This window comes from Magnolia sinica, chromosome 5 (assembly GCF_029962835.1).
Source record: "Magnolia sinica isolate HGM2019 chromosome 5, MsV1, whole genome shotgun sequence".
In the NCBI taxonomy this organism is placed as follows: domain Eukaryota; kingdom Viridiplantae; phylum Streptophyta; class Magnoliopsida; order Magnoliales; family Magnoliaceae; genus Magnolia; species Magnolia sinica.
This window is the reverse complement of record NC_080577.1, coordinates 84,308,587-84,452,765: the sequence shown is the minus strand read 5'-3', so window position 1 is coordinate 84,452,765 and position 144,179 is coordinate 84,308,587. Positions and strand designations below refer to the sequence as shown.

The 144,179-nt window shown below is 41.4% G+C and overlaps 4 protein-coding genes across 4 annotated transcripts; 1 reads left to right on the top strand and 3 right to left on the bottom strand.

Moving 5' to 3' along the window:
- Window positions 1-4,782: 4,782 nt before the first annotated feature.
- Window positions 4,783-5,468, bottom strand: LOC131246229 (small ribosomal subunit protein bS21c-like). Its single transcript, XM_058246145.1, has one exon. It carries the CDS (start codon window positions 5,459-5,461, stop codon window positions 4,997-4,999), a length of 465 nt encoding a protein of 154 aa, XP_058102128.1. The 5' UTR covers window positions 5,462-5,468; the 3' UTR covers window positions 4,783-4,996.
- Window positions 5,469-38,171: 32,703 nt separating this feature from the next.
- Window positions 38,172-42,040, top strand: LOC131246228 (small heat shock protein, chloroplastic-like). Its single transcript, XM_058246144.1, has 2 exons — window positions 38,172-38,482; window positions 41,408-42,040. Exons 1-2 carry the CDS (start codon window positions 38,272-38,274, stop codon window positions 41,869-41,871), a joined length of 675 nt encoding a protein of 224 aa, XP_058102127.1. The 5' UTR covers window positions 38,172-38,271; the 3' UTR covers window positions 41,872-42,040.
- A 989-nt stretch (window positions 42,041-43,029) lies between these two features.
- Window positions 43,030-74,751, bottom strand: LOC131246227 (uncharacterized). The gene is made up of 13 exons (XM_058246143.1): window positions 74,458-74,751; window positions 72,778-72,806; window positions 72,294-72,396; window positions 63,930-64,104; window positions 63,430-63,627; window positions 61,613-61,773; window positions 53,604-53,880; window positions 49,765-49,979; window positions 48,920-49,018; window positions 48,288-48,820; window positions 46,253-47,022; window positions 45,967-46,165; window positions 43,030-43,295 (listed from the first exon to the last, which is right to left on the bottom strand). Exons 1-13 carry the CDS (start codon window positions 74,714-74,716, stop codon window positions 43,149-43,151), a joined length of 3,165 nt encoding a protein of 1,054 aa, XP_058102126.1. The 5' UTR covers window positions 74,717-74,751; the 3' UTR covers window positions 43,030-43,148.
- An 8,120-nt stretch (window positions 74,752-82,871) lies between these two features.
- On the bottom strand, window positions 82,872-84,557 carry LOC131247083 (putative pentatricopeptide repeat-containing protein At5g59200, chloroplastic). Its single transcript, XM_058247525.1, has one exon. It carries the CDS (start codon window positions 84,555-84,557, stop codon window positions 82,872-82,874), a length of 1,686 nt encoding a protein of 561 aa, XP_058103508.1.
- Window positions 84,558-144,179: the final 59,622 nt, after the last annotated feature.

Here is a 144,179-nt window from a genome sequence, read left to right as displayed (position 1 = left end):
TTAAGTCGAATTGTTAATCTACGTTTGAAGTTTTAAACATTAATTGAATCATGATTTCACATGTCACACCTAGCTTACACATTAAGGATTCAGTTCGATATTGAATTGTTAACCTAATAGTCACTAGACATGAAAGGAGCCAACTTGGGGAATTTGTCCATCATGTTCAAAGAAAAAAATAATACCTAGTTTTAAAAAAAAAAAAAAAAAAAAAAAAACAGTTGTCTTCAGAAAGGGTTAGGCAAATGGTCTTCACCATGGGTTTACTCCCTATAAGTGAGGGTTCGATTCCCCTCCTTGGCTTTACCTTTAAAAGGTTGACATAGCATGAAAGCCATCATGGAAAAATCAAAAGCTGGAATAATGAAAAGTTGAACTATAAGGCAAGTTTTGGTTTAGGTTATGGTTATCCTAAATGCTCTTGTGATTATCAATGTTATCATGAAAATAAAGAATTGAACCTTTGATTGTGATAAGTTTAGATTTCACTATACACTCATGGAACTCAATGTTTAGAATTTTTCTAATCGATGGAGTAATACTTTGAACTTGACTACGAAGTTTACCTTGCGCTTGAGTCCAGGAGAAAGTAATGCCCAACATTAATGAATCTTAAAATTCTATTGACTGGACTGTTGTTCGAAAATCACTCAGGTTTATAGAAATTATCCCGTAATTCTTAAATTATTTTTCGCATACTTTGCTCAGGACTAGCAAAATACTGGTTGGGGATTGTGTTGAGGGTCAAATATTGCATATTAGACCCTAGTTATTACCTGATTTTACAAACATGATACTGTTTAACTGCCTATTTTAATCGTGTTTGTGTTGCAAGGTGTATTTAGGAGCCTGGACTGAAAAAGAGTACTAAAAGCATATAGATTTAACGCTCAGAAATCACCAAGGCAAGAGACGGACCCCAAGGGACCAAGATCGAAGAATTTATATGCCAAAGATCCGAGAAAATCAAACAATTGAAGTCCAAGAGGCCTGAAAGTCATCCTGAATGCAAGATCACAGGGTTCCCAACATTCGTTCGGCTCGAAACTTTATATCTGGCCTGATGACTATAAATTAACCATACACGTCGAATTTCAGTCATTGGATCCTTGTGGAAGTGGCCCAACGGACAGATCAGCCCATAAAACACTGATCTGGGGCCCACCTGATCTCTGGAAATGCTTCAATTTTGGTCTCGACCTTTTAAGTTAGATGGGAAGGCAGATGGACGGTGTGGATTTATCAAAACATCCATGTGGACCACACATTCATGGGCGCGCGTGCATAGAAGGTGCACAGCCCCTGTGCACCGAACACGTGAAATCGGTCAACAGACCGTTGACCGAGCGGATTTGAATCCAGCTCGAAATCAGACTCCCGCCCGCAACAGAGACTTGCGGACGGATTCGGGTGGGCCACCATCTTCACACATCTCGATGATCCACACCGCTCATTGCATTCAAGGACCAAACCGGCCATACCCTGATCAGCGGCATGATTTCCTCAGTCATTGCATAAATATGGGGATTCAAACACAGGACGGACGGCGGAGTTAAAGATTCTGTGGGCCACACCAAATCCAATCCGAAACCAGCCATTTCCAACTAGTTTTTCAACGTGCATTCAGTGGACGGAGTGGATTTCCCTGAAGACATCAATCATGGGCCCCACCATCAGCAACAGCGCAAGAAATTGCGCAAGGTCCTGCGTCCATGAAAACCAACCACGGTGGGCCATTGTGGGATCTTGACTGTGATCAGTTGGACGATCTGAACTGTCCAAAAGGAACCCAAGGTGCGCACAACCCCATCCATGAAGATGGAATCTCGATCAGACCTTCACCGTACCAAGAATCAGGTTCAAAAAGCAAGTGTTGTTGCGTAAAACATCTCCGGCTACGAATGTTTCTGCTGCATAAAGAAATTATGCACTTCTTCACACCGACGCCTAGCTCCACCGACTTCATTCCACCACCCCTGGTGTCTTTATAAAAGGGAGAGAGAAAGAGAGAGAGAAGGCATCAATCACTTAGACATGCAGCAGAGGACGTGAGCCAAGACATGTGGAGAAAGAGAGGAGCAGAGGCGTGGATCGGCCAGCTATCAGGAGTTTTCTCCATCTTTCCTTAATTGTTATGTTTTTAAGAGATTTTAGTTAATCATGATTGTGGTTGGCTAAACCTCTTAGCTAGGGCTAAGAGGTGAAGCTTGTAGTGTGATGGGAGACATTTCTTTATGCCTTCTAATTCAGGTTTAAGTTGAACTGATTTTAATTCTAGTTTGATGATAAGAAATGCCTTTAGTTTTTAATGGTTTATTGTGACTTAAATTACAATGGATCTGTGATAGCTTTGAGTATGTTCTTTTCATTATTGTGATTACAAAGTTAGGAAGCCCTGTTGTTCACCATCATCTCATGGGCATGGTTGGATGATGGAATCCTTCCTAACATTCATAACTCTCTCAGAATGGATGTGGATTGGTTAGATTCTGTTGATTGCTTTGTCTCATGGGCATGGCCTTGTGATGGAATCAAGTCTAATTTTCATACATTTTATCTATTGATAACTAGATCAAAGGACGTTCCTAATTATTTTTAATGAATTATCTTCCATCTAGATGAAGATAGGACTCTAATTCCAGTTGTGTTCTTAAATCAAGCATAGATCTCCCTGTCTTTACAAGTGGATCCTTGGCACCCTAGTTTCGCACCTTTGAATTTTACAAGTTTTAGTTTAAGATTTCACCATTATTCACTTAAAATTTCCTGATTTAGATTACATCTTCGCGTAGTTCTAGTTCAAGTTACTTTCAGATTGCATACAAGGTTCAGTCCCTGTGGATTCAACCTCGGTCTTACCGAGATTATTACTACATCACAACCCTATACTTGGGGTGTGAACAAGAATCACTCCAAGATTTGGGACAAAACTATTGATCGAAGGGCTAAAATTCATGGTCAATCAAGCAGACAGAGTCTGCTTCTAGGAGGACAAATGAATTGAAGACAAACCACTTCTTGCTAGATTTCCAAGACTGCTCAGACTAATGTGGAAGCAACATGCTATGGTCTATAAATGCATGGAGCACAAGGGGCAGATTGTTGTGGAATATCATCCCTCAAAGAATCCTTAAGGAATTGGAGATGGAAGACTTACAGCAGATGCTTAGCAACCCAGAGGAGGTGTATCTCAACCCCAATGAAGAGGACATCAGAAGCTGGAAGACGGGTGCATCGGGCATTTTTCCAAGGTCCTTTTTCCTGCAACTTACCCATCTCAGGTACAGTTCTGTTTGCTGCATCCTTGTGGAGATCGGATGGCCCTCAGAGAGTTGTGGTGTTCTTTTGGTTTCTTGTCCTTACAAAAATCAGCGTAGCAGTATGGCAATACCCAGCAGCTGTGTCATGTGCAAATTGGAAGCGGAAAATGGTAACCACCTCTTCCTTCATTGTTACGGTGGCATCCACTCTTTGGAGTCAATTTCTTGTATCATTTCACATCGATTGGGTAAAGAGGCAATTGTTTGGTGAGGAATTTACAAGCTGGTCAGCAGGCCATTCAGGAAAATGAGCAGAGTTTTACGGGGTCTCTTCGCTTCTACCATGTATTGGGAGATATGGAAAGAGAGAAATAATCGGATTTTCAGGGACGATCAGGTGACAACAGAAATGATTAATGACAAAATCAAAGGTTCATTTATAGATTGGGATATCCTTTCTAACAAGTTCTAGGGATGATCGGCAACGGATGTTACCAAGGAATGGCACCAGCTGGTTCTGGCTGGCCCCATCCTGCTGAAGGAACATGGAAGATGAACTTTAGAGGGGTGTCTGCTGGACCTCAGGCCTCTGCTGGAGTCAGAGGGATTCTGAGGGATGCCGATGGGCATTCGGGTCTAACATTTTCCAGTCCGATCCATCCTTGCCCACCCATCACAGCAGCAGCCACATCTTTAAGAGAAGCCCTAAATCTATTCCATAGAAGAAGTGCTGCAAGAATGCTTCTTGTGCTTTCGCGAAAATTGGACACTTAGGGAGTTCCATACCACGGAAAGGGCACACGTCAATAGGAACTACATTTGATAATGTAGAAGCCTGATTCATCAGCCATCCAGTTGTTGGATGAGCACAATGCAGCCCTACCAGATCAAGCATCCAAAAATAATAATAATAATAATAATAATATTTATACATATTAGTCCGCTAAACACCACCAAAAAATGAAATTCCCATAAAGACGAATACCTCAATGCTTCTACAAGTGAAAAACTCTTTATGATGGGATAGTCTCTTGTCAACGCATCCTTCTGAATTGACTATCATCAAAAGTCATGTGGCACACACCATTTGAACAGCAAAATCTGCAGCTGAATCTTGTGGGCTCCGCTTCATCGTTTAACAAATCACGACCGCTAGCCTCTAGATTAAATATTCTGTTTACTCTAGTGAGGAGAGAGTTAGATGATGCTGCCGAAGCTCTAGCATTAGACGGTTCTAGTTGTTTGAGTATGTGTATTGGGAATCTTTTCCCTTCTATAGCTAGTTTAATAAAATTTTGTTAGTCTCTCTAAAAGAACAAAATACTAAAAATGGATGTTGTTGTTGCCGTCGCAGTTGTTGTTCTTGTTGTTTTTCCTCACTCAAACCCGATATGATCCCATTGATTAATAGAAAACCACGAAAGAATAAGAGGGAAAAGCACAAGAAGAAACATTTTTTTCATAACTTTCAGATAAGCATCTTCGAAGATATCAAGAAATCCAAGAAACTGAAAAGAACCCATTTCTGCAAAAATCAAGCAAGACCCAAAACAGCCCTGCACCTGAACATTAGAGAGAGAGAACTGAAAATCAAAGAATTTCAGTGAAAGAGGATATATTTTCAAACAAAACCCACAACAGAAGCAGACGATCCTAATCGTACCAAATAGATTTCCTTGATAAAAAGGAGATGAATTCAAACAAGACCTAAAAGAATCATCATCTCTAGCAGGCAATCAAACCATCTGAAAGAAGGAAAAGTGAATGAAAAATCGAAACCTCCATCGATTCCGCTTGGAAGCTTCTCTTGCCTTCCTCTTCTTCTTGTCCTGCTTATTCTCAAAGAACCTCCTCCGCTTGCATTCCTGGATGACGCCAGCCCTAAGGACCTTGGAACGGAAGCGGCGGACGAGGGATTCTTCCGGCTCATTGTCTTCCACCACCACCTGCACGTTGTATCCTGACCTGCATAAGAGCCTGGTGCTGCTTCCGAGGGAAGGAAATACATACGATAGTGAGTGAGAAGACGGAAAAGAAGAAGATCCAATTCCTATTATTGGAAATCTCCCTCTTCCGTAAGTAAGAGAAAGAGAACAAGGAGGAGGAGAAGGAAGTAGGAATGAGAGGTGGGAAGAAGAAGAAGAAGAAAGGATGGGTGGTTTGGATGGTCTGAATGAGAGAAAACTGCAGAGAGAAGCCATGAATGAGACGGACCGACTGAGAGAGAGGTTGCAGCTTTCGTTTCTTCTTCTTCTTACTTCTAGAAAATGTTTGTCCTGGGAAGTGGAGGGAAGAAGGAGAAGCGACAATGACATTTGGAGAATGATGTTTAGCACGTGCTGAGGATCTTGTCCGTTCTTCAAGCGGGCCCGCCCAGGCAGCTAACGTCGCCGCTTTAGCCTTCGATCTGCCTCCTTGTCGGGATCTCACCCAACAATGATCTGTCCAATGTATGGACGGCGTGGATAAAACAGATGCATCAGCCCCTCGGAGCATCCCGGAATCCACCGAGTTGGCTGGGACGTTGACTGCGGGGGGCACCGTAGTATATGTGATAATATCCCGGCAGGACATTGTCATCAAATGAAGCATATCCAAATCTCGGGTGGACAAAAGTACAGGAAACAGTCAGCAATAGTCAGTAATATTTGATCATTAAACAAATATGCCTGTTCTTTTCACAAAACTCAGTAGAATATGTGTGAAATGAGTATAACAAATATATTACATCATGTAGATATCAATATCAGAGTAAGCAATAAATATCAATAAATATCAGGGATCATTTGTGTCAATGTTCATGCATGCATCCATATATACTTAGGGCCCGTTTGGCCGGGTGGATTGGAAGGGATTAAATGGTACTAGGGTGGATGGCATAGATTTCTAGGTAATGATGGTGTTGTCAGTGGATTGTCTTGAGATCCATGGGATTGCTCTATCCTTGGATTGCTATATCCAGTCTGTTCGGCACGTCCGGCCAATCCCGGGATTAAACCTTCCCATCCCTTCCAATTCCTCGTGCCAAATAAGTCCTAGGCAAATTTGAAGGGATTAGGTTGGATTGGATGTGATTTAAAGGTAATGATGGTGTTGTCAGTGGATTGTCTTAAGATCCATGGGATTGGGATCAGTTCACCGATTGTGTTTGGCACGCCCGGCCAATCCTAAGATTTAACTTCCAATCCCTTCCAATACCATCCAATTCCATCCAAGCTGCCCGGCCAAACAGGCCCATAAGCTATACATATATGCTATGCGAAGTCCAACTCGACCTAATGTCATATGTAGCCATGATCATATCAATCATGATGTTTAATCCATATCTAAGTATGATTTTCAATTACAGTCACTGGATCTAGTATACAGACACCAAACCACATTATGCAAACAGGCAAGCATAAGAGACATCACTACTTGCCTCATCAGTGGCATACCAATGCTCACTCTGCTCGCTAGTAATAGACCTATTTTCAAGCTGGTCAAACTTAGTCTTAATCTCCATCATATATTTCAAGCAGGTGAGACCGTACTCATTTCCAACCGATCACACAACAGGAGGAGATGCGGTTTACTGGTATTTTGCACTCATGCACTCATGTATCCACTCGGTCTCGACATTAGAGCATCCTGTGGCTATAGGATTTAGGGTCTTTCACCCATAAACATCTTACATGCCCAATATACTTACAACAAATTTCCGATGTCCATACTCATATACGTCATCCACTGCAAAACTATGAAGGCTATAACCCTAATGTCAGTGTGGTGTATGCTACAACTCTAATACGACTAAGGTGTAGATGCAAGTGCCTCATACAAACGCATGAATACATGAGTCCATAATCCGAATCATGCAACCATGTCATGCAAGTCATGCGTGTATGCAAGGCAGCCCCATCTTATACAAGTCCCCTGAAAAAGCCATAAGTCGTAGGGTCATCAAAGCAACCCCGTTGCACATAGGCAAGCTAATGACCATGACATGAGTACCAACCATGGTCCATTGCCCAACAAGGGCACCGCCAACTGGATAGTGTCCCTAATCCGATTGTACTCAATCATGAACAAACCATCATACAAGTCATGCACATATGGTGCAGATGAGATATGATAATGTACAATCATATGACCATTATGCATGAGGTGTGTAATATCGCATCACGTATAAAAACAGTGTTAAATCAATATAAGAGAAATGTTATATCAATGCAAGAGTAACGTTATATCAAGCATAAGGGAAGTGGCGCATAAATATAAAGGAAGTGTCATGTCACGCATAAAAATAAGGCCACATCGAACTAGACTATCAAGTCATCACATTTAGCTAAGTACAATATGCTAAACATGGTCAAATCGCACCATGCATAAGAGGCGAGGATCGCTTGAAATCCAAGTCTAACGGGCCCCACAAGACTACACTTGAGTGGACTTTTACGATAATGAGCCCACTCAACAAACGGACCTAATTATACTCCCAGCGATGCATAAGCACGGAGCTATAGGTGAGGTCCATAAGTGATCGCGATAGTCCCCACAAGAGCATTAAGGTGGATCCTAAAGATTGCCCAAGGCAGGGCTCGACTCAGCGACCCATATCAAAACTAAACATGGCCCATGTATGGGCTAAAATAAGGAATCCCATTGGGCCCTAAGGAAAGGCCTCACTAGCGTGTGAACCGACCACCTGGCATGGTCCACTTAAGACTTATATTTACCCCATCATTAGACCTATGCACTAAAATGGACTGACAAAAAGGATGGCCAATAGGGGTAACATATAACCATCATTGTGGGCCTTACAAAGGTTGAAACGGTGGGTGTCCAATCCACCCTGCTGACCAAGATAGTGCGACCCACTAGGACTTGAATCCGTGCCTAAACTGTTGAAGAGAGCTCATCATAGTATCGATGCATTGACTCAGATAAATGCAGCCCATTCAGCCTCTTCAAGCAACTCGTTGCTTTTCTTAACTATTATCTAACATTCGGCCATGATAGCGCTGATGGATAAGAGATCGCGTTGAGTGCCCATAGAATCTTCAATGGTGAAAAGCTCCTCGTCAGAAAGAATATCTTCGTCAAGTTTGTCCCAATAGATCCAACAAGCTTTCAATCGACTTTTCTTGAGTCGGTACTGGCGACGACAAAGGACAACTTGGCCAATAGCTCAATCGTATGCTTCTGGTAGATGATCAATCTCCATCAAGTGTGACTCATATTCATATGTGAGTCTACCGAAATACTCAGATTCCCTTTAGGTGACATCATACTCCTGGGATAATTCATAAATCTTGTTCAAAGTATTCAGAAGATCCTACAAATCAGAGTTAGTAACAATAGAGTTTATTAATTGCTTAATCAAATTAATAATATAAAAAATCATTCAAATCCATTGCTAGCAGAGTAGTCAAGAGAGCATTGGCCTGCATGATAGTTGACAATGCATTTAGAGTAAGAACAGGATCAGGAACAGGCTCAAGAAGGCCATCTTAAGAAGAAGACATGGCAGTACTTAGTGAATAACTTAGGATAGCAAAGGGAGATGTAGTGCAGATTTGGTTGATGATCAAGTACAGAATTTATAGATTGGAAGCTATTGCTGTTATGGCTAGCAATTTCCCATTACTATCGATCATCAACTACTAGCAGCTATGGAGACATAAATGTGGTGGGAACGGTTATTTTCCAACACAACCAATTGCGTGTTGTTTATCTAGTATTTGAATTTTGAACAAGGAATGAGCCACTTACTTGAGCGGTTACTTTGGGAAATGGGGCAACATTCCAGCATATTTAAGAGGTTACCTCATGGTTTCTCATCTGGGTTGTCTAGCTTTGATCCAGAATGTCAAGCGGCTTCAATATCAAGACAAATATAGCCGATTAGAGTTGGCTGAATATGGTCATCAATTTCTTTGAAGAATAAGTGACATATGTGCATAGCACAATACATGACATACATGAAGGAGTTCAAAGAAATAAAATTATCTCTCATTTCATTAATACTAATTCAGTACAATCGGTGAAATACAAAAAAGTATAAATAATAAAAGGGTATAATTTGCATTATCAGATGGTCGAAGTAGTAAAAAGTCGTTGCCTCGCTAACTAAGAAAGACCTATTGTCGTGGCCTACCTTCACCGAGGAGGAAACTACCAACCTGAAAAGGTCCTTGGGATATCGGACTACATCATGCCTAAGTCTGGGATCCACCTTTACTTAAGATGGATGGTACATTGGTAAGGAAACTTGTGAAAAAGATTGACACTAATAAGGCCATGTTGGTCTGGTATCACTGTCTACCAGTCTAAAAGAGGTGAAGGGTCTTACATCGATTGACCCAAGTTAGCTAACTCTAGAAGACTGAAATCCCACCCAGTTTTCAGTAGTGAACTCGAAAATGAGGACTTCTATACTTTGGTCGAGGGTCCTTTGCCATGCAAGCCCAAAATAGAAAAGATCAAACATCATGTATTTGCATGACCGGATTGAGCCACCTCCTTAGGGCCTGTTTGGCCAGTCGGATTTGAAGGGATTGGATGGTATTGGCAAGGATTGGAAGTAAAATCCTAGGATTGGCCGGGCGTGCCAAACAGAGTCGGTGATCTGATCCCAATCCCATGGGTCTTAAGACAATCCACCAACAACACCATCATTACCTTTAAATCCCATCCAATCCATCTTAATCCATTCAAATTTGCCTGAGATGTGTTTCGTTCGAGGGATTGGAAGGGATGGGAAGGTTTAATCGCGGGATTGGCCGAGCGTGCCAAACAGACTGGATATAGCAATCTAGGGATATATCAATCCCATGTATCTCAAGAAAATCCACTGACAACACCATCATTACCTAGAAATCCATGCCATCCACCCTAATACCATTCAATCCCTTTCAATCCACCTGGCCAAACGGGCCCTTAATTTACTTGAATTCTAATTCCAATTAGGTGGAGGCAGTGGCACTACATAGACCTGAGACCAACTAGATGCCCAGGCTACATTAGTTCAGTTAAAATACAACCAGAAACCAAACCGTGGCATGGTGAGTCTAAGTTTCGGTCCGTTCCATGTTTTCTTCAGACTTAGGTCCGAGATGATTCCCAAATCAACTTAGAAGATGGTCTGATTCACGGTCGTCCGATCCCCTTTCTTGAGCCGAGTCGGGGATCTCACCCACATTTGCCTTGGCAATAGCTCAACCTCTAAATATTTGGAGTTAGCACTAAGGTTAAAGGACAATTGAATGCCTCTGAGAAGATCTCCGAAAAAGAGAAACCAGGGGTTGCTAGAGGCCACCACGACTAAGATGAGGGGAGTCTAGTTTGATGAAGATGGTAACTCTTTACGAGTATTTATAGGCACTCGGTAAGTAATGTTTCATTAAGGGCGTGTTTGGACAGGCCCATCCCACGGGATTAGATTGTAATAGGGTGGATTGCATTCAATGATGGCTGTGTCAGTGGATTGCAGGCAATCCCATGGGATTGCTAAATCCAGGGAACCTACCACCAAGTATGTTTGGCCCGCCTGGTCAATCCCGAGATTACGCCCAGCCAATCCCTTCCAATTTGTTCATCCAAACATGCCCCAGGCAAAAATCATGGGATTAGGTGGGATTATGAGGGATTGGGTGGATTTCAAGGTAATGATGGTGATGTCAGTGGATTGCTGGCAATCCCATGGGACTGCTCCAATCCAGGCAGAATTTCACGGTGCTTGTTTGGCACGCCCGGCCAATCCCGGGATTACTCCTTCCAATCCCTTCTAATACAATCTAATCCAATCCAGCCTGCCCGGCCAAACAGGCCCTAAGATTACCTAGATATGTGGATTGATGCAGACCGATCATACTGGATGGATTCATTTAAAGCGTTAAAAGGTCAATCGTCATATTAATGAAATTCATCCTCGATTTAATGAACTCAACCATGGATGTCATGCGGTTGGCATTTATTTCATATTGATATGGTAGACATCGGAAGTCGAAACACTATATTTAATGCGAAAATCATTTGTGGTGGAAGGAATATCAATCGGAAGATTTGTTTAGAAATACATACGATATTCTGCTCAATTTACGATACCAAGATGTGACAACCACATAAAGAAAGGTCAGAGTGAAATGCAAATGTGGTTAAACAAAAGGTCGAACAAACAGTTAATAATATGGTGGCATAGGTAGACACCTCGACAAAAACGTAACAACAGTTAGAATGGCCATCATGGTTGAAATATTACAGAATGAATTAAAAAGTTCAAAATTTAGAACTACGCAGGCTATTATAACTTGCATTCCAGCATTTGCTATGCGCATCTCTTCCTCTAGCCTTGAAATTTCTTGTTTTACCGATCCAATTTGCGTTAAGGAGTCATTTATCTTGGCATTAGAGGAATGATAAGCTGTTACAAGAGAATTTAAATCTTATTCTTTCTTCTTCTTAACCTCCTTAGCTGATTCCCGCTTCTTCAATAACATGGCTAACTGCCTTTTTAGCTCTTCCTCTTGTAATTAAATCGACTCTATCTTGGCTACAATAGCTTTTCGTCTCTGAAGTCAGATTGTCAATTCGTTGGATTTGGCCACCCAAGGTATGGACAGAAGCAGTACGAAATTAGTTTTCGGTGAAGTTGCAGAGTTGCTTCAGCCCAGCCAATGTCATATGTGGCCACTTTCTAAGACTGAATGGCCAATGAGATTTGCTTTAATGAGTCGGTCTGTGATTTTTCAAGTGCTTTCAAAGCCTCCAATCGATTCACGTGTGCAATTAAATATTCTAGTCAACCATCCGTCGTGAGATCAGATGACTAGAAAACAAGCAAAGTTTCGATCTCTTTCTTCAGGAAGGCTATCTCGTAAGGTTTATCAGTGAATGATGACACAGCTGGAGTAGGATTGGCCCCTATGTGACATGGCTCAAGAAATTGAAGAAGCTGACTGTACAAAGCCCTCCAATCGGCTAAGAGAGGGGAAGTATCTTAACCCATTTTTGTCGAAGGGCTAGTTGATTCTCCAACTTGTGGCTATTCAATAGTAACGGGAGATGAATTCCCGAGGGAGTTGAGCTAAAGGAGTCACTATCAGCGAATCCACCACAACTCAAGAAGAATTTGTCATTGGCACATTCGACGAAACAGTAGGTTCGACAATGACAAGTTGCTACTCTAGTCTCTGGGTAGAACCAATAGAAGTTGTTAGCTCACGAATCAAAGGGTCCAGAGCGACAAGGGGAGTCCCTATATTCTTGGCTTCAATGGTAGAATCGTTTTGATATACATTTCCTTGGGATGAATGAGATCTTTGAACTAGAGAAAGGTGTAATTATGGTTTAGCCTGCGTGGTTGCACGGTGAGCTAAACATTGGTGTCTAGTTAGAGGATCAACTGCAATTTCTTCTTCTCTGGCATGAGTAAATTTCAATGGACTATCTATATCCACCACGGTCTTCGATGGACCTGTATTCCTCCTTGATCTTCTTTCGATCTTTCTGTCCTGACTGTTAACACAGGTGGGGCCGAAACTGGTTCCGCTGCTACAACATCACTCTTGATGGTCAAGCTAGGATGGGCCACCTTCATTGCATGATTGAGAAGAATCATGGTAAAAGAATGAAGAAAAAAATAGAAAAGAGTTAGGCCAATGTGATTATACAAGTGTGTATCCAATGGGTCACCTAAAATTATAAAGTGATTCGGCAACCAACCACTAGTGATAGTTACCCTAGACCTAATATGTTTGGCCAATCTAAAAGTAAATTCAGGGAATGGTGGAAGCTCTTCATTAAATACAGATAAATAAATTTGATCATTTTTTCATAGATGTACTAAGAGTTGCTCATAACGCCATAAAGTTGTAATTGCATCAGTTTGTCAATAACGTGTGCTAGGGTTTCTTGAGTCGGTTGAGCCCCATTGGAAGATGAAAACAACTGAAGACTTGAAGACTTGCAACATCAATACTTTAAGTCACGGGTAAATTGAGGTGCCTAGGTGATCCTAGACCTAGACCCCTTTAAGTTCCAAAGCAACATACCTCTACATGATCCTTCCCATAATAGGAAAAAAAAAAAGTTGTTTGCATCATCCAAGCCTTAGGAATTAATTTGAATATGTTTAGTTAGGCTTTAGAAGTATTCTAGGGATTTTCGGTTCGACCTGAACCATATTCGGTATGACTGAAAATAATTGAAATAGTCCGGCAAGCAATCAGGAAATTCAACATTTTTCAGTCAAACCTAGTGAATCATTGACTTGATTCGGTCTGACTAAATTTTCATTTCGATCCAACCGAAATGTCCGATTTCTGTCTAACAATTACCTGGACTCTGCTCGGTAATTTTCGGTTGAACCAAACCTACTTAGGTTCGACCAAACAACTGGCCATTATAGATCCATTGGGACTTCTTCTTATAAATTGGGCACTCGAACCTTGGCAAAATAGATGGTTTTTTTTTTTTTTTTTTTTAATATGGTTTTAAAGGCTCTAGGCTTGCAACTCATTTCCGCCTCTTTTAGGCTCTAATCTAAAGAGATTCATGCCGTCTTCCTTGCTATTCATCACTATAATGAGCATTCCAAGCTTCATTTGAAGATATATATGTTCTCTTGTATTCTCTAGAGGTTTGACACTAATCCTATAAGTATATTGATAATGTCAAAACTTCCCATCAAGAATAGTAATTACATTTACCTTTTATCTTATATATATATATATATATATATATATATATATATATATATATATATATATATATATATATATATATATATATATATATATATATATATATATCAATTTAATTAATCCTAATAGAGTATGTTTCATGTACAAGGAATAAATTGGAGCCCAAAGCTAAATCTAAATTAAAGGTTGAAAATTCACGCGTGGTATAATGGGATTGCCATGGTTGCGTTGCGGAAGCTATGTAAGGCTACGGAATGAAGACTATGTCCTAGAAGGGAGGTGATTAGGACCAATTAAAAACTATGTCTTTAAAAAAAAATAATTGCCTACTTAAACTAATATACAAATTAAACTAACAATGACAATTTAACTCTAAGGCTTCCAAGCCAATAGAGGGTCTAATCATATATACTACACAAGATGTGGCAATAAAGCAACTAGTTTATAAACATTATAGTGTACATGTGTGTGTGGGATGTGTTACATATCAACACCTAGTATTTATCTAATCATCCATACATATAATCAAATATTCATTCACATAAGTATAATTAAAGAAGTATGCAAATACAATCTGAAATTCAAAGGTAGGAAACTAGGGTGCCAAGGATCCACTTGTAAAGATCAGAGAGATCTATGTTTGATATAACCTTAAAAATTAAATCTGAACTTCCTTTGATCTAGTCGTCAATGGATAAGAGATATGAGAATTAGACTTGATTCCATTACAAAGCCATGCCCATGAGACAAAACAAACAACAGAATCTAACCAATCTACATTTATCTGAAAGAGTTATGAACATTAGAAATGGTTCCATCATCCAACCATACCCAGGAGACGATGGTGAACAACAAGACCTCCTAATTTTATAATCATAATAGTGAAAAGGACATGCTCAAAGCTATCATATATCTATTGTAATTTAAGTCACAACAAACCATTAAAAACTAAAGGCATTTCATATAATCAAACTAAAATCAAAATAAAATCACGAAACAAAATGCCTAAATAAGAAGTCTCCCATCACGCTACAAGCTTCACCTATTAGCCTTAGCTAAGAGGCTTAGCCAAACATGATCGGGCTAAAGAAATCTCAAGGAAAGATCTACACAAAACCATGAGGAAAAGGGAAGGAAAAACTCAAGAAGAGGGAAAAGAACTCTCTAGCCGTCCGTCCTCCTCTCTCTCTTTCTTCCTCACGTCCTGAAGGTAACTCTTCCTTCTCTTCTCCTCCACTTTATATAGAGAACATGGGCGGTGGAACGGCTGGCGTCAGTGGAGTCGGTGGAATGCGCAGCAACAGACTTTGGAACTTCTTGCGCAGCACAAAAAAAGAGATCCTTGCGTAAGTCTGTTTACGCAGCCAAGAAGACAGCGCCGAAAACTCCCACTTTCCTTGCTTATTGGCGAACGATCTTCCATATTTTGATCGATTTTTCCATCCCTACAAGATGGATAATGCAGATTTTCTATTGCCTTCAAAACAGAGGTCCACAGCGGTCCTTTTCGCAGCAGGATTGTGTAACCAGAAAACAGGGTTGCGGTGTGGATTCGCCGTGCGAGTGGAAAACCGATCTTCATAGTTCCTTCTTTCTTTTTTAAGCATCTTGGAGGGGATCAGACGCCCATCCTCCTCGTTCTGGAAGGCTCAGATCCTTTAGATTGATAGTGATGATGGGCCATGATTACTTCAGACTGACGCTGTCCATTGATGTTGCAGCGCAGAGATCGCCTTTCGGCCGGTGATCTCTTATAAGTCTGTGTCGTTTTCCGTGGAATCACTTGGGTTTGGGATGGCTTCGTCCAGGCTACCTGATGGACGGTCTAGATTGGTCGTCCAATCCCTGATGATGGGTCCCAGCACGGCCCCGCGGATGCTGCTTGTTCGCACAACGCTCGAACGTGGTTTGCGAGCGGACTGTTTTGTGCGGAGTCCGGTCTGTGGATCCGGTGAGGTCTGCTGTGATATTTCTTCGAGCAATCCACTCCGTTCAAGACCTTGATCGGAGGTGAGGATTGTCCTTGATGGACGGTCTGATCAACAGTCATATGATGATGGGTCGGATGGAGGTAGTTTCGTGTGAAACTCCCTGTTGACGGAAAGTACAGAAGAAAGATAAGCGACGGTCGGTTTTGGATGGCCATTGAGATGGACGGTCTGGATCATCCTATTGGACCATCAAGGTGGGCCACAAGCGTCACAGCGGGCCCCATTTCAAATTTCCGTGCGGTGGGAGAAATGGTAGGAGAAGTCCTTCCGTTTCTCGGATTCTTGCGGTCAAACAGAGTTTGACCAACTCTCTTGGCTTGGTACAACGCTGGTGCTCTTTTGTACGTGCACACTCATGATCTTCTGTGGGGTCCACGGTGATGTTTTCTATCAATCCACTCCATCCATCCAGTTTTCCATCTAATTTAAAGTTTGAGACTAAAATTGAAGCATATTCAGAGATCAGGTGGACCCCAAATTAGGATTTAAGGGGATGATCTGTTCATTGGGCCACTTTCACAAGGATCCAATGGATAAAATTTTATTTGTACAGTTAATTTATGGTCTTCAGGCCATATATAAAGTTTTAATCTGAACAGATGGTGGGAACCTGTGATCTCACATTATGGACGATTTTCGGGCCCGTTTAATGTGAGTGGCGTGATTTTCTCATATCTCTAGCATGTAAATTCTTCGATATCGGTCCTCTAGGGCCCTTCCCTTGCCTTGGTGATTTCAGAGTATCAAATCCACACTTTTAGTACCCTTTTTCATTCCAGGCTCCTAAATACACCTTGCATCACAAACACGATTAAAATAGGCCATTAAATAGTATCATGTTTATAAATTCAGGTAATAACTGAGGTCTAATATGCAATATTTGACCTTCAACACAATCTCAAACACAAGCATGTATAGTGGTTCGATTTTTTTATTCCACTCCCGGTAGATGCACTCAACCCATGAGTGTACCGGATTTCACTATCAGAGGTTTCAAATTAGGTTCATCTCTAACATTTATAATACTACACAAGGTTCGGATCTCATAAGAGACTTTCCGTAGTTTTCTATAGGTTCGCCACGAACCTTAGTCCCACATAAGAACTTACTGACATACACTCTTGCCGGAGGCTCCCTCAAGAGACTCGAGTTGGTTTTCTATCGACTAACCAACAACATCGATCATAATCCAAAGACCGACATGTACTCCCATCAGAGTCTCCCACGGAGACTAACACGTACACACCCATGTTCCGTGGATTCGACCCTACACAAGAGCCTATGATTTATGTCCTATATAAGAACTTAATCGAGTTTGGCCATTCAAACTCTACACTCAATCTTACACAGGGAAGAAGAGTACCCAGAATCTTACAATTAACAACTTACCTGTCGAATTGAGCCCCTTTTGTAGTGCCTTCATGGGTTGTTTAATCGATGCTCTCACATGCTTCAATCGACTCCCCTTTACTCCCCTGATCATGATGTTGATGCTTTACCAAGAATTCAGCTCCAAGATCAAACACCTTGCATAAGATGCTCCGATGTTGTGACCAAGGTGATTCTACACAACTAATGAAAAGTTGTAAAACCTAGGGAATTCTACTTAATGGACATTCTAAAGGTTGGCAGACACATGTATTTGCTAAAAAATGGTGTCTAAACTATAGAGAGTGCTTGAGATCATGGTCTTCGCGTAAAGGAGATTGGAGTGAAGAATGTAACATCCCGTACCTTTCAGTACTTGGGTGCTACTATAGAGATCTAAATCAGCTTGCATGTGTGTGGGAACACACGTGACTCACCTTATGCATCATCATCCAATGGCCCTTAATATATTCATCTCGACCATCTCGTACAATCTAATTCAAATATTAAGTCATCTGACCATTGACTCTTAGAGCGGACCATCATGCCATACCTAAGCTGGATTGCAACTCACCAGAATCGAGACCAAAGTCATAGATCTATAATATCTAACTTGAAGGCCTACTACCTGATTATTACACATAAGGCACTAGATCATTAATTCGACCATGGGCCTTCATTTAGACAACCCAAGGACCCTTAAGATTGTTGGAAGAAATCGTTATCCTTAGATTAAGTGATCCATCCGTTAAATGGACCATCGCACCTTAGTGGAATAGTGCCAAACCTCGAAGGACTTAATTATAGAAATTCGATCGTGACAAAACTTCACCTAATGATCTATTAGAACAATCGAACCATACATGGTCATTTTCAGGACCTAACTCAGCAAATCCATTGATCATTGAGTCCACAACACCCTGCATAGTGATCTGCTACATGAACGCACTAGTCAAATAATATATGTATTAAATCAAGCATTAAAGTCCACTTAGATGGTTCTCAGGACTACTAGGACCATTGACAAATGACTTTGAGGCAAACCGACCATTGAATTATCGAGCAAACGTTGCGATTAAGTGTACAACTATGGAGATGCACACTTGCCCAAAATAACGTAATCAAATAGTTAGATGGAGTGATGCATTATAGCCTGTGAGTTTGATAGCTTAAGAATCATGTGAAGGTGACTATTCAGATGCACCTATACTAGTCCATGACCCCTAAAACCACTCTAGGCCAAGTTAGGAGCTATCCGCCCATAGAATTGATAAAGATCAACAAATTAAAATCAATTAAATCCTTGATTTTCAAAAATCTATAGTTTATCACTAAAAACTATAATAATAATAATAATAATAAACAATATTATTAAAAGTGTTGTAACATGACATTTAATGTCATAAAAACATAATAGGTCATAAAATCCATAATCTAGTCATTGATTTCTACCTTAAATGGTCCCTTGGACCCTTTTAACTGTTGACGTTCAATTTTGAAATGATCCGACCGTCGGAACGATGTAATCAGCACTTAAAAAGGGCTTAATTAATTCGTATGACCCACCTAAGCTTTGGATCTAACCGATCCTCGGTCAAAGGCCCTTGGTGGGGCCTCTAAAGGAAATGGATGGTGGGGATCTCACATCAGCATCACGGTGGACCCCACACAAGTGTTGCGTTTACACCAAGAGTGGTGCACTCACCGTGCACTAGGCCTTCAACGCGGTCAGACGAGCGCTGACCCGCGCTCGTCTGAAAAAGGGAATTCTCCCGCCTGCAGCCATTTGAAACGGCTTGTGTTTCTCCCTCCCTATTTGATCGAGATGTGGCCCACCATCTCTGTAATGCCTTGCCCAAAAAGAGAACAGTGTCCTGAGGCGCACGTGCGAGCCGACATAGGATTGGATAATCCAGACACACGTGTGAGCCTAATCTGGACTAATTAATGACAAACTTAACCACTAATGGGATTAAATCAAATCATGCTCAGGTTAAGCACGGGCCGCATAGTCAGGTAGCTCCTTTAAATTCGGCGATTGCCTATACGGGCCGTGTATCACCCAAGGAAGATCCAAAAATTCTAAAACTTTGTCAGACCTTTGGGCTCGCTGGGCTTGTGGTCCCATGTGGACGCTAGGGCCCATAAATACCTAGAAACCATCAATTAGCACTGCCATGCTGGCACTTGCAAGCTGCAAATCGCCTGGCCAAAAGTGACAAAATTCTGAAATTTACCCTAATAACCCCACTACTTGAGTATGCAAATTCGGGCGTTCCAGCCGTCGGATCTCTTCTAAATTCACACCAAAGGTTGAAAATAAGTCTAAGCCCGCGCCTACAAAATCTAACCTTGATCGTGGAACGGTGACCGTTGATCGCGAATCGGGCCGCTGCGGTAAAATCCCACATCCGTTTGCAATCAAACTTCGTCTGACCCTTCATCAAGTCACGGGGCACCTATCTCATGTATCAGATGGGCCAAGGGGCCATCAGGACAGCCCTAATAGCCAAATTTGGGTCTAATAGAGACATTGGAAGCATTTCTTGAAACTTGGGGTCAATAGACATAATTCTGGGCATATATAAGGTTGCCCTCTCTCTCTCTCTCAAACTCCATTTCCAGTAGCTGAGAGAGAGAGAGAGAGAGAGAGAGAGAGAGAGAGAGAGTGTGTGTGTGTGTGTGTGTGTGTGTGTGTATGAGAAGAGGAGAGAGACTTGGAGGCACCTCACTTGCATGTGACCCTGGTGGCCGAAATTCATAAATTTCGGTGTCCTCTCCCCTCCTCAGCTGGAAATCCTGATTGTTCTTCGCCTTTAGAAGAGAAATTCCAACCCATCTAAGGTAATATAGGGATTCTCACACTATTTTCATAATTTCTGCAATATGCATGTGATCTTTGCCCATTCAATAAATGCAGGGCCCCGACACCTCGAGCTTGCGGACCTGGCGTCGCTAGGATCATCTTAGCAACCTCCAGCTAAGTTTAGGTGAGGACCATTACCTTTAGGTAGTCGATTATCGCGCCTAGTATAGGTTTAGTGAATGTGTGTAGTGCATTGTTAGTGCATGTTGGTGAATTTTCATTTGGACTGCATAATTAGAACAATGGACTAGAAATTGTTAAAATTATGGAAGGGGATTAGACCCTAATGCTCCAAATATGTGACTTATGCATTTACATGCTCATGTAGGGCGCAAATATCTAACTTTTTTCAAATTTATGCTAGTTGGTTGTTGATTTCCTGATTTAGTGCTAACTATGCTTAAACAATGACATGAATTGCTGTAAATTGCTGATTGTCAGTTGAATTGTTGCTACATGTCAATTGTGTTACGAGTAAAGGCGTGGAATGTTGTCGCATTACTGATTTGTTGAACTACTTGCTTGATTTCCTCGATTTATAGCTAAATTATATAATTTATGTTAACTCATGTAAGACTAGTTGTTATATATTGGTGCATGGCTGCCCTTATGGTTGTATATGTTGGAACATGGTGAACACGACCCGTATGGGTTAACGGAACTTGATATATTATTGTCCATATACTTAAATTGTTGATTTATGCTTGCCATGAGTGAACTATCTCTAAATTTGACAATACATACTGTGTATTATTGCATAAACCCTTATGGATGGGCCGATTACCTAAAAATTACTTGGTAGGGTCGTCCCCTTCATTCTAAGCTAACCCCGGCCCGGGCTGGCTTTTTGGGAAGCCCGTTCCCACCGCGCTCATGGCCCGGCTGGCTTGCCCCCTTTGGTTGGACCTGCCCGCGAGTAATCTGGCCTGAAGAGTTGAACTATAAGTTATTGGCCGTAGTTGGACTACACGAGACTACATTCTCAGGCCGATTAGTTATGGTTCAGCTCGTCGCGGCACATTGACTAATAGTTGACCATCCTTGTACGTTAACTTTGTTTAATTATACCTGCATGAGCCCAAAGTACCCTAAGACCGTTGCGCCCATTGTTAACTGAGCCGAAGATGGTGGTATGGGACACTATGCCCGTGTTGTCGGCCTACGCTGGGGTGACGAGCCTCTCCGTAGTGTCCATTGAGTACTTGGACTCGTGAGCCGAGAACGGTGGTATGGGAAACTATACCCATGCTTAGGGTTATACATCAAACCGAGTTGAGTCGAGGTAGGCCAAGCTCGGCTTGACTCGTCCATGCTATACTCGAGTTCGAGCTTGAGCTCAAGCTCGCCCTCGAGCTCAACATTGAAGCTTGGCTTGTTTGTTAAAGCTTTCAAGTCGAGTTTGAGTTGAGTTAGTGGTTTGAGTCGAGTCGAGTTTACCTCAGTAGGGTAAGGGAAAGAAAAAGAGGAAATGGGGATGGATAGGATCGGGTAGGGTTTTTTAGTAAAAACTTTTTAAGTTTTAACTTCTTTTTTTAACTTAAATATATATATATTATATTTAATATTAATATAATATAATATATATATATATATATTATTAAAATATATTACTCGAGCCGAGTTGAGTTCGAGCTCGAGCTTCGAGTCGAGTCGAGTTGAAATACACCATGGTCGAACTTGGCTTGACCTCAACTCGAGCTTTAGTAAACAAGCTTGAGTCGGCCTTTCAAGCTGAGTCGAGCGAGATTTTTGGGCTAGCTTGACTCGTGTACAGCCCTATCCATGTTGTCGGCCTATGTTAGGGTGACGACCTCCATACAGTGACCGTGAGTAGGACATTTAAGTCCTAACCTGTTTCATCTATGTTTATACTACTTTTTAGGATTGACGACCCCAAGATAGGGCTAAGGGTCACGAGAGCCACATGGCCACGGCCCTTCAGCCGCGCGATCGGGTTAGGGCAATAACTTTACTAAGGGTATTCCAGTTTTCCCAACCTGCTGGACGAATGAACTTAACTAATCAACCAGGTTAACATATTTCACGACATTGCATTATATTTGTGGTGATTATGCAATCGAGGTTGCTTTTGAGGGAGTGTTGTTTCATTGTGAACGTCAGATGTCGTTGCTTGAGGGAGTGTTGTTTTCTTCTATGAGGAGCATGCATCATATCATAACCATGCATTTGCATTAACAACAGTGTTTAGGAATTCATGTTGCTTGCTGTTCATTAAATGTATCCTATACATGACAATTCGTATGCCTATTGCTAATGGTACCACTGATTTGATCACTCACTCCCACTCTGGGACGGTGTTCTAAAACACCAACCAGAACCCGATATAGATGTAGGTACCTTAGAGCAACATGCATTAGACGATGTCGGTGTCTATGATGGCAAGGAGCAGGCGTACTATCAGGAGTTTGGCGAGGTATATTAGCGAGGTGGATGTCTGCAGGACTGGGCCAGAGCCTAGATCATTTTAGGGTGTGATAAGTGTATGGGATTGGATCCCTAGATGACTGTTATTCGAATTTATTAGGTTGTTATGTTAGATATGAATTTACGATGGAGCTTTACTTGGTTAGTAGCACTTGGAACTCAATTATCTGATTAGAAATTAAGCATGCTTAGTCTAATTTGTTATCGCTTGCTAATACCTGATTAACTGTATGCATTTGTGACTCCTTATTGCACACGTAACACTAGGGAATTCGGGAGCCAAGTAGCTACTTGGTCCTTGAATTTCAGGGTGCTACAATCTTATCCCAGTTGGAGGATCCAAACGGCCCATCTGATAGAGCGTCCACGCCTAACCAAAACCTCGCCTGTTTCACATGATGATAAGCACACGCATGGGCACAAACTCTGGTACAAACTAACCGTGTGTTATAGGTTCTTTTTTAAAATGGAAAATTTTCATTTCTCCTTCGGTTTGCCAGGATGGTGATTCGAGTGAGGTGGAATCCCTCAATCCCAGCCATCTATATGGTGTTATCTCAGCTGTCCATTTGCTTAGGGTTTTCCAAACAAAACCATGTTCGGTTTTGGTTCCTACCCACTGAAATTTGGAGACGGTTTCGGCCAGAGCAATTCCGGACCATTTGCTACTGATCCGACGAGTCTGGGATCATTATGGTGATGTTATTAGAGGGAGCAGATCAACCCTCAATGCTGGTTCTCTTATCCTTGCAATCGCACTCGAAAAATGGTAGCCGTCTTCCTCCCTCTGAACCCACCACTCAAACCTCATCTATGCATCTCCTAGCTATATCACATCAATTCAGACAGTCCTATGCATCCGATTCCAAGAAAAACACCCCATACTGAGATCTTCCATTAATGGCGGTATGTTGGGTTATCGGGTGGTTCTACCTGGTCAATAGGGGCTGGTGTAACAGCTGCATGAGGGGGAAGAGGATAGAGGGAGAAAAGAAGACAAAAGATGGAGGAAGAGAGAAGATAGGGTGAGGGAGTGGGCGTGCATCGGTGCAACACTGCCGAGTTCGGTGTCAACTCTGACTGAAATTGTCCGGGTTTGGGGTGGACTCTGACCAGGCTAGTTGCTCCTAAATTAGCATATGAAGGGGAGGAAGAAAGGAGAAGTAGATAGAGAGAGAGAGAATGCATGCCCATGCTATGCTAGTTCACACCTAGTCCGGACTAAGTTTAGTCTCAGCTGGGCGAGCTAGGGCACTCAACTCGCTAATGAGTTTGAGGTCGGTCTTCCGAGGATGTTGCCAGACCTCTAGCATATGTAAAGAAAGAGAGAGAGGGAGAAATGTGGGATTTGGCGGGAGATTTGGGGCGGGGTTGAGTTGAGGTGCAGTCCGAGTTGGGCCTGGTTTGGTCTAACAAGCTTGCTGGTGTGTAGGTTTGAGTGAAGAAGAAGGTGAGAGAAAGAAGAGAAGGAAGGAAAGAAAGAAAAGAAGGGAGAGAGGAAGAGAGAGGAGGCTGACTATGGTTGTCACCGAGTCAACTCGGTTAAAACCGAGTCTGATTTGGTCAAGTTGAGTTGGGCCGGTCCAGGCATGGCTTGAGTCCCATCAAGAAATGAAAGAGAGAAAATAAGACAGGAAAAGAAAGAAAAAGAAGAAGAAGAGAGAGAGCAAAGAAGAGAAACTAGTGGGAGAAGGGACTAAGTCGACTCGGTTCAAACTCAAACCGAGTTTGGTTCAAGTCATGAGTTGAAGTTCGCAACTAAGCCACGTTAAATTTCATAGAGTGGAGCGGCCGAACCGACTAATGTAAGTCAACTCTTCTCCCCAAAATAGATTGTTTTAAGTCATTGTTATTAATAGTATGTTAATGATAATTACGATTATTAATTAAGATTAACCATTAATAGATTATCCATGCTAATAGTAGTCATTGCAAACAAAGTAACCGTTATTAAATATTAGTTATTTATTTATCATTCTTAGGCACAATCATTAATAGTAGATCATAGCATTTATTAGCATCATAATGATTATTATTACTAAGTTAGCTAATATTAATTATAACACTAATGTTAATAATTATTTTTCAAGTATTAAATTAATATTATAATTTATTGTGCGCCAACTACAATTCAAATCCTTAAAGTTATCGTAGACCTAAACTCAGGGATGAAACCCTAGACCTATGTAATCCAAACCGTTGGTTAGGACTTTAAATATAAACAAGGTACTAAGCAGGATTAACCATTGGCTGATTCTTCATATTAGTATTGAATAGTATAAACAAAACTATGATCATTAGACACTTACATTTTATTTACTATCCTTAAGTATTATCATGAAAAGACTCAACATTGATAGTTATTATTAGTACCAATAGAAAATATTATCACTTTCATTATAGGGTTAGTATAATTATTGTTAATATGAATATTATTATTCGTCATCATCACATTATTGTTAGCAAATATTCTATCTCTAGTACCTCTACTAATTAATAGATTATTAGTTATTATAAGAACATTAGGCATTGTTGGTATATTTAAGTACCCACTTGTGAACCATCATTATTAATATTGATGGATTGATACTCCTATTATGAATATTATTTGATCCATTGTACAATAATAATAATAATAATAATGATAATTTAGAATTCAAATCGTAGAATCTAAACATTTAACTAAACCCTAGGATGAAAATCCTAATTCTACATTAAAACCCTAAAGATAAATAATTCAAGCCTTAGGCTATGACCTTAAACTTAGGTAGTGCATATAACTTAGATCTAATTGTACAAGTCTATGATTTGTGGTAAGATTCAATTTTAAGGGCGCAAGCACTTAGTGACACTAGAAGGTGATTCGGTTCATCAGGTGATGATTTCCTCCCCTCAAGCTTTCCATCTCTAAATTAGATTAAGGATAGCCTCTAAATTGATTATGAATGATGCCTTAGACCTTGATTAATTACATGACTAGCTTACTTGGATATATGTTTGAGAATTGATCATGAATATCAAATGCATATGCTAGATCTTGATTCATTTAATAGTTCTTGAATTGTATTTACGGTATCCTAGTTCGATACTTGATCTCTATGCCATTTGGATATGCTATTGTACTGTTCGCAAGACACATATGAATCGAAATCTCTCTAGTCTATGAGGGGAACCTTTATCTATGAAAGAAAGTCCGCACTTGAGATGTAACTTGATTGAATGTGATTGTAATAGACCTTCGAATTAGTGGTTATTGAATGGTGGTTTAAATCGAATATTGATGTGGGTCTACCATCCAGGGGTTGTTGTGTCTAAGTGATTTTTAAGGATGGTCTTTTATCACATGGTTTTAATATTTGTCCTATATGGCTTAGTCTTAATATTTGCCCTATATGGCTTAGTTTTAATATTTGCCATATGTGGCTTAGTTTTGATATTTGCCATATGTGGCTTAGTCTTGATATTCGCCCTATGTGGCTTTGTTTTGATACTTTCCCTATATGGGTTCAATGTTTTATTTTGTACAACCATGTGATGGTAAGCCCCATATACTGAAATATGATTGGTCACTAGTCGGCGGGTTTCCATTAAACATCCTAAGGTGTTAGCCTCATGAGCTGGGGATGGTGGTATGGGACCTATGCCCGATCTGTCGACCTACGTGGGTTACGAACCCCCCGTAATGACCTTTGAGCTTTATTAAACCGGTTGATTGTAAATGGACGAATAATGGTTTGGCTAATCATGCATACATGACATATTTACGATGACTGGTGGATATTTATAGATGCTATAGCACGTGCCTCTGAGTTATTGGGGTATTTTTTCGCTAGTTGTCAGACCATCAACCATCCATTTATGTACGTGATATACGATAGACAGTTATTATGCGGTGTGTGATGTACGCACGTGATGTGTTTCGCTAATGGTCAGCCTTTGCATGGGTGACGAGCTCAACTGCTGAACGAATGAGCATCCTCGGGTTGATGATGTATTCAAGCATCCATGCATCTAATAAAACTGCATCATGTATTGTTTTGTATACCTTGTTATGTTTTTATAACTATGCTTACCTAATGCGGAAGTGTGTAATCTTGAGGGAAATTCACACTTAGTTGGCCACTCATTCATTGAATATATAACCATACAGGTAGCACATGTGGCCCAATTGATATTTATGTTCATATTGATAAGGAGCAGGGTGCAATCGTCAAGGATGCATAATTGTATTGCTAAGAGTTGCTAAGTGATTTTACAACTTAAGATTTGTTATAATGTATTTTGTTTCACATGCGATGTTATCTCATTTTGTAATTGTAAGTATTAGGACATTGGTTTGTATAAGTCATTATGGGCAACCGCTTGTATATTTTAAATATAAATGCAAATTTTCATTTATGTTGATTTGTCCATCATACGCTAAATTGTTAATTTTGAAAGAAATATATATATATGAATTTTTGGCCATCCTTAAAGATTAACACTCGGATTTTTGGGAAACGGGTCATATACTCGGTTCCTGAAAACACGGGGTGTTACAAAGAATCACTAAGAAGATAACATGGATTTCATTGGGATAGATTATAGGAGGTTTAATAGAGCTTGAGATGTACTAAGGTATCTAAAATGCCAAAATTCATCATCTGTACAAAGATTCAGTTACTAAATTTATAGGAAAAAAGCTTCAACAAATCTATAATGGCTAGTCTTCTGTCCCACCGAGTGGAGCTTCGATCACACCGAATTTGGAGATCGGTTGAACTGATTTAGAAAGAAAAGTTATTGGACAATTTTAGAACTTTCAGTCGCACCGAGGGTGGTCTTTGGTAGCACCAAAAGTGGTTTTCAGTTGGACTAAAGATAGCAATCGATTGTAGTCTAATTATCCAAAAATTGTTGTCTTGTTTTAGTCGTTTTCGATCGAACTAAAAGTGGGTACAATGGGTTCGAAGGTTGCTGAAATTGTGCAGTTTTCTCAGTAACCTAGGACCTCTAACGCCAATTTAAGGATGATCGATTTAGGCTCATATAGCTTAAGGTATGATCAAAAGGAGTTTACCTATTAGGTTTAAGATCATCTAGAGGTTTATGTTGTTTTGGGTTAAGGGTTAAGGTCACCAAAGTACCACGTTTTACCTGTTCTTTCCTCCTTGATGTTATACATTCACTTGTGTCTTCGGTCTTCAGCTTCCAAAGGCTCAACCGACTACATGACATAAGGACTCACGTGATTGATAAATAGGGTGCGTAAATCAGTGCACTAATAAAGGTGAGGATTTAAAGCCCAAAGATGATCAAGAGTGGAGTGATTAAAAATTTAAGATTTCAATGGATGATGATCAAACATATGTGAGCATATGAACCATAGGTGTCACGCCCCGGACTAGAAAATCGGGCTTACAAAATTTCGATCGCCGAATCCGATGCTGACAGCCTCCATAGTACCCCATTCTCGGCTCCTGGCACCCATACACCAGGTTCCAATCCTGGAATCTACAAGGAGGATTTCAAACGTGATTTGATTCGTAATGAGCATAACCATAAGCATAACTCACGAACAATAACCACAAGAACACCATCACAAAATCCACTATAATAAAAAACTTTGAGTACAACACGTATGAAAGGGAAATACAAGATAATGAAAATAACAGAAACTCCAAAAGCTCGGCTGCACACTCCAACTGCAGCGAGGCTATGGTTATGTCCTGGCATCACTTGCAAGCATCAATTGTGCATAAGTTTATAAAAAGCTTAGAGGGTGGTGTAAGAATGTGCGTAATATGAACGTGCTCAGAATGTAATGGCAGAGTAATGCAGAATCATGTTGATGGGTATATGAATGTAATTAGCCATACCAAGGCTATGCGGTGTAAGACATGAATGCTATCGGCCATATCAAGACCATGCGATGCGAGATGAAACTCAAGCATGTCAATCCTCATATCAATACAGCTCATTAAATACCAGTACAGTTCTCATTCTAGATAATTACCGGGGTTTAATACGCTCTAAATGGCACTGCCCCTTTCCCAGGCGCGCAATCCAAGTGAGCGTAAGAAACCTTACTATCCGCCTGACCAATAGTCTGCCAATATCTATCCGACACATTGATAGCAGAACCATTCACGAGCTGGTCAAACTCAGCCTAGTGATGCCCTTTACCCTCGGACGAGTAAGGCCACACCCCTTTTCAACCGACCACGACACAGTGGGAGACGCGTCTCCTAGTATTTGGCCCTCGTGCGCTCATATATCCACTCGGTCTCGACGTTGGAGTCATCCTCTGGTATCATCAGGTTTAGAAATTTTCACCCAGGGACATTTATGGTGCCCCGATGTTAGAAACAGTATTTTCGGTGTCCGATCCTACCATCCATGATGTGTCTGTGGAGGTCATAGCCTTGATGTCGCTAGGGTGTATAAAAATCATGTCATACAAATGCAAAGTGCATGAATCACACTACCAGTCATGCAAGCATACCGCGCGCTCATGAAGGGCAACTCCTCTTATCAGGGAGCCCATAAACAATCTACCCAAAGGCATATGCTATGATCAGTCACTCCTCATATCAAGCATACATATGATGCGTATGAGCATAAATCATGGAACTATACTAAACATGATATATGGTAATGGACTCTGTTCATAACGAAGATGGGCCTAGACGGCCTACACACTACAAGTATGGGCCTATCAATGGGCCCTAGGGACAGTGACAATGCGGACATTTAACCAACATCATCCTTACAATGTGGGCATCAAACCATCATTGTTCTCAAGGCACGACCTGCCTTGAACATCATTACATAAACCATGGTGGAATCACACATTACAATGGGCCTTATGTACATCCCGTTGGGCCTCGACCCAAGGGCTCCAAATACATCAAATGGGCCACATCACATGGGCCTCATATATATCCAGGTGGGCCTCAACATCGGGCCTCATATATCACATCGGGCCTAATCAAATGGGCCGAAACAATGGGCCAAATCGAATGAGCCGAGTTGAATATGCCGAGTCGAATGGGCCGAGTCATATACATCAAATGGGCCGCACCACGTGGGCCTCATATATCAAAGTGGGACTCAACAACATACCTCATACACATCAAGCTGGGCCTCAACAACAGGCCATAAATACATCAAGATGGGCCTCAACAACATACCTAAAAAGAGTCATATTGAAGGATCATTTGGACCATACCCAAGTAACAGTGGAGATAATTTTCACTATTTAAACAATTCACAGGGTCCTCCTTAAGGTTTATTTTCCACCCCATCTAATCATAAGGTCTTAAAGACTTAGATTAAGAGGGAAAAACAATTATCATATTGGTCCAAACCCTGTAGTCCAAAGGTTTTAATGGTGGACGTTTAAACCCACTGTTTCCTGAAATGTGGTCCACCTGATCCCAGATCTGTCTTATTTTTAGTCTCAAGCCTTGAAATGAGCTTCCAAAATGGTTGGACAGCTTGGATGCAACCCATGCATCATGGTGGGTCCCATAGGGATGGACAGCATAGGTAAGGCACATGCCTCATAGTGGGGGCCACACTAATGGAAAATGTGGAACACATACATCAGTGGGTCCGACGTGGGGCCCACCATAATGTTTATTTTCCACCCAATCTGTTCACGAGGTCACACAGACCTAGGTGAAGAGGAAAAACAAATTTCATAATGCTCCAAAACTTCTGCAAGCCAAAAAAGGTTTCAATGGCAGACACTCAATTCCACTATTCCCTGTGGCGTGGGCCACCTGAACTATATATACGGCTGATTTCTTTGGGGGGGGGGGGGGCACACATATCATGGTGGGGCCCACGGCTGAGACCCGTGGTCCTTGCCCGTCCAGCATCAAACGCAGTAGGACGCTGCTGCTGGATGTCCTCAGCAGCGTCTGCTGCTATATATATATATTTGAAAACGAGTTGTTTTAAGGTTTTTCCTAGGTAGGGCCCGTATCAGGTGGATCCGCTCCATCCATTGGACTCTACAGCTCATGATCGACCAAATGAGCCCAATATGCGATGTGTTTTGGTGTATAGAAACATCAGAGTGGATTTCAACGGTAAAAACACTGTTTTATATGCTACGGCCCGCCAAAAAGTTGGATTGGCTTCATTTTTTGGCTCAACGCTTAAAATGATATGGGGAACGGGATGAACGGAATTGATTGAATTCATACATCAAGGTGGGGCCTGCATGAGCAGTCCACCCCAAAGCTTGAATCAAACTAATATTTATTTATTTGTTAGTACGTCTCACTATCTGTTTACACTTTAGTGAACACGTCCAGCATCCCTGGACGCTAGACGAATGGCGTGCATATACCATTCATCAAGGTGGGTCCTACGTGTGGGGACCACAGCTGGTGGGTCCCACATGGACGTGGCCCACTTGGTTGGATCAACCTAATATATGTATTTTCCATCATCCAGACCTTTCAAAAGGGGGTGGCTCCAGCAAGGTGGGTTGGTCCCCAAGTTTGGACAGCCATAGGGTCCATTTGATGGATGGTTTGGACATCACATATACTCATTAAGTAGGCCACAAAATAGAGGAAGGAGAGAGAGAGAGAGAGAGAGAGAGAGAGAGAGAGAGACGGTGATGGAGGGGCCCCGCCACTCTGGGCCCCTCATGATTACAACACATACATCATAATGGGTCTCACCTATAAGTGGGCCCTCAAATGCAAATTGACGGTAGATCACCCACCTATTGGCCTCCTTCTTGCCCCCTTAGGCTTGTATACACCTATGCTAAACTTTTGACGGTGGATGATGGAGTTTTGATGGTGAGGATGAGAGATGAGAGGGTGGGCCACACTTGTTGATTTGGGAGAGCTCGGGAAGGCTTGGACGTGGGATGCCTTGTTGCTTGGGAGTAAAGAGAAGGAATGAGAGAGAGAGAGAGAGAAGTGATGGGTGAAAAGGGATGGGATGAGGTGTGATGGGTGATGGGTGGAGTGATGGGGTTATAAGAAAGGGACGGGTAAAGAGAGAGAGAGAGAGAGAGAGAGAGAGAGAGAGAGAGAGTTGACTTTGGGAATGGGAAGGTATGGGTTATTGTACTTGGGGTATGGAGTGTACTTGACTTGTACTTGACATTGATTGATTGATGGGAACATGTTTTAGAGATTCCCTCAAATTCGCAATGTGCGACATTTTTCTCGAAATGTACACGGGCCCACATCTCCTAGCCTGGGTATCGGATCAGTGCGTGAGTCACGGCGTTGGAACTGCGGAGACGGTGCGGTCGCTAAGATACAAGTTTCAGGTCGAGCCGACTTTGGTATGAAGAACTCGACTTAGGATCGCGCGCAAACGTTAGATACAGGTCGAGGGTTGCCGAAATTCGACCGGAGGGACCGCGGAAGCCTACAGTATAGTACAGTCTATGATACGGCCCTTATAATAGGAGATTAAGTGGAAGTCGAATGATGCTTAAAAACCAGTGAAGAAACTAAGGAAAATAAATCCTAAAATTTTAAGACCAGAAAATTCAAAGTCCAAAAATATAGGACAAGAAAAGTCAAAATCTAGAAAATGCAGCAAATGACCCCACAGTCTTGCTGAACAATTTTTGTGACATTCGATCGATTGACAACCAAGGCTTGATCGATCGAGAATCACCCAAATTTTAAAGATTACTCGCTGGACATTTTTGTGCATGTTCGATCGATTGATTGACTTAGCTCGATCGACTCTCGATCGATTGAGTGTTTTGCTCAATGATTTTATGAGAAATTATGAAAGTGCAGAATTTATTTTAAATTTTGATTGGGACTCGTCCAAGACAGTGCAAAGTTGGTTCTAAAGTCTAATTAAAGAGTTTTATACTCATTTTTAGACAGTGCATGTTCGATTGATTGGATTCTTAGTGTCTTGTTTTGATTGTTTTTCCACCATATCTTATTCTTAGTTCAAGTTGTGTTTTCACATTCCATGTGATCTACCTCGGTCTCATTGAGTTATTACTACATTGAAACCTTGTACTCGAGGTTGTCAACCCTTGAGTTCGATCATAATTCCTTTGTATATTACTTTTTAGAGTGTCAATCTAAGTGAATCATCATTTAGAACCAACTATCCCATTAGTTGTAGGAGATTCAACTATCCATTCTCTCATTACCTTGACATTCTCATAAGTTTATCATTGCAAGATACCTAATCAAAGGAGCTAAAGAAGATTCACTTCAAAGATCGAGGAAGTTGAAGAGAAGTATATTCAAGTGTGAATAAGCATATCAACAAAGGCGCTATTAAAGGGGCTCATATACTCAAGTCTTGTGTAGATTTGAGTATAAATTTTTTAATCCAAATTCAATTAAGCATGTATGTGAGTCACTGACAAGTGTGTACGTAAAGGTGTTAATTAGCCTATAGAAAACCTTTGTAAGTCTTTGAGTGAGCCTTTGACAGAAGTATGCATAGTCTTTGTATGAGCCATTGGCGGGTATGTATGTAAAGGTTATTGGTTAGCCTATACAAGACCTCTGTATGTCTTTGAGTGAGCCTCCGATGGGAGTGTATGTAGTCTTTGTGTGAGTCTATGACAGGAGTGTACGTGGGTCCTTGTGTAAGATCGTAAAAGTTTATGGTGAACCGATAGAAAACCATTGTAAAGGTTAATGGTGAACCCATAACAAACTTTGAGATAATAAGTTTGAAAAGCTCGGGTTTGAGTTCGTCATCCGATAGTAGAGTAAGGATTTAGTTAAACCACTATATATTATTATGTTTGTAATTCTTGTTGTGTATGTATTTATATTTATGCTTGTGATTGGATTTATTTAATTCATATGGATGCATGATTAAATTGTATGTTAAGCACTTAATGCATTGAGCACACTCAATATAACTATCTCTCATCATAGACTACTTTGAACATTTAGTTGTATCTTTTATAATATGTGATCTTGGACCCATTCCAGCTTATGGATTAAATTGGTGTCTTATTCACCTCCCCTAGGACTTAACCATAATTCTAAACTCTATAAGCTTCTGCGCAATTTCAAAAGCTTCTTGCATATATAACTTATATACCTCAAAGGGTATAATAGGGTTTAACTTCAAGTTATCGAATTGCTCAAATATTTGTGTAGCCAAGATTTTATTAGGGATACATGTTTTGGCTGGACTAGAAGTAATACACTTTTGTTTCTTTCTTTGATCTTCATTTTGTTTGGGCTGAGATGAAGACGCATTGGCCGAAGGAGTTGTTCCTTTCGATGAAGAACCGGTTCTTTTTCGAGAAAGTGGAGGATTAGAAGATAACGCTTTAGGAGACGAAGGAGGATGCGAAAGTCCCACGATAATCTCTTGGATCGATAAAGCTCACTGATTGCCATAATAAGTGGCCCCCCAAGCTTTGAAAGAAATCATAGACGAGGGCTTATCAGGGATGGCAAGTAACTAGAATGTTTGGATGGCTTTATTATAGCTTAAAAGGACATAACCTATCTCATCGATCGATTTGATATGCCAATGCTCGAAAGGTGGCTGGTTAATAAAATATTGTACAAAAGGAAATGGAATGGTTTTGTTAAAGCCAAATTGCCAAGCGAAAATATTGGGAGAATAGAACTCTACACCAATTTTGGCATTTTTCCCTATTAATTTCAACACCACCAACTGGTATATCTCGAGCAATTGGATAACTAGGCCAAATGCGACAACAAGTTGCTACCATAAATGGATTGTTAGCATCAAATCACCTGTCAGTGAACCAATCATGACCAATGTATCTCCCTTTAAAAAGGAAAAAGGTTTGATTGTGACGGTCAAAGGGAAGCGTATAAAAACACTCGAAGCTCTCGCTGAAGCAAAGAGGCTTAACATGGGGATGAAACCCGACGCAGACCATAAGAAGTAAATCTGTCCAAGGGCGAAGTGATTTCTTCACTGAGATCTAGGAAGTATTCACACAACCAAAATTGAAGAAGCTAAAAGGAGCCCTCGATCGAGCAAGGACCATTGGGTGAAAGTTCATGAAGATTTTGGTATAGTTGTGACAGAAGAAAAGGAGCTAACACTGCTCTATGGTCATAAACTAAAGCTTTGACCAATCTAGTATACTCTTTAATCACTCCATTAGATGAGACACATAAAAGGAAATGACATGTCCATATTAATAGAAAAGATCAGTGTTCTTGATGAGAAAACTTGACTTCAATCTTTGCCTTTAAGGCCATGAAGGTACCATAAGACTTACTGACATTTGAATGACTAAAAATGGACTCAAGAGGGTCACTCAGGTTGTATCTTAGGTAAAGTTTAAAGCCAATAAGAGGAAGACTGGTTAAAACACAAATATCCATGATAGTCGGACTGATTAGACCACATTCGAAGTGGAAATAATTGGTCAAACAACTCTAAAAACATGCAACAACAATGAGAAAGGAATGATTGGGTTTAATATCACACACAGACAGATGGATCCAGTGAGAAATACTAAGATTGTCCAAACGTTTTTATACCCAACCTTAACTCATTTATACCAATCTACCCACTTGTTAAGGTAGGTCAACTATGATCAAGAATTTTTATCAGGTTCCCAATAGTTCCAATTGACGGATTCATGGTTATATAGAAAAGTTTCTTTCTTATCAGAAGGAAAATAGATAAGAACATCTTTTACATTTAGGGTACAAGCAGGAGAATATGCGGGCCCCAAATAGAAAGAAGAATCGGAAGATTCAAACTTGCATTCAAAAATTACCTCCAAGCTAGTTGATTTGCATAGAGGTTCCACAAGATGTAAAAGAGAAGAAAATGAAGGTATAGAAATATTAGAAGATTTTGATTTCTTCAGAGCCATGGCAATTATCAAGAGAAAAGGAATTAGGGTTCGAAAGATTAAAATTGCGTAAGCGAAAAAACAAGTGTGATTCCAAGTATATAAGCAAGTTGCATGCGCCACATTAATTATTACATGATGGTTTGCACAAATTTTGAGACAAAAGCTGCCAGAAAGATACGACGATATCTTCTATGTTTGACATGTGGCGGTGTACAGTGAAAAAATGATACGACAGAGATGCTAGATCAAACCCAACGAAGCATATCATGTTTCTCATCATTCTTTGTTGAATAATAAGAAACGTGAATGAACAATGTTTGTACCAAAATCTTGCAAATCGGATCAACGGTGCAAATTGTGACACGTAGCATATTTGAAATCTCCAAAGCATGCACCAAATATAAGGGAAATAGACAACTTCTTTGAGAAGCCTTGAAATTACAACAATCTATAGATAAGAGTAAATGACCGTTAAAGCCATATTAGTGATGGAGTGTGTTCGATGAAGGTATACCACGATAAAAAAATGTGTAATGGTTCTTTCCTACTGGTTACACAAGAGGATGCCACATGGATGATCTGTTGTTCTCTCTCTCTCTCTCTCTCTCTCTCTCTCTCTCTCTCTCTCTCTCTATCTATGTTAGAGAAGGCTATAAAAGGAGGAAGCAGATACGAAGAAGCTCTCCCTCCCTCACACATATAAACCCTTGAATTTAAAATCCAAAAATCCTGCAAGGAAGTAGAATCAATCTAGCGCGATGTTATTTATCATAGTCCAGGATTAGCCACTCCACTGCTTTTCAGTCGTGGACCCTTAGGTAAGAAGTAGAATCAATCCATCCATGGGAGCATGCCGGCCCGACGAATAGTTGTAGCCAGTAGTTGTAACTCCTTTACATCTATGCTTGTGTGCCAGATCTGTAGGAATAACTTAAACCTGTAATCCGTCCACCTACACTCATATGTTGGGCCAGTTGTATTTATAAATCTTGGAATTGCCATTGCCTCGCTTATCAGCAGCATGCTGCTTCAGGAAGCACCCTACTGCTCTTAGTCAAGCCAATGATCCCTTTCTAATGGTACGTTACGCGTATTTTTTCGCAGTCATCTCTCAATTTCTTTCCATTCGGCCACACCAATCCTTGTACGCCATTAAGAGTCAAGCCAATGATCCCTTTCTAATGGTACGTTACGCATATTTTTTCGCAGTCATCTCTCAATTTCTTTCCATTCGGCCACACCAATCCTTGTACGCCATTCATTCTTACTGAAAGCTCATTTTAAGGCATGATAATTTTTTTTTAAAAAAATAATAATAAAAATGTGAAACAACTCCAAATCCCATATGAACCATGGTACACGAAACAGTGGTGGTTGACCACTAAAAACTTATTAGGCCACAAAAGCTCTCGATGATATTTGTTTGGCCTTTTCATCCAGGTTATTGTGATCTTATCAACATGTTGGATGGCAAATAAACATGCCGTGGATTCCATGAAATTTTTAATGGTGGGGATTCAATCACGACTGTTTCCTGTGGTGTGGTCCACTTAAGACTTGAGTCAGCTTCAATTTTAGAATCACGCCCTCAAATGAGCTTTCAAAATGGTTGGAGGATGTGGATTTAAGGCACGTACATCACCGTGAACCCCACAGTCAGGGGTCGCACCCACCTTGGTGGATCCGGTGTCTCACGGAGCATGAGAACACCGGAGTACTACACGTCCACTACCATTTTATGACTGCTGGTGACACGCTTACAAAGGAAGTGGTTTGGACAGTTTTCAACCGCTTTTTAGACCCTGTGTTAGCCACCAGTTATAAAATGGCAGTGACTTTTACACGTGGACCATCCAAACACATCCCAAAGATCAAAGGAACTGTCTTAGCCATCTGAACTTTTGTCCCACTGAATTTGGACCGCTGGCCTTATTCTTTTAGCCGTCGGTTCAGTTACTGCCAAACGTATGGCTGTGATTATTGGACTGTGTAATTTTCAGGCGGTTCACATTTGGAATGGGACACAGAGTTTGGATGGTTTGGGTTCAAGTTAACGTTTGCCTAAATGATTTTTAAGCCGTTCATTTATGCTATAAAGATGTGCTCCACCCAATGATCATTATGGCCTATTTTTCTTAGATGGAGCATCTACACAACAGGATCGAGTCTTCTGACGGTATGGATCTTACACACATGTGCCAAGTTGTCAGACGTGAGTGATGAGCTTAATAGATTTGTACTGGCTATATCCCTTTTGTCCAGAGACTAGAAGGTTTGATAGAATCCTGTATGAGTTCAGCACCATGTTGAAAATAACAGGGACTCAACTTATCTCGCTCGTGGCACTAACATACAGCCATCGAAACCATCCAAATGGTGGGTCCCATTATGGATGGATCGTATCTATAAAATCATACTGATCAAACGATCCTAACCATCTTATTAATGGCTATCAACTGAATGCTTCGAAGTAAGACATTGAGTGGTCCAAATTCAAAGAGCAAAAAGGGTGAAAAAAAAAAAAAATCAGAACCAATTTTTCTGTTGTACTCCACCCACACTTGGGTCAGCGGATCGGACGGTCTGGATTTTCGTCAAACTAATTGCATGTATACGGTTGAAGAGTCACCACCATTTTTCGTAAGGGGACAACAAAAGGTTGAGAAATCAAGAGAGTCTGGAGTAGTCTAGAAATCCATTTTTCTAGAAATCACATTCCAGAAGTGTCCATCCTACCTATTAAATACCTCCCAACCCACACAAAGCCCAACGAAGCAAATCCATCTTATCTTGAAAAGGAGAAAAAAGCCCATTTGAGAAAGTGTATACACTGAAAGTAAGGAATATGTCTGCATCGCTTGGCTTTTCTATTCCCTTGCCATCTCAAAGGAATGGTGGGCATTTGAGAAAGGCAGGTGTGTTGTTGAAAAAGCCAATGAAGGCCATGGCAGCAGCACAAGGAAGGGAGAACTTAGACCACTTGCAAAAGGCTAACAACAGGCAGCCACAGACACCACCCCAACCCAAGAAAAGGGTGGCCCAAGTTGTTCCTGTAGGTAATTACCAAACCCCCACCATAGTTTCCTATGCATCTTCTCATTCCTAGTGTCTCTGTATTGCTACTATACACCTAATCTCGGTGTATATGCTCAATCTCGTCCTACTCCTTTGTGAGTTTTGCACCTTCTTTTAAAGTGGTGGTGGCTTTTCAAACGTGCACAGGCATGGTTGTATGGCCATCCATCGTCCATATTGCTGGCCCAATTTTGGATGGAGTGGAGATGATACTGACCATCTTATTCTTCCCTTAGAATTTGAACGGCCTACTATTTTTTACTTTTTAACTATCCATTTGATACAGACACTAGATGGATGGTTAGGATTGCATGATTTTAGAGATGGGCCCCCTGATGTAGAGCGGGTCGCGGACAGTTTCATGGCCAAGATGGATCAGAAAAGGCCCGGTCGACGACAGAAGTGATCCGGACCGTCGGACCTTAGATCAGGCGTATCTCGCAATCCAGAATGAGTTACCTAATGTAAAATATATGATTTTGGGGTAGAACAAGCTACTTTAGCCAACCAACCCCGCTACACCGGGTTGCGCAGCCCAGAATTGCGAAAAACCCTTGGATCGACGGTTGTTTTCCTGTTTTAATTTTGTTTTTACTAGGACACTCACTATTTTTGGCCGAAAACCTTGCGCACTAGTAGACATCACGACTGTCTATAAATAGTAAGTTTACTATTTATAGTAAGTCGCTGATTCTAGGAGTTTGAGTTGTAGTTTGATTCTGATTTCTTTCCCATTGCTTGGTACTCCTATTTAAAGGATCATGAACTCGTTTTTATTTATCAATTAATCAATTTTGAATTTCTTAGAATTTATTTCTATTTTCTGCTTTCTTTCTTCCGTGGATTTGGAGTAGTTATCCTCATCATGTTCGTCCTCATCACGTTCGTCCCTGCGTCAGCCCCATTCACAACCGGACCCACAATTTAGATGGGCTGGATAGTTGAAGACGAAGCTAGGAGGATGAGCTACCACCACTTTCAAAATGGTCCTGAACTAGCCCATGAGCTGGGTTATCTTAACCTTGTTATTTCTTGGGTTTTCATGTAGTTTGACGGTTTTCGCTGCTGATGGACCATGCCCAAAATTTTCCCACTTGGTAGGTTAGGAATGTCGGAGGTTTTTGGTCATGGCCCACCCATGGAGGGACCCAACTAACCATCATTTTCACTTTTGCCCATATAAAAGAATAGAAAGAAAAGGGTGTAGCTATGAATCTGGGTGGGGTCCAAGTTGTCACCATTCGCTTACCGTACACGTGGCATTTAATTTTTATCAGATCAGGTCCATCCATTCGTTGGTCCCCTTTCATGAATGGATACGTTGTCTGATCAGCTAATTTCTGGTCTATGCTGCTGCAACAGATGGTCCCACGATTTGGATGGCCCGATCCATGTGCACCGCACATCACACCTGTGTATGGTGCACTAGGAAATGGTTTGTATGAATAAAGAGCCGGTCTCGCACACAACTGGTTGAACAAGTAAATCTCTGATACTCTGGCAGTGTATGATGGATGATGCGCAGGCACTTAGGCATACAAGTAATTCAAGTTAAACTGTCCAAATTAGCTACCCCAGCTTCAATGTATCATAACCAAAAGTTAAGATATAATGTCCTATTTCAATAAACAAGGGTCCACTAAATCAGAGGTTAGAATTGTTCAACCAATTTGATTTTGGGACCGAGGCAGCCACATTGTTTTTCTCAATTTAGCTGGTTTAATCCGAGTTTATGCAAACCACGTGTGCAGTTTCTGAGTGCTTGCGTATCAAGTGTCATATGTTGCCTGAGTATCAAATAACTCTTACCCTAATGCGTAATTGATAACGTGTCATGTGTATGATATTCAACTCTACCACTGAAGATCAACTAGCGTGAAAATCAGGCCAATCCACTCATGGGCGACTGTCTATTGTTGCTATGATATGGCCCACCTGATGAAAAGGTTGGCCTGATTTCTGCACTAGGTATGCTTCATGGTAGGGCCAATCTTTTGAATGTTTTCTACACTCATCACATTGACATTAATTACTAAATGGATGATAACATTAGAACCCAACGAGTTGCATGTGAGACCTCATAAATTAACAATCTCTAATCTAATAATAAACATGATAAAAAATCCCAACCATTCAAATACCCGGCCCATAGCTCCCTGTCCAAAAGTGGGCCATTGGGACGAATGCCTAGAGAAAATGCAAATTCTAGGCAATGATTGGTAGATGGATTATGAATCATCTACCAGGAATGGTCATATGTAGATGCCTTCATGGTAACTAACCATGCAAACGAGCTGCTGTGAGGCCCACCGTGATGGTTGGATGGCATCCAACCCTTCCAAGATGTAAGCGCCATGAATAGTTTGGAAACTGGAAAACTTGAGACTCCTAACTCCATATCTGGTTGGGTCAGGTTGACTCAGTGGGTCAGATTCGAATCGACTCAGTAGTTAATAATTAAACTAGGAATGATATCACAATAATTATGGATAGACCCATGAGAATAAAAATAGCCAGTTACAAAAATCATGAAAGCTGTGACACTATTTCCTTGATTGTCTGAGGTTGATGGTTTGAATGCCACAAGCTAACTATAATTTTTTTTAATCAGAACAGATTCAAGTTGCAGGGTGACTGGGATCGAGTTGTGTTGAGCTGACTAAAATAAAGTGATTCAGAGTCAGGAACCTAGTTGAGCTTGCTAGCAAGTTTCATAGTGACTCAGTTTAATTTCTGGCGGACTCAGCTGAGTTTTGACTCGCAGCAGTTCTAGAACTGCTGTGCCATGAATATGAGCTGCCCCAAGTCAGGCCAACTGAATTATCAGGAGGGCTATACCATAGAAAGCAATGGACAAATACCATGTATCAAATTGACTAACAAGGGGTTGATGGCTATGATTACAGGTATATGGGACCGATTTCCAACTGCCAGAACAGTACAACAGATGATGGACACAATGGAAAGGATAATGGAAGATCCAATTGGGTACCCATCCCTATCTGAAGAGAATGGAGGGGGGAGTTATAGGAGGGGACGAACTCCGTGGGAGATAAAAGAAGGAGAGGAAGAGTACAAGATGAGATTCGACATGCCGGGGATGACGAAGGGGGATGTGAAGGTGTGGGTGGAGGAGAAGATGCTCGTTGTAAAGGCAGAGAAAGAGCCCAAGAAGAGCTCACAAGGAGAAGAACAAAGAGAAGAGGAGGAATGGTCTGCGAAGAGCTATGGAAGGTACAATAGCAGAATTGCATTGCCGGATAACGTTGAGGCGGAGAAGATAAAGGCGGAAGTGAAAGATGGGGTGCTGTATATTACAATTCCGAAGGTGAGGATGTTGACCAAGGTTTTGGATATTGAGGTCAAGTGAAAGATGGAGCTGAGCATTTTGAAACATTAGTGTTGTGTTTGTAAAATTCAGGGGATTGCAAAGCTGAGAAAGAAAGAAAAACCTGACACACCATGTTGTAGACGTTTCGTCTCTGTTTCTTAATTTCTGTTTTCAATCCAATCTGCTAAGAGATTTATTTCAATGCTTATAGATTAATGTGAATGGTATGCAATTGACTGATGGATGGCCAAGTTGAAAAATCAAGAAATGTGAGGCCTAAAGAGTCGATGCATTGAATTGTAGAGTCGGGAGACCGACAAGGTATGGGAGGGAGGTGGTAGTTTTGCTACCATTCCAATCAACCTAGTCGATTCACTAGACCTGGGAGTTGGTGGTTTAAGCTACAGTATAGTATGGAGTCGGTATTGTTTCACTCAGTGCAAGAATCCCTTCTGGTACAAAATAACTAATTCTTTTCATATGAACTCTTGATAATCATCAAATACTGAATATTCAAGTAATTTAATCAAAGTACTAGTTGTGATGGTGTGTTGGTTTCCATGTCCAATCTCACCAGCCTCTCGTTGTTATCAGTTTCTCAGGTACAACCTTGGATCTTAACCATCTGACAATTGCCCACTAAATATGGGTGCAATCATCCCTAATTCAATTTCTACCTGCTGTTTGGATGATTGGGATCATCGGCTGGGAACACATTGGGGCATGGCAAACCCCATGTTGTGGCCGCTGGATTGATAGACTATCTATTTCCTTGCTGGGTTTCCTAGGAGAATTAAATAATATTCAAAGATCCTAATTTCAACTCTCTGTGGAACAAATGAAACTTGAAAACTCAAAGACCCTATTCAAATGTTCTGCTGGGTTGACAATATAAACTACAAAAAACACAAATCAAACTATTGAATGATGGACTAGATAGGTTCATCTCTCCTCTGGCAAAGAACACTCCATGACAATTTTATCAATGCACCAAGTGACTCAGCAGAGTCAATTGAGTCGTGTCAGGTCAATTAAGCGGTTTTGAGTTGTCCCGAGTCATAGTCAAGTCAGGCCCTGGACCCATTTTTTGCAGTGCCTGTGCTCAAAATCTCACTGGGTTAAGTCGACTCTGGTGAGTTTCAAGTTGATCCAGCTGAGTTATAGAAGTGTGGTTCAAATGATTGTTGCTCACTTGCATCGAAAAAAGAACAAGCTGCATTGAACTAATTATACAACAGGATATAACAAAATTCACCTGAATAATTGATGAATCTCAATACATTTGTATACAGAAGGATACACCAGCAAGCTGTAAATCAATTTCGATATGGCATTCTGATTTCCCCACTCAAAAGCTTGGAAGACACACCACCCCCTCTTGCTGTAATACGGTCTGTAGATTCAAGTGACCGGGAGGCTTGAAGAGCCATCTCAGAATGGAGCTGGAGACATGTCATAGCCATCTGCATGTATACATTTGATTCATCATGACTAATACATTTAAACAGAGCAGGTCTTTGGTTCCAACAAAAATAAGTGAAAGGCAAAGGAGAGATTAAAAAGGTAATCATGCCTTATAGAAATCATCAATACAACCCAAAGGTAACCAGTTTCCTTTTTGTGTCAAACGGGCAACCTGTCCGAGCACGGAGCTTTTAAATGTTGGAACCATGGTTGGTTTACCCAAGCCATTAATCCAGTGGCCCAGAAGAAAATCACACTGACATTAAATCAATATTAACAGAAAGAGAACAAGTTTCCTATTTGTGTCGAAAATGGATTTAGTACGTGTAGGATCCATGGTTGGTCTATCCAGCCATTAATCCAATGTACCCCATCACTGATAGATGATGCTCAAAAAGTCTCCCAAACTGGAAGATCCTGACCATTGAAGCTTCTTTTTCTTTTTCTTTTTTTTTAAAAACCTTTTCTCCATTGGAAGTAGACCGTTGGTGCATTTATTTTTAACCATGTATTTACATGCCAACAGTGCAAAGGTAAGAGTAATTGAGATTTTTGGGCATGGTTTATCAATGACGCCAATGGCTTGGATAAGCCAACCATGGAACCAACATGTGCTGATCCGGTATATAAAGGGAAGTTCCCTGTTCGTCACAAACAGAGTATTGATCCACAGCCACCCCACCCCCCCCCCCCCAAAAAAAAAAAAAAAAACTACACATGATTAGAATACCCCCTTGTTATTTTGTGTGCCATAATACTTGTAAAGAACCAAAGACTCTTTGCTATATTATATTTAAGACACAGACAACAAAAGACTACAAGCAATTGGTTATTGGGCTGGAAAACTCACACCAAAAGCCCAACCTGTGGGTATCTAGTCTCATCCAGATCTAGTGTAAAGTGGGCTTGGCTGGGCTAACCTTGTCCATTTGAATCCCCACTTGCCATTTTCACTCGGATGATTATCCAGAAAGCTATTAAACTGTTTCCAGTAATTCATTCAAGGGTGATGTCAGGACTTTGTACTAGAGTTCAAGGCATTTATCCAAGCCTTCCTACATAGCGTATCATGCTCGGAGAAATTATCTTCATATGATTAACTGGTTGAACATGATTTCAAACTACCCTCACCACAGGATCATGCCCATCTCTGTTCGCTAAGCAGCCCCTACATGTTGTAGCTATTTCAAGCAATTCTCTCAGGGTGGGGATAAGATGTTGCTAAGAGGTTTGAGTTGTTTATCTGAGCTTCCTAGGTCATGGCCATCACATACAATTCTCCTCATATGATCAACTGATTCCCAGGTCATGGCCATCACATACAATTCTCCTCATATGATCAACTGATTCCTAGGTCATGGCCATCACATACAATTCTCCTCATATGATCAACTGATTCCTAGGTCATGGCCATCACATACAATTCTCCTCGTATGATCAACTGATTGAATGGGAGTTCAGACCCACTTCAAATTGTTAGCATGGGAGTATTGTACTGTTTCAACTTTCAAGTGGTTCATTCTCTATCAAGACGGAAAATTGTACACAGATGGGTCAAGCCAACAAAGGGATCCTGTGTTGTTCATCTACTCATGAGAATGTCCTGTGATTTCAAGATCCTGGACTTCTTCGACCGTGTGCATGTAAAAAAAGAAATCTGATATAATATAAGTGAAGCTCGACGAAATCCCATTCCCCACGAATACATAAGCTTCTCTAGGATCAAAGCATTATGATGATTCACTACAGAGTCGCACTTTTTTATTTGTACTGCTACATTAGGATGATACATGCACAAGGAACTGACAGCAACACCACAGGCCCACTGAGACACAGAGATGCTTTTGCAGAGGGTCGACGGTCATACATTGCAGTGATTCTTAGGTCTTTTGCTTCTCCAATCTTCTCAATTTCTAAATATTAATCACAACAAATATGCAACACTCCGATTTGATATTTGTGAGAATGTTGGATGGGTTTGTTTGATACCTTCTTTTCATGTTTTGGTTAGGTAAGCTGGCCTTGAACCAATTTTTAAATGCAGGCCAACATTTTTTTATACTTTAAATGCAAAAAAGAGTTCGACATAAAAGGTTACTTGAAATGCCAACAAAGAGTTCGACATAAAAGGTTACTTTAGATGCCAACAAAGAGTTTGGCATAAAAGGTTCTTTCTCTGTTGTGAAAAACAAAAGTTTCGAAGTTTGGGAATGGAGATGACCAGGTCATGTTTTGCTTGAATGCATAGGAATGAAAAACAAGGCAATTATCATAAAAGGTTACTTTAGATGCCAACAAAGAGTTCAGCATAAAAGGTTCTTTCTCTGTTGTGAAAAACAGAAGGTTCAAAGCTAGGGAAAGGAGATGACCAGGTCATGTTTTGCTTGAATGCATAGGAATGAGAAACAAGGCAATTATCATGTCAATGCTGTTATGAAGATTCGCTGTCCTCACAAACCTAGAGACCCATTAACCTATATAACAACTACATCTTTCAACCTTAGCCAGTTCATGTTTGTCAGTCGGAGTTTATTTAAACAGCTTTCCATGCAGGCATCCATCAGGCTGAGAAGTAAAAAAGAGTACAGTAAAACTAGCAGAAAAGACTTCAACATCCAAAAGAAACATGAAAGGAATTGGATCTACTAATTTAGCTTGAGTGGCACATACCGTGGAGCATTCAGTATCTGAGTCCAATTCAGTAACATGAAGAGCCCATGTGCGTATCCATTCAAGCCCTCTAGAGATTTCTTGATTGCCCTCAATCAAAGCAGATGCTACGTAGGAAGGATGTAGTGCTATCAATATGCATGAAGCTGCGAAAAGGACAGATCTTCTGACATATGCTTCTGCATGATGGGAAATATCCCTGCATATAACACACAAAAATGTGAAAAGTGCCACAAGATTCTATAAACAACCATTAATGCAAAGAAAGAAAATCCATATCTAATACCTTGAGCTTAACATGTCTAGAAGGGCAGGAGCCAAAGCTGATGCTTCTGGATGCATGGCCACAGATTTCATACAAACACCAAGCATATAGATAAGTTTACCAAGAACGATAAAGTCCCTACCAAGCAAGTCAACCCCATGCCTTTTCTTATCAAATCCCTGCATGGCAGGGAGCATGAATGCAGCTGCATAAACAGGGAATTTGTTTTTTAAACATTCTGTTGGGTTTTCTAGTGTATTTGCATGTCTGAGGCTCCATCTGCGTGACTTCCCCAACTTGGTCTGCGTGGGTTTGGAGGGGAGTTCTCTCTCATAGCGATGATAATAGCTTAGAAAGGTCCCTGTTTCTGAGACCTCCTTCCAAGGACCAGCTCCAGGAAGCCTTCTGCTACTTGGAACAAACCATGGTTGGCTCTCCGAAATGGTTGATACAAGGCACCTTCGTTGATGTTTCACACTAGCAATTTTAGTCTCAGCAAGCTCTTGGGCTGCATCTGTCATGACATCGAGGATTAGTATACGTTGGCTGACATCCATGTTTGGTGAATACAGTAACTTTGTTAGGCAATCCAAAGATTCAAATGGCAACATGACAAGCAATGCCACCAGTGCTCTATGCCTCTTTTCTTCAGCAGATTCTTCCTCTCCTTCAATAGTCACATCAGAGCAACGCACTTGCATGAGTGCTCTCGCAAGGTCACCTGCGACATGCTGAAGTTCATCAGGAGATGCCCTTACAAGATTTTCAGCAACGTCAAGCGCCCTTTCAACCTGTAAACAGGACAAAGTTAAAAGAAAAAAACTATCACGATAGGAAATCTGTAGACACAAATGGAAGTGATAGCTACTTTCAACATATCTCTTTCAGAAGAAAAGAGAAGCATATTTGCATGTGCAAGCCTGGCATACTATGCAAGATCCAGGCAAGCCCCACCATGAACATGCCCCGTCAAAATAAACCATCATCATCATCATCAATTCAGCCTTATCCCAACTAATTGGGTTGGCAACATGAACCCTTTTCCACCATTCCACTCTATCCAAAAATAAATAAATAATAAGACCTATTTGTTCACTAGGCGGACCACGTGTATTTAGAAAGCAGACCATTCATCAAAATAACAGACTTCCATTTTTGTTATAAATGAATAACCCACCTGATGAGCATGCCAGCCTAATTCTGAGCCAGGGCACATACACAGTGTGAACCACCTGATGAACAGACTGGGTGTCACTAGGGGTGTACACGAACCGAGCTAGCTCGGTTAACTTGCTCGACTCGACTTGTAAAAGCTCGATTCGACTTGGTTCAAAGCTGAGTTCGAGCCAAGTCGATATGATTTTTTGAGCTCGAAAATGAGTTCGAGCTGGCCCCTGCTTGACTCGACTCGGATCGAACCCAGCTCTAATCGAACTTGGATCGAACCAGTTGGGTGACTCAGTTACTTTGATATTGATGTTGCTCACCAAGTGTTTGATGAAATTACTCAAAGAAGTATGGCTGGTGGCAAGGAAGGTATGTATATGAAACCAACACCCTTTTTTTCTTGATTTTTATGTTGCTTAGAAGGTGCTTAGAAGGTGTTTGATCAAATACCTGTAAAACCATTGTTGCTGTCTCAGATACAGTGAGATTTTGAAGGTGCAGTCCAGGTGTTTGTGAAAATGCTGCAATGGAGAACTCGGCTCGATCTTGGCTCGAACTGGCCTGAGCTGCTGACTGAAACGAGCCGAGCTGGCCAGTCAGGCTCGAGGACCGAGCTGAGCTGAGTTCAAGCTGAGGTCAGCTATGGGCCAATGGCCAAGCCGAGTCGAGCTGAGGCCAGCTCAACTCGGTTCGACTCGATGTACACCCCTAGGTGTCACACAAGTGTGCTGGAAAACAATTGTCAATCCCCTTCATGTGAATATCCTGAGGCAGAGCTCCGCTTTTAGATTGATAAACCAAAAGACAGACGAATCCCTTTACTGGAAAGAGATCGCAGTAAAACGTTCATTCATGAAAAAAAAAGAGGATGGTGAAGCTTACAACTTACACCATCCGGGTCATCAGGCTTTCGTAATGCCGCAATTACATCACTGAGCTGTGACAACTTCTTTTTCAAGTCTGCATAATCGTCTGACAAGTCATACGGCTGCAGAGATGAATCATCTGAGGCTTCGGAATTCTTACTTTCACCATCATCATCCTCATCAGAGAAACTTCCATTATTTAGTGTTGCAGGGTCGACAATTTCATCAGGATCGACCAACTGAAACTCAGATAACACCTTATTAGCATTCAATGCTTTGCCTTTCAAATCCTTGTGTCTTTTGTCATCAACTGCAGCATCTAGTCCCTCCAGCATCTCAGTAGACGTCTCTACTTCATCTTTAATAATTCCTATGCCATGGGAATCAGCTGGTATCTTTTTCTGTAGTGTAGTAAACCCAAATTCCCAATCAATCTTGTCTTCTCTACAATCATCGTCAAGGTAAAGAGGATTTTTCGGATCAACTACTTTGGAGAACGTCAGGGCAACACAACTAGCCATTTTCCGAACCAAATGGATTGGGCTTTCCAGTCTACCTGCCAGCAATCAGGATAGAATATCAGAAATATGATAATAGCGGCTAGTATTGCAATGTAATTTGCTAGATGCATTAGTGGGGAAGATTAAGGCTCTACAGCTGACTCCTTGAAGAAGTGAATGTAGTGTATCCTTGCTGGCTTCTAGTTCTTCTTTGGACATCTTCTCCACAGAAAGACCAACAGCTGCTGTTACATCTGAATTCTCAATTAAGGGAACACAAAGGGAAATGTGATGTCTACTTATGACCATAATAACAAATCTGGTTCTTGGCAATTTCTTGGCCTGGAAACTTCCCAAGAGATTTTCAATATTTTATGTTTTCTCGCAATATTATTGATAAAATCTCACTGAAAATAAAATATCAAAAAAATATTTACAATAAATAAATAAATGATCATAAAATATAGGTAGAAATTTATTTATTTTAATGCACTCAAATAAATTGTGTTAAAAATAAAATCACAATAATTCCGCAATAAAATCGGAAAAAAGTTTTTAAATGGAAAGATTTTGAAAATCTCACAATAATATCATTTGATCAAAAGTTTGCCATCGTGAGATTTACAATATCTCGGTGATATTTGTCACACTGCTTATGTCAGTAAGATCTCGAATCCTATTCTGCCCACATATGCTGTGTGAGATTTGGGTCCATTCATTTGGTGTGTCCTATTCTGTACACGCCGTACTTTAAAAATCTAGGAGAAGGACACATGCATAAAAAATGAGTGACTAAAAGAGTAGGCCAAAGCTCAAAGTTTATCACATAGACGCAGCCCAGTTGATGACCATACCAACCTGATTTTCAGATCACATTGACATATAAAGGTTCTTGAAAGGGAAGAGAATGATTCGAAATCCTACCCCAGTGAGTAGTGCAAGCAGGGCCATAATTGGAAGAGAAACCCAATGCATTGATAAAGGGACCTAGAATGGATACAAGCTTGTTGTTCCATGGGAGCTGATTGAACGAACTCTCGTTTGGACCATATGCCAACTAGGCGCTGAGAAATGTCTAAGAGGCGACCAGTATTTCGACCTTCCTTCAGTACACCAGTATAAGGTGCACATTCAAGAACAGAAAACTGAAGAATCCATCTCAGACAACAGATTGGAAACACTTTCCAGAGTAAAAACTTGTCGAGAAACATAGCCCTGAATCAGAAAATTTATGACAATCAATATACAGTAGGATTAAAGTAAAACTAGATTTAATCTTAAGGAAAATATAAGCAACAAGTCTTCATTTCTTATTTGCTCAAAGAAAATAAAACATCATTTTGCAATAGTTTACCAAAATAGATTTTCATGATAATGTAAGTGCGTTAGTCATGAAGCTACACACAAGACTATCTTGTCCTAAACCCTCCATCCCCCTAGCACCCACCTCCTTTCTCCACTTTTCTACTGGAGAATGAAAGGCAAAACATAAGATAACATTTTTAAGTGAAAACAGCAACAGCCACAACTGCAAAAACCAGTCTACAAGCTTGCATCTTGAATTTTAAAAAGGGGGAGACCAACGTACATATGCAAAAGATTACAGAATAGAGAAAGATAAAACTTTCTCATTCAGGATTACTGTACTCTTTATATTTTGCTCCTTTCACCGAAATTGCTCTTAATTAACAGGAAAATTTACATGCACACGCATGCTTTCTATTTTGTTCCTTTCACTGAAATTGCTCTTAATTAATAGGAAAATTTCTCTAGCACGCGCACGCACGCACACACTCCAAGCTGGAAAAAAAGAGAAGGGAAATTATCAAGGTCTAAAATGGGACAACATAGAGAATGTCTTAAGAGTAATGATGCAAGTTAAGAATTGAAACGTCTTCGTTTTCAGTCCAAATGGAAAAGAAACAGAAACAGATGCTGGCCTAATGAAGCAAACTCAACTACATTACCTAGCATGAAACATTTCAACATACATTGAGTGCATTTTTTTTGAAAGGATCTATTGAAACCAGTTGAAAGTTTTAGGAATCTACCTCACCCAGGGACTAAAGGCTGCAGAACTACATTGTCAAACAACATTTGAAGCCTTAGGAGTTGGTATTACAATTGAGCCTTTCTTGATACTATATTAAAGAAAAGAAAAGAAATAAAATAAAATAAAATAAAATCTTAATAGACACTTTCATGCCCTCAATCTAGCAGGCACCATGTGAGGGTGGGAAATCACCTTGGGGACTTCTTTTTTTTTTTTTTTGAGAAACCACTTTGGGTACTCCATTGCCGGCATTTGCAACAAAAACCCATCGAAATCCTTAGATTTGGGATCCAAAGTTCCCGGGGGGAAAAAACAAAAAGAAAAAAAAAACGAATTTGGGGTTTTCCATTTTTTTTTTAATTATTATTATTTTGAAAGGCAAGAAAGGAAACCCTCTTATTACCAACAAGTCTAGCTAATATCATCCCCCCCAAAAAAAAGAAAAAAAGAAAAAAAGAAAAAAAAGAGAGGAAACCCCTCTATACAGCGTTTGAAATTGGTAATTTGTTGCCCAAATTCAACTGTAAATCATAAACTCAATGGATTTGGCTTAGATCCATAGATTTATGATAAAAGGAAGGATTTTTTATTAAAATTTTACCATAAGTTCATAGATCTAAGGTGAAAATATGAAGTGATCATAACAAATTAAGAGAAATTTAATGACATAAAAACAGTAAAAGAAAATCTTCAAAAAATAAAAATAAAAATGGTAATATGAAAAAGGAAAAGGAAACTTTTTTTTGGGGGGAATTTTTAGTACTTCTTAGTAAAAAATATTTTGTCAAAAATCCATGGATCTAAAACCCATATTTCCTTTTATATGAGTCAGACGAGTAGCACTATGCGAGTTATTCGCAAGATCCTTCTGATTAGGTGCGGCTCCCACTTCAAACTCTTGCACTCACTCCCGCTTCCTACCAGTTAATACGTGTCCGCATATTGAAAGAGATGCTTCCGCACCCGAATTTGTTGCCGTTTTGCTTCACGCTTCTTTCAAGTATATATGTGACTCATCCTGAATTGCTCCATAACAAGCCAACTCATCTCCCAAGTCAGGGCAAGTCACCCCATTTTAGTGCATATGTCTTCTTCTTCTTCTTCTTTTTTTTTTTTTTTTGTTGAGGGGCTAAAACATAATACATAAACAAATACGATTCGAGCATTAGCAACTGTATCAGATGATATTTAAAACCATGCTTCTACTGATGCATTGACAATTAGACCAATTCTTGAACCCACCAACGAATCACCCAATTCACCCACTGATGGAAATATGGTTTCACCAGCGGAAGAATTAATTGACGGGTCTACGAATGGATGGATCAGAAGATGAATCAATAAAAGAATCAACAGCCGGATGGCAGGAGAAATCGATCGACAGATTGAGGAAGTCTCAGCATATGAATGCAGAAATAAGCCAATACTTGATGAACAAACTCGTGGATCTTGGCAAGGTGCAAATCAAAGCACATATGGTCTCATTGATCATACTGGAAAAAACAGGGAAACATCCAAAGTTTTGGAAAATATAATGAACATCCAACAAAGAAAAAGTCTGTGCAGAAGTACAAGAAGGTGGTATGAAGAGGAGTGGAGTCCAAAACATTTTATGTCGATGCAACAATGTGTTCTTCATCATCAAACTCCCACTAAAGTTGACAAGAACACAATACAAGGGACCATCATGGGGCAACCAACAAGTGGAACTCCAGAGGGAGTTCTTCAAGCCAAGGTGAATTGATCCAATCAGCCCCACCACATCTCAGAGATGGGACCACAACCTGTATGGATGACAAAAGGGGGCCCAGATACATAAACAGTCTCTCTGATCATACTGGTAGGCTCACAGGTGAGCCCAATTAGATTGTGGACCCCACACATATACAGTATTCACGTGCGTGTATGGTTTGATTGTGTACCACTTACACATGTAAGTTCATTCATCCATGCAACTTTTACACATGTGCACTATTCAGTTGGACTGATTAGCAACTAACAGTTTCCTATTACGTTTTATGTGATTAATTAGCTGTCTAGAAGGTTTCTTAGTCTCCTAATTTCCCTATTTTAGTTAGAATTTCTTTAGTAAGTTGACTAATGGCAAGCACTTGTGTATTGCTTTTTCACAGCTGTTCAGAGTGGCTTCAGATGTGGATGCGACAGTTAGTGAGTCTCCTTCGTTGGTGGGCAGAGTGTACCTCTTTTCATGAGAATCTGTTCCACGCTAAATTTCAAGAATTGGCTAATCTATTGCATCTTCTGCAAGGTATTGCTTTTTCACAGCTGTTCAGAGTGGCTTCGGATATGGACAGTTTGAGTTTCCTTCGTTGTTGGACAGAGTGTGCCTCTTTTCCATCAGAATCTGTTCCATGATGAATTTGAAGAATTGGCTAGTCCATTGCATCCTTTGCAAGGTTTTTAAATCATAAGGTTTTTAAAACAAAGGGAAGCAAACTTGGTTTATCAAACATAGTTTCAGATGCATCACAAACGATGAACTTCGTGGATCTTCAGGAAGTACTTTTGATGATGTTCTCAATTCCAGCTTTCAGACTTATCTATGTACAGCAGAAACTCCGAAGTGTTTCTTATTTATATTTCAATTCATTGTTTGCCACGAAACCACTAACAATTACTCATTATTTTGTTCCATTTTGTGCAATTCCAAACAAAAGAATAAATGCCATTTAAGAGAAAAGAGATCATATAATGACTTCCATGGAAGTTATCTACAGTCAACAGTGTTACTTAAGAAGAACACCAAAGCAAACATGGAGACCAACCTCATGGCTGTTTGATGCTGTAAACTGTGATGAAACAGCATCCAAAGCATCCAGTAAGCTTCAGTATCACTAACACATTTATTTGCTAGTTGGCGCAACAATTCTTCAGATAATCTTTCCACAGCGTATGGGTCTTTCACTGCTTCCATAATCTTCAGCCAGAATTGGGACTCAGATTTTGATTCAATGAGATCAGGACAGATGGAATCAACTTTTGATGATAAGCAGCTCCTAACATGTTTAAGAATCCGAGGGATCATTTCTGCTGCCAGAATATCTGTGTAACAGTTTATGTCAGTATTAGAATAAGCATGGTAGCCAAATGAAGCAATGAGAATTGTGAGAGAGAAGGATTATAGGATCCTTGACCCCAGGATACACATAGCATACTCAGATTTTTAGCTCGTAAACTTGGGGCCCTATGGTTCATTGATCCGGACAGATCTGATGTGAACCACCATGGATGGACCATGCCCCAAAAATCTCCCAAATTGGGAAATGCTAGCCACAAATCTTGGGCCTATCTTCAGCAGAATGTGTTATTCCTGTATCTCTCCTTGATTGTCTACTTTCAAGCCAAATACGGGAAGGTTGGGTGTGACCGGATCAGATCTATTGTCCGAGGACCAGCGTAAACTTCTTCACCAGTTTCTGTTATCTTCTCTTATGAGTTTGGCTGTAACTGTCTCAGGATCTCTGTCCCTGATTCTGTTTTGTTGTTCTGCTCTTCTTCTTTTTTTTCTTTTTTTTCTCAATAAAATTTTCTGATTACTTGTCAAAAAGAACATGAGAAGGTTAGGATTTTCCATTTGAGGAAATTTTCAGGCCATTGCTCACCCATGGACCCACAGTGTCCCTCATCAGATTAATGGCCTTCATCAATTTGGGGTTGGCTTTTAAATGGTCGACTGGCAAAAGTAATACGATTGGCTGTCCACCAAACATCAACCTTACCCTGGCTGTAAGACCAGCCATGGAAGAGACTCACATTAACACCACTCACATCCCAACAGTTCCACCCAGTACTGACCACAGCCGAACTATAACATGCACGCTTCAAAGCAGCTCACAACCCAAGTAGGGTCGTGGAGTTGCAGTTGCAGGCAAACAGCTATGCAAGAAGCACCAGCACACATGAAAGGTCATGCTCAAGTAGTTGGGTGGTCAACGTAGCAAGGAACCCACCAAACATAATTACCAACACAACTCACGTGCCAACACAGTCAGTTCCCAAAACGCACCTTAGCACAATTATTCCAGCCAACCCACAAATGGGAATTTGCAAACAATCATCTAGTGCTAAACAGCCCACTGAGCATGAACAAATGCACCACCATTGCACCAAAGTAGAAAGGATATGCTTTAGTACTTTGTTGCAGGGTTTTGGAGTCATGAGCGTGTGGACCCTAGACAATATAAACCAGATTTGGCACAAGAAAGCCGGAGAAATCCTATGGCAGAATCGTCCAAGATACCATGTCAGAGTAGAAAACTGGAGAAAACGTTACTTTTGTCACAAGATACCATGTCAGGCAGAATTGTCACAAGAAAGCTAGGGAAAATCCTGAAGAAGAGAAATCATGAAGAGAGCTGTCCTAGTTCTGATACCATGTTAGAGTAGAAAACAATTTGAGAAAGAAGAAACCATACTAGGGTTGAACGTCCAATCCTCTTATTTATAATAGATAGCCTAGTACAATTACAAATATGCCCTTAATATTGAAGAGATACTAAAGAGATGGGGAAAGGACAAAAAAGGAAAAAAGAAAAAACAACTAAAGCCTAAATAATTAAGGAATAAAAGCCCATAACACAGGCCTCGAAGAGGCACACATGCCCAAGACTACACTTGAGCCTACCATCGATAATTTGAGGAAAAGTGGAATGATCCTGCCCAATGTGTGCCTTCCATGCTTCCAAGATGCTGAGAGTGTTGATCACCTTTTCCTCCACTCCAAGATGCTGAGAGTGGAACGATCCTCCATTGTTCCTTTTCTACAGCCATTTGGCACAGGGTGTTGAATTTGGCTAACGTCTCCTAGGTTATGCCAACCTCTATCGGAGATCTTTTTCTCTCGTGGGATGGAGAAGATGGGGGCTCTCTAGGTAGGAGGTGGTGGTGTATCATCCTTCTAGATATCCTCTGGGCATTTGGTCCAAAAGGAACAATCGCTGCTTATACAATTCAAGAGCTTCCTCAGCTAGGGTGTTTAATCATGTCTTGTGTTTGTTCAAGGATTGCACTCCTTAACTTCGTTTGGGTTGTCCAAGTGTGGGGGCCGGTGTGTTGTATATTTAGTTTTTAGGTTTTCTTTTTGTGGTTTCTTTTCTTTTGCTTTGTTCTATGTTTTGTTTTATTTGCTACCTTTGGCTCAATAAAATATCATCTTTCAAAAAAAAAAAAAGAACCTCAAGGCAGATGATGGGGAACTTTTGGATGATCCTCACATGTAACAACGCTTGGTTGGGAGATTGATATATTTGATGATTACTCGTTCACATCTACCTCATGATGTAGGCTTGGTTAGTCAGTTCATGTGTGCTCCCTATTCTAGCTACCTTAAAGTAGTTTGTTGCATCTTACGCTACACCAACTCATCTTCTGGACGTGGCCTCTTATTTAGCTGTCATGATAAACTTAATATTGAAGGATGATCTGACGCAGATTGGGAAGGTTCTTCAAATGATCAACGATCTACAATAGACTACTGTACTTTTTTTTTCCGGTAATTTAGTTACCTGGAAGACAAAGAAGTAGCCGGTTGAGGCTAGGTCTGGTGTTGAGGCAGAGTATCATGCTATAGAAAATATGTTATGTGAAATTATGCAGTTGAAAAGCTTTGTTTACTAAATTGGGATTTCTTGTGAGGACTCTTGTGCCGATGTATTGTGAAAATCAAGTTGTCATTCACATAGCTTCTAATTTAGTTTTTCATAAGCAAACAAAACATATGAAGTTGATTGTCACTTTATTCATAAAAAAGTTTTTGCAAACATCATTTCCAATCTATTTGTTACATCTTTTGAATAGTTGGCGAATATTATTACCAACGCTTACTGTGGAAGTTGGACAACATACTCTTGGCAAGCTACGCATGATTGATGTCTATGCCTCAACTTGAGGGGGAGTGGAGTGATAAGCATGTGGGCATAAATGAACCTCTTATAGGCCTTCGTGTTATGGGCTTTTAGTCCTTAGTTAATTTTTTCTTATTTCCTCTTTTAACCTTTCCCTATCTCTTTAGTGTCTCTTCAAAATTAATTGCATATTTGTAATTGTACAAGGCTATTATTACAAATAAGAGGGTTGGACGTCCAACCCTAGCATGCTTTTTTCTCTCTCAATTGTTTTATACTCTTGACAGTTATACACATCATGCATGCATTAGGGACAACCATTGCCCTCTTTTGATGATTATCAACAGTTAAGACCTTCCTCCAAGTAACCAACCAAAAGCTGCAACTTTCGAGGTGACACACATGAGATGTTTACGTGCTTGCAACACCCCTCGATGGAGACCAAAGCAACTTATAGAATGAGCGGACCAAGGAGCAACCTGATTTGTCTTGTAGCCAAACCATCCTATCCCAATCTGCCCTCACCGGATAACAACATTGAAGACAATAAAAAAGCATCACAAAGTCTTCCACCTCCTCATTAAGCAAACTTCTCCGACAAGGAGACCAAACCACTACATCTCCACTAAAAGAGAAGCACCTAATAACCATAATATTACTCTCTAGGGACAGGCAGGTTAACCTTGGAAATGCATTTGGAAGGGTGTCTCCCCAACCCATATATCTTCCTAAAAATGAATCTTCTCCCCATCGTCAAGGGAAAAACCAACTCCCTCTCTAAACTTGCACTTCAAACTAAAGACCCCCTTCCATATCGCTAACGCCCTATATAAAGAAGAATCCCTAACCACCACCCTCCTTCAACCATACTTATTTGCAATAATGTTCCTCCACAAAGTGTCTTCTTCCAAGCAAAATCTCCATAGCCATTTACCCAGGACTGCAAGATTCACCTTCTCCAAGTCCTTGATGCCAACTCCCCATTCTTTGAATGGCATACACACATCTTCCCAACTCGGAAGGTGAAACTTCTTCCTTTTATTTGACCCCTACCCTAGGCAATCATGCCTCAACCTATCTAATCTAGCCAACACCGACTATGGGCAAATGAAAAGGGACATGAAGTACAAAGGCATGTTGACAATGCAACTTTGGTGAGAGTTAGTCGACCACCGAAAGACAAATACCTGCTCTTCCACCTAGATAATGTCCTTTCAAACCTTTCCACAACTTTGTCTCATATGTGCTTTGCTAGCTTTCTTCTACATAGGGGCTGTAACTCGAGATACGCAGAATGGGAAGTTCCCACACTACATCCAAAGATCTCAGCCATTTACTTGACCTCTTCTAGAGACATTCAAACACCTAACATCCCACTCTTAGCAATGTTGACCTTTAACCCTGACATTACTTCAAAACACCTTATTATCAGTCTCAGCTTGTCCACCATGACTACATCTACAACACAAAAGAAGATGCTGTCATCAGCGAACTGGAGATGGGAAATGGGGAGGGCTCAACCCATCAGCCCTAAACCCGTGACCGTGAGTGAGGCCAACCTCCTGCCCTTTAACCAACATTCTATCCAAGGCTTCTGCCACCACAACGAAGAGAAAAGGGAGAGATTGGGCCGCCTTGCCTAGCACATCATGAACTTTTGAAGAAACACTTGGGGGACTCGTTAACCAAACTGAGAACCTAGCAAAACAGATACACTCCCTTGTCCATCCCCTCCACTTTAGCCCATAGCCTAGTCAGGCCAACATGTAATCTGAGAAGCTCCAACCGATCATAAACCTTCTCAATGCCTAACTTACACACGATGCCTTTCACTTCTTCCTTATGCCGCGAATCGATGCAGTTATGAGCTATAAGTGCACCACAACAAAGAGAAAGGGAGAGATTGGGTCGCATTGCCTAATGCATCTTAAACTTTTGAAGAAACCCTTAAGAGACCTGTTAACCAAAACTGAGAACCTAGCAGGATGGATACACTCCCTTATCCATCCTCTCCACTTTAGCCCATAGCCCAGTCACCCCAACAAGTAATCCAAGAAGCTCAAGTCAACGTGGTCATAAACCTTCTCAATGTCTAACTAACACACAATGACTTTCACTTCTTCCTTATGTCGTGAATCAATGCACTCAAGGGCTACAAGTGCACTATCTAATATCTATCTACCTGCTACGAATGCAACTTGATTTTAGGAATCACGCTTACCAAGACCGCTAAAATCTACTGGCCAAGGTTTTGGCATGAATCTTATGTCCCCCTAATCAAGCTAATTGGTCTGAAATCCTTTAAGCATTCCGCTCCAACCGCATTTGGGAAAATGGCAATAAAAGATGCTTCTAGCTCTGCCGATAGCCAATCCTTTGCGAAGAATTCTGACATGGAGCTCATAACGTTGGCTTTCATGACCTCTTAAAATACCTCAAAGAGAGCCAAAGGGAAACCATCAGGGCCTAGAGGCTTATCCCTACCAAAAGAGTCCATAGCCACCTTCACTTCTTCCTCTGAAAACGATTTCTCAAGCGAGGTAGCCTCTATAATAGGAGTATTGAAGTCCAAATCATCCAGTATGGGACTCACCCACCCTTTCACCTGTTAGCAGCTCATTGTAAAATTGAACCACTATGTCGCACACTTGATCTTTTTACTCAATCCTTCTTCACTCTTCTACCACAACATAGCTAATCTTGTTGCTTCTAGCCCACACACTTGCAATACTATGAAAATATCTTATATTTTTATCCCCTTTTAAGCCAAGTGGCTCTCGAGCACTGCCTCCATATCCGCCTTCACTTCTTCCTATTTAAATGATTTCTCAAGCGAGGTAGCCTCAACAATAGGAATATTGAAGTCCAAATCATCTAGTCTGGGACTCACCCACCCTTTCACCTGTTAGTAGCTCATTATAAACTTGAACCACTACATCGCACACTTGATCTTTTTCCTCAATCCTTCTTCACCTTACTACCACAAAGTAGCTAATCTTGTTGCTTCTAGCCCACACACTTGCAATACTATGAAAATATCTTATATTTTTATCCCCTTTTAAGCCAAGTGGCTCTCGAGCACTGCCACCATTTGATTTCTTCCTCCTTTAAGCGATTCCTATAGTCCTGAGATAATTTCACCCTTAGGGTCCTTTCTTCCTTCAATAAGTACATCCCTTCCACCTTAGTGTCAATGGGCTGAATGCTTGTGAGGATATTTCTAAGTTTGGCCTCCTTACTCTCCAAAACCTCCCTCTTCCAAGAGTGGATTTTGCCTTCCAGGTGCTTGAATTTCTAACTTAATCTAAAGCCAGTGAATACCCCCACATCAAAAGATTCCCATGTCTCACCAGCTTGAAAAAGCCCTCCACCTCTAGCCACATAACTCACAAGTTCAAATCTATCCTCAGTGTCCAAAAGAATAGGACAATAGTCGGAGATGGGTTTTGGTAACCCACGTTGGGAAACAAGTGGGAACTTTTCCAACCATCCAGGTGACACCAAAAACCTATCCAATCTCGACATCACAGCCCAATCTTTCCCATTAGACCTAGTATATCCTTTGTCGAGATCAGTCAACTCACACAAGTCCACCCATGCCAAGAAACCCACCATGTTGTGCATAATCTTTGCAAGTCCTCTCTCTCTCTCTCTCTCTCTCTCTCTCTCTCTCTCTCTCTCTGATGAGGACATCATAGAACGCATGGATTACATGATTGGGCCATTGATTGTGGACCATTCTTTTCATTATAGGACATATTTTAGGATCTAGCTTATGTTTGATTTATGCTTAGACACTTAATGAGTGGTTTTATATGCTTTTTCTTATACTATAGTTATTTTGGTTAAAAGTCATAAAACATGCTCTATTTTGTAATTTTCAAAAGTTCTTGAGACTATTGGGGGGGGGGGGGGGGGGTAATGTTGGTTTTTCTTATGAAAAAAGAAAGAGAACTCTCTTGTTTTCTCTCTAATCTTCATGTGATGTGAGGATATCTTCCATGTGATTTCGAAGGAAGATCCGTGCAAGGCCTATCTCCATCAACGGAAGTGTGAGGCTTCCTTCTATCCCCGCATTCATATCTCTTCATCAACAATCAATGTATTTCTTCAAGTTTCTTCTTTTCTTCTTCCCCCTTTCTCCAAAATCCATCCGATTCTCCTCCCTTATACCTTCCTCCACAAGCTGAACCTTCGAACCAAAAACCCAACCCTACCTAGGCTACACGTGTGAACCCATAGGGCTAGCCGTACAGTCACATCCCTTGCCTCTTTAGCATTCTACTACCCTTACAATAAAACCCCATTTATTCCTGGCTATAAACCCTAACCATAACCCTAAATCCCAAACTACCAATTTTCCCAAATTCTCAAACCTTAGATTTTCAAATCCTTCAATTAACCTCAAATCCATAAATTCCCTACATTCAAAACCCTAATTCTTATCTCCTAATACCTAAATACTTTAATCCCTTCATTCAATTCCCCACTTTAAATTTAATCTCACCCTTTTCCCCAAACTTTTCTAACCCTAGCTTCACCCACACCCAAATCTAGTAAACCCTAGGTAGTATTAGACCTTCCCCTTTACAATAAGCCTAACCCTATGCTATGTGGATGTTTCTACATCCATTAGATCCTAGTTTCTGTGTTTAATGGTCTTATAGGATGATGCTTGGCAATTTAGGCTTAAACTATACATGTTTTCCTCTTAGAATCTTGATATTTGTGATGATGGTAGTAAGATTTGTAGTTTTCATTAATTAATTTAAATTTGTTGATTGATCTCTCACATTATTCGAGTTCAAGCATTGGTCTTGCATCATTTTCTCTCTCTTAATGGATAAATAACTTTCTACAAATTGTAACACAATTCTGGAGAAAAGACTATTTCATGTTCCAACTTCCATGCGTTATAAATCTCACAACACCTGCAAAGCCTCGCCGACAAATGCGTGCAAACATTTCACCAGCAAATAAGAAGGTTCCATCCACAGTAGTTTTGTCCAATGCATCTGGGTTGTTATGAAATTTTGTAGCCTGCTCTCCTGCCGCAGCAAATAGTTGAATGGTGACCTGCTTGAAGAACATGCTAAGACACCATTGTTGAGGATAAACAACAAACCAGAGAAATGTGAAAAGAAGGAAAATATAGATTGAACCCAAAAAAAAAAAAAAAGTCAGTCAAACACCTGGAAATGTTGTACTGTTATAAAGAGTTTCAAGTCCATGAAAATATTTTGTACTATTAATTTCAATTTTTATATCTTAATACACAGAAGGTAAAACATTATTTTCATATGTAAACATAAATCAAACAAATAGGCAGTCCCACATAATGTGGTATTGAAATGGAGTGATGATATAAAGCTAGTTTGCACTGCAACCCATTGTCGGTGCAAAGAAGATGTACTGGATATGTGGGGATTCCAAAGCATCAAGTTGGACCGACCACATATGGTCCAACCCAGTCTTAATGGGACACCATGCCAAAATCATGCAAATTGGATGATCTAACCATCCAAACAATGGACCTTTTTGTTATAGCTGTCGGTTTTCCAAGAGATTGACCATAAAATGATTCCTGAGAAGCTCTACCGCATGGACTTTTTCCATATATATGTAGTTGAAATGAAGCAGAGGAATGAGAAGAAGAATAGGGGGGAGAGAGAGAGAGAGAGAGAGAGAGAATTAGGGTTTAATCTTGTGTGTTAGTCTAATATGACTAACATGTTGTATGTTATTAATAATAGAAAAGGAGTGGGGCACTCGGCATGACTATACAACATTTATAATACATTACTCAATATATCTCTACAATCCCCCAATCATGCCCAGCTTGTGACAAATCAATTCCTTTCATTGCAAACATCACCAGAAAACAGCCGCAAATAACCTCAAGGATTCAGAATTCAGATCTAATACACACTAGATCTCTACCTGATCAACCACGCACTACCCCCAACACCACCATATAGCATGCAAGTATTCCAACACCAACAAATCATCGTATGATCACCTCAGCATGTCAAAAATCACTCGTAACCAAAGATCAGATCACAATGAATCCAAAAAACGGACCAATATCTAGAGATTGGGAATCTTCAAAGGCATAGATGCCACAACACAATAAAATGGTACAGTACATATCTGTACACCATTTCCTTTTCGTTTGATGATTCAGCCCTTTCTGTCATAAGATATTTGGACCATCCATTTCATAATCCATCGATCAAATGGTTAGGAACTTAGGAACATCCAATAAGTAAGACTTTGGCTCGGTAGTCCATGAAGAGAGGCATTGGACCAAATGGACGGTCTAGATCAATGATTAAACTATTCAAGTTCCCATCACAATTAGTTTGCATGTCCCTTTCAAGTAATAGTCGAGAACTTTCTAGTGGAAAGAACCTCCAAAGATACATAATTTGCAAAGACCAAATCCCAAACATACTATGTTTGTATCCAGCATGCTTAGGTAAGGAGGAATTACTAATCAAAATGGAAAAAATGAAAAAGATGGGTAGGAATTCTCTCTCAAAACAAAGTCAATCTAAAAGGCATAATTATCACAAAATTAAGACATTGTTACCACAAGAACTGTCAGCCACCATCGACATGAGTGATGTCAAAGGGCAACGCATATTTCTGAAGAATATGATCAGAACAGGAGTTAATTTTTGAAGAAATTACCAAGTTACTTTGTAGAATTTCAGGAAACGTTTCTAACTGAACAACTTAAGGATACTGTGAAGAAAGTGCAATTGTTGCTTTTGGTCTTGCTTTGTCAGGAATAGATGCAACTAGTTGCGCCACCCTAGATATGAAGGTTAATTTGTCTGGCTTGAACCATTCGCTAGCATCTTCTTCATTTGCGAATGAGTCACCAAATTCTCTAGCTATGCAACATACTCCCTCATTTTCAAGCAAGCATGATACCAGTAACCTGTCAAAATGGACGGCAAAAAATGTTGTTAATAATACACGACTGTTGCTAGGAAACATGGCAAATGAATGGATCCAAGAATGACAACAGGAACAGAGAAAATCATTCTAAATGCTGGTAAAGTTTATCAATTTGTACCACCAAATAAAGATGTGTTTACAGCCCTGCAACAGGACCCCCATGCATGAGATGGAGGCGGTTTTATAACAGAAACATATATACTCTTTGGACTTCAAAATTTCAAAAGAAACACTAAAAAGAAATTCAACAATTATACACTTAAAGATAGTATTAGCTAGTACCTTTCAGCATTTGAGCAAACAGAACCGAGATCTACATCTTTGTTTGTTCCATTTTGCATTAGAAAAGGAACTAGAGCCTGAACAGTTTCAGTTGAAGGTCCGTTAACAAAGAAAGAGTCATAAACATGTGTTCGCGCTGACAGAGGGAAACAAGCTAGCCAGTTTGAAGCAACATCTGCATATAGAATAGCAATAAATATAAGCAACCAAAGATATGCAAAATAAGATTATCTTTACATGGGGAGTTAAGAGTTTCACTCAAAACCCAAATCAACAAGAATGAGTAACCTGGCTCAAGCTTGTTTTAAACAATAGTAGTTCCAACATCGAAGGCTTGAAGCATGTCAATAGTTGGAATTTTTATGTTGTCTAGTAAAAGAGTATCATGTGATGCTCAATCAAGAGAAATGGCATTTTGTTGGACACAGAAATGGTACACCCATAGAAGACTGGCCTGTTTTTTGCTTACCTAATCATTGACGTAGTGGGACCCATCTTAGGTCAGTCATGCCCTAACATCTCCCCACTCGGATGTGCCTATAGATTCATCAAAAATGGACAACTACAAGCAATATTCCACATTTAACAAGATCTAACAAAAAGGTTAGGACAACCTGTATGGGAAATTTTGGGGACATCTATTGTTTGCAATATCAATAGTACCGGCTGATATATCACCCAATACCAAGGTGTGCCATGTCAGTTTCAATGGGCATATCGGTGCCCGTCGAAACTGATACAGGTATCGGCCATAACAGGTGATACGAGGGTGTAGCGGTCAAATTTTGTCTCAAAAAATTCTGGAAAAAATGTGGAAAAATCCCAAATATTTAGAAGATTCCAAATATGTATCCTTTTGTGGTTTTGAACATATTTATGATGGTGTGACGGTCCACTCTTTGGTAAGAATTATGTTTTGGCTTGTAAGATTATTTTATTAATCTGACGGGCTTAGATTGATCTCAAATTGGCCCACAACTCATGCAAGTTATTACACTCATCCTGCTAATGCACATCCCTAAGCAATTGGCATCATTCCCCTCTGCCCTTTGCCTTGCCTCTAGGAGAAGTACCCACCCCATAATTGATAAAAGACATGACACTTCTCAATTATCTCCTCCCCTTTGTTACTTTATGAATCCATCCAAGGGCCTATTTGTGAGCGTGGATTTGGAACCCCCTAGATTTGAAATCCTCCTATTGTGTTTGGCACCTTGGATTCAGAATCAACTTTAATCCAAAAGTAGCTATGCATCGTATATTTACAAGGGTTTGAATTTAATTACTAAATCAACTTTAATATCTCTAATTAGTGAACTTATGTAATGTTTGACAATGGTTGTAATAAGCCCGCTGAAATATATACTTTGCCCAAAAATGATGAAATTCCAAGTCTCGGATGGGCCACAAGCACAAGATCACGTCTGAGTGACAAACCAACGATTTTTAACCGTTGATTTATATGGACAATGTTTGGAAGGCACCAATCATCGTATTAAAGTAATTATAGTGATGCAATTGATAATCTAATTATTTTGGGATATCATTAGTGGGTCATGTGTCCAATAGATTAATAGTCTAGTGACACACATGTTACACATGCAACTCTAGGAAGGATTTTAGATGTAATCCAAGCTCTCACTGTGGATTTCAAACCCCCTCTTTGAGGGGATTTGAAACCCCCAGTTGCTTTATGGTGCGAAACAACCAGGGGATTTGAAATCCTCTCAAATCCACGGTGCTAAATGACCCCTAATAGGCTACTAGAGATTTTGGTTTCCCTTTTCTTTCACAAATTGAAACATGGCAACGAAGTATTCCTTGCAGCCCTGACAAAGGAAACTCCGACCATCTTGCCAACTTGACCAATTGCCACCTTGATCCAACGCATACCCGTACCCATAGATATAACCTCCTTCCCCCTAAATAGGTGAAGCAATCTCATTCAATGCAATCCTCTTGCTGCTTATGGCCTCCTCACCACTGCCAATGGAGCTTACATGGGCTAGATGTCCGAAGCATCCAATAGCATCTCGTTGTTAGAAAGCATCTCCTGCACTTCCAGGGCTTTAATCATCTTATCTCCTCAATCAATTCTACATCCTTGGTCCTCCACTTGCAGCGGCTCCTCTTCCAAACATTTTTCATACAGCACCATAAGTCCCTCACACCCATCTGGAGAAGAAATGCTCGCTTTAGGGATCCTCTCTCGAACTTGCCTTCCTCCAAGCTTGGGCGAAAATGGATGAGGAAGCACATGCTTTGGAAACTACACAAAATTTTTCCTTGTCTCCCTACAACTTAGCTCTAGGACAAGGAGTCTATCGAGAGGGAGAGACTCGTCGACTACTTCGAACACAAGAAAAGAGGTCTTGCACACACCTAAACTAAGCGACTCGCCTACACGAGGTTCGTAGCAAGTTAGCTCTGCATGAGCAAAGTCGGTCACACATGACTGGGACATGTCATCGACTTGAGCGACTAGCAAAACACGTGGCATGCCCACATCCCTAACTTTGCCAACTACACCATACCTACAACACGTGGCACGCCTCTCTTCCACCCCTTCTCTATTGCTAACAACGAATGGGAAGTGTGGTTCGATCTCGAGCACAACGACACCACCAACCCCCTGCACTACATGTGAGTCCACTCTCTCCTCCACTTCTTCGATTTTGACAGTTATCTGTGCGCATGGTACACACGTCTCCATTGCCTCTCCATCCACCCCCCGCCCACCATCACCTCACACGCTTCTTAGGTCCCTTTTGCGGCCCGTCGAACCACCTGATCCATGCTTCGTCATCCTCCTCCATGGTGACTCTACCACCATACTCCTTTTCAAATCCGACTCCATTCCCAGCAGATTGCATTTGACCTTACTCGCCACTTTTCCCTTCTTGCATCACCCACACCTATGCCTTTTCATCCACAACAACTATGGGCACCCTCTCTGGCACCAGTGATTGCTTCTTGTTCCTAATGCAGATTATGGCAACCCAGAGCTCCTCGTAGCCTTCCATCTCTAGACCAATGGCGATCACTTCCCCTATACAAGAACCCACTAGCATGAAGACTTCTCGGATACAAAATTCTAGCAAAATGTCTCAAACCTAAAACCGGTCATCCTCCCACTCGAATGCCAACCACTCAGCCCACTTGCAAATCAATAAGACCACACAATCCTTGGAAATGTTGCCGACAATAATGATTTTGCCTACGTTTGCCTATGACAAAGCAAGATCCATATCTCTATCTCACTAAGGTGTTTAGAAACCCAGTCGTCTTCCTCTAAACCACAGCACTGTGCAAGTCAGTCTCCCACCTTTGAAATCGAGGCTCCGACCCTTACCATCATCACCAAGCTCCATTACAACACCTTCCATGCACTCTTGGTCATCTTTGGGTGAACCTCACCTCAAGGTTGTCAGTGGATAACCTTCTCCACACTCATCTTCCTTTCACCAGGTTTGCAATGCCTTCCTCCCTAGAGCCCTCTCCCATTGCCACATCACAATTCAGAGGCTTCTCAACAACAACATCCCCGAAGGACCTAGTATAACATCCCGAGATTTCACGGCCAGAGTTTATACTCGTGCCCAAGAAAATCGGGTGTTAATAATGTATAGATCTAGATGCCTTTGACAATCACACCTTCTTCTTTTTTTTTTCATTCGGATAACATCCAGATACATTCATGAAGGTAACATTCACAAGAATAAAATCAATTGTGTTGATTATATTTCATCAGAGTTAAAAAGAATAATCACATGCCCTCTCAATGGAAGCTTATTACATTCATCGAGTTCGCAGCGGAAGTATAAAACTAAATCATAAATTGTCTTCTCATTCTTTCAACATAAACTTCCTTAGGGAGAATGTTCACTAGGTCTTCAATTTGTACATCACCTGCATAATTTGTACGGTTGGGAAAGGGTCAATGCCCTACTCATAGTGATGGTTATCCTTTAAGATTAACAGTAATTTAAGAGATTCGTAAAGCACTATAAAGGTTCTGATATGTCAAGTACTCAATACTATAAGAGATATCAATGCACAATCAATCTATATGAGATGCATGCCTAGCAAAGTATATGCAGTGCATCACACTTAGTGATCGCCACAATGTGGAATATGATTAAAGTTATCCGACTCGCCCCGCATCCCATACTGCGGAGATTCGCCGGCGTGTCCCACGCTTAACATGGTTTTACACGGTTGTCCTAAGACTACCACAACACATGAATCAGGAGAATACGTCCCTAGAGATTGGAGAGACTATTTGCGACAACCAACCCCCCACATAAAAAGGAATTGATATACTGCGTATACAGAACGTCTCACGTACGCCAACCAGGACACCATCAAACCGAGAAACATGGAATTACATATTACCCCAGGGCCGCTATCGAAAACGCATTACGTCCACGATATTTAATCAATCGCTAGAGGAGGGATTCCCATCAAAGTACTTGCGCCCAATGTTTCAAATAGCGCCCGTAGCGTAGCGGTAGCATACGCTACATAGCGTAGCATGGCCGTAGCGCTACGTAGCGTCCCAAATAGCGCAAATCCCCAATAGCATACGCTACGAGGGTTGTAGCGTACCCTATAGCTATGCAGCGCGTAGCGTCCATAGTGTAAGCTACATTTTTTTACTGTTTTATTTTTTTATTCTTTTTTTCACGTTTTCTTTGTTTCTAATGTTGAGGAATGTAACACTTGCATTGTACTTGATACTTTTAACCTATAAGATTTTTATTTCTTTTCATAATTGTGACTTGTGGTTTCAATTAGACATTATTAATTAAAGTGGTTTGCTTAGAAAGTTGTTGATGTGATAATTATTTAATTTGGCTTATATATGTGGATTGGCTTTTGATAAATGATAATTAATAACTTTTTTGAACATGCTTATAAATTATAAAATGAATCATCTTTTAGGCATATATATATATATATATATATATGGGAAAAGGTACTATGCGCTCGACCTCATGATAAGCTCCCGTGAGGTCGAGCTGTGTGGGCGCCACCGTGATGCGTGTCGACCATCAACACCGTGCATTTGATGGGTCCCCTCTAAATTATGGAATATCCCAAAAATCAGCTGTATACGGAACTCAGGTGGGCCATTCCATCTAAAATCATGTGAAGACATGCCAAAAACATATAAAAGCACTTGGTGGGGCCCACCTGAGTTTTGAATGCTGCTGAAACTTGGTCTGAACCCCCATCCAAGTGGGACACACATAATGGATGGGCTGGATTTGCAAACCACATCTCGGTGGGCCCAAAAAATGATTATGAATGTTTTAATGGTGCACGGCCCTTCTCCACTTCTGTATGTGGTGTGGCCCACACAAGTCACGGATTGACTTGATTTTTGAGACCTAGGCCCACGATGGAATGGTGCATCTGACTGATGGGGTAGATGTTCGAAACGCATCACGATGGGGCCCACACAGCTCGACCTCATGGGACGGACTTGTGAGGTCGAGCGCATAATACCTTTTCCATATATATATATATATATATATATATATATATATATATATATATATATATATATATATATATATATATATATATATATATATCACTATTTATTATATTTGTCCTATTTTTAAACTAAAAAAATAGAAGTATCGTGTAGCTTACGCTACACGCTACGTATTTACGCTACACGCTATAGAGGGTTGAGCGCTACGCATCACGCTACCGCTATTTAAAACACTGCTTGTGCCAAGAGAGAATTCTTTTATCCATGGAAGGTTAAGAATATCAAGACACCTGCCGAGCCCTTAAGGAAAAAGGGACGAGTAACAATAACCAACTCGAATAAGAGACGAGTGACGAAGGTCAACTCGAACGTGAGGAGAGTGGTTAAAGCCAACTCATTAAATAGAAGAGTGGCAACGGCCGATTCTTTAATAAGAGTGGCAACGACCAACTCCATAATTAGAAGAGTGACCACCGTCAATTCTTGGTAACAGAGAATAGCAGAGCCAAATTAATGGTAAGGCAAGAGCAAGGCTTGTATCCATAGCCTCCTGTGAATCCAGGAAAACTTCTTACAATGGATATCATGTAAAAATCTCAAAAGGGCCAATAATTGATGATAACAAATTAATCTCAAAAGGGCCAATAATTGATGATAACAAATTAAAATGAAAACAGAGGGAAAGTAACAAAAATCTGAGAACAAATAAAGGACATGTAAAGATTAAGTGTAAAGGCAAGATAAAATGCATCAACTCAATTGAGACAAAGGGAAAGTAAAAGGAGCGATAAAATAGCATGAAGGCATAAAAGGCGAAATAAACAGATCATCTTAAATCCATGTAAGCTTAAAGGATAAAACCCTCACCTTTGACGTTGAAGAGTCCTCTCATTTTGTTAGAACCTAGTGCGTGCCCTCTAAATTCGACTTCAACCATAGATTACACCAATTACATGATTAGGGCTTGAGCCAAGGTTTCACCTTTAAACTAATTATCATTTAAATTTACACTGTGAGCATTGCATCAAGGAGCAGGGGGTGGACATCTCTGTAGCTTCCAGCAAGTGTCAATAAAATGATTGTGTTGCTTGAAGTGAGTGCAAAAATGCTCTCCTTTATACTACAGCCACATCCGTTGGCATCCATTTTAATAATGTTGTGAGCAAAAACAAAACCAGCAGCACAAAGATCTAATGAGTTCAAACCAGCATATCAATCACAAGAGATTACACCAATGACGAGGATGCGGACAGCAGCTCTTCAACTCCAAAAAAAAATAAAAATAAGGTATGATAACAAAGAACTGTCTAGGCATGAAAAATTGGTCTCCCACGACAAGGCCAAAAAATCTTCTGAATGAAATCTTTTCAGAGATCAGCCACAGTGGAAAGATTCCCAAGTAAAACTGATCCAAGCAACCAAGGATTAGATCAAGCGGTGACCGAATGGTGGAGATCAACATTTTTTATTAAAATGTGGAAATTTTCTAGAGAAATGCACCCAAAAAAAAAGAGCTTTTGATCGGAGAAAATTTCTGGAAAAAAAAAAAAGTACCCAAAAAACCTCGAAAGATGACTTCTATAATAAATAGCCTTCAATGGAACCCATTGATCACACAAAGTGGGTGCCGGAAGCTTCAAACAAAGATGAATGAGAGAAAAATGAGAGCCATAGCCTCTAATACAATGTTGTGTGATTAGATTATACGTTTGAATAAGAGAGAAGAAGAATTTTGAGAGAGATTGAATTCTTCTTTGATTCCGATAGAAGAACCATACATAAATAGAAAAACTATTGCCTATATTTAGGATTTACAGGATGACTATGACTTAAAGGAGAATATTTACAACATATAGCACATTGCAAGGGTATGGAAAATAGTACTTTAGACCCTCTGGAATGGTACACAGCAGAATATGAAAAATGGTGCTCCTACGAGAGCCCTCTCCCTAGGTGACCACCTAAGTTAGGTATATTGAATTTCAAAAAAAAAAACCAAAAAAGAAACCACAGTTGAAAAGCATTTAGTTACTAAAATTCAAATATCTTTAAAACTTCCTATTAACTCAAAAAAGAGGACACTGCCTGCTTCACAACCAAAATAATTCCTTGAACGATCAAGAGCGCAACAGAAACCAAGCATGGCCCTTCTGATCATGCCCCACATAAAGCCCCTGAATGGAAATATTGCGTTTAGTGTGTGGAAACTGGAAAGCAAAAGCAATAGGAGCATCACCTGTTCTCTTATATTTATACAACTTTAGCTAGATAAAGCAATCTTAGGGCCAGCCCTTTCATGCCCGGTAGTACCCAAACACATGGGGGACACCCAATTTTTGTAAACATTAAGATCGAGGGTCCACACTATCAATTACGGATGTACTCATAGCAGAACTAATAAATCAATAGCCATAGCCACAGCCCCATCTGAAATTTACCTCCTCTTATACAGATTTGCTTTTTCCGGTCATAGTGTTACACCAAAAAAAAAAATATGCTTTCTTCACAAGATTCATAAATGTGGATCCTGTTTTGTGATGCTGAAGTTGCGATGGTCAGAAATTGAAAAGCAATTTTGCGTTGTGTTTCAGATTACTAGCGAGGGCTTTAGTGTGAATTTTTCCTGAAGTGAGGTTTTCAGCATTGGTGTGGAGGATAGATCTATGGAAAACCTTGTTTTGAAACCCTTCAGGAAAAGACAACTCAGACATTAAAATGAAAAGAACGCAGGAAAAAAGACAATAGAAAAAAGGAGCTGACATTGTATAAAATTATTGTAAGTACAGAAGCTGGGATTGATTGAGGGATGCATTTATCATTGACAAAACAGGACACGCTTACGTATGCTGTGGCCCCCTTACCATATGCTAATATCCTAGCCAATGTCGGAAATGCAGCTCCTTGATAGAAGATATGTCTCCAACCATCCCTTTCAGATTGGGGAGGAACCTTGGCATTGAGGACCTGAAAATATTGGAAACAGGAATTAGACAACATAACAGGTATTTTGTACTAGGATTGTCAATTGACCAGCCTGGAGCTTAGGTGGTAGTCTGGTCCTTGGCCTTATTTAAGGCCCGACAAACAATGGGGCCAGGCCCAGGCTTGACAACTTCCCCAATTAAACGTCAGTGAGGTAACCCAGGCCATGGGGCCAGCCTTGGACCTATATTATCAGGCTTGCAGGTGGCCCTTGGCCTAGGTCTGGGCCTGAATTTCAGGCCCGAAATAAATGGCAGCGGGCTTACGTTGTAAGCTAGATTTTTTATGACATGAGAGCAGTTATCTTCATGGTAAAAACAGAGTGAAATTCAATAATACAAATGCAACAAAAAGATGATGCACCTGATTCCGGTAGCAGTGATCAAGGCTACCTGCAATTCGAGCAAACAGGCGCCCTTAATAATTCAATAAAACCAATTCCAAGAACATGAACTTTCACGAGATGAACTGTTTAACGATAGATGTTGTGGTGATTTGCATGAGAAATTGGAAAGGTGAATTACAGCACACACGCCAGCATGGCACGACTATGCCAGATTCATGCCAATTATTAGACGGGACCATGAACATGCCCCTGGCCCATAACTCAGGCCAATCCACTCATCAGATCAGCTACACTTTTATTAGGAACATGGATTGTTGTTGTATAAGAACAAATCACAAACAGCCTACATTCAAAATAAACGTGGCCCACCTGATAAGTGAACCTGCATGGCTTTTATGACAACAGATCTTCCTATAGAGGCCCACCTGGTACATGACCCTGATATCACATGTGTCCCACTTGGCTTTGTGTACCACAATTCACCTCTTCAATCCCTCGCATGGATTTTTTATTGTTACTCATCATATACTTCAGGGAATTGATATTTTCATCCATCCTGATTGATTTGCACACATCATTTTCCAATTTGAAAATTGACATAGTACACTGTTATACCATTTCTGTTCCGTTTTGCAAATACAAAGAGTGGGACTTGGGAGTAAATAATGGCTCCCTTCTATTCATCAGGATTGCATTTTTCTTGGAGTTGATATCCTACAACTTCCAGTAAAAAGGGCAATGTTTGTGTGTGCATCTCTCATTTCAAAATTTTGGATTTTCAAATGCTTGCTAGATTCCCTCCAACGTCTTTAAATGGTTGGAACTGTGACCGCACGTCTTGCTCGGTGTTAAATGCATGCACTAAAGTTGTGTCCATAGAAAAAATGACACAACTTCAATACACACAGCACACACCAGGACTTGGTGTGCACGTCATCTCCCACCATCTACAGATAGTTGATGGGAATGTAACAGCATTTCAAAAAAAAATCGAATTTCCCAACAGTCCATACTGAAGTAACTGTTAATACTCCCACATGGAATTATTACATGGTGGGAGGTTTGTACACAACCCTCTGCAAATTAAGCCCATGGAAATTTTCCAAAAAAAAACGCAGGAAAAGATTGTCTGGGCACAGATTGCATCGATACTGACTCGATCTGCAGGTATCGCCCACCATCCAATAATGGTGAGGGCAGTTCTTGGCGCATGTTTCAAAACAGGATTTTGAAAATTCGCATTTTGAAATGCTGCTAGATTCCTTCCAACAGTTTTTAAATGGTGGGAAGCATGTGTAAGTAGAAACAAGAGAAGCTAGATGGTTTTGCATATGCCTGGAGTGAGGATTGCCGGCATTTAGCCGCCCCATTCGGTCCACATGCCAAGATGGTCCGATGATTTGAATCGCCCATGTCCTCGGTAGTGCTACGATAAATAAGCTATGCTCTTGTAATCGACCTTCAGCCATCATACTCTGCTTCGATTTTTGGAGTGAACGTGAGCCATTGAAAACTTCCATTCCAGTGTTATTAATGCTCAGAATCATCCGTTGGGTGTAAGTTTCTTCCGATGGCCCTTGCAGCATAGAATCCAGAGCGTGGACAGCTTCGATCATTGGGCCATCTGAGCATGTGGGCCCCATGGGAGCTTAAGTAGCGACGAAGGCAAAATTACTTCTTTTTTTTCTGTAGCGAACCTGAAAAGAGGGAAGAATCGAGAGGAAAGAGAAGAAGGGCGATGGAATGGAGGGCGCAGATAACTTGGTCGACGTGGTTTGCATCGTGGATGGCTGAGATTACTTCTCCCACCTTTGCTAGGATTTCAGCTTCGAGACCTCTCCTGTTTCTTACACTTCCCGCTTCCATTGAAAACCAGAAACCTCTCCGGAGAGCGCAAGGCAGCGGTTTTTTAGTGCACTGAGCCCGTTTTCTAGAAACCGGCAGGTGGTAGGGCATTTTGGTCAATAATAATCCTACAGCTGGGCATCGAGTCGAGTTGGACCGAGTTAGGGCTGACCCGACTCGGTACCGAGTCCAGCATGGCTCACCCAATCCGAGTTCGGGTCTGGCCTGAAGTAATCCAGACCAAGTCCGACCCGATCACAGGTACCGAGTGGGGTTGAGCTAACACCAAGTTAGGTTAGGTGAAGTGGGTATCTGCGGGCTGAAATCACAACTCAAAACCTACGTGCCTGCTGGAATTGCAGCTCCTCTCTGTAAGCTACACAGCATCTCATAACTAAAACGCAAGTCTAAATTTTGTTAATGTACAAGTCGGGTTTTGGATCAAGTTGAGTTAGTACTGAGTTGGATTTTGGGTCAAGTCAAGTCATTAAGTGACCCAGACTTGACTCAATTTGAGTTTGGATTGGAACAAGCCTACCTAGTTGGGATCGACTCACCCACTTAGTTCAGGTCGAGTTGGGCCTGAACGGCTCAGACGAGTCAAGTTTGTCAAGTTGAGTTGTCCCATACTCCACTCTAATTTTATATGATATGCAAACCCGAGTAGACATATAAGTTGGGAGGGGGCGAGATCGGGCCCGTCAATCCATGTCCAGATATCAACATTCAGCTAAGCTTTAGGCCCAATTGCTTTTAGCCCAACCCAGGTCAATATAAGATTTTTCTTAAGTGTACGAACGCTCACTACTTAAACAATGATGGCCCACCATGATGTTTGTGAGAAATTCACCCTGCCTACAAATTACTTGAGGGGTTAGATAAAAATGTAAGTATAAAAATATGAGCGAAAGAAAAAAGTGCAGATTGAATGGTTTAGATAAAAATAAGTATAAAAATATGAGCGAAAGAAAAAAGTGCAGATTGAATGGCCACCATTGAAACACTTAGGGTCTGTTTGGGCGACGGGATTAGAAGGGATTAGGAGGGATGGGATTCATCTCATCCTGTGCCAATTCCACTCCATGTTCGGGAAGAATGGGAAAGCTTGGTATTACATTAAATGGAATTGCATCGGGTCTCATGCCAATTTCACTCAATGTTTAGCAAGTTGTGTAGGTTCCACCATGATGTATGAGCTATATCCAAACCGTCTACCCATTTATTGAGATTATTTTAAAGCATGGGCTAAAAAATCAGGTAAATCTAAAGCTCAAGTGGACCCCACCATAGAAAGCAATAGGGCTTGAATACTTACAGTTAAAAACTTCTTTGGGGCCACATAAGTTTTGGATCTACCTCATTTTTAGGCCCTTGCCCTAAAATGAGGTTACAAAACAAATAAACGGTTTAGATATAACAAGTATGTTATTCTCAATAATTTCAAATGGTGGTGGGTATATTCATTCAATATACCACTGTATTATCAACAAAGCATGGCATTAATTTTATTCCATGGTATCAGGGGATAATCCCTGCCATGGGTAATAATTATATTTTTTGAATCCCATCCCACCTAATCCCTTCTAATCCCACCGCCCAAACAGGCCCTTAAGGTAAACTGCTGTTTTTGAAAAACCCAAGTTGTTCATTCGTTTTTGCAGCAAAAAACGAGGGAGATCCGAAACTCAAGTAAGCCGGCTGAAAAAGCCATAGGGCCGTCACCATGTTTTTTAAAAATCCAACCTGTCCACATTTTAGCCACATAACTTTAAGCGGCAGGCACAAGTGTCTTGCAGATCCAACACTCAGGTGGACCACACGGCGGAAAAAAGTCCATATTAAACACTAACCATTGAACTCTCTCCCCTTGAAAATGTCACGGTGCTTCGGGGTGGGTTGAAAAAAAAAAATCATAATTAGCTGTGAAAAAAATCAAGATCACCCCTGAAAAAATCAAGATCAAATGTGAAAAAATGACAATCACCTGCAAAAGAATTACGATCAGCCGTACAAAAATCACGATCAACCGTGAAAAATCACAATCACACTTACAATAACCAAGATCAGCCACGTAAACATCATGATTAACCATGAAAAAAACACAATCAACCGCGAAAAAATCAAGATCAGCTGCAAAAAAAAAAAAATCACAATCAGCCGCGAGAAAATAATGATGAGACAACGTAATTCAAGATCAGCCACAAGAAAATTGCAACCAGCCCCCCAAAAAATAAGATCAGCCGTGAAAAATAAATCACGATTACCAGTGAAAGATCACAATCAGCTGTGAAAAAAATCACGATCATATGAAAAAATATAATCACGATAAGCCGCGAAAAAATCAAGATCACCCACGAAAAAATCACAACTGTTTCCTGCTGTGTGGCCCACTTGAGTGTTGGATCTACCTAAGTTTTGTGCCCATCCCTTAAAATTTATGCAGCTAAAATGGTGGACGGGATGGATTTCTCAAGGAAAAAAATCATTGTGAGCCCACGAGTTTTTTCAGCTGGCCCTAAATGGAAATAAGAGAGTTCAATAATCAGCTTTCAGTACCCTGCTGTGTGGCCCACCTGAGTTTTAGATCCACCTCATTTTTTATCCCACACGGAAAAAATGAATATTTTAAAAAACATTACAGTGGGCCCGAGTGTTTTAAAGGTGGCCGTTCAATCTGCACTTTTTCTATTGTGTGGCCCACTTGAGAACTGGATCTGACTTTTTTTTGGGCCAACCCCCTTGAATGATCTGAAGAAGCTGTTGGACGAGGTGGATTTTTCACAAATATCACACAGGCCCCACTAGTGTTTCAACTATGAATATTCAATGCCCACAAGTTCGTGACGTCAACTCACTAATCTCCAACAAAATCTTCAAGGGCGTGTTTGGGCAGTGGAATTAGGAGGGATTATGTGGGATGGGATTCATCTAGTCGTGTGCCAATTCCACTTCATGTTTGGGAAGAATGGAAAAGCTTAGAATTAAATTAGATGGAATTACATTGGGTCCGTACAAATTTCATTCAATGTTAGCAATTTGTGTAGGTCCCACCATGATGTGTGGGCCATATCCACACCTACTACCCATTTTTCCAAATTATTTTAGAGCATGAGCCAAAAAATCAGGTAAATTTAAAGCTCAAGTGGACCCCACCATAGAAAGCAACAGGGATTGAATATTTACCGTTGAAAACTTCTTTGGGGCCACATAAGTTTTGGATCTACCTCATTTTTAGGCTCATGCTATAAAATGAGGTTACAAAACAAATGAACAATTTAGATATAACACATATGTGTTATTCTCAATAATTTCAAATGATGATGGGTATATCCATTCAATGTACCACCGTATTACCAACAAAGCATAGCATTAATCTTAAACCATGGCAACAGGGGACAATCCCTGTAATGGGTAATAATTATGTCTTTAGAATCCCATCCCACCTTAATCCCTTCTAATCCCAACCGCTTGGCCTGACCAATTCCATGGGATTAGCTGGGATGGAATGGATTTTAAGGTAATGATGGTGGTGTCAGTGTTTGTCCCTTGATTCCATGGGTTTGGAATAGCCCATGAGATATACAGCTGCCTGTTTAGACCGTCTCAAATGGATGGGTTTGCATCTACATTGCTTCTTGTGGTGTGTCTCACTCACTATTTTATATTTGCCTTAAAACAAATTTATTGCTAAATGTAGGCCCGTGAAAATGATGGACAGAGTGGATATCTCATTGATATCTTGGTGAGCCCTACATAGAGGTGAAAAATCACATCCTGGGTTTGGCAGAATCCATGTTAGCTAACGGGCGGTGTTTACAAGGCGAGGTACATCCTGCCATCCCAAACGGGGGATGGGATGAGATCTAGCAGGATAACCCTCCTAATCCCAGGATAGCCCACATCTAGCGCGCGGCCAAACACACCCTTAGGGCTTATAGAGTACGGGGGCCTTTTGGTCCTGAAAAACTATAATCCCCTCATTCTGCAAATGGAGTTGTGTAGACAGCCTATCACATGGGATGACCGACTGCAACAAGATCCGAACTCTATATAACTTGAACCCCAACACCCTGGAACTCAGCTGCCAGGAGTCGTAGGGCGTATTTGGGCGGTGGGATTAGAAGGGATTAGGTGGGATGGGATTCCAAAATCATAATTATTACCCATGGAGTGATTGTCCCCTGTTGCCATGGAATAAGATTAATCACATGCTTTGCTGGTAATATGGTGGTACATTGAATGGATATACCCACCATCATTTGAAATTACCGAGAATAACATACATGTGTTATATCTAAACCGTTCATTTGTTTTGTAACCTCATTTTATGGCATGGGCCTAAAAATGAGGTAGATCCAAAACTTATGTGGCCCCAAAGAAGTTTTCAACGGTAAGTATTCAATCCCCGTTGCTTTCTATAGTGGGGTCCACTTGAGCTTTAGATTTACCTGATTTTTTGGCCCATGCTCTAAAATAATCTTAAAAAATGGGTGGACAGTGTGGATATAGCCCACACATCATGGTGGGACCTACACAATTTGCTAACATTGAGTGAAATTGGCAAGAGACCCAATGCAATTCCAACTAATCTAATTCCAAGCTTTTCCATCCATCCCAAACATGGAGCGGAATTGGCACAGGGCAAGATGAATCCCATCCCACCTCATCCCCTTTAAGGGCGTGTTTGGGCATTGGGATTAGAAGGGCTAGGTGGGAATGGGTTTTATCCCGTGGATCATCCCAACGTCCTGTTCGGGACTGGGCTGTAAAGCCTTTTCTTAAAATCAACGCCTAGGCAGGGGATTTCCGCATTGATACTTCAGATGGTGTTATGTGGACCCCACCATGATGTATGTGTTTTATCCACGCCGTCCATCCATTTTGAAATATTACTTTAGGGCTTGATCCGAAAATTGAGGTAGACAAAAATCTCAAGTGGACCACACCATGGGAAAACAATAGTGATTGAATTCCACCATTAACAACCTCCTAGGCCAACTGTAATGGTTATTTGACATCTAACCAGTTGATTAGGTCATAAAGACTTGGATGAAGGGAAAAATATATATATCAACTTGATCCAAAACTTTTGTGGCCCCAAGAAAGTTTTTAATGGTGGCCATTCAATCAACACTGTGTGGTCCGCTTGAGATTTGGATCAAACTCATTTTTGGGCTCTTACCATAAAATGATCGGAAGAATGGGTGGACGGCATGGATGATACACATACATCATGGTGGGGCCCATAGAGCACCGACCGGTAGTAGTAGGATGATTTATCAATCCGTTTTCATTCCACACGTCAAGCCACAGGATTAAACGACAATCCCTAACACCAATTAGTTATTACATTTTCCTAATTCCATCCCACTTAAACCCATCTAATCCTGTGCACCAAACACCCCCTAAGAATTAAGACCCTAAAACCCTAACTCATCAACCTTAGAACCCGGGAACCACAAACCCCAAAATCAGCTCTTATTAAATCATGTCCAAACCCATACCAGTCCCTAAAAGCTCACAAGAAACTCCCAAGACCCAATTTAGGTGGGCCTCTGTCATAACACTAAAAACAAGGTCAAAATTACAATTGTCTGCTAGCAAAAATCCAAATTGGCCGCGTGGCAAGCAGAAAGCCCAGAATTCAATTCATCTCCTAACACACCAACTACCCTCAAACTCCCTCCAAATTACACAATCTACTACTCCAGTAGTTAATGATGTGTCACATATCCTAAGGCTTCCACGATCCAACCACATCTCATCACATAGCATTTGCTCCTTACCTATCTACTATTTGCAAAAATGCCATTGGCTTCAACTATATAAACCTCTCCCCCATTTCACACATTGGTACTTCACTAGCAAGGGTGTGCAGCTTATTAAAAATAAGTGAGGTGGATTCATTTAGCTAGACTCTATTCTTATTTGGGATTTTAACTAGTTGTTGTCTCTCCACCTCAAATGAAAATGGCATCATTTAAGCCTTGCTTTTCCATGTGCAATGAATGACATTTCGCTCTTCATTTTGCATTTGTTTAAGATTATATATTCAAAAGCAAAATAAGCAAAGATCCATTAGTTCAATGGATAGGAAAAACTGATTAGAGAAAGTGAGGCCTCTCAATCCCTTCCTTGGCAAGAGCATTGGCTGGCTCGTTTACCATATGAGGAACACCACAAAAGGTGGCATCGAAAGATGAAACTAATGCTCTGATTTCAGCAAAAAGAAAATAAAACATCCAAGGTTTCGAGGCCCAAGAGATAGAGCTTTCCTAGAGTCACCACAATGTTGTGGCAGTCCTTGAGAAGTTCTGACCCTATCAAGATCGCCTTTTATTCCTTCTTCATTTGAGTGAACCATTCACATGGGATGGTAAAAGAATAACTTGATTTCATCTTAGTCATTCCTAAGAATGGGTATTGACATCAAGTTTCCCTTGCACCAATAATCACACTTTTTTTTTTTTTAAAGATGATGATTTCATTAAAACTTTAGAAAACAACAATACAAAGGCAACTGTGGAAGGTGACCCTACGATCACTACACTACTAGGCTGTCTTACAAAACAGAATGTACAATACATTGCTATAGATCCTGGTTCCTTTTTCCTAGCACATCACCCAAAGACCACTGAATCCATTCACTTATTATCAATGCAACAGTGAGAAATCAGGACATCAATGACCCATACCAACACCATGGAGACAATAGAAAAGGAGAGCCGCATTCACTACAGCTTTATCTTTGACTATTATTTCATTCCTATCTTTCTAGATTACCCATAAGATTGCAAATGGTATCGGGGCCCAAATTCTTTTACCATGCTCAGAGAACAGGCTGGATGTCAATCCAATAATGACCTTAAACAGAGACCTATTAATCACCCAGATGATTTTGAACTCTTAAAGAAGTGGTCTCACAGACTCCTTGCTGCCTGGCAATGGACAAATAGATGGTCTGCTGACTAATGCCAATATTGGCCAACACCATTTTCCTCTTTTTAAGATTATCCACTGTAGGGATTTCATTGGCGATGGCTATCCATGCAAAATCTTGGACCCAAGGAATGGGAGCTCTCCAAAATTTAGCAAATGAATAATTATGATCTCCCAATTCGCATAGTTTAAATAGACTGACTTGGTGGAGAATCTAAAATTCTTCTCCTGCTTTCCAATATTTAGAGTCCTCATTGGAGGTCTCGAGACTGACCAAAGTGGCGAAATTTTTAGTTTCCTCCTCATTTAGGTTTCTTTGGAGAGAGACTCCACGCCATAGAACCCCCAAAACGTCATAACACTCCACCACTTTCACCTCTTTATCCATTGCAATTGAATAAAGGATGAGAATGCATTTTCCAATTTTGAGTCCCTTGGCCACAAATCCTTGCAGAATTTGATTCCAGTACCTCCATCTACCAAGAATCAACACCCTTTATTTATCAAAATGCCTACTTTCTCCAGGATCAGGCTTCCATTTTGACCCGAACTCCTACCAATTCCACTTATTCCCATCCACACCAATGATCCGGCTAGGTTTGGTACCCTATTAGGAACCCACCCTCCACCACCTGACTCGTAGTATTTCCTAGAGAAAACCTCTCCCACAATGCTTCTGCCTCATCTCCAAACCTCCACCACCACTTTGCAAGGAGAGCCCAATTCTTTTCCTTAGTTCTTCCTAACCTTAAGGCATCCCCCATTTTTCAGTACAAATCGCAATTCAATAGGTGAAACTTGTGCCCTTCTTCACGGCCTTCCCACAAGAGATCTCCTTGAATCTTTTGAATTTCTCCTCGCCACCTTACTTGGCATCTTGTAAAGAGACAGGAACTTGTGCCCTACCTTGGCCTTCCCATGAAGCACAAGTTTTTATTATGAATCCATGAATTTCAAAAGATGTTGCCCAATCTCTCTCTAGGTCTACAATTGAGACCCTTGTGAATACATACAAAACAATTTACCGACCATCAGAGACGTTTGATGTAATAGCTGAGCTTGCTTATGGAGGAACCTTTACAACCAACTGCATCCAAATAATGCCCCTTGTCATTCTTCCTAGAGGTTTGAATGTGCCCAAATGACACCCACCAACAATCTCAACAGCCAATGGTTGAGAAACCCAAGAACTTTCCAAAGCATGAGGAAGAAGCTCCAAATTGAATAAGGCGCATTACAATGCAAGAGAAGGTATTCCACCAATTCCTCCATACATCAACATAAAATACATGCTTGGAGGTGGAGAGATGACAAAAATGATTCTTTTTTACTTCGGTTTCATTGGTGCAGGCAACTTCATTTGTTCACTCAGCTCTGCCAACTTGGAGTATATTTCCTTTGAATATGGGTGAGAATCATCCCCTGCAACAAACTCATGAATCACATTGTTCACTTCAATCCAACTGGACCCCGGTTTCTTTTCATTCCCTCTATCCTTCATTAATCTCCTCACTTTGGCTGCTTCTTCCCACTTCCCATCAGCTGCATACAGCTTAGATTTCAATACCAATAACCCACAATCTGATGGGTCTAACATGGAAATTGTGCTCATCAATTTCTCTCCAAGTCCCACATTTCCATGTATCTGACAAGCAAAAGCGAGCGTTCCCAAGGCAATGGAATCCGCTTCAATCGACTCAACCATCTCCATCGCCTCATCAAACCATCCAGCCCTTCCTAGAAGATCGACCATGCATCTGTAGTGCTCCATCTTGGCCTCAATCCCAAAACCCTCTTTCATTGAATTGAAAAACCTAACACCCTCTTCAACTAACCCGGAATGCCTACAAGCACTCAATATTGCAATCATAGTAACATTGTCTATGCCAATCCCCATCCTTTCAGCCTCTCTAAACACACTGATTGCTTCCTCACCCAGCGCATGAATCGCAAGACCCATTATCATCGCATTGTAACAAGATATAGTTTTTAAACTTATGCCATCGAACACTATTCGTGCCTCTTGTATGCTTCCACATTTTGCATACATATCTATAAGAGCAGTACCCACAAAAGCATTGATCTCAATCTCATTCTTCTTCACATAGTCATGAACCCATTTACCAAAATCCAACATCCCCAAATCTGCAACAGCAGAAAGAACTGTCACAATCGTCATCTTATCAGGCTTCACGCCATCCATCTGCATTCGATGAAACAATGCTAAGGCCTCCCTAGTACTCCCAATATGAACAAAACCGCCAATCATAGTGGTCCAAGAAGAAACATTCTTAACAGGCATCTCTTCAAACAACTCCTTACCAAGTTCCATCAGTCCACAACGAACGCAGCAAGCAACAATGGCATTCCAGCTCACAACATCTCTCTCAGGCATCCTATTGAACACATGGCATGCAGCTGAGATATCGTTGCAGGAACCATAAAAATCCAGCAGCGAGGTCTGAGTGTAGACATCGGAACCAAAACCCAGTTTCAAAATCTGGCCATGGAGGGCCTCACCTTCTTCAGCGGCGAGGAGCTTCGAGCAGGCCTTAAGGGTAAAAGGGAAGGTGAGGCGGTCGGGTTCCGAGCCACGTGCGAGCATTCTGGAGTAGAAGATTAAGGCTTCTTGGTGGGAATTGAGATTGACAAGGCCTTTAATCACAGCGTTCCAGAGGAAGGTGTTTGGATGAGGCATTTCTTCAAACACGCAGAGGGCGTAAGAAGGGTTATGAGAGGAGAAGTATGAGGACACGAGCTTGGTGGCAACGAAATTGTTGTGGTAGATGGAGTGGCGGATGATATGGGCGTGGATTTGGGTAAGGTGGGCGAAGGAATTGCAAGATTGGAGTAAGGAGAAGGCATGGTTTTCAAGCTGTCTTGTGGATAACGGGATATGATTTTTGTTGTTGTTGGAATCGCTGGTGTTGTTTTTGCAATAGCTGATGTTGTTGTTGTTGTTGCGTGGAATTGGAAGAAGCTGGGGATGCTTGGAGAATGCTATGGAAGGCATTTCAGTGGAGTTTCCAGTTTGGCCGTTTCCGTTATCCTCTTGACGGAATTTCAAAAGGCGAGGTTGCCGCTTGGACGGTCAGATCATTGAGATTTGTTTCGGCCCCACTTTTAACCGATCAGAGAAGCCTTTCCCATCTGACCGATACCATATAAAAATGGACGGTTTGGATCAAAGAAGGTCAAATAACGAAGGCAAATACTCCACTCGATGGTGTCCACAACCATCCCATCGGTGGCTCCGGAAACCGGGGGTTGCAAATAGATGTGAGAAACATGAGCCTACTAGATGGATGGAATGGAAGGATGATTATCCTTTACAAAGTAATCGATTCGAATCATCCGTTTCCTTAACAATGATCTGATGGCTACGATCCGATCAAAGTGATTCTTGAAAGTCATCGGAAATCAAAAGGTGGGTCCATGCTTTTGGGTCAACCAGATTCAACGAACTGCCTTGCTTTTGGGTCCATGCTCTAAAATGAGGGGTTATATAGAGGGACGGCATGAATATACAAAATATATTTCAAGGTGGCTTTACAAAAAATATTTCAAGGTGGCTTTACAACAGCCCACCCTCTAGATGAAGTAGATAAGATACAACATGGTAACTCTTACAGGGACGACCTTATTATACTAATAAACATGATGGGGTTCACAACAGGCCTCACTAGACAGTTTGGATGGCCAACAAACATTACAATAGTGACGCGGGGATGAACGTGATGAGGTCGATCACCGTCTTCCTTGAGGGGATGACTACTTTGAATTCACACAAGGAAAAATAAAAGGTAAAAATAATTCTAGAAATTCAAAATAAATTTGCCGAATATTGATAGCTAAAATAAATGAGGCTACAACCCTTTAAATGGGGATACTACCAAGACTTGGAATAAGTTTTGGAATTAAACCATAACCCTTTAAATAGGGATACTACCAAGACTTGAAATAAGTTTAGGAATTAAACTATAACTAAAACTCCATAAAATTCGTAACTTCTATTTATAGTAAGTGTCCTATGTGGCTTAACCATATTATTCTCCTAATTTTTCTAAACACTTTTCATGTTGGGCGCAACTCCTAAAGCCTAACGGATGAAGAGTTATAATCAAACTAAAACTTACTATTTATAATAAAAATGGAATTAAACATGAAATTCGGCCGTCAATATGATGGAATCTCCCAAATTTGGCGTGGGCTTTGAACATGGGATGGTTAGATAAAACAGCTCGTTCTACCCCAAATTCATATATTGTACGTCGAGTAACTCATTCCGATTTGTGAGATATGTTTGTTTTAAGGTTTTGACGGTCTTGATGACTTCTGCCTCTGATCAGGCCTTCTTTGATCCATCTTGGACATGAAAGTGTCCGTAACTCGCTTTACATTAGTCCCCTCAACTTCAAAAGAACTCGTCCTTGAGTTCTCGTGCTGCTTCGCTTCATGATACTCGGTTTGGTGCGTTGTAATGATACCCGGATCAAAAGTTATGATCAATTTACGGTCCACCTTCTTTTGGTTCAGCCATGCTAGGAATGTATCTGTGACACGTTCTATATCAAACCCCTCCGCTTGGAAAAAATTCGTCCTCGAGTTACTCGAGGGACTTGGTTCATGATTCTCAAACTAAAACTTACTATTTATAATAAAAATGGAATTAAACATGAAATTCGGCCGTCAATATGATGGAATCTCCCAAATTTGGCGTGGGCTTTGAACATGGGATGGTTAGATAAAACAGCTCGTTCTACCCCAAATTCATATATGGTACGTCGAGTAACTCATTCCGATTTGTGAGATATGTTTGTTTTAAGGTTTTGACGGTCTTGATGACTTCTGCCTCTGATCAGGCCTTCTTTGATCCATCTTGGACATGAAAGTGTCCGTAACTCGCTCTACATTAGTCCCCTCAACTTCAAAAGAACTCGTCCTTGAGTTCTCGTGCTGCTTCGCTTCATGATACTCGGTTTGGTGCGCCGTAATGATACCCGGATCAAAAGTTATGATCAATTTACGGTCCACCTTCTTTTGGTCCAGCCATGCTAGGAATGTATCTGTGACACGTTCTACATCAAACCCCTCCGCTTGGAAAAAATTCGTCCTTGAGTTCTCGAGGGACTTGGTTCATGATTCTGAGATAACTTTTGATGATGATGTTTATTAACCATTTTCTTTTACTTGGCATTAGGCTCCATTTTCTTTTACTTCGCATTAGGCTCTTCAGTTGATACCATACATGTACTCATGCTCTCCTTGACTTAGCTAGTATGGATCAGTTCCTTCACTTCTGCCTTCAAGATCTCACATTCCTTCTGATAATGTGGGCAATTAGGCAGACTTATCCCTGTGACAAGATCAATGTAGCTTTGTATATCTCGTATGGGAGACAATTTATTAGGGAGTTCATTGAGCACAATCGCCTTGAACTCCTGCAACATTGGTTTCAAATCTCCTAGGATGTTCATAGGCTTCATATATTCTTTCTTTTCAACTAATGCATATATATCTCTTGTTTTCTCATATTGTTTAACAAAAAACATGTTCAATTGTGAGAGACTGTTCCTCAACTTTAGAAGTCTTGGGTTGGTTCTCTGTTCCCATAGAGATGAGGCCAATATTTCTACCGTCTTTAGTAAATATAAATGCGTTATCCCGGCCTTTATACGTAGCAATAACATCAATATTATTTTGTCATGGTTGACTAAGTAACATATGACAAACTTTCATGTCGACAATATCACAAAGTACTTGATTCTTATAAATTTTACCAATTGAAAATGAGACAGTGCATTGTTCGATTACCTCTGTTTTGTTGACCTCCTTGATCCATCCAATCGTGTACGGAGATGGATGCTTTTTTATTTTCAGTTGACCTTTTCCACCAATATTTTCGACCGAGATTCTCACTGCTCCTGACATTGATGATCACTTCACAAACTTTTTGGCTTACAGTGCACCTCATTCGAAAGATGTTGTCTCGCTGTAATTTTATTTCTACCTTTGGCATGTATAACGGCTTCCTCACAATCAAAGTTGTGGCCTGCGATTTACCATCATCTAATGGTATTCTGCAGAAATCAGGGTTGTGTCATACAGCAATGACAGGTGGTTGACCATCGCTTTAGGCTTGGGGCGGAATTAGCGCATCCGCAATACAGTTGAGGGTTGCTTGCAGCCCTTGCATGGTCAACTGACTCTCCCGGTAGAAAGCTTTCATTTTTTCCGAAAGATAACGAATCCCTAGATTACCTTCCATAGGATTTTGGTTCATACATTTGTTATTTGACATCGGCCTAAGGGGAGTCCTCTCTCTGATACCAATCTAATGCAAGAATGAATGTGATGAGGTCGACCACCATCTTCCTCAAGGGGATAACTACTTCAAATCCACACAAGGAAAAATAGAAACCAGAAATAATTTTAGAAAGTCGAAATAAATTTATTAAATATTGATAGCTGAAATAAACGAGTCTACAACCCTTTAAATAGGGATAATAACAAGGCTTGAAATAAGTTTAGGAATTAAACTATAAGTAAAACTCCCTAAAATTCGTAACTTACTTCTATTAATAGTAAGTGTCCTATGTGGCTTAACCACATTATTCTCCTAATTTTTCTAAACACTTTTCATGTTGGGCGCAACTCCTATAGCCCAACGGATGAAGAGTTATAATCAAACAAAAACTTACTATTTATAGTAAAAATGAAATTAAACATAGAATTCGGCCATTGATATGATGGAATCTCGCAAATTTGACGTGGTTAACCCGGCATAGCCGGGTTGGTTGGATAAAGTAGCTCGTCCTGCCCCAAAATCATATATGGTACATTGAGTAACTCATTTTGATTTGCGAGATATGCCTGTTTTAAGGTTTTGACGATCTTGATGACTTCTGCCTCTGATCGGGCCTTCTCTGATCCATCTTGGATATGAAAGTCTCCACAACCTGCTCTACATCAAATACGCCTTTGGAAGTTTTTCAATGGTAGGCATTCAATTGCCACTATTTTCTACGTGTGGCCCACCCAAAACAGGCCCATGCATTATCCCATTGATGGACTACGTGGATAAAACAAATATAGTTAGTGTGGACTCAACAGCAGGCCCTACAGCCCCCAGTAAGTTAGAAAATAAATATTACCGTGGCCTAAGGAGGTTTTAATGGTAAGCATTCAATACCCACTATTTCGTTTAGTGCGGGCCACCTAAGAGTTAGATCTAACTTTGTTGAGTATCAAATATTGCATATTACTCTTATTTATATCTTGGTTTTATGAACATGATACTGCTTAATGGTATACTTTATGCATGTTTGTGTTGCAAGGTGAATCTAAGAGCTTAGATTGAAAAGAATGTTAAAAGCATGAATTTAATGCTCAAGAATCACCAAGGCAAGGAATAGATATTTGGATACTAAGATTAAAGATTTCAAGACCTCAAGATCCAAGAAAATCAAGTGAAAAAGGAGGGAAGTCGAAAGAACAAAGTGCTACAATTCACTTCACTGTCTGTACGACCCTAACCCAAGTGTACACGGCGTTCCTTAGGGTCATGCGGTCCTACCGGTCGAATTCCGGTGACCTGCGACTTATGGTTGGCATTTGTGATCATTCGCAAGTTCGGTCACATCGACCTAACTCTGATCGACCCGAAACCTATGCCATCTTGGCCGTATCGACGCCGTGGTTCCAACGCCGCGTCCCGTGCGTGAATCCGACGTGTACATCATGAGTTATGGGCAATGTTCGATTTGGGCCTTTAATGTGTGATGGTGGACCCCACCCCACATGTTTTCCTAGGTGCTTGTGTAAGGATGATGTCACCTTGTAGTAGGTTTGCTAGAAAGTTTACTAGCCTACCACCCTAAGACCTACTAAAGCCTAGCACTTTGTTATTGTCACCATAGGCCATCATAGTTTCTCTAACCAAGGAGAGAGAGACAATGATTGCCTCCCTACAACTCCCTCCCTCCCTCTCTTTCTTCTCCTTCTCTCTACCTCTCCCTCTCCTCTCCCTTTGCTAGGACATCTCACCTCCCCTAAAAATTTCAACCCTCTCACTTCCTAACACCTCCTAATCCGCCCATCATCAACCAATCTTAACCATTGAACTAAGATCCTTGAAGCATCTTAATGCTAGTGGTGTAGCTTTGGAGTTGTTTTGATAGGTGGATGTGTTGCATTGTTTAAATTCCAAATTTCTTCTTCTTCCTCTTGATTCTTTATTCTCCTTTCATTGATGGAGCTTGTGAGACCCATCAAGTGATGATGGTGGCCCCAAGACTCCATGAATATGGCTCAAAGCCTATTCTACATTGCATGCATGTGCATGCAAGAGACCATTCTCCATGGATCCCTTCATGCTCCTTTCTTCCTTAGATCAGGGATCTTTGGGTCATCTAGACCCTTGATCCTTGGTGGAGATTGGATCTCTACCATAAATCTCAATAGATAACCTAGATTATATAGATTGTACATCTTATGGTAATGAAATGTCTATATATGTGTGTGATGAAGGGAAGGGCCTCATTGAGGTGGAGACCCTTCTCTTGTGGCTGTTTTCTTCTCCTTTTCTTATTAGAAGTTTCTGATCATGAGTGTGTGACCCACCTTGTGGACTGACAATATCCAAACCGTCCATTGAGGAAGGACGTTTTTCACAGTCCATCCCTTGGACGTGTGGCCCCTAAAATTACCAAAATGAGGTGCATGCAATGATGATTTGGATTATGGGATGGTTTGGATGTTTGTGGGGCCCACTTGGGTGGACCACACCATGATTTTTTGAGGTTAAATCCCCATTTAAATAATGTTTACAATTTATTTTTATCAGACATATGTTGCTGTCCTGTAATGCCCTGAAAATTAGGGGTCGAGCATAGGCTCAACTCTCAAATTCCAACGCATCACTTATGCAACATAGATAATAATGAGTAAATGTTGTCCGTATTAGTGCCTTAAACATGAATGCGATTATACCAAAACAGTATATCATACTCTAGAGGTAATTAAAGTACACTAGCAGAAGACTGTGATATATATATAAACTGTAGAAAAGTAATAGCAAGCCCTCAGATTATGAATGTCACTAGGTTAAATAATTACAAGTTTAATTCAAAATATACAAAATCAAAATGTATAATATTCTCTATCCAAAACCCTGTAGCCCCGCCAGCGCAACTCCAGGTCTACATAGACCCGCCAGAGAGTTGCATATAGAAGAACTCCTTGTCATCGTAATAGTCTGGCTCTGCCTCATAAGCATCGCCGTTACCTGCAGCTAAGACAGAGTCTGGTTGGTGTTTAAAACACCGTCCCATAACGTGGGAGTGGGTGATCAACTCAGTGGAGTTATAAGGCAGAAGTTAACATGTTATCAATTCAATTAAGCAGTAATGATAAAGCAATATAATCAAGCATCCCTAAGTACTCTGGCTAATGCAAAAATGATATGTATTAATGATGTATGCCCTCACCTGCACTCCCTCTATGATCTTCCTCTTACGGTCGGGGCATGCACCCCTTCCTCTGTGCACTTCCTCGCCAAAGTACCGTACAATGCGATGCATGGTCGTGTTAGCCAAGTTCTTAATTAGACATATTCATACAGCAGGATTGGGAAGCTAAGACACTTCCCTTTACATCATACCCCAAACATTGATCCATCTAGAGTCGTCAATCCTAGTAGTCACATACGATAGATGGTTTCTAGGTCGCTACAGAGAGGCTCGTCACCGTCAGTGTAGGCCTGGTTTATACTCTAGTTTACTATGAAAAGACTTGTCACATCAATGTAGTTTCTAGTGTATGCTCGGGGTCACTACGGGATCGTCACCTGATCGTAGGCCGACAGCTCGAATACAATATCCCATACCACCGTTTTTAGCTCACGAGTTGGTTTGCTCACTAGATACTATAGGGAGGCTCGTCGCCCCAGCGTAGACCGATAGCTCGACCACGGTGTCCCATACCACCATGCCCGGCTCATGAGTCTTAACGGATCGAGGTACCAAGGTTAAACGAGGTTTCCACCAGTGAGTTTGGTACCTTAGATTCAAGCAGTAGTGTCCATACATGGTGAACATACATCGGGTCAATCGGGTTACTTAACAAGCTCGACTAGTGCGAGCGTACGTCGACTTAATCGACATGAAATGCATAAGCATTCTACGTCGCCAAACCACTGCCGTCAAACGACGTACGACTCAGATTCGTCGAACGTATCTGTCTTGGCTAAATCAATTTGGCTACCGATTGTAAACTGTTACCGATTGCCTGGGCTACATTGTAGGCCCAATCACACTTCAAACATTAACTTTCACGTGTAACAACCAAAGCCAGCATGTGACAACCAAATCTGAATATAAATCTTATCTGAGCATTTCAACATAACACATACTATACATGTTACAATACATAGGCAATTCATCCATCAATCACATAGTAGTAAGGTAGGTTACATAAAGAAACTGTAACCATGATAAGGGGATTGAGAATCCTATCTCAACATCCTCATTACATACATTTAAACCAGCATTTTCTCATCCAGGCATTTTATCAAACACTTAGTCTACACATATTATATACATATAATAAATCAGTTAAAACATATGTTATAGCAAATCCTCCTACATAGGAGTTTCCACATGCACAACGATCATGTATTAGTAATCAATAATCATAGCAAGCACAAATCATAATTCCATATTCATTCCAACATTTTAACAAACACTTAAAATGCATTCAAAATAGCCTAACCTACATATATGTGTAATATGCTGAAACATCCTAACTATGCATATGTAATAGCACTCAAGTCAGTCATAAATCATTGACTGACATTGAAAGCCTTGAAAATCATAACCTAAATGTTTATAGTCCACACCTTACGCCGGTAGACACATAACGAACTCAGTTCGTTCTCTAACTCGTCGTCTACGGCACAACTGCAACCTACAGTATGAAATAGATTAGTTATTTCATCCTTTACTCTATTTGAAACTCTAAAATAGGTTAGGGTTAGGATTTCTTACCGGAAAATGAAACCAGAATCACTGGTATAGTGATACGGTAGCGGTGATACGATACGTAGAGCGGCAGGGAAGAATCTCTGCAGCAAACCCTAGCTTTCCCTCACACTTTCTCTCTTTCATTCTCTTTCTTTTCTTCTCCTCTCACCTAGGGTTAGAAATTCGTATGTGAAGGGTGAGAGAGGGTTTAAGGCCCTTATATAGGCCCAGAACTGATGGGAATGGCCCCAGGGCCATGGTATACTTAGGTTATAGCCAAAAGTTGGCTGTTTTGGTCCAACGGAGCTGTTATGGAGGCTCCTTTTTCACATGCAGTCGGACTTAAGCTTCCTGACGTTGGATCTAGGTTATGCTAAGATCTCAGCCCGATCGGATTAGTGGATCAACCGCGGGGGACCAGTTTCAGTTCAACGGTCACCGGTACTGGATCAGGGTCACAAGTACACTGACCTATGTTGGAAATTTTCCCTGATCCGAGGGTGTAATTGGGTTAGATTTCGACGGTCTGAATCCTTATATTCGGCCTGCAAGCGAATGACTCAATTCACTTAAGTTTCAGTTCATTTCCTAAAGATATTCGCGTTTCTCACACGCCGCTCTGGGCTCAAGTTGTGCATTTCTGGGTACTATTAGGACTTGATTTCCGAGGTGGTTGTCAAGTCCAGTAATGCGGTCATAACTGTATAGTTTCGCGGTAATCGGACTTTCGACGTGCGGTCCAGGTCTGAAACGGAGTTTCATGATGCTCCTGAGAGCAACTGGGTTTTGAGATGGATCCTAAGTTTTTAGGTAATATAGCATTGGTGGTTTTACTCATTTTGGGTCTTGCAGATCATTTTTAAGTAATTAGTGCTAATTCCATAGATAATCTAGTTTAACACTTAGATAATTCTTGACTAATTTCTAAAGGATTTAGTCCTAAGTGATTTCTGCCTAAGGTGGTACTCGGGTCTTTGTAAGAATTTTTTCGAGACGTTAAAATCTACTCCCCTTAAAAAAAATTTCATCCTCGAAATTAGTACCTTTTCGTATTCCTCGAGAATCTAAGGGTAATTCTTGCGGACCTCAGCTTCTGTTTCCCAAGTAGCCTCCTTCTCAGTGTAGTGTGTCCATAGAACTTTCACAAGTGGAATCACCTTACTATGCAACACTTGCTCCTTCCTATCCAGAATACGCATCGATCGCAGTACATAAGTAACATCTTCACTCAACTGTACTTGCTCCCATTTGATAATGTGGGAAGGGTTAGGAACGTATTTCTTCAACATCGATACATGAAATACGTTATTCACGCCTACGAGTGGTGTGGGCAAAGCCAGGCAGTTCGCTACCACTCCACTCGGTCCAGTATTTGGAATGGGCCAATAAATCTTGGAGTGAGCTTCCCTTTCTTGCCAAACCGAAGAACTTCCTTCATTGGGAAAACTTTTAGGAATACGTGGTCCCCGACCTCGAACTCTAGCTGTTACTGCCTTGTATCAGCGTAACTCTTTTGTCTACTTTGTGCTGCCAGAAGCCAACGCCTGATAATGTCGATCTTCTTTGAGGTCGCCTGTACTAACTCTGGGCCTATCAAGCTCTTCTCGTCAACCTCTGCCCAGCAATGCGGTGTTCGATAGGGATGCCCATACAAGGCCTCATAGGAAGCCATGCCAATACTGGCCTAAAAGCTGTTGTTATACGTGAACTTTGCATAAGAAAGATAATCGTCCCAACTGTCCTTGAAATCCAGCACACAAGCTTGCAACATATCTTCCAACATCTGATTTACCCGTTCCATCTGCCCATCAGTTTGTGGGTGGAACATGGTAATGAACTTCAATTTCACACCCATTGCTTACTGGATACGAGTCCAGAAGATAGATGTGAATTGTGTGTTTTGGTCTGACACAATTTCCAAAGGAACTCCATGTAGACGCACAATCTCCTTGATGTACAACCTGACCAACTCGTCTGCGGAGTTCGAAACTCTGATAGGGAGAAAATGGGCCGATTTTGTCAATTGGTTCACGATCACCCAAATGAAGTCATGTCCATTCCTTGTCTTCAGCAGCCCTGATATGAAATTCATAGAGATGAAGTCTCATTTCCATTCAGCTATGGGCATGGGCTGAAGCAGTCCAGGAGGTCAGCGATGCTCTGCCTTGACCTGCTAACACGTGAGACAACGTGATACATACTCTGCTATGTGGGCCTTCATGTTGTCCCACCAGTTCGATCGCTTCATGTTGCAGTACATCTTCATACTACCAGGATGCATTGTCATCTTCGAATTGTGAGCAGCCTCGAGAACTTCCTTAAATCATCAAGGTTTGGGACGCATAGGTGGTCAAGATAACGTAAACCCCCATCCGTACCAAATCTCCATTCCGAGTCTACATCGTCACTAAGATGCTCTCTCATCTTCACCAACAGCTCGTCGTCTTTCTGAGCCACGATGATCCTATCATCAATAAGTGGTTGTACCCGAATATGTGAGATCCTCTCAAACGACTCCTCTACCGTAAGTTTCTGCTTAAAGTCTTGCACAAACTCTACCATATCCCACTTTGCTATCATCAGCGGAGCCACAAATGTTATCGCCTTCTTGCGGCTCAACGTGTTTGCCACAAGGTTGGCCTTGTCAAGATGGTAGGAGACCTCAAACTTGAAGTCCTTCAAGGTTTCCATCCACTACCGCTGTCTCATATTCAAGTCCCTCTGCGTGAATATGTACCTGAGGCTCTTGTGGTCGAAAAAGAGCTCAAACTCCTCTTCATAGAGGTGATGTCTCCAGAGCTTCAATGCAAAGATGATGACTGCTAACTTCAGGTCGTGCGTGGGGTAATTTTTCTCGTGTTTCCTCAACTGCCGCGATGCATAGGTAATAACCCTGTCTTTCTGCATAAGGACACAACCCAAACTAACATGAGACGCATTAGTATATATCATATACTTAACCCCTTGCTCTGAAAATACTAGCACAGGGGCGGATGTCAACTTGTCTTTCAGTTCCTAAAAAGCTGCTTCGGCCTTCTCAGTCCAGGCAAACTTGAGATCTTTCCGAGTCAACTAAGACAACGGTCTATCTATCTTGGAAAAATCCCGAATGAAACGTCGATAGTAACCTACCAGGCCAAGGAAACTCCTCACCTCGGTAACCGAACCGGGCTGCTCCCAGTCCTGAACTGCGGCTACTTTAGCAAGGTCTACAGCTATCCCTTCCTTGAACACCACATGTTCCAGAAACTTGACTTTTTCTTTCCAGAAGTCACACTTCTTGTACTATGCGAACAACTGATTTTCCTTGAGAGTATTAAATACTGCTCGCAGGTGCTCCTCGTGATCTTCCCGACTTTTTGAGTATATCAGGATGTCATCAATAAACATGATGACGAATTGAAAAAGAAACGACCGAAATACCCTGTTCATCAAGTCCATGGACATGGCCGGTGCGTTCGTAAGGCCGAACGACGTAACGAGAAACCATAGTGCCCAAAACTGGTCCTGAAAGCTATCTTCTGCATGTCCTCATATCTGACGCGCAACTGATGATACCCTGACTGCAAATCGATCTTCGAAAAATACTGTGCCCCTTTCAACCGAACGAACAGATCATCTATCCTGGGCAGAGGATACTTGTTCTTCACCGTCGCTTAGTCCAACCTGCGATAATCAATACACAATCGCAGAGATCCATCCTTCTTCTTCACAAACAACACAGGTACTCCCCATGGGGACACGCTAGGTCGTATGAAGCCTGCATCTAAAAGATCATCGATTTGTTTCCCCAGTTCCTCCATCTCACGTGGAGGCATCCGATAGGTCGGTAGTGAAATGGGCGTCGCACCTGGCACAAGATCAATCGTAAAATTGATTTCGCACTGAGGAGGCAATCCAGGTATCTTCCTGAACACGTCCTCAAAATCCTGAACTACTGACGTGTTCCCAAGTATTAGACCATTGTCCTTCTTCAGTAAGGAAGCGTAACAAAGAACTCGAAAAGGGCAACTGACTTGCATGGGAAAAGTAAAAGTCGTGCCGTCAAGCTTGAAGGCTGTCACTAGTCGGGTCTTACAGTCAATCTCGACCCTCATTTCAGTAAGTCAATCCATACCAAGGATGACGTCGAAATGGTATATCGTGGTGACGATCAGGTCAATGCATATCGTCTTGCTCCCTAGATCTACCAAGCAACCCTCACACATCTTAGTGGCATCTGTAAAAGTTCCTGGTGCTGTGATAACTCTCACCCTAACCATCGCGGTCGTATTCAACCCTAGGCGCTTGACTGCAGAACATGATATCACCGAAATAATGGAACCAGTGTCCACCAGTAGAAATACAGGGGTACCTTAGATGTGGGCAGTGATCTCGAAAGCTAAAAGCACCGAAGCTGCTGAATTAGACGCTTTAGCTGTAAGCGCATGTATTCGCACCTGCTGAGAACGGTTGGGCTGCGGTACCATAGGTCGCTGAGGTGGCCTGAATCGGAGTGCAGGCGGCCGAAAGGATGGATGTGCTAGTGCGGACTGTAGAGGTGGAGCTGCAATCGTCTGAGGAAGCAGGCGGTTGATCCTCTGAGGCGGCGAGAAGTCGTTGTCCCTCATCTTGGTGAAGCAATAAGTATCAGCATGGCCCGCACACTTACAGTATGTGCACCACAAGTCTGGTCGCCTCATAGGGGCTGATGGAGCCCGATCCTGGAAGACGAGTCTGTGCGGGGCCTCTTGCCGAGGAACGATTGACTCGGTAGGTCTGGTCGAGGCCTCTAACCCATGGGTACATGCCATCCTGCTCCGCTCGTAAAGACATGTTCACTAGCTTAGCATAAGTGGGTATGCGATCACAATACATTTTCGAGTGAATCTCAGGTCGCAGACCCTCAGAGAAGTGCCGCATCCTCATTGGCTGATTGGCGAGAATCAAAGAAGCATACCTAGCCAGTTTGGTGAACCTGTTCTCGTACTCTGCCACTGTCATGCCTCCCTGTCGGAGGTGAAGGAACTCACTCTCCTTCTCATGGCGATACGTGAGGGGGAAATATTTCTTGTGGAAGCGCATCTCGAAGGCCTCCCATGTCCACACGTATCCGACAGCAATAGTACAGAGAACGATGTCTCACCATAAGCTAGCCTCCTTCTTAAACATGAAGGTGACTAGCTTAACCTGCTCTGCCTCAGTACAGTGCAGCGGCTTCAGCATTTTAGAGATGTGGTCAAGCCAATACTCGGCCTCCTCCAGTCGGTGAGTACCCGCAAAGGTGGGAGGCTGCAAGAACTGGAATATCTCAAAAAGGCAGCTAGCACTCGTATCACCGCAAGCTACACATGAGGTGCAGGCGGAACCACACCCATGCTTTGGGCAAAGACCCCTACGATGGTGGCCAAAAACTGTTGTTGCTGTTGCTGTTGCTGCTGCTGCTGCTGCATCAGTAGTATCATCTGTTCCAACCTATTAGTATGAAGAGCAGACTGAGGCACATAAGGCGTCAAGGTAGACGCACGGTTCTGCTTAGGAACTGATGGTGTAACAAGTATAGGCCCATTAGTAGGGCCATTGGTAGGCTAAGAATCCGGCATGGTATCGTGAGTCGGGCCCGAAATGGGGTCCGTATGGCTATCGCTCAGGGGAGGTGCCCCGTCAATCTAATCGCCAGACGCGTCATACTCTGTGTGGCCTTAGGTGGCATTCCCTATATACAACATAGGGTGCAACCCAGGTCAGATTCAACATACTCACAAACTCAACTACACAACATTCACACACAGCTTAAGGAAACTTTATGCATTTCATTTATCAAAATTGTCACAATACATGAGATACAGCGTTACATGAATCATGACAGAAGATGCATGTGAGCTAATACAACCAAGGCTTCAAACACTAAAACATACTACCAAACTACCACACTACTAAGCATATCGAGACTACACATAGAAACAAGCAAACAAAGCAGACTACATGCACGACTAGTCATCAGAATCAGGCAATGGTGGAGGTGCACCCTTGTCCTGTACACAGCACAGGATAGCCCTCAAGGTGTGAGACACCTTCTTGAATTTCCATTTCATGAAGGCCTTGTTCTCTTCAAGCTTGGCTCAGGTCTCTCCAAGTTCGGCCCGGACCTAGTCGACCTCCTGTTGCAGGGTGGCTTGACCCTCCTCGATTCGAGCCCAGTGGGCTTTTGATGTAGCCCGATCACTATCACACTCGTGTGTAGTAGGAGGAGAGGCCACATCAGGGCCTTGGGCCTCCACTTCTTCCTCTTCTTGCCCTGCCTCCTCGCCACTGGTGTCATCTCCATCGCCATCCTCACCACTTCCTTCTTCTTCCTCGCCACTTTGTTCCTCACCCTCTCTCTCCTCGATCACATCACTTTCCTCCTCGGTATCATCACTCTACTCCCCAAGGCGGCCTCGGTGTTGCCTTTCGCCAATCCTCATATTGTCAAGCATGCTTGCATTGATAATATGGATTGGGGCGACGTCATCCATATGGAGTCGGAAGCTGTAGTGGTAGGCGATCTTGCAAATCAGTCGATCGAATGGCAGCACGGTGCTTTCCCTATTGGACCTTGCCGCTTTGATTATCTGCGTCAGGACAAGAGTGGGTAGACATACTTTGTCTCCTTTTCCAACTCGAAATAAGAAGTCCATCATGAACCTCGTGCACTCAGTGCGGTTACTTGATCGGGGATACACGTTATATGCGCATATGTTGTGGAGCAGACGGAAGTCATTTGACATCTTGGTTGAAGCAAGGCCAGTCCCTCGCCTCCAATGCTCGAGTTGGCCACAGAGGAATTGCTTGCAGAGTCTCTTCTCCCGCTTACTAGTGCAATTCTTCTCGCTAGCATGCACCAATCCCTTCTCAACACCCCTGACACGAGCAATGTCATCCACACCAATCGTAATCTCCTGCCTACCCAGAGGAATGGCATGCATGAGGGGCTTATATATTGGACTCTGAATGAGGGCATAAAAAGTGCGCACAGTTTTTACACGCGCAGGAGCTTTTCCCTCGAATATGGGACCCCACCCATTTTTCGCAAGAAAGTCGATGACTGGGTATGTCCTAAACATCTTCTCATCAACGTGTGCTTCAAACATGACCCTACGGTTACGAAACTTACCGAGACCAATGTTCGGTAGTAGGGATCTCTCCAACGGAATCCAAGGATCAAGGTCCCGCTTGGACCTCCGTTCTTTCTCGGCACTGGCACTTGCTTCGGCATCCGCCCTCCTCGTAGGACGACGTGGTCAGCTTGGCCCGGCCTCATCCGGGGCCTCTCTTTTCCTTGTCATGAGAGACAAGAGCATAGAGATGGAGAAGATGGCAGTGACCACTTCAAAGAAAGCCATTGAGAATAGGATGGGTTCGTGGCTCTTGGAGCTTTGAGACACACAAGTGGGTTTGTGTACTCAAATAGGAAGAAAAGAGGGAGATGGTGTGAAAAATGAAGAAAAAGGTGGTGTTTGGAAGATATGGAAGAAGATTTGAAAGGGATTGAATAAGTTAATGGGGTTTGAGCCACTTGGAAAGGGGAGAAAGAAAGGGAGTGATGATGAAGGAAGAAGATTAGAAGCTTAAAGATGGGTTTGGTGCAATGGGTTAGAGAGGAAGAAAGATTTGAGGGGTTTGGGAGAGAATATGGAGTGGAAGGGGGTTGGGATTTTGCAAAAATACCTTAAAATGGGTTTTTAGAGAGGGGAGAGGGGTCCCACACGTGTGTGGAGGACCCCACAGTCGGTCAGTTGGCGGGGCCCCGTCAGGCGGGCGGAGGCTCCGCCTGAGCGCTGTCTGGCTGGGCGAGGCCCCGCTGATCTAGCGGAGACTCCGCTCGGGCGCTGTCTGCACGGTGGCTCTGCACGGGGGTGGTGTCCACCCCCCTGGGATGCCGAAACTGTGTAGGACCCACCTTAAATCCCATCATAAGTTGCAGTATGGCCCCCCTGCATTCGTCCAGTGCACGTTCGCACTCTAACTTATGAGTATTCATGCTTTTGGCATGTTTTACGCATGAGATTGACTGAATTGACATCCATACTCATTAATTGACAGACTAGAGAGAGATTAGGATCATTTTACACGATCAAAGGTGCCTACAGGGTGAACTACGATGGTCAGTTTCAGTCAAATCCAACGACCGACGAAACTGGAAATCCTATAACCATTTCTACATTTTATCACACCCTCCTAAGTCAAAGTACGTCAGTGGGTGTCGTGTAACCATAACTCAGGTCCAGTTTAATCCAAATCACACTCTGATACCAACGTGTAACTCCCTGAAAATTGGGGGTCGAGCATAGGCTCAACTCCTGAGTTCCAATGCATCACTTATGCAACATAGATAATAATGATTAAATGTTGTTCATATTAGTGCCTTAAACATGATTGAGATTATACCAAAATAGCATATCATACTTCAAAGGTAATTAAAGTACGTTAGCGGAAGACTGTGATATGTATATAAACTGTACAAAAGTAATAGCAAGCCCTCAGAGTATGAATGTCACTAGGTTAAATAATTACAAGTTTAATTCAAAATATACAAAATCAGAATGTGTAATGTTCTCTATCCAAAACCCTATAGCCCCGCCAGCGCAACTCCAGGTCTACATAGACCCACTAGAGAGTTGCATATAGGAGAACTCCTCATCATCGTAATAGTCCGGCTCTGCCTCGTAAGCATTGCCATCACCTGCACTAAGATAGAGTCTAGTTGGTGTTTAAAACACTATCCCAGAATGTGGGAGTGAGTGATCAACTCAGTGGAGCTATAAGGCAGAGGTTAACAAGTTATCAATTCAACCAAGCAATAATGATAAAGCAATATAATCAAGCATCCCTACGTACTCTGGTTAATGTAAAAATGATATGTATTAATGATGCATGCCCTCTCCTGCACTCCCTCCGCGATCTTCCTCTTACGGTCGTGGCATGCACCCCTTCCTCTGTGCACTTCCTTGCCAAAGCACCGTGCAATGCGATGCATGGTTGTGTTAGCCAAGTTCTTAATTAGACATATTCATACAGCAAGATTGGGAAGCTAAGGCACCTCCCTTTACATCATAACCTAAACATTGATCCATTTAGGGTCGTCAATCCTAGTAGTCACATACGATAGATGGTTTCCAAGTCACTACAGAGAGGCTCATCACCGTCAGCGTAGGCCTGGTTTATACTCTAGTTTACTACGAAAAGGCTTGTCACCTCAATGCAGTTTCTAGTGTATGCTCGAGGTTACTACGGGCTCGTCACCTGATCGTAGGCCGACAACTTGAATACAATGTCTCATACCACCGTATTCAGCTCGCAAGCTGGTTTGCTCACTGGACACTACAGGGAGGCTCTTCGCCCCAGCGTAAGACGACAGCTCGACCATGGTGTCCCATACCACCATGCCCGGCTCATGAGTCTTAACAGATCAAGGTGCCAAGGTTAAACGCGGTTTTCACCAGTGAGTTTGGTACCTTAGATTCAAGCAGTAGTGTCCATACATGATGAACATACATCGGGTCAATCGGGTTACTTGACAAGCTCGACTAGTACGAGCGTACATTGACTTAATCGACATGAAATGCATAAGCATTTCGCGTGGCCTAACCACTGCCGTCAAATGACGTATGACTCGGATTCGTCGAACGTATTCGTTGTGGCTAAATCAATTTGGCCACCGATCGTAAACCGTTACCAATTATTTGGGCTACATTGTAGCCCCAATCACACTTCAAACATTAACATTCACGTGTAACAACCAAAGCCAACATATGACAACCAAATCTGAATATAAATCTTATCTGAGCATTTCAACATAACACATACTATACATGTTACAATACATAGGCAATTCATCCATCAATCACATAGTAGTAAGGTGGGTTACATAAAGAAACTGTAACCATAGATAAGGGGATTGAGAATCCTATCTTAACATCCTCATTACATACATTTAAACCAGGATTTTCTCATTCAGGCATTTTATCAAACACTTAGTCTACACATATACATACATGTAATAAATTTAAAACACATGTTATAGCAAATCCTCCTACATAGGAGTTTCCACACGCACAATGATCATGTATTAGCAATCAATAATCATAGCAAGCACAAATCATAATTCCATATTCATTCCAACATTTTAACAAATACTTAGAATGCATTCGAAATAGCCTAACCTACATATATGTGTAATATGCTGAAAAATCCTAACTACGCATATGTGATAGCACTCAAGTCAGTCATAAATCATTGATTGACATTGAAAGCCTTGAAAACCATAACCTAAATGTTTATAGTCCGCACCTTATGCCGGTAGACACGTAATGAACTTAGTTCGTTCTCTAACTCGTCGTCTACGACATAACTGCAACCTACAGTATGAAATAGATTGCCTATTTCGTCATTTACTCTATTTAAAAGCCTAAAATAGGTTAGGGTTATGATTTTTTATCCAAAAATGGAACCAGAATCGCTGGTATAGTGATACGATAGCGGTGATACGATACGTAAAGCGGCGGGAAAGAATTTCTATAGCAAACCCTAGCTTTCCCTCACACTTTCTCTCTCTTTCCTTCTCTTTCTTTTCTTCTCTTCTCTCACCTAGGGTTAGAAATTCGTATGTGAAGGGTGAGAGAGGGTTTAAGGCCCTTATATAGGCCCATAACTGATGGGAATGGCCCCAGGGCCATGGTATACTTGGGTTATAGCCAAAAGTTGGCTGTTTTGGTCCAACGGAGTTGTTATGGAGGCCCCTTTTTCACATGCAGTCGGACTTAAGCTTCCTGACGTTGGATCTAGGTCAGGCTAAGATCTCAGCCAGATCGGATCAGTGGATCAACCGCGGGGGACTAGTTTCAGTTCAATGGCCACCGATACTTGATCAGGGTCACAAGTACACTGACCTGTGTTGGAAATTTTCCCTGATCCAAGGGTGTAATTGGGTCAGATTTTGATGGTCTGAATCCTTAGATTTGGCCTACAAACGAACGGCTCAATTCACTTAAGTCTCAGTTCATTTCCTAAAGATATTTACGTTTCTCACACACTTCGCTCCGGGCTCAAGTTGTGCATTTCTGGATACTATTAGGACTTGATTTCTGAGGTGGTTGTCAAGTCCAGTACTACGGTCATAACTGTATAGTTTCATGGTAATCGGACTTTCGACATGCGGTCTAGGTCAGAAACGAAGTTTCATGATGCTCCCGAGAGTAACTGGGTTTTGAGATGGATCCTAAGTTTTTAGGTAATATAGCGTTAGTAGTTTTACTCATTTTAGGTCTTGCAGATCATATTTAAAGTGATTAGTGTTAATTTCACAGATAATCTAGTTTAACACTTAGCTAATCCTCGACTAATTTCTAAAGGATTTGGTCCTAAATGATTTCTGCCTAAGGTGGTACTCGGGTCTTTGTACGGATTTTTTCGAGACATTACATGTTCAGACTGTCTGGATAGATTTTAGGCCATTTTGGGGGCTGATTTTTGGTCATTTGGTGGGGATGTTGATACCATCCAATATGTGATTCTTAAAGGTGTATGTCCCACCTATAAGCCTACCAAATTTCATCCCCAACTGACCCCATTTGAGCCTCCAAAAGAGTGGGCCAACATGGGTGTTCAACCAGATTTTTGCCGTAATTTTCAGCAATATAGGCTGTTGTAGCCCATAATTTAAAAATATTTTCTCTGGTAGTGGGTTACCTTTCTGAGTCCCACTTTGTTCTAGGCTTGATAAGGGACCTTAGTCCCCAATTTCAGAATTTTTGGAGACCCTGGACCTGCTCCATTGGGGAGCCCAAATTGGTACAGCAACATGAACATTGCTGGAATTTTTCTACATTACTGTATTTTTTGTGTTTGTGGAGATAATTGGGCCCAGCCCACTTGGGCTTTTGTGTATATCTGTGGGGCCCACCTTGTGATGATCCAGAGGCCACAAGGGGCCATTTTTGTAGGGCCAACCAACTAGACCAGCCATCCATGATGGACGTCCACCATGGGCTGGCTGTCCTTGGCCAGGCCCACCATGATGTATGTCTTTCATTCCCGTCGTCCCTCCATATTTGTGGGGCCCATGTGGGTTGGGTTCACCCTAGGTGGACGTCCCATGTGGGGCCCACTTGGGACATGGGAGCCCACCTTGTTGCATGTGTATGGGGCCCAAACCGTCTACACCTTGGATCGCCCGAGCCTGGGACGCCCCTGCCCTTTTGGGGCTGCTGCTGGGCCTGCAGTCCAGCAGCAGGCCCACCTTTCTGAGTGTTAAATCCCTATCTCCAAATTGGTGAGGCCCCTATGATGTATTGATGGACACTATGGGAGTAACTCCCAAGTATTTTGACATGTTTCTAGGCCTCAACAGGCCTAGAAGATTTGGTGGACTAAAAGTCCAACCATGGCCATTTAAATACATAATGTATGGCTGAATTTTATTGGAATTGGGGGCCTACCACATTGATAAATTGGGTACTTGTTCCTCGCCTATACCTTAGTATAATTTTTTTTTGGGCTTAATTAATGAATGTTTTGGGCCACCTTTGATAACCATTTGTGGACCCAATGCATACCAGATTTTGGGGCTTCCTAGTAGGCCCAGGTCGGGCTGGAATGTCTCACCTTGGCCAGCTAAATGATGGGCTGACCTTCCACCATTTGCTGGACTTATGGGCTGAGGAAAAGGTGGATTTGGGCCCTTGAATGCCCACTTAAATGACTAGTTATTTGACTGATGTAATGGAGCCCATTCCATAAAAAAAAAACTTGTTTCGAGCCATGTATTTATATACATGGGCTGCCCACTAAGTCCATCTAAATGCTTGGACTCTATGGCCCTTAGGACTTGGGCTTTGGGCCTTGGTTCCCCTCCTTGGGCCATGATTGTTAGAGGTAGTATTGAGCCTACTTCCTTATACCTTTTGTGGGACCTATGTGTATATGGTTTGGATATGGGCCTTAGGCCTTATGTTTATGTGGTGTGTGGATTAGATGTCTTAGGGCAATGATGGTTGAAAGTCCCCATTTGGACCTCTCTAGGTCCATTAGTTGCTAAGTGTGGTTGAATGCCTACCTTAGTCCCTTGCTAGTCCCTTTTCCATATTATATAGGCCCTAGCTTTGTATACTTAGTCTCATGGGCTACCGTAGGTAAATGGGCCCCCACTAGAGGTTGTAATCCTTATGAGGAATTGGTTAAGTACCTAGACCCTTCATGGTTAAGTAGAGAGTACATCTTCTCATTCACCTCATTGGCACCCTTATTCATCTTCATGGCCCACTCCCATACGCATCATATGCATGCTTGGTTAAGGTATGATTGGCCATGGTTGTGCCATTGTGTAGGACATGGTGTTATCTCCCCGAGGGATGGAGTTTACCCTCTTGAGCATGGTGGATGTTTGGGATTGATGCATGGTTGATTGTGTGATTCATGCATCTGACATTGCATAGCATGTGGATATTCACCCTTGCTTCATTAGGGTCGTAGCCTCCACAGAGATATCATGGATAGTCGTGTGTGGACATCAAAAATGATTCTTAAGTATGTGAGGTACATAGGATATCCCTGAGTGAAAGCCTCTAAACTTCCACAGTACCGAGGGGACGCCTCAACGCCGAGATCGAGTGGAAAGCATGAGCACACGAGTGCCGTTATACCTTGAGGCCACGTCTCCCACTGCAATGTGATCAGTTGGGATGGGGTGTGGCCCTACCCGCCTGAGAGAGAGGGTAACAGCTAGGCTGAGTTTGACTAGCTCGTGAATGGGTCCGCTACCGTCGAGCCTCACTGGTGATTGGGTGTCCACAAGCGGGTAGTGAGGTCTCCTATGCTCGTTTGACTGTGCGGGTCTTACAGAGTGGTAGTCATCCGGCAGTGTACTTAACCCCGATGGATTCCTTATGATGGAACTGTACTTGATATGTGGATTGGATATGAGGACTAGCATTACTCCGTATTACATTTACATCGGCTGTATAAGCCATATATTGTATCGCCTTGGTATGGCGCCCAATACTCATATATATTGTATTGTATTGCCTTGGTACGGCTTACTGCATTCATAGCTTAGCCTCGGTATGGTTGGAGGCGTTGGTATTGTTCATTAGCTCCTTCTGCATTCTCCTTATTCTTTTGAACACCATTGTTACATACTTACACTGCCCTCTAAGCTTTATATAAGCTTATGCACGATTGATGCATGCAGGAGATCCTAGGTCAGCGCAGTAGTGGAGTTGTGGATTGGATTGGTGCGAGCTGAGGACCTGTTGCAGACCTTTCCTTCCTTTTTTTTTATATTATGCATTTCCTTTTGAGCCTTGTACCTATAAAGTTTAAATTCTTAGTGGATTTTGTAGTGTGTTTCTTATTTATTTTCTGAGATTTACTTGCTATGATCTTAGGTATGCTCAATTGAATTGGAATTGTAATATGGAAATCCTCCTTGTAGGATCCCAAGATTGGAACCTGAGCCAGGAACCGAGAATGTGGTACTACAGAGGCTGTTGTAGCCGAAACTGGCTATTGGGTTCCTTGTGGGTCCGATCACTGAGTCTGGTGCGTGATAGTAGGTCCTACTATCCAGGGTCTGGATGGTGTGGATGCAATACATAAATCATGATGGGGTCCACGTCCCCGGTCTAACGGCGTAGATAAAACACAACTTCAAGGTGGGGTCCAGTCCACTTCTAAGGACTGGACGGTGTGAATACAACATCAAGGTGGGGTCCATTCCACGTCCAGGGACTGGACGGTGTGAATATAAAATACATACATGTGGTGGGTCCCACCATCCTGCCCATTTGGACGGTGTGGATGGAACACTTACATCATGTGGGTCCCAAGTCCCACGTGCGGATGGTGTGGACTCCACACACATCATGACAGGCCCCACCGTCCACATGGACGATGGGTGAGATACATACATCAAAGGGAACCCACCGTCCCTTGCTGGATGGTGTGGTCACAAGGCATACATCAAGGTCGGTCCACACGTGTGGCCCACCAGCTTGGATAAAGCTGATATTTGTATTTTCTCTTCATCCGGGCTTACCAGACGGACAGGCAGGTGGGCCTGCCACTGGATGTCAGCAAGGTGGGCCCCATAGGTGGACGACATGGATATAATACATAGATCATGGTGGTGTCCATGTGGTGGGCCACACGGCCCCAGATCAGGTTGATATTAGTGTTTTCCTTTGTCCAAACCGGCCCAAAAAATGGGCAGCAAAGGTTGCTGGATGACAAACAGCAAGATGGGCCAGTCCCACTGCTTGGACAGCCATGTGGTCCACCATTTGGACAGCATGGATAACATTCATTCATCATCATCAGGTGGGCCACACATCACCATTGAAAGAAAGGGAGAGAGAGAGAGAGATAGAGAGAGAACACAGTGGTGGTGGGAGGAGCTCCGGAAATTAACTTGCATTGGATTATTAAATCCTATTATTAGCCATCGTCTCCACGGCATGGTTTGGTGATGAAATCCCTTCCAACCCTCACAATTCTCCTTCAATGAAAATTAGGTTAATGAAAGTTCAGGTTTGATTTTATTGATATATCTTCCAATTGGATGGGATAGGACTCCAATTCCAATTATGTTTCTTGAATCAAATAAGGAAACATCCTGATAACTGCAAGTGGATCCTTGGAACCCTAGTTCCCACCTTTAAATTCATCAGTTTTAACTACTTTATTCACAATTACTCTCTCTACAATTTCATATTTAGATTCACATATTCTTCTAATTCTACTTCTAGTTACCTTCAGAAACGTACAAGTTCAGTCCTTGTGGATTCGACCTCAGTCTCACCGAGATTATTACTACATTGTGACCCTACACTCGGGGTTGTGAACAACTTTTTAGTGCCATTGCCAGGGACTAACGGTTGCATTTTTCTGAATTTAATTGGTTTTAGAATTAAGTTAAGATTAGGGTTAACTTTCTGTTTTATTTTTAGGTTAAGAATTTTTCTGCTTTGTTTTTAGAAACTAACTTTGTTTTCTGTTTTGTAGGATTCTGACCTAGCAATTCCTACCTGGTAACTTCATTCTAACTCTCTCTTTCTTACTTCTTAATCGGTGTAGTTTTTAATTCTTAGATCTTAGGTTAAAAATTTTAAAATTAAGGGCTGAGAGTGTTTCATGCCCAAGTGGGTCCGTGACAACACTCGACGTCTCTTAAGTGAAGGAGGATTGGTCGAAGGGTTGCCTATCCATCACTGCACTAGACACCACTCAAGATCCTCAGAGTTAACTAAAGTTATGGTTGCAAATCAACCTGTAAATCCTCCAAATTCTCCTCAACCTCCAGTTGAGGAAGCCCAGGATGAGAATGAAGTGCATTAAGCACCCCCGCCACGTACTTTATGAGATTATTTACAACCAACAGGGGTAAGCGCACTGTCCTACATGATTTTTCCAGAGAATGCAAGAAATATAGATATCAAGTTAGGAGTGATCTATATCCTTCCAAAGTTTCATGGACTTGAATATGAAAGTTCATATCTACACTTGAAGGAGTTTAATGAGGTAATAGCTACTTTATACTTTCCTAATGTGACTGAGGACACAGTCAGGCTGAAACTCTTTCCCTTTTCTTTTTTTTTTTAAAAAAGCTAAGACGTGGTTACATTCACTACGTCCATAATCTATTGGTAGATGGAATGACATGACAAGGGAGTTCATAAAAAAATTCTTTCCACATCATAAAACGAACACCCTCAGAAAGTCAATCATGAACTTCGCCCAAAAGGAAGATGAAACATTCTTCCAATGTTGGGAGCGGTTCAAGGATCTTGTCGGTTCATGTCCACAATACGATTTTGAAACATAGCACATAACAAATTTCTTCTAGAATGGACTGACATCTTCCATGTGCTAATTGGTTGAGACAATGTGCAATGGGGAATTCATGAACAAGAATGTCAATGATGTGTGGAATTATTTTGATAGACTTGCTGAAAACGCACAATCATGGGACATCTCCCCAAAACCCAATACCACTTCTAAGCTAGCTCAACCAAAGGAGAGGAGCGGAATGTATGTTCTGAAAGAAGAAGATGATATAAATGCTAAAGTGGCCAATCTCACAAGAAAACTCGAGGCCATGGAACTTAAGAAGGACAAAGCTAAGAAAGTAGTTTGCTGTATTTGTGCTTGCAACGTGCATACTATTGAAAATTGCCCAACTATACCTGCTTTTTAAGAAATTCTAAATGAGCAATCGAATGCTGTAAACAACTACCAGAGGCCTTTCAAAGGGACCACCTCCAATACATACAACTCTGGTTGGAGAAACCATCCAAATTTTTGTTGGAGGAATGGACAAACTGCTATACTTCAAGGGATCCTTAACCAATTTTTGGAACAAAGGAAACCTCATGAGGATCCGGTTTCAAAATACATCTAAAATCAAGAACTTTTCAATCAAGGCACATTACAAGCCTTCCAAGACCTCACCAAGACCATTCAACGGATTGAGTCACATTTAATGACTGGGGAGAAAGGGGTGCTTTCAGCACAACCTCTCCCTAATCCTAAACCACAATGTGAAATCAGTGACCTAAGCTTTTCAAATCAAATAGAGCAAGCTAAATCCATCACCACTCTTAGGAGTGGGAAGATAATTGACAAAACTATTCTGGTAAAGGCTAAAAAGCCTAAAGATCTAGAAGTAGATGAGAATAATGGACCTAGCACTGCTCCACATGGTTTAGAACCGAAACCTCAAGGTAAGCCAATTGCTCCATTCCCCCAACGGTTGGCGCACTAAAACCTCTGTCTAACTCTTAGGATACTCTAGAGGTGCTTAAGCAAGTGAAGGTCAACATCCCTCTACTGGATGTCGTTAAACAAATTCCTTCATATGCCAAATTCCTGAAAGATATATGCACTACTAAAAGATGGTAAAACATACAAAAGAAGATCTTTTTAACAGAAAAAGTGAGTGTCATCCTAAAGCAAGATGTGCTACAAAAATCCAAGGATCCCGGTAGCCCAACCATCACTTACATAATTAGGAACTACCGAATTGAGTATGCACTTCTTGATTTGAGAGCGAGGATAAACCTGATTCCTTATTCGGTCTACGAACAACTAGGCCTTAGTGAATTAAAACCTACCAAAACTACATTGCAACTTGTTGATCTCTCAGTTTAGGTATCGAGAGAGATAATCGAAGATGTGTTGGTCTAGGTTGACAAATTCCACGCTCCAGTAGATTTTGTCATCGTGGACACTCAACCCATCATGGATATGAGCACTCAAATTCCTATCATACTTGGTCGACCATTCCTTGCCACATCAAATGCAATCATTAATTGTATGAATGGGGTCATGAACTTATCTTTCGGGAATATGACATTAGAGCTGAATATATTTTTCAATACGGACAAACAGTTAGAGGATGATGATGATTCCCACAATATTAACCTGATCGATTCTTTCGTGGAGGATAGAGCACTCTTGACTATAAACTCTGACCCTCTAGAGACGTACTTGGCCCACTCCCCTGATTTAAATGATGATATGATTAGGGAGATGGATGCATTGCTTGATGCTATGTCGATACTTGAAGTTAACCGGTGGAGGCCACAATTTGAGAAATTGCCCCGAATCGATGTAGTGCATCTACCGTCTAGCTTCAAAGCACCAAAGTTTGACCTAAAACCTTTGCCCACGAATCTTAAATATGTCTATTTAAGTCAAGATGAAACATACTCGGTGGTGATTTCTTTTCACTTTGAGCAAGAATAGGAGAGTATGCTTATTTCTACTCTCATTGAGCACAAAGGAGCCCTTGGATTGTCGATTGCAAACCTCAAGGGAATTGACCATTTGATTTGTATTCACTGCATTTATCTTGAGGATAATGCGAAGACCTCCCGGCAACCACAACGTAGATTAAATCCAAATATGAAGGAAGTGGTTAAAGTCGAGGTTCTTAAGTTATTGGATGTAGGTATCATATACCCTATATCTGATAGTCAATGAGTGAATCCAACTCAGGTGGTTCCCAAGAAGTCTAGAATCACAATCGTAGCCAATGTCAAGAATGAACTCGTGCCAACTAGAATTACTACTGGTTGAAGAATATGCATTGACTACAGGAAGTTGAATACCATAATGAGGTTGCCCTTCATTGATTAAAATTTGGAAAGGATAGCTGGTCACTCCTATTATTGCTTCCTTGACGGATATTCGGGCTATAATCAAATAGAGATAGCCCTTGAAGATCAAGAAAAAACCACTTTCATATGTCCCTTTGACACATTTGCTTACCAAAGGATGTTATTCGGACTGTATAATGCCCCCTCCACTTTTCAGTGATGCATGTTGAGTATTTTTTCTAACATAGTGGGGCGATATTTAGAGGTCTTCATGGACGACTTCTTTATCTTTGGTCCATCCTTCAGCAAATGTTTAGAAATTTTAAAAAATGTACTGAAGCGATGTAAAGAAAAGAATTTGGTACTAATTTAGGAGAAGTGTCATTTCATGGTTCGTAAGGGAATTGTTATTGGACAAATCATCTCGTCTAAGGGAATTGAGGTAGACAAGGCTAAAATCGATCTTATCTCTAACCTACCTCCACCCAGGAGCATATGAGACGTGTGATCCTTCTTAGGACGGCAGATTTTACAGAAGATTTATAAAGGACTTTAGTCACCTCTCTCATCCTTTATGCAATATACTCCAAAAGGATGTACCATACAAGTGGACTGAACAATGTCAAGAAGCTTTCTCTAAACTCAAATGCATGTTAACTACTGCACCTATCATGCAGCTACCCGACTGGAACATTCCTTTTGAAATTATGCGTGATGCGTTCGACTATGCTATTGGGAAGGTGTTAGGCCAGAGAAAAGAAAAGAAGCCCTATATTATTCATTAAGTAGAACTCTAAATCTTGCCCAAGTAAATTACTTTATTACGGAAAAGGAGCTCTTAGCCGTACTATTCGCTCTGGACAAATTTAGGTCCTACTTGATTGGATCAAAGATCATTATTTACACTGATCATGCGGCGCTCAAGTATCTTCTTTGTAAGAGTAATGCTAAGCCCCGCTCGATAAGATGAATCCTTCTACTTTAAGAATTTGACTTAGAAATAAAAGATAAAAATGGAGTAGAGAATGTTGTGGTTGACCATCTTTCACGCCTTAATATCCATAACTCCCTTAAGACGACACCTATAAATGACATATTCCTTAACGAACAACTGTTTAAAATCTCCCACTTACCTTGGTTTGCTGACATCACAAATTATCTTGCTACAGGTTTCATGTCGACACATTGGACAACATAAGATAAAAAGAAATTCTTCGCCGAGGTACGTAAATTTTTTTAAGATGATCCGTAGCTATTCAAATATTGCCCAGACCAAATTTTAAGGAGATGTGTACCGAATAATGAACACTAAAATGTCATCTCCTTCTGTCACTCTCAGGCCTATGGTGGTCACTTTTCTACCAAAAAGACCACGGTCAAAATTCTACAATGCAGCTTTTACTAGCAGCCTACTATGTTCAAGGACACTCATGAGTTTTACAAAGCTTGTAAGCATTATCAAAAATTGGGAGTATTGTCCCATAGAAATATGATGCCTCTAAACCCAATTCTTATCATTGAAGCATTTGATTGTTGGGGCATAATTTCATGGGTCCATTTTCCCAGTCCTTTAGGAATTTATATATTTTGCTAGCTGTAGACTATGTCACTAAATGGGTCGAAGCGATCCCGTGTCGGAACAATGACCATCAAACAGTCATTAAATTTTTAAAAGAAAACATCATTTCCCAATTCAGAACGCCTCCAGCCATCATTAGTGATGAGGCTCACATTTCTGTAATAGGCCATTTGCAAATTTAATGAAGAGATATGACATCTCTTATAAGGCAAGCACTCCATACCACCCACAAACAAGTGGGCAAGCTGAGATTTCCAATAGGGAAATTAAATACATTTTGAAAAAAACAGTGAACCGATGTCACAAAGATTGGTTAATTCATTTGACCGATGCTTTATGAGCTTACTGTACAGCCTTTAAAACTCCCATTGGAATGTCTCTCTTTAGACTCGTCTATGGGAAAGCTTGCCACTTGCCTGTGGAATTAGAACATAGAGTCTACTAGGCTATTAAAAATCTGAACTTCGATTTGGACAACGCTGGCTCGCTGCATAAACTTCAGTTAAATGAACTAGAGAAAATCTGGAACGACGCATACGAGAACTCGAGAATTACAAGAACATGATAAAGGTATTCCATGACAAGAACATCCTTCGGAAATCATTCTAGACTGGTCAAAAAGTCCTTTTGTATAATTCTCAGTTACATCTTTTTTCAAGTAAACTCCAATCTTGTTGGACTGGCCCTTTCATAGTTACTAATGTTTGTCCTCATGGGGCCGTTGAGATAACGAATCTGAACAATGGCAATACTTTTAAAGTGAATGGACATTGTTTAAAACCATTTATTGAGAAATTTGATTCAGATGACATGTCCATACCTCTGAATGATCCTATTTAATAGGATTGACCTCCTAGTCTGACGAAGGTGTAGTTAGGTTTGTTGGTTTCATAAGAATTGGGATTAGGATAGTTTGCTTTCAACTTGTTTTGGTATTTTGGCTAACCCATCTACACGTTGAAATCCTTGAAAAAAGCCCCAGAATTCCTTCTTCAAGTGTTATCATTCCATACCTACCCCTCTCTTTTCATTACATTTTTTGCATTACATGCTTATATCTTATACATTGAGGACAATGTAGATTTTACATTGGGCGTGTGGATTAGGTAAACTAATCAGTACTTTCTTAGTTTCCGAGCAAAAAAGAATTTATTGATTTTTTTTTGAATTTTTCAAGTAAAAACCTGTTTGGAAACAAAAGTTGAGTACTTAAGAATGCTTTGAGTATGATAATAAGATAGAAAGTGAATTTTGAATTGTTGGAGTTTGATCAACTAAGTAATCTATCAGTTAAACTTCTTACATTCAATTAACTATGAGAAAGTTTGATATCATGTTAATTTAAATCACAAGACACATACAATTTAGCTTCTGTACGTCATGCTAGAATTTCTGATTGTTAGTATGTGTTAGTATGTGAATCATTGATAGATAGTGAGAATCAAGTCTGGAGAATTTTATCCACCATAAAAGAAGAAAAGAACCAGTTAAAAAATAGTGAGATCGACAAAGAGGTCATGAAAAAGAATGAAAAGAATGAAAAATCTGAAAAAGAGTGAAAATGAAAAGAATGAAGGAATACAAATAATTGTCGATATAAAATCAAAAACTGGAAAAAGAAGGAAAATGGGATAAGTTCGGAATCAGTACTTGAGTTTTCAACCAATCTTGAAGTGATGAGCATGACTAACATTATGAAAGGATAGTATTATTATGGGAAGCTAGTTAATTTGCACTAAGCACGTTGAGAAACTTAATACATGAACTTAAGCTCTGATTTAATCAATAAAAAACCTATTTGATTGATTGCTTATATGATTCGGCTCTAGGTTTTCAAAATCCTACTTTCTCACCTCATTTCTACTCATTCATACTTGATTACACACAGGATTGATTTCTGAAAGGGTCTTGAACATTGAGAATTGAAGATTATTTCATACATGTTTTGCTCGGGAGTACCAAAATGCTGGTTGGGGAGTGTGTTGAGTGTCAAATATTGCATATTTTCTTCCATTTATATATTGGTTTTATGAACATGATACTGCTTAATAGTATACTTTATGCATGTTTGTGTTGCAAGGTGAATCTGAGAGCTTAGATTGAAAAGAATGTTAAAAGTATGAATTTAATGCTCAAGAATCACCAAGGCAAGGAATGGATCTTTAGAGACTAAGATTAAAGATTTCAAGATCTCAAGATCCAAGAAAATTAAGTGAAAAAGGAAGGAAGTCGAAAGAACAAAGTGTTAAAATTCACTTCACTGTCTGTGTCATCCACCATAGTTCAATGACATCAAAGCCATTGTTCGATGACATCGAACACAGGTTAATGACATCGAATTTTTATATGAAAATCAAGTTAGTCGCTGGACAAATTAAAAACATTTTTCGATGGCTCGAGGAACTGTTTGATGACTCGAAGATCTGCTCAATGACATCGAATCTTGTTCAATTGCATTGAAATTTCTGAAGAATTTTGAAGCAACTCGCTGGACTATTTTGAATACATTCTCGATGGCTCGAAGACCTTTTGATGGCATTGAAGAATTGTTCAATGACATCGAAGGAAGGTTCGATGACACATGAACTTATGCAGTGTGGAAAAGTTATACAGTGCGTAAAGACGCGACTTCTGAAATTTAACTTGCATTCGATGACATCGAAGGTTGTTTGATGTCATCGAACGCGTTACGCAGAGTTATAGGGATTGCATAAATTGAGGTGGTTTTGTAAAACTAATTGAATTAGGCAATAAATATGGGGTTCCTAAGGACTTTTTGGGATGTTTAGGGTTTCAAGGAGCAGAGCCAAAGGGTGGAGGAGCCTCCTAGGAGTTTTTATTCTTTCTTAGTTTATTTTTAATGCCTTCTTTTAAGATTTTAGATCCAATCATGTCTATGATTGGCTAAATCTCTTAGCTAGGGCTAAGAGGTGAAGCTTGTAGCATGTTGGGATGTTTTTCTTATTTTGATTTTTGTTCTTGTTGAACTTCTTTGAATCTAATTTGATATTTAAGGAATACTTTCAGTTTTTAATGGTTTGCTTTGACTCGAATTATAATAGATTTGCAATAGCTTTGAGTATCTTCTTCTTCTTATTTTAAGATTGTGGGATTGGTAAATCCTATTGTTAGCCATCATCTCCACAGCATGGTTTGGTGATGGAATCCCTTCCAACCCTCACAATTCTCCTTCATTGAGAATTAGGTCAATGAAAGTTCAGGTTTGATTTTATTGATATATCTTCCAATTGGATAAGATAGGACTCCAATTCCAATTGTGTTCCTTGAATCAAATAAGGAAACATCCTGATAGCTGTAAGTGGATCCTTGGAACCATAGTTCTCACCTTTAAATTCATCAGTTTTAACTACTTTATTCACAATTACTCTCACTACAATTTTAGATTTAGATTCGCATCTTCTTCTAGTTACCTTCAGAAACGTACAAGTTCAGTCCCTGTGGACTCGATCTCGATCTCACTGAGATTATTACTACATCATGACCCTACACTTGGGGTCGTGAATAGACTTATATGGGGCTAATAGCCTAAAATGATGTGAAAAATTGGATGGGCGGCATAGATCAAACATTATATTACGGCAGGTTCTACTACCAAAGGTGCAGCGTGGACAGCACATACATCACTGCGGATCCTAATGGCCGAAACATTGTGAATAAAGCTATTGTATTTTTCTTGCAGCCAGGTTCGTGAGACCCACGTACAGGTTAGATGACATATAAACATCATAGGAGTTTTAGGAAGGTTTCAACGGTGAACCTCATTGTCCCTACTGTTTTAAGAAGTGTGGATCACTTGAGATCTGAATCTTCCTCATTTATGTACATCACTTATAAAATTATCTTGTAAAAGGGAGGGACTGTGTGGATTAAACACATGCAACATGGTGGGACCCATGAGTGGGCCATGGTCTAGGCAGTGTGAGGGGCACGCTGCCAGACATTGTGGTCCACCCGTGTTTTGGACCTTAGTTGATATTTATGTTTTCTCTTTATTCAGAACTGTGCCACAGGTTTGAATAACAAATAAACACCATAATGTGGCTTAGGAAGGTTTCAACTGTGTGCATCCACTCTGTCACTGTTTTCTGTGGTGGGGTCCACATGAGGTCGAGATATTTTTGATCCCCATCCATAAAATAACATGGCAAACTGGGTAGTGCCTGTTGCTTAGGCGCTTGTTACGTTTAGTGGCAGTACTGCTGCAACTCTTTTTTTACTTTCCATGTGTGTGTGTGTGTGTGTGTGTATTTTTTCTATACAGGTCATGTTAGGACAGTTCACTCTGCCTTCCATCAATTTGATCAACTCATAGTGAGCCCAAAGAGCTTCAAAGCAAGCTGATCTCGGTGTTTTACTTTCATCTCGATCCTTATGATCTTATCAATGGGATAAATATAAAATAAATATCATGATAGACCACATTGTAATAGTGTGTGATATACGTTTTCTCACAGCGTGACTCGCTTATGGGCCTCATTAAAATTGTTTGATATAGTCTACCCCAATATACATAAGCATGGCAGATCTATAGAATGAATTTCTATGTCCTAAAGGTGATTAGGACCAATTAAAATTTCACCACTTAAATCTAATTTCTAATTAAATAAATTACCAATTAAAACTAAGTAAAACAAATAACACTAAATCTTCCAAGCTAATAGTGGGTCAAATTATATAAACTACAATAGATATGCCAATGAAGTAACTAGTGTATAATCGATAGTGTGCTTGTGTATGTTATACAAGTCAAGTGCCTAACATACAATTCAATTCATGCATTTAAATAATTTACCTAATCAAACATTTAAGCATAAATAAGAATGCATGCAATTCATAATCACAAACACAAGCATGTATAGTGGTTTGGTTTTCTTACCGACTCTTGGTGGACGCAGTCTCTCTAAGTGTACCGGTATTCATTATCGGAGGTTTTAAATCAGGTTCACCTCTAGCATTTACAGCCTTACACAAGGACCTAACGTACACTCCCGTCAAAGGTTCCTGTAAGAGATTTTAATTAATTTTCTATCGGCTAACCAACAACATTGGTCTTATTCTAAGGACCTATATTTACTCTTGTCGAAGTGTCATGCCCCAAACCAATTCTCGATTGCCGAATCCGGTGCCGACAGCCTTCGTAGTACCCCATTCTCGGCTCCTAGCGCCCATACGCCAGATTCCGATCCTGGGATCCTACAAGGAGGATTTTTCAACGTACATTTATCTCATAAGAAGCATAACCATAAGTATACCCAAATCACAAAGGCAACATCATGATTACAGATCCACTAATATAAACATTTGAATACAATGCTGAAAGGAAAATACATATATCGAAAATCAAAGCTCCAAATCATTGCACGCTCCAAGCTCAATGCTGCTGCAACCTAGCGCCATCTGCACGCATCTATTGTGCATAAGCTTATAGAAAGCCTAGAGGGTGGTGTAAGTGTGTGCACAAGATAAGTGTCAAGTATTCAATACAATGTTAGAAATACTGGCAAGATCACGAATCATACGATATCAGAGTAAGCGGGAATATACTGGTAAGTCCATGAATGCTATCAGCCGTACCAAGACTCTGCGATACAAGGCATGAATTCTAACGGCCATATCAAGGGTATGCAATGTAAAAACATAATAAGTCAATATCATATACTGAGAAAGCAATGTAGATCAATTATAGTGAGCCAAATATCAGATGCCGAGGATGCTATGTAATATGCGGTGCAAGTGAAATGACCAAGCTAGAGTGAAGTCAGAATGATAGTACGTAGTATCGCATGCTACGGGGTCTATCACAAAGGACTTCTATCCAAAACAGTCCCATACCTAAAATTGAATAGTCAGACTCAATGTGGTAGACTCCTGATCTCTAGTTAGTCACGCGCCAAACCGAAATCCTGACCATTGCGAAGGCATAAGTAACAAATAGTTGCACACCACCAGCCCAAGTGGATAGTGAATGAATGAATAAATGAGTATGTAACTCATACTTAATAAGTCCACATATTAGTATTGTTCATCTCTGGGATTATCACCGGGGTCTAATACACTCTACATGAGCTTGCCGCCCCATCAAGCGCACAACTGGGTAAGTGGAAGAAACCTCACTATCCGCTTGGCCAGTAGTCAGCGATTATCTACCTGGCATATCGATAGTGGACCCATTCACTAGCTGGTCAAACTCAGACTAGCTATGCCTACTCCCTCAGGTAGGTAAGGCCACACTGTAAGACCCGTATCCTAGTCTGTACTGTTCCGTCAACTCTTGCAATCCTTCCTGACGAATTCCGACAACCGACGACCGATAATCGACATTTACGCGCAACCCTAAGTCATATCCCATAGATTTGAGTCACCTTAATCTGAGACTTGTACTATTGCAACCGCGGTTCCAACGTTATGTCTTGCATACCGATTCGATACCCTGACAGGGAGATGTGGGCCGGCATTTATTTCGAAGAAAATACCATGCATTTGCAATCCTAAGAGAATCTCTATATCATGTCCCATCAATCAATCACTCAAATTAATCAATCAATCACCTCATGTCAAGTACAAGAGCAACCCATGCTTTCTTTCTCCATAAGTCAAGCAAACCCTAAAAGTCAACAAATCTCTCACCTCATCCATCACTCACCTCACATCCATCACTCATCACTCTCTCTCCCTTACAACCCCTTCTCTCTCTCTTTCTCAATATAAAATTCCAAGTAACCAAAAGGAGTACACGTCCACGCATTTCTAAGGAGAGAAAAGTGGTTTTATGTGGCCCACTTTCCCATCCCAAAATCCTTCATCTTACCCATTTACTTCTCATCACCCTCCATCAAAGTGAAGCACAAGGAGACCGGCGTTCCAGCAGACCAAGAAGATCGAATGGTAGGTACTTTTATAGGCTAGATTTTCATGTTTTTATGATGGGCCAAGTGAGGCCTACCGATTGATGGTATGGATCTCACTTTGGACCCTTGATGTGGCCAATGGCTCACCTTGATTTTCATTATCATTCTATGATGGGGCCCATCCTCCATGTACTCCATCATGATGTTTACTTTCCTAAGATCTAAAGAGGTCATCTAAACCTTCCATTTTGGTGGAGAAGTAATCTCCACCGTTGATTTTTTATTTGGTGGGCCCACATGTATTGGGACTTACTTGATGTATGATTGAATACTTAAAAAGGAGGGCCCATAGTGTCAGGGTCCCTCCATCACATGTGTCCCTCTTTCTCTCTCTCTCTCCCTCTTTTTTTTCTTCTTATGTGTGATGTGGCCGTGTGGCCCACCCGGATGTTATGTGATGATGTGGTCGTGTGGCCCACCTGGATGAACCCCATCTTGATGTATGTATTACCCATGCTATCCAACCTTTTAGTGGCCCACATCTATAGGTGGGGCCCACCTTAAATGTATGTCTTATGCCCAAACCGTCCAGCGTCCAGGGACGATGGACGTGAACTGGGAAAACAAAAATATTAGCTTGATTCTCAAGCTTTGGAGAGGGTTGCTCATGCAGGCCCCACCTTGACGTATGGATCCCATCCACATCGTCCATCCCATTTCCCAAATCATTTTAGGCGTTGAGCCGAAAAATGAGGCTGATCCGATTTTCTGGTGGGCCATAGCATAGCAAACAACGTTTTTACCGTTGAAATACCCCCCTGACGTTTCTATACACCAAAATATATCGAATATTGGGCTTGTTTGGTTCGTCTCGAGCCATGGAATCCAATGGGTGGAGTGGATTCACCTGATGTGGGCCCGACGTACGAAAAACCACCGAAAAACTATTTTTAAAAAAAAATAAAAATAAATATATTAGGCAGCGCCTGCTGCTGCTGGCGGGCGGGCAAGGACCACAGTCCTAGCCATGCGCCCCACTGTGATGTGTGTAGGAAATCTACACCGTGAATTTGGTAGGCCCCTTCTTGCGGTGGGCCCCCTCCAAAAATCAGCTGCATATGAGACTTAGCGACTGTCATTGAAGCCCCTTTTGCTATCACAAAAGTTTTGGATTAATATGAAATTTGTTTTTCCCTTTCATCCAGGTCCGTGTGACCTTATCAACGGTTGGATAACAAATAAACGTTCTGGTGGGCCCCACGTGGGACCCACTAATGTAAGTATTTTAACCACACCGTCCCCACGTGTGGAGTGAGACGGCTGGTGTACCTCACTCCAGCTTTATAGCTGTTGTAGTGGCGTTACCCAATGTTGTGGGCCACCTAGTTCATCCATGTTGTCCATCTATATGGGACCCACCATGATGCATGTGTTGCATCCAAACCGTTCCAACCATTTGGCCAGCTTGTCTCACAGGCTTGAGACTAAAAATAAGACAGATCTAGGGTCAGGTGGACCACATTATAGAAAATAATGGGTTTGAATGTCCACCATTAAACCCTTGGGCTACCAAATTTGGACCAATATGATATTTATTTTTCCTCTTAATCCACGTCTTTAAGACCTTATGATCAGATTAGATAGGGCATAAATGATACGATGGGCCTTGAGAATTTTAATGGTGGAAATCATTGTTGCCACTGTTATTTGGAGTGCAGTCTAGTTGATCTTTTGAGGTGATTCATTTATATATATTATATATACATATTAATGTACTTGTGGCCGTTCATTAAGACCCACTTGATATATACATGAGGCCCAAGTGATTAGGCCCATCTTGATGTATTTATGGCCCATCCGTTGAGGCCCATCTTAATATATATAAGGCCCATTATTGAGGCCATCTGGATGTATTTGTGGCCCATCCGTTGAGGCCCATGTTATGAGGTCCATTTGATGTATCTAAGGCCCATAGGTCGAGGCCCAATGGGATGTACATAAGTCCATTACAATGTGTGATTCTACCACGAGTTATGTAATGATCTTTATGGCGGACCATGCCTTGCGAGCAATGTTGGTTTGGCGTCCACATTGTAAGAATAATGTTGGTTAAATGTCCGCATTATAACTCTCCCTAGGGCCTATTGATAGGCCCGTACTTGTTGTGTGTAGGTCGTCTAGGCCCATCTGCGTTGTAAGGATAGTTCATTACTTTATAATATGCTTAGTACAATTCTATGATTCATACCCATACGCATCATATGTATGCTTGATATGAGGAATGTTTAATCATAGCATAAGCCGTCGGGTTGAGACATTACGGGACTCCTTATGAGACGGAGTGCCCCCACATGAACACGCAGTATGCGTGGGATTGCTGCATGATTTGACGGTGTGACTCATACATCTTGCATATGTGTGACTTGATCATTTTACGCCCTAACGACATCAGGGTCGTAGCTCCACAGGTACATCGTGGATGGCTGTATTAGATACCGAAAAACTTGGTTCTAGCACTGTGGGCACTTAAGATGTCCTTGGATGAAAATTCTAGAACCTTTTTGGTACCAAGAGTTGCTCCAACATCTAGACTGAGTGGATGCACGAGCGTCTGAGTGCCGAATACCAGTAGGCTGCATCTCCCACTGTGTCGTGGTCGGTTGGAAGGGGGTGTGGCCTTATCCGCACTAGTGAGGGGGCTATAAGCTAGGCTGAGTTTGATCAGCTCGCAAATGAGTTCGCTATCGACAAGCCAAGTAGGTATTAGCAGACTACTGGTCAGGCGAATAGTGAGGTATTGGCAGACTACTCGCTGGGCTGTGCGGCTATGGAGGCGGTAGTCAGTGTGGAGTGTACTAGACTTCGGTGATATCCCAAAGAGAAACTGTATTGATATGTGTACTTGATGAGTACTGGCATGCTTGCTTTGCATCTCGCATATGACATTTGGCTACATAGGCCTCGCATCGCATGGCCTTAGTATGACCGATAGCATTCATACCTTGCATCACATAGCTTTGGTACAGCTGATAGCTTTCATGGACTTACCGCATATTTTCGCATTACTCTGATATTGTACACTTGGCGCTTGCCTTGCGCACACACTTACACCACCTTTTAAGCTTTTGTAAGCGTATGCACGACCGTTGCGTGCAGGTGGCCTTGGATTGCAGCGGCGCTGAGGTAGGAGCACACATTAGATTATTTTGAAGTTTTGATCACCCTGTATTTCCCTTTCCATATTGTACTTAAAGTTTTTGATATAGTGGAAATGTGGTGATGTTATTTTGTGACTTGGTTATGCTTGTGGTTATGCTTTATTACAAAAAAATCATACTGAAAATTCTCCTTGTAGGATCCTAGGATCGAAATATGGCATGTGAGTGTCGGGATCCGATAATGGGGCACTACGAAGGATGTTAGCGCCGGATTCGGAGATAAAAAATTTTGTGAGCCCATTTTCTGAGTTTGGGGAGTGACACACACTCCCTCCCAACTGACCACGACACAGTGAAAGATGTGGCCTACTGATATACGGCCCTCATGTACTCATATATATCCACTCGGTTTCGACGTTGGGGCATCCATTAGTACCAAGAGGGTTTATGAATTTTCACTTAGGGCCATCTATGACAGCCCAATGCTAGTAACAAATTTTCGGTGTCCTATCTAGCCATCCGCGATATGCCTGTGGAGGCTACGGCCCTGATGTCGCTGGAGCGTATAATAATCACATCACACAATGCAAGGTGCATGAGTCATACAATCCAGTCATGCATCAATCCTGCACATACCGTGCACTTATGTGGGATAACTTAGGGAGTCTCATAAACCACCGGCACTATGACATATGCAATAGTCAATCATATCTCATAACAAACATGAAGATGATGCGTATGAGCATGTATCATGATGCTATGCTATCATATACTCATAATCGGTATCAATAACTGGCGTCGATGATCATCATTGATAATTGGCATCGACAATCGGCCTCAACAATGTGGACATTTAACCAACATTGCCCCCAAGGAGTGGCCCACATAGAGTCTAACATATAGTGGACCCATGACCTCACACAAGGGCCAAATATACAACATCATGGGCCTCACTTAAGAGCTTAATACACATCACGATGGACCTTTCACATGAGCCTAACATACATTACAATAGGCTCCATCGCCTGGCCCTCAAATGCATCATAATGGGCCTCATATAAATCGCATTGGGCCTTAAACACGGGCCGAATGCACATCACAATGAGCCTCAAATACGTGCCGCATATACATCACATCGAGCCTTGATAATCGACCTCGATACCAAATCGACCTTGACAATCGGAATTAACCTTGATAATCGGCCTTGACAATCGAAATCAACCTCAATAAATGCCTCGACAATCAGAATCGAAATTGTCCTCAACATCGGCCTTGACATTCAAAATCAGAATCGGCCTCAACAATTGGCCTCGACAATCGAAATCGGAATCGACCCCAACAATCAGCCTCGACAATCGAAATTGACCTCAACAATCGGCCTTGACAATCGGAATTGGCCTCGATAAACAGAATCGACCTCAACAAATAATCGGCCTCGATAAACAGAATTACAATCAAAATCGGCCTCGACAATTGGAATTGACCTCAATAATCGGAATACCTCAACAATCGGCCTCAATAATAGAAATCGGCCTCGATAAACAGAATCGGCCTCAACAATCGGAATCGACCTCAATAATCGACCTCGATAATGGGAATCAGCCTCAATAAACGAAATCGACCGCGACAATCGGAATCGGCCTCGACAATCGAAATCAGCCTTGACAATCGGAATTGGCCTCAATAATCAGAATTAACCTCGACAATCGAAATTGGCCTTAACAATCAGAATCAGCCTCAACAATCCGAATCAGCCGTGACAATCGAAATCAGCCTTGACAACCAGCCTTGACAATCAGAATCGGCCTCAACAATCGAAATCAGCCTCGACAACCGGCCTTGACAATCAGAATTGGCCCCGATAATCAAAATTAGCCTCAACAATCGGAATCAGCCTCGACAATCGGCCTCGACGCAAGGCAGGGTCCATATATGGACGGTCGATGATGAATCAAGCAATATCAATGGGGCGTAATAATTTGGGTTAACCCACTAGAGAATGATGAGAATGGGCCTAATCAGGCCTAAGGGAAGGTCACAATGTGGACATTTAACCATCACTGCCCATCAATGTGGACATTCAACCAACATTGCTCCCACGAAGTGGCCCATATAGGGCCAAACATACAGTGGGCCCACGATCTCACATAAGGGCCTAATATACATCGCCATGGGCCTCACTCACATTCATTGCATTGGGCCTCACTCATGGGCCACAAATGTTTCACAATGGCCACGCCCATGGCCTCGAATACGTCACAATGAGCCTCGCCTATGGGCCTTGAATACACCATATTGGCTACGCCCATGGGCCTCAATACTAGGCCTCATATATCAAGTGGGCCACATCCATGGACCGCACTAATGGGCTACATATACATCAATTGGGCTGCATCAATGGGCCGCACTAATGGGCCTAATACATATCACAATGGGCCATGCCTATGGGCCTCAGATTCAAGCCGGTGGGCCCCATCATATGGGCCTTGTATACATCACATCGGGCCTCACTCATGGGCCCAATATACATCACAATGGGCCTCTCCAACTGGGCTGCAATTCCATCATAATGGGCCTTATCCCGTGGGCCTCAAATACATCACAATGGACCTCTCCATCTGGGCTTCACATACATTACGCTGAGCCACACAGCAGGTGGGCCTGCACCTCCCAAATGGGCCCACCAGATGAACAACATGGATGTACAACACATACATCAAGGTGGACCCCACCATAACGTTTATTTTCCATCCAATCTGTTCACAAGGTCACAAAGACCTGGTTAAAGAGGAAAACAAATTTCATACTTATCCAAAACTTTTGTGCTCCCAAAAGGGGTTTCAATGGTAGGCGTTCATTCCCCATTATTTTTGCAATGTGGTCCACCTAATCAATGGCTGGACACATCACGGTGTGGCCCGCCGTGTTGTATCTAAGATCCAACCTATACATAAGTTAACATAGAGATGGATGAAGTGAAAACACAATATATCAGCTTGGTGGTAAACTGTTGTGGGCATTAAAAGTTTTAATGGTGGATGTCACTGTCCCCCACTATTTCTCAAAATAGTTGGACGGTATGGATACAACACATGCAACATGGTGGGTCCCATAGATGGACGGCGTGAATGAAACAAGTGGGACCGATAGAACTTGTTGTCATTAGTACAACAAATATATGGTTGGTGTGAGATACCTCAACTAATCTGCTTCCCAAGGTGGGTCCACACGTGAGGCCCAACAGTCCAGTAGAATGGACGGACGGTGTGGATATCTACATACTGTTGAGGGTCAAATATTGCATATTAGACCCTAGTTATTACAGGAATTTACGACCATGAAAATGTTTAAAGACCTATTTAAATCGTGTTTATGCTGCAAGGTGAATGTACGAGCATGTGATTGAAAAGGATGCTAAGAGTGTGGATTTAACGCTCTGATGTCACCAAGGAAAGGGACGGACTCCAAGAGACAAAGATTGACAGATTTATACGCCAGAGATCCAAGAAAATCGAAAAATGGAAGCTTAAGTGGCCCGAAAGACGTCCGGAATGCAAGATCACAGGGTTCCCACCATCCGTTCAGCTCGAAACTTCATACATGGCCTGAGGACCATAAATTAACCGTACACGTCGAATTTCATCCGTTCGATCCCTGCGAAAGTGGGTAAAATGACAGATCAGCCCATAAATTCTTGATTTGGGGCCCACCTGATCTTTGGATACACTCGATTTTGGTTTCAACCCCTTAAAGGGGGTGGAAAAACAGATGAATGGAATGGATCTATCATACATATCTCAAGTGGCCCCACAGGCCGTGCCTATGCACAGTGCACAGGTGCATTCAAGGTGCACTGGACCAAGAAATCGGGTCAGCAGGCGTTGACCCGATCCGTTTCACACCAGGAAACAGCGCGCGGACGCTGTCTGTCCATTTTTGCGTAGTGGGCCCCACACATTATCCATATGGACAATCCAAACCGTCCATGAGATTCACGAGGACCCTATCACTCAGACCTAGGTGGCGAATTTCAAAAGTAATCGGAGATCTGTTTTTAATCATCCAAAAGCAAGAACAGACGGTGAGAAGATCTGGTACAATGGGCCATGCCAAACTTGAAACAAACCGACCTTTCCTGACTGGTTTTTCGGTTGGAATCCAATGGGCGGTATGGATCTTCCATCTGACAACAATCAGTGGGCCATCACAATTCACAGAGTTGACGTGTGTCGACTCTCAACTGAGGCTGCGTCCATTCGTTGTGGGCCACCATCATGCAGTAAAGGCTTGATCCGAGTCATCCATCAGGTAGAGGAAGCAAAACCAATCAGATGCATGCTGATCTTTGGCGGCCATGTACATTCACAGGATCGTTACAGCGATCGCAAGAAGACCGTTTTAGCTGCCATTGCAGCCTGATTGTCTCAGTGGGCCGCATCAATGGACAACCATAACTCTCCATATCTAGTCAAAATTTCGAGGAGAAGATGATAGACGGCGTGGATTTTGCAAACGTCATATAAGACGGGCCCCACCGTTAGCCCGCGCAAGAGCTTCCGCGTTTGTGCTTCGCACGTAGCTGCGAAAGGAGCTGGGGAAGCTTCATCGACTTGCTTGTTACGCACTCCACCGACCCAGCCACGATCAGTAGACGCTATAAGAGAGAAAAGAAAGAGGGAGAAGGAAAATCGGGGTTTTGGGCTTCAACGTGGAACGTGAAAGAGAAAGAGATAGTAGTTTTTGTTTTTTTCTTTTCTTTTTCTTTTTATTTTGTTTTTTTTATCCAACCCATTCATGTTGGGCTGAACCTCTTAACTAAGGCTAAGAGGTGAAGCTTGTAGCGTGATGGGAGAATTTATGTGTGTGCCCTTTTATTTAGATTAAATGGATTTTGATTTAATTTTATTATGGAAATATTTTTAGTTTTTAATGGTCTGTTGTGACTGAAATTACAATGGGTCTGCGATGACTTTGAGTATTTCTTTTTCCTTAGTTTGATTATGACGTCAGGAAGCCTTGTTGTTCACCATCATCTCTTGGGCATGGATGGATGACGGTACCCTTCCTAACCTTCATAGCATGTTGATTGGTTGGTAATTAGTTTAATTCTGTTATTTGCTTTGTCTCCTGGGTATGGTTTGGTGATGGAATCCATTCTAATTCATATACTTTTCATCTCTTTAAAATTATATCAGAGGAAGTTCAGTTTAATTTTCATGATTTTTGAAGCAGGCATAAGATCTCCCTGATCTCTACAAGTGGATCCTCTGAATCCCTAGTTTCTTATCTCTGATTTCTCTTAAGTTTTACATTAATCTCTCACCATTATTCATCAATTTATATTTGATTTAGATTTCATCTTAGGCTAGTTCTAGTTCTACCTAGTTTCAGATTACGTACAGGTATCAGTCCCTTGGGATTCGACCTCGGTCTCACCAAGTTTATTACTACATCACAACCCTGCACTTGGGGAGTGAACACATACATCATGGTGGGTCCCACAGCAGGTGGGCCCACTATTGCTGACGTCAATACAGCAACTATTGAGCTGTGTAAGATGCAGCATCAGCTGCTGCTGATGGTACAAGTGGGTCCCACGTAAGGCCCACCAACATATACCCTAATATATATATATATTTATTTTATTTTATTATTTTATTTTTTTGTTAGCTGTTTAGTACACCCCACTGCCAGTTCACACTTCACTGTATAGGCACGTCCAGTGTCCCTGGACATTGGACGGTATGGATATGCATGTGGGTCCCATGTAGACATGGCCCACCTGAATTAGGTTAATCTGACATTTGTGTTTTCCCAACACCATTAAGGTAGGGCTCACATGGCACCATCCAACACATCCATCAGGTGGGTCTCACACACACCAAACTGCTGGATGGTATGGATGCAATATATCATCAAGGTGGGCCATTAAAATAGGGAGAAGAAAGAGGGGAAAGAGAGAAAAAGAGGATGGATGGAGGAGGGACCGCACTACTATGAGCCCCTCTAGACGATACAAACCTACATCAAATGGCTCCCACCACAAGTGGGCCCTCAAATCATCAAATCTAAGCAAAAGAAACAATACAAATCCTAGAAAACACCCACCTTTAGATCTTGGACTCCTTTCGCCAATGCGATCTAGAGCTTCATGGAATTCATTTCAACGGTCGAGATGAAGCTTGGAGAGTGGAGATGGGAGGTAGGAAGGTGGGCCACACAAAGCTCTCCTCTCTTTGGGAAGCCATGGACGGTTCCCACCTTGGGGTTGCTTAGGAGAATGAGAGAGAGATGATGGGAGAGAAGTGATGGGAGAGAGGGATGGTGAGTGGTGGATGGGTGTACTTGGTTGTAAGAGAGAGTTGACTTTATGGGAAGGGTGGTTGTACTTGGGGATGGGGTGTGAGTGATGTGTACTTGATATGAGATGTGATTGATGGGACATGTCGTAGAGATTCTCTCTGAATCTGCAATGCGCGACATTTTTCTCGAACTGAATGTGGGCCCACATCTCATGGCCTAGGTATCGCCTCAGCACGTGAGATGCGGCATTGGAACCGCGGCGATGGCGCGGTCGCTAGGGTAAAAGTCTCGGGTTGAGTCGACTCTGGAATATAGGATACGACTTAAGGTCGCATGTAACTGCTGATTACAGATCGCAGGTTACCAAAATTCGACCAGGAGGACCGTGGAAGATTATGAAATGGTACGGGCTAGGATACGGGTCTTACAACTCTCCCAACCTAATAAAAATTTTATCTTCGAAATTTACACAATCACCGCAATTAGACATAACTCATAAGGGAAGGGAGGAGAAATTGTAGCATTATATATATCGAAAATGAAATACAATCGAATAGCGCATGCAAATCTCAGCCTCACGCTCCCAAGACACCTCATCCATGCTATAATGACCCTACTGAACCTCGGATTCCAAATCAGAAACGATCGAAACTGGAATACTATGCAGCCTCACAATCTCAATGGTAGGGAGCTATACTAGAAAATCTCTAAGTTATTCGAACTCGGGGGGTCTAACTATTCTAATTTCTTAATAATCATAAAGTGTAGGGTAACTATCAGCAAATATGTGATATTATCCTCAGGTATTCCCAAGTTATGCTCTGATACCAACTTCTGTCATGCCCCAAACCCGAAAATCGGCCTCATAAAATTTTCGATTGCCGAATCCGGTGCCGACAGCTTTCGTTGTACCGCATTCTCAGCTCTCAACTCCCATATGCTAGATTTTGATCATGAGATCCTACAAGGAGGATTTTTCAATGTACATTTATCTCGTAAGAAGTATAACCAAAAGTATACCCAAATCACAAAGGCAACATCATCATCACATATTCACTAATATAATCATTTAAATACAATGCTGAAAGGGAAATACATATATCAAAAATCAAAGCTCTAAAAAACCGTTGCACGCTCCAAGCTTAACGCTCCTGCAACCTAACGCCACCTGCACGCTCCAAGCTCAACGTTGCTGCAACCTAACGCCACCTACGCGCATCTATCGTGCATAAGCTTATAAAAAGCTTAGAGGGTGGTGTAAGTGTGTGCACAAGATAAGTGCTAAGTATTCAATACAATGCCATAATCATACAATGTCAAAAATGCTGGTAAGATCATGAATCATACGATATCAGAGTAAACAGAAATATACTGGTAAGTCCATGAATGCTATCAACTGTACCACGCTATGCGATGCAAGGCATGAATGCTAACGACCATATCAAGGGTATGTGATGTAAAAATATAATAAACCAATATCATATACTAAGGAAGCAATGTAGATCAGCTATAGTGAGCTAAATATCAGATGCCGAGGATGCTATGCAATATGCCGTGAGAGTGAAATGACCAAGCTAGAGTGAAGTCGGGATGATAGTACGTATTATCGCAAGCTACGGGGTCTGTCACAAAGGACTTCTATCCAAAACAGTCTCATACCTAAATTTGGATAGTCAAACTCAATGTGGTAGACTCCTGATCTTTGGTTAGTCGCGCACCCAACCGAAATCCTGGCCATTGCGAAGGCACACATAACAAATAGTTGCGTACCACCAGCCCGAGTGGATAGTGAATGAATGAATGAATGAGTATGCAACTCATGCTCAATAAGTCCATATATTAGTATTGTTCATCTCTGGGATCATCACCGGAGTCTAGTACACTCTACACCAGCTTACCGTCCCATCAAGCGTACAACTGGGTAAGTAGAAGAGACCTCACTATCCGCCTGGCCAGTAGTCAACCAATATCTACCCGACACATCGATAACGGACCCATTCACGAGCTGGTCAAACTTAGCTTAACTATGCCTACTCTCTCAGGTGGGTAAGGCCACACCCCCTCCCAAATGACCACGACACAGTGAGAGACGCGGCTTACTGGTATACAGCCCTCATGCGCTCATATATATTCACTCGGTCTCGACGTTGGGGCGTCTTCTGGTACCAAGAGGGTTTAGAAATTTTCACCCAGGGTCATCTATGACAGCCTGATGCTAGTAACAGATTTCTGGTGTCCCATCTGGCCATCCACAATATGCCTATAGAGGCTACGACCCTGATTCGCTAGGGCATACAGTAATCACAACACACAATGCAAGGTGCATGAGTCATACAATCTAGTCATGCAACAATCCTGCGCATACCGTGCACTCATGTGGGATAACTCCGCCTATCAGGGAGTCCCATAAACCACTGACACTATGACATATGGAACGGTCAATCATATCTCATAACAAACATACAGTTGATGCATATGGGCATGTATCATGATGTTATGCTGTCATATACTCATAATCGATATCAATAATCGGCACCGATAATCATCATCGACAATCGGCATCGACAATCGGCCTCAACAATGTAGACATTTTACCAACATTACCCCCAAGAAGTGGCCCACATAGAGCCTAATATATAGTGGACCAATGACCTCACATAAGGGCCAAATATACAACACCATGGGTCTCATTCAAGAGCTTAATACACATCACGATGGGCCTTTCACATGAGCCTAACATACATCACAATGGGCTCCATCGCTTGGCCTTCAAATGCATCACAATGGGCCTCATCACATAGGCCTCAATATAAATCACATTAGGCCTTAAACACGGGCCGAATGCACATCACAATGGGCCTCAAATATGGGTCGCATATACATCACATTGGGCCTCAAACACAGGCCGAATGCACATCATAATGGGCCTCAAATACAGGCCGCATATACATCACATTGGGCCTCAACAATCAACCTCAATACCCAATCGGCCTCAACAATCGAAATTAGCCTCGATAATCGGCCTGGACAATTGAAATCGGCCTCGACAATCGGAATCGGAATCGGCCTCAACAATCGGCCTCAACATTCGGAATTAGAATCGGCCTCAACAATCGAAATCGAAATCAACCCCAACAATTAGCCTCAACAATCGGAATCAGCCTCAATATCGGCCTCGACAAACAATCGGTCTCGACAATCAGAATCAGCCTCAACAATTAGAATCGGCCTCGATAAACAAAATTACAATTGGAATCGACCTCAATAATCGGAATTGGCCTCGACAATTGGAATCGGCTTCAACAATCAGAATCGACCTCAACAATGGGCCTTGGCAAACGGAATTGGCCTCGATAAATGAAATCGGCCTCAACAATCGGAATCGACCTCGATAAATGGAATTAGCCTCGACAATCAGAATCGACCTCGATAATCAGAATGGCCTCGACAATCAAAATCAGCCTCGATAAACAGAATCAGCTTCGATAATCGGAATCGGCCTCAACAATCAAAATCGACCTCGATAATTAGCCTCAACAATCGGAATCGGCCTCAACAATTAGAATCGACCTCGACAATTACCTTCGACAATTAGAATCAACCTCAACAATCAAAATTGACCTTGACAATCGGAATCAGCCTTGATTATCAGAATCGGCCTCAACAATTGGAATTGGCCTCGATAATCGGAATCGGCCTCGACAATCGGAATCAATGCAAGGTAGGGTCTATAGATGGATGATCGATGTCAAATCAAACAATATCAATGGGGCGCAATAATTTAGGTTAACCCACTAGTGAATGATGAGAATGGGCTTAACCAGGCCTAAGGGAAGGTCACAATGTGGACATTTAACCATCATTACCCATCAATGTGAACATTCAACCAACATTGCTCCCAAGGAGTGGCCTACATAGGGCCAAACGTACAGTGGGCCCACGGTCTCACACAAGGGCCTAATATACATCGCCATGGGCCTCACATTCATTACATTAGGCCTCGCTCATGGGCCACAAATGTTTCACAATGGACCACACCCATGGGCCTTGAATACATCACAATGGGCCTCGCCTCATGGGCCTTAAATACACCATATTGGGCCTTGCCCATGGGCCTCAATACTAGGTCTCATATATTAAGTGGGCCACATCCACGGACCGCACTAATGGGCTTCGTATACATCAATTGGGCTCCGTCAATGGGCCACACTAATGGGCCTAATACATATCACAATGGGCCTTGCCCATATCCATGAATACATCATAATGGGCCTTGCCCATAGGCCTTAGATTTAAGCAGGTGGGCCCCATCATGTGGGCTTTGTATACATCACATCGGGCCTCACTCATGGGCCCAATATACATCATAATGGGCCTCTCCAACTTGGCTGTAATTCCATCATAATGGGCCTTATCCCGTGGGCCTCAAATACATCACAATGGACCTCTCCATCTAGGCTTCACATACATCATGCTGAGCCACATAGCAGGTGGGCCCTGCACAACCAACAAGTGGGCTTGCACCTCCCAAATGGACCCACCATATGAAAAACATAGATGTACAACACATACATCAAGGTGGACCCCACCATAACATTTATTTTCCATCCAATTTGTTCACAAAGGTCACAAAGACCTGGTTAAAGAGGAAAACAAATTTCATACTTATCCAAAACTTCTGTACTCCCAAAAGGGGTTTCAATGGTAGGCATTCATTCCCCACTATTTTTGCAATGTGGTCCACCTAATCAATGGCTGGACACATCACGGTGTGGCCCGCCATGATGTATCTGAGATCCAACCTATACATAAGTTAACATAGAGATAGATGAAGTGAAAACATAATATATCAGTTTGGTGGGAAACTGCTGTGGCCATTAGAAGTTTTAATGGTGGATGTCACTGTCCCCCACTATTTCTCAAAATAGTTGGACGGTATGGATACAACACATGCAACATGGTGGGTCCCATAGATGGACGGCGTGGATGAAACAGGTGGGACCCATAGAACTTGTTGTCGTCAGTACAGTAGCTATATGGCTGGTGTGAGATACCCCAGCCAATCTGGTTCCCAAGGTGAGTCCACTTGTGTGGCCCACCAGTCCAGTAGAATGGACGGATGGACGGTGTGGCTCTCTACATACATCATGGTGGGTCCACAACAGGTGGGCCCACTACAGCTGACGTCAATACAACAGCTATTGAGCTGCGTAAGATGTAGCATCAGTTGCTGCTGACGATATAGGTGGGTCCCATGTAAGGCCCACCACCATATACCCTAATATATATATATATATATATATATTATATTTTTTTGTTAGCTGTTTAGTACACCCCACTGACAGTTCACACTTCACTGTATACACGTCCAGTGTCCCTAGACGCTGGACGGTATGGATATGCATGTGGGTCCCATGTAGACATGGCCCACCTGAATTAGATTAATCTGACATTTGTGTTTTCCCAACACCATTAAGGTAGGGCCCACATGGCACCATCCAACACATCCATTAGGTGGGTCTCACACACTAAACTGCTGGATGGTATGGATGCAATATATCATCAAGGTGGGCTATCAAAATAGGGAGAAGAAAGAGGGGAAAGAGAGAGAAAAAGAGGACGGATGGAGGAGGGACCCTGCCACTATGGGCCCCTCTAGACGATATAAACCATACATTAAATGGGTCCCACTATAAGTAGGCCCTCAAATCATCAAATCTAAGAAAAAGAAACAATTCAAATCTTAGAAAATATCCACCTTTAGATCTTGCACTCCTCCTTCCACTGATGCGATCTGGAGCTCCATGGAATGCATTTCAATGGTCAAGATAAAGCTTGGAGGGTGGAGATGGGAGGTAAGAAGGTGGGTCACACAAAGCTCTCCTCTCTTTGGGAAGCCATGGACGGTTCCCTCCTTGGGGTTGCTTGGGAGAATGAGAGAGAGAATGAGAGAGAGAAAGAGAGATGATGGGAGAGAAGTGATGGGTGAGAGGGATGCTGAGTGATGGATAGGTGTACTTGGTTGTAAGAGAGAGTTGACTTTAAGGGAGGGGTGGTTGTACGTAGGGATAGGGTGTGAGGTGATGTGTACTTGACATGAGATGTGATTTATGGGACATGTCATAAAGATTCTCTCAGAATTCACAACGCGCGACATTTTCCTTGAACTGAACGCAGGCACATATCTCTTGGCCCAGGTACGCCTCGGCGCGCGAGACGCGGCATCATCGCTAGGGTACAAGTCTCGGGTTGAGCCGACTCTAAAATACAGGATACGACTCAAGGTCACGTACAATTGCTGATTACGGATCGCTGGTTGCCGGAATTCGACCAGGAGGACCGCGGAAGCCTACGGAACGATACGGGTCTTACACGGAGTCTCCTGCGGAGACTAACACGTACGCACCCATGTTCGGTGAATTCGGCCCTACACATGAACTTATCGACTTTAGGTTACAAACTCTTACCATCAATCCTACACAATGAAAGAGAGTAAGTATGGACTCATACATGACATTTACTTGCTGGATTGAGCTCATTTGTCTCGCCTTCTCGGGTTGCTTGATCGATGCTCTCTCATTATTTAATTAGCTCTCATTTTACTCTCCTGATTATTAATGTTGATGCTCGCCAATGCTTCAGCTTAAAGATCAAATACCTTACATGTAATACTCCATTAAGGTGACTAAAGTGACTAATGAAATAGTTGAAATCCTAAGGGATTTACCTATAAAAGGTCTTTTAGAGGATTTAGATAAATGATATGCCAATAAGATTAAGTGTAGTATCTAAAAAAATGCGGAGTTCAATATCATCTTCAAGGTAGAAGTTGGAATCCTTGTTAGAATGAAAATCTTAAGAAATTTGACTTAAAACTCATAGAATTGTGGTCTAAAATCTATGGTATTAGTGTAAAAAACACATAGCCTTCTATTGCACCAAAAACCTCTCAAGATGCCTAATAATTGAATGCCCTTTATATAAAGTTCAAGCTCCAATGATTAAAAAATGAGCAGAAAACGGTTTTGTCGATGGCATCGAGTTGGCCTTTAATTGCATAGAAAAATCTATATTTCTAGCTGAATGTTGCAGGATAATTTACACATTTCTACCCGATGCCATCGAGGGGACCCTTCAATGCCATCGAGAAACTTAAGATAAATAGGTTAATGATTACTGGACAGTTCTGAGCTACCTACTTAATGTTATCAATGAGATCTTCAGTGCCATCGAAGACCCCTCTAAGAATGTTCGATGGGATTGAGCACCGCTTGAAAGACTATTGTTTTAGGCATATGATTTCACATCAACTTCATACATTTTCTAGCCTTACTTATCATGTTCCAATTAGACTCCTACGACTAAGGATAATCAAACACGGTTTACCTATAACGGTTATGATCATTTAGAGGCTAATGGTTATTTTAGGTCAAGGGTTAAGGTCACCAAGGAACCTCACGTACATGTTTTTTGTTCCTTAATGCTCCAAGTTTTTATTTGTCTTTGGTATTCAGCTTTCAATTGCTCAACCAACTCCCTGACATACAAATGCATGTGATTGACAAACAAAGTGCATTAACACATACAACAGTTCATCAAAGCCAAAAATAAAGAAAGGAAAAGGGAAAGAAAACAGGGAATTCTGGCCATCAGAAGTCCCCACCACTATGGGGTCCACATGCATGAATCATATACACATTGTAAGTGTTGTGATATCTAAAGCACTCTTGTTTGTCAAATTTCAATCGGACAAAATAGCTTAGGATGTGGTTCACACATGTGATGAAAAGTTCACCTTCAAGTGAATCAAGATGGAAAGTTCACCTTCAAGATCAACGTATGAAGTTAGAAAGTGCAAGTTTAAGAACAAGACATGAAGGTAGTTACTTCAAGTTTAATGTATTTAAGCTCTACTTCACTTCAAGTTTAAGATCACACTACAACTACAAGATTACTTCAAGTAGAAGATCTACTGAACGCTACTGAAGATTTAAGTAGAAGTTTCAATGTATATACTTCAATGTCTAATAATTTCAGGTATAATTGACCCCAAAGAGACCTTAGACTTAGGTTCTTTCACATGCTAAACATATATGAGTTTTTATACTTTTGTTAGACTTTAGTTCGACTAGTCTAAGTCTTAGTTTAACTAGTCCAAGCTCTGGTTTGACCAGTTTAAGAAATACTTCAACTAGTCCAAGATTCAAACTCAAAAAATGGATAATTCTGGTGGTTTCTCGACTAGTCAAGCAGGGTGCTCGACCAATTGAAGGGAGCTCAACTCGAAGTCCAGTAACTAATTTTGTGCTCCCTCGACCAGTCAAAGGCAATGCTTGACCAGTCGAACAGGGCCCTTGACTAGTCGAGCAGGGCCTTTGACCAGTCGAAGAATGGTTTTATTTGATTGCGCCGAAAATTTGAAATTTTGTTGGATCTTAGATGAGTTGAAGGAGACCTTAGATGAGTTGAAGCAACCGAATTTCTGCCTATAAATAGAGGCCTTTTCTTATTTCAAATCATTTATTCAAGCCACGAAAAGCCTTCACTTTCAGAAAGAAAAGTCCTCATCTTCTTCAAGTTATTGCACAGTATTTTAAATCTTTTTAATATAGCTTTTTTATTTTGTAATTCATTGATCTCTTTTATTAATCTTATGTTATAAAGGGAGTTTATACCTTTCTTTGTGAGATCTAAGGAATTCAAACAAGTAGCCTAAGGTTTGAATTAATTTTAAATCAATTTTGAACCTAGAACCCTTAATTGTGTTATTGGACATTGAACATTTCTACATCAAGTGAAGCAGTTCTACAGGCTACATAAAAGAGCATTTTCAGAAGAAGATAAGTATTATTCTTTATTCATTTTTGATTTATTTGAGATATCCAGGAAATCTCTGTATTGGTTTTGACTGAGATAGCCAAAAAATCTCAGCGTGGGGTTCTATTTGTGATAGCCCATCTGAAAAAACAATTGTATAGGTTTTAAGGTGTAACCTGTGAAAATCTTGATTATTAGTGAACACCAATATCACGTGGTTTGTGATTATTGGGAATGGAGTAGGTGTGGTTATTTGAGAACAGTTGGTGTACACACCGAACCACTATAACTTCTGGTATTTGTGGTGAATGGTTTAAATTCCTGTATATGTGGTGAATGTTTGCAATTTGGCTGTGTGGTGAATGCTTGTAATAGACAGTTCTATCTTGTCTCTTGCTTAGTTTGTGATTTTGATCTTTATTACGTTCAAGAAATCAGATTGTCCTACCTAAAACATTTGTTTTTGGTATAAGGTTTTCCTTTGAACAAAGTTTGAATCAATTTCTCAATACTACTGCTATTGAGATCGGTGATTAATTTTAATTCATTCATTGTATCTGTTATTTGATTTTTTATTCGACATAGTCGTGTTCACCCCCCCTCTAGGACAATTAGACAGTTAACTCTCCTCTTTCACACATCAAGGTGGACCACATGTTGTCCATGGACAGGTAGGTCCTACCTCCTCAAAAATAGAAGCACGACATGGACATACATCAAATACATCAAGATGGGGTCTATTTAATGGGCCCAACATAAAGACAACAGGTGGATCTACCCGAGCACTCACTTCAATGGTCGAATTGGAGACGGGGTGTACACAAACGGTTGGATCACCTCTCCTTCTCCCTAATCTCCTCTAACTCTCACCCAACTTCTTCTCCTCTCCTAATCCATTTCTCAATCTCTCTTATTCTTTTCTTTCTTACTGCAATGAAGTTGGGACAAGTGAGCTGTATGGGAGTTGGTGGTTAAATGAGAGAGTGAGGGAGTGGGGTGGTATGCTTGTCATTGAAAATAGGGAGAGAGGAGAGTGATGACTTTAGTATGGGAGAGGCATGGGATAATAATGGGTGAGTTATGGCATGTTTGACTCGAGGGTTGTGAAAGGGATATGTCACTATGCTTGATATTTCATACCAAGTGGGCACCATGCCATGTGTGCGCACATGTGTAATGTGGGCCACGTGTTGATTTTAATGCAGTGCACAGATTTCAATCTAGGCAATGCGATATTGTGTGCCGTGCGGCGTTGGAATCATAACATCTGCGCAGTCGCTAAGCTATAGATCTTGGGTCGTTGGGGCACTAAAAATAGTGTTAAGATTGAAGCTCGCTAATCTAGTCTATCTAGTGCATGATGGCACCATAAACCAGGTGTATGAACAATCTTATGGGATACAAGTCTTATAGTTCTTCCCTCCTAACAAAAATGTTGTCCTCGAAATTTGCACCACCAACATAAACCAAATGAAGCTCATAAGAGAAGGAAACACATAACTATATATACAAACACACCCAATCAGAAAAATAATACAGATACAATCAAACATAAAAAATATGGGGATAATGCTCACGAATCTCAACCTCTCACTCTCAAGATGCCTCATCAACATTGTGATGACCCCACTTAACATTTACTAAAGGATTGACCTTCATCTGAAGGACTTACTCCTTCTGGTCATAGATACAGACTGGTTGCTCGATGTAAGAAGCATACTCGTGAACTTCTAATAGTTGCTAGTCTATCACTAAAACCACGTCAGACCCACACATACATAACAACAAAACATGAAAAATATTGTAGACACCAGACAACTATGGTGTCAAGGCAAGTCAATAGGCCATTGTGTTAATGCGCTCCAAAATCTCAAAGGGTCCAATGAACCTTGGGGTAAGATTCCCCTTAGCTACAAAATGAACCTTACCTTTCTTGGGCAAGACCCTGAGATACACACGATCCCCAATGGTAAACTTCAGGGGACAACGCTGATGATTTACAAAACTCTTCTACCGACTTTGAGCTGTGCGCATCCGCTACCTGATGAAATCGATAGCCTTTGATGTCATATGCACAAGATTTGGATATAAGAGACAATACTCTCCAACCTTGATCCAATAACTAGAGGACCTATAAGTTATATCATATAATGCTTCAAAGGAAGCCATATAGATGGTCACTTGGTAGATGTTGTTGTATGCGAACTTAGCCAAAAACATATGCTTATTCCAACTACTTGAGAAATCCAACACACAAGCTTGAAGCATATCCTAAAGGATCTGGTTAGGGGTATACAAAAACCGAGCTAGCTTGGTTAGCTCGCTCGACTCGGCTCGAAAAAGCTCTAATTAGCTTGGTTCGAAGCTGAGTTCAATCCGAGTCGAGCTAGTTTTTACAGTTCGAAAATGAGTTCGAGTTGGCCCCAGCTCGACTCGACTCGGTTCAATATGTAGCTCAAACCCAGCTCGACTCTGATCGACTCGGTTAAGTAGGTATAAAAAGTAAAAAAAAAAAACCCTAGCATCTACCCCCTCTCCATTTTCCCCTTTTGTTTAAAAAAGAACTCGACTAGCTCCTTGCCTCCCTCTCTCTCTGCTTGTCTAGTTGTCCCGCTTGACTAGCTCCCTTCTCTCCCTTTCTCTCTCTCTCTCTCTCTCTCATCTCGCCCGACCAGCTCCCTACTGCCTCCCTCTCTCTCTGCTTGTCTAGTCCTCCCGCCCGACTAGCTCCCTGCTGCCTCCCTTTCTCTGCTTGTCCAGTCGTCTCGCCCAACCAACTTCCTATTGCCTCTCTCTCTACTCGTCAAACTTGAACTCGGCTCGAAAGCTGGAGCTCGAACTGGTCCGATCTGCCGACTGAGCCGAGTTGAGCTAGAGATGTTGGCTCGGTCACCGAGTCGAGCAAAGTTCGAGCTGGGTCTGCCTGGTGATCGAGCCGAGTCAAGCTGAGGCATGCTCGACTTGGTTCGGCTGGATGTACACCCCTAGATCTGGTTGACCCTCTCAGTTTGTCCATCAATCTGTGAATAATATGCGATGCTGAACTTCAAGGCAGGCTCCATCGCCTTTTGAAAACTCCTTCAAAACTACGAAGTGAATCTTGGATCTTAATCGAAAATTATCGAAGCTGAGACACTGTATAGTCTTACAATATCCTCAATGAATAACTTCGCAAGCCTATCTAATGGCCAAGTCACATGTATCACAAGAAAATGTGATGACTTCATTAGATGATCAATAATAACCCATATGGTGTGGTGACTGCGCCGAGTCCTTGACAACCTTCTAATAAAGTTTGTGGTTACATGCTCTCATTTATACAACTGGACATCCAACAGCTATAAGTAGAGTTGGGCATTGAGTCGAGTTGGATCAAGTTAGGGTTGACTCGACTCGATCCGATTTTGAAATAGGCCTGACCTGAACCCAACCCCACTCAGTATTGAGTCCAGTATACTTGACTTGATCCGAGTCCACGTCTGGGTTAGACTGATTCGAACTGAGTCTGACTCGGTCAGAAATACCGATCCAAATCAAGTTGGCACCGAGTCAGATCGGGTTGTCGGATCGGGTTGCTAAGGCAAGGCCGTAAGGGCTTGGGTTCAAACACTTGACTTGAGGGCTAAGCCCAAGCTTAAAAATATAGCCTTGGGGATTGAGTTGGTACCAAAGCACTCAGAGAGGTCTTCTTTGCAATGCAACATGAAAAAATGCAACTATGTTCATTTTAAATTTTGCATGACTAATCTCATAATACTAAATGGGAGAGGAAATGAGAAGTGGTAGAAAAATATAGGTTTGTTTCATACACATGATTTTGAATATTTGATCATTGAAACATGACAGATCCACTAGAGTTGGGCATTGAGTCGAGTTGGACAAAGTTAGGGCTGAACCTACCCGATTCGGTTTTGAAATCAAAAGTAAATAAACCATGTCCATAAAATGAACAAAGTAAATAAACATTGTCAAAAATCAAAAGTATGTTTAGAATCTCAGATGGAGTTCCACATACAAACCAAAATTACCTTTCATTTATTCAATATTCTCTGTATGATGAATGCCTTTTTGATATGTAACCTGAGTAAGCTTGTCCATAATAGTAACTCCCACTTTCACCTTCATCGCCAAAATCATCATTTGGTTCTCTTTTTATGGCTTGAACTGCAGGAGAACTTTGGTTGAGTCCAAGCTAGAGGCGTTCAAAAGATAGTTGTTTACCTCTGCTGAATCAGATGGTAGATATGCCTTTCCATCGTCCTCATTTATAAATTGAACATGTTTTTTCAGCATCTTTTTATGATCCGATTGTACGGGATTCACAGCCGCCTATAAAATGTTGCAAAACTTTTAAGAAACTTTGATGATTTATCACTTGGCTTATGTCCCGCACTCGTGTCTGCTTCGACATTATGTTGTCTCGGAGGGGGTTGATGTTATTGTTTGGTCCTTGATGCCAATTTCAAGCTTTGTTTTACGACTTATTTATAATCTTATTCTTATTGTTCCCTTAATAGCTTGTCTTCTTATTCTCCACTAATTGTGGAGGCAGTTCTTCTGCTTAACCATTCTTTCATTGTAATAGGTTTACTTTTATATCTTTTGTGGCTGGTTGTATTCTTGTAGGGGAAGGGTGAAGAAAGTCTTTGTATTTGAGTTGATAACGGCTTGAAATAAATCCCGAACTTCTTGAGGAGTTTTGCTACATGAGGCAGTGTCTCCTCTTCGACAAGCCAAATATAATTTTAACCGATTTGTTTTGTTTACAAATTGTTTTCCACATAACTTGCATTGCAACTTTACATTTTCGTCATGCGAGTAAACTGGGGCTTCATAATCACAAATATCTGCCAATGGATCATTTTCCGATGACATATCTATAAGTGTGCATTTTGAAAGAAATAATATTTGGTCAGGTTAAGGGAACATAAATAATTAAGGAATGAGGATAAATAAACGCAATCAGCTAACCATATGAGATTTAAGTAACATTAACTAATTTAAAAGTATAAATGAAAAGATAAAAATATCCATCCACCAACCAAATATTACAATTTCAGTTTACAGATAATAATCGTCAAATTCATATTGTAAGCGAATACAAGAGAAATAGAGGACAATGTCTCATCCTGCTTCATGCAATTGTTACAAGTACTGTCTCATCTTGATTCTTACCTTTTTTTTTTTTTTTAATCGAACTCCTCATCAACATAGTTTCCTTTCGCTCAGATTGGACGCGGCCAATTCCGTGTACAAATGGTCACTTCAACTGATTCCAGTGTAAGTGAGCTTTGATACTTGTTCACGACCCTACTTTTATTGTTGAGGCGGAAAAATAGAAAATGAATCACTTAAACCCAACACCTACTCCCCGTACTAAAAGCAGATTTTGACAACACGGCTGAAATTGAAATTGATAATATGTCTATTACCATTAACAAGAGCACATAGTACTATGATTTATGAACTTTTGACTTTCACAAATCTAAAACATTAAATTCTCCACACTTGTACTTTACAAGTGGCTCCTCGAGATAGTGGTCAATTTTTGTTTTGATTGTCTGCATTTGAGTCTCAACTTGTGCTATGAAAGACATGCAATTGTGGATTATGTTTCATTGTGCATCAATGCTATAACTAGAGCACACTTCAAGAGTACAGACATACTGCTATAGTACTGTCTTTTGCCGCGTCTAAAGTTTGTACATGAAAATTTTACAAATCATCAGCTACATCACAAATCTTATTGACGGATGCCTATGATAACAGGTAT

What these genes read in the sequence shown, in the direction of transcription:
- LOC131246229 (XM_058246145.1), bottom strand. Translation starts at nt 5,461, where the DNA reads ATGGCTTCTCTCTGCAGTTTTCTCTCATTCAGACCATCCAAACCACCC.
- LOC131246228 (XM_058246144.1), top strand. Translation starts at nt 38,272, where the DNA reads ATGTCTGCATCGCTTGGCTTTTCTATTCCCTTGCCATCTCAAAGGAAT. An exon ending in GGCCCAAGTTGTTCCTGTAG is followed by an intron (nt 38,483 to 41,407) that starts GTAATTACCAAA and finishes CTATGATTACAG; the next exon opens with GTATATGGGACCGATTTCCA.
- LOC131246227 (XM_058246143.1), bottom strand. Translation starts at nt 74,716, where the DNA reads ATGCCCTACCACCTGCCGGTTTCTAGAAAACGGGCTCAGTGCACTAAA. An exon ending in ATCACTGCTACCGGAATCAG is followed by an intron (nt 72,397 to 72,777) that starts GTGCATCATCTT and finishes CAATATTTTCAG; the next exon opens with GTCCTCAATGCCAAGGTTCC. An exon ending in GTTTGCTCAAATGCTGAAAG is followed by an intron (nt 63,628 to 63,929) that starts GTACTAGCTAAT and finishes CCATTTTGACAG; the next exon opens with GTTACTGGTATCATGCTTGC.
- LOC131247083 (XM_058247525.1), bottom strand. Translation starts at nt 84,557, where the DNA reads ATGCCTTCCATAGCATTCTCCAAGCATCCCCAGCTTCTTCCAATTCCA.